At 42.9% G+C, this 123,346-nt stretch overlaps 1 long non-coding RNA gene and 1 other non-coding gene across 2 annotated transcripts; both read right to left on the bottom strand.

Annotated features, from left to right (window-relative positions):
* Positions 1–17,746: 17,746 nt before the first annotated feature.
* Positions 17,747–17,884, bottom strand: LOC119920201. Its single transcript, XR_005447960.1, has one exon. It is a non-coding gene; the product is annotated as a small nucleolar RNA SNORA7 (small nucleolar RNA).
* A 58,500-nt stretch (positions 17,885–76,384) lies between these two features.
* Positions 76,385–121,814, bottom strand: LOC119919963. Its single transcript, XR_005447754.1, has 3 exons — positions 121,687–121,814; positions 110,647–110,759; positions 76,385–76,543 (listed from the first exon to the last, which is right to left on the bottom strand). It is a non-coding gene; the product is annotated as an uncharacterized LOC119919963 (long non-coding RNA).
* Positions 121,815–123,346: the final 1,532 nt, after the last annotated feature.

Here is a 123,346-nt window from a genome sequence, read left to right as displayed (position 1 = left end):
TACTTAAGTAACTTGAATCTACCCCAGTGTGTGGTGCTGGGTATGTAGTAAGTGCTTAACAAATGCCATTGCTATTACATGGAGAATTCCTTGGCCAGGTAGTAGAAATTAATGAGAGACTGGTAGTAGGGCCTTGAAAAATCTCTCATTACTCCATAGTCCTTCTCTTGGCCCTTGCCTTAATCCAGCCCCTCCCCACCTCTTCGTACTGGCACTAGCTTCCTTCAGTCTCCAGATCTACATTTATTTTCTCATCAACCCTTCACAGGAAGTCTTTTGTGGTGATAGCTAGGCACTCCAAAGGTGGGCCTGTACTGCCCCTTTGAAGTTGTTCATTTGTCGGCTTCATTTGGAAGAAACATTGCAATAGCCATAGCAAAGTCTGTTAATCCATCAGTGTATTTATTGAGAGCTTACTGTGTGAAGAGTGCTGTTCTAAGCACTTGGGAGAGTACAGTACAAGAATTGGTAGTCACTATTCCAGGCTGTTGGGTGAATTTACACTAGCACCATCTCTCTAATTTAATCTTTGATTCTCATGTTTTGAAAAGTGGTCCCCTCAGCTTCAGCAAGAGGCATAATTTTAGCTCTTCTATTAAAGCACCAAACCCACGCGGTCAAATAAGGTGAGCTTCAAACCTAAGTTCCTCTGAACTTTACTGCAATGCTAGGTGGCAGTGGACCACGGAGTTCTTCTCTTACAGCCTTGCATGGGCAGAGTGTCAGACAAATTCAAATCTGATTTGCTCTGAAAGTTTCTGAGTGTTTGTATCAGACCAGCTGCTGGCACATCCCGAGTACAATTGTTCCACCTTTCGGGCTCCTTTGCCACTTTTGAATTCCACCCGATCCATCTTGCTTCATTTATTCAGGCATGAGGTAAGGCAGTCCACAGAATGAAGTCGATAACCACGTGAAACAGTATGGCCCAGTGGAAAGAGCACAGGCCCGAGAGTCAGAGGACCAGGTTTCTAATTCCTGCTCTGCCACTTGCCTGCTGTGTGACCTTGGGCAGGTCAGTTATCCTCTCTGTGTCTGTTTCCTCAATTGTAAAATGGGGATTCAATACCTGTCCTCCCTTCTACTAAGGTTGTGAGCCCCATGTGGGACAAAGACTGTGTCTCATCTGATTAACTTGTATCTACCCCAGTGCTTAGAACAGTGCTTGACACATAGTAAGCACTTAAAAAATACCATACTTTTTATGTAGATGATACTTTATTTTTTAAAAGAGCTGCAACTCTCAACTCTTCCCACCATCATCTACTTCCCTATTCTATAAATGTCATGCTTTTTGGCCCTTTCACTGAGGGCAGTCACAGAGCATTTTTCAAGAGAGGGATGGTTTGCTCGTAAACTCCCTTATGTCTCTTTTGACCTAATGTTTCCTCAGCCCCTAGCAGTAATGCTCTGCACACTGTAAGTGCTCAGTAAATATGACTGAATTGAATTAATATCTAAAGACCCTTCATTGGGTGGGTTATTCAAGCACTGAATAATTTTGTTGGAGAGGAAGACAGTCTTCTTTGGCTTTAACCTTGAAGCTGTTTGGGGATGGAGTTTATGAAAATCCATAACCATGTCCCAAAGGGCACAATTAATTGGGGCCCAAAGGACTATTTCACCTGTGCCCACATCACAAATGATTCACCAAGCCACAATAATAGCGTGAGATTCATTTTTCAGATACTTCAGCCTGGAGCTGGGTTTTCATTTTCGGAGGATGAACTTCTTTTGATACTTTCAAAGGATCGAACAGATGGCCTAGTGAAAGGCATCTGATCATCTGTCACAATGAGTCGTAATACAAAAGGCCCTCTATCTTCTCCAGCAGATACCCAATTAATAGTAGATGCAGCATTGGTTGAGAAGCAGCGTGGCTCAGTGGAAAGAACACGGGCTTTGGAGTCAGAGGTCATGGGTTCAAATCCCAGCTCTGCCAATTGTCAGCTATGTGACTTTGGGCAAGTCACTTAACTTCTCTGGGCCTCAGTTACCTCATCTGTAAAATGGGGATTAATACTGTGAGCCCCCCGTGGGACAAACTCCTCATCCTCGGCTTCAAGGCTCCCCATCACCTAGCCCCCTCCTACCTCACCTCCCTTCTCTCATTCTACAGCCCAGCCTGCACCCTCCGCTCCTCTGCTGCTAATCTCCTCACTGTACCTCGTTCTCGCCTGTCCCGCCGTCGACCCCCGGCCCACGTCATCCCCCTGGCCTGGAATGCCCTCCCTCCGCACATCCGCCAAACTAGCTCTCTTCCTCCCTTCAAGGCCCTACTGAGAGCTCACCTCCTCCAGGAGGCCTTCCCAGACTGAGCCCCCTCCTTCCTCACCCCCTCCTCCCCCTCCCCCCGCCTTACCTCCTTCCCCTCCCCACAGCACCTGTATATATGTATATATGTTTGTACATATTTATTACTCTATTTTATTTGTACATATTTATTCTATTTTATTTTGTTAATATGTTTTGTTTTGTTCTCTGTCTCCCCCTTCTAGACTGTGAGCCCACTGTTGGGTAGGGACCGTCTCTATATGTTGCCAACTTGTACTTCCCAAGTGCTTAGTACAGTGCTCTGCACACAGTAAGTGCTCAATAAATACGATTGAATGAATGAACAACCCGATCACCTTGTAACCACCCCAGCGCTTAGAACAGTGCTTTGTACATAGTAAGCACTCAATAATGCCATCATTATTATTATTATTACTGGACATTCTACTAGGCATTTAGGAAGTACAGAATAACAAAGAGACATATTACTCCTTTAAAGTATTCAATCATCTTGGCCCCTCCTACCTCACCTCACTGATTTTGGGTAAGGACCGTCTCTATATGTTGCTGACTTGTACTTCCCAAGTGCTTAGTACAGTGCTCTGCACACAGTAAGTGCTCAATAAATATGATTGAATGAATGAATCTACTACAGCCCAGCCCACACACTTGGTTCCTCTAGTGCCAGCTTCTTAACTGTGCCCAGATCTCATCTATCTCACTGCTGATCCCTTTCAGTTGATCACTCAGTCAAATTTATTGAACACTTGCTTTGTGCACAGCACTGTACTGAGCACCTGGAAGAGTACAATATATTAGAGAGTTGGTAGACACATTCCCTGCCCAGAGTAAGCTTACAGTCTAGAGTGGGGGACACACATTAATATGAATAAATGAATTACAGATATGCACATAAGTGCTGTGGGGCTGAGGGAGGGGTGAGTAAAGGGTGCAAATCCAAGGGCAAGGGTGATGCAGAAGGGAGTGGGAGAAGAGGAAATGAGGGCCTAGTCACAGAAGGCCTCTTGAAGGAAATGTGCCTCCAATAAAGTAATGAAGGTGGAAAGAGTGAGCATCTGTCATATATGAAGAGGGAGGGCAACCCAGGCCAGAGGCAGGACATAAGACTGCCATGAGATAGACGAGATCAAGGTACAATGAGTAGGTTGACATTAGAGGAGCGAACTTTGCAGGCTGGGTTGTAGTAGGAAATCAGGGAGGTAAGGTAGGAGGAGGCAAGGTGATTGAGGGCCACCCACTCCACTCCACTGCACCCACTCTCTTGGATAACTCATTCACTCCCATAGCTTCAACTTACCATCTCTATTCAGATGATTCCCAAATCTACATCTCCAGCCCGGTTCTCTCTCCTTTTCTGCAGTCTCACATTTTCTCCTGCCTTCAGGACGTGTGTAGATGGAGAATAGAAGGGGACCCAGAACTGAGCCTTGAGGCACTCCCATAGGGGGTGCAGAGGAGGCAGAGGAGAAGCCCCTTAAAGAGATTGAGAATGAGCAGCCAGAGAGATAGGAGGAAAACCAGGAGAGGATAGTGTCAGTGAAGCTGAGGTTGGATAATATTCCTAGGAGAAGGGGGTGATCAACAGTGTCAGTGGCAGCTGAGAGGTCGAGAAGGATTAGGATGGAGTAGAGGCTGTTGGATTTGGCAAGGAGATCATTTATAACATTTGAGAGGGCAGTTTCTGTGGAGTGAAGGAGGAGGAAGCCAGATTGGAGGGGATCAAGGAGAGAATCGGAGGAGAGGAAGTGGGGACAGTGGGTGTGGACAACTCTCTCAAGGGGCTCCCTTCCCCTCCATATATGCCAGACCACCACTCTCTCCACCTTCACAGCTTTATTATAGTCACATGTTCTCCAAGAGGGCTTCACCAATTAAGCATTCTTTCCGGGCTCCCTCCTCCTTCCATGTCACCTCTGCACTTTTATCTGTGACCTTTGGGTATTTGATGTTTGCCCCATTCTCAACCCCACAGCACTTACACACATATCTATAAATTATATATAATAAATGATTTATTTATATTAATGTGTCTCCCCCTCTTGACTGTAAACTTGTTGTGGGCAGGGGACATGTTGACCAGCACTGTTATATTGTATCCTTCCAAGCACTTAGTACAGTGCTCTGCACCATAAGTCCTCAATAAATACCAGTGATGATGATGATGATGATGGCTCCCTGCCACAGGAGAAGAGGCCTACTCTCTTTGAAGCACAGCAGCTGGCATTTGAGAGCAGAGTCTCATATCCCCACTCTGCTTAGGAAGTTACATAGCTGGTACCCCCAGGCCTTGGATGAGTGAATCAAACTTAGGGCAGGACATGTGAGACTGGAAGGATGAAACTACAAGGAAGCAGTGCCTGAGGGCTAGCAGTTTTTGGATGATCTCAAATTCAATGGCTTTCACCTTTGGACCAAACCACATTTGCTGCCCTGGCCCCACCCATTCAGACATTAAGGACAATGATTTTAAGCTGAGCTCATGCAAAAAGACCGGGCAGAGAAGGATCCAGATTGCTGAAGTCTATAGTTTTCTTGTTAATAGATTTAGATCTCCTTTTTGCTTTTTTCTCTTGGGCAGGGATTTCCAAAATGTTAGGTTTACAGGCCAAAAGGCAGCCCCTGATGAAACTCTGTGCAGCCTACAGACAAAAATATAATGAAGTGACTTAATATGTTTAGATAGCAGAAAGATCCTTCCCAATACTGCAGATATCAGCTGTAAAGAGGTAAGTCGGGGAGCATATGTATATATACATATGTATGTGTACATATGTATACATAAAGGTATGCTGAATTTATTATATGCTGAATTTATTGCTCACTGCCATGTCATGATAAATGAACTTTATTCAGTGATCCACCAGTATTTAAGAGAAGAAATCCTTGATTCAAGAGAAGAAAGAAGATATGGTCTTCATTGAGTTCTTTACAGTACCACACAACCTCATCATTAGCTTGCCAGGTCCTTATGAAATGCCTATACTTCCCACAGCAGTGTAATGAGTCAGAGCTCACCCTTCTAGTTTTGCCTCACTTCAATTAGCAGTCAAACACCTCAGCTGGTTAATCTGAACTTATAATCATGATGAACTACATGTCTTCCTCAGAGCCGGTATTTTATAGTAATTATCTAGGTGAATTGCAGGGAGGAAAGAAGATAGGAACAAGTTCAGCACCTCCTGCTTTTTTTAAGTGAATTCTATTCACTGATCTCAGAGGTTTTGGTCAAATTTCACATAAGACATGAACAAAATCTTTGAGCTTCTCTTTTCTTTGAAAGAGTAAATTCTCTGTGGGCAGGGATTTTGCCTACTAATTCTGTTGTACTCTCCCTAGCACTTTGTAGAGGACTTTGTGCACAGCAAGTGCTCAATAAATACCATTGATTGGAATAGACTTGGTTTAGCTATGAAGGCTAATTTGGTGATTAGGAATACCAGCTGGAGCCTGTTCTTGACACTGACTCATTCTGTGAACTGGGGTGAGTCACCATCTCTGTGCTTTTTGGTTTTGAGCTCTTTGCAGACAGACACTGTATATATATGAAATTATTGTTTGGTTATTTGCATTGAAAACTCTCATTTTCACGGGGCTAAGAGGCACAGAATCTTCATGCTCTGAATCTTGTTCTTAAATGCAAATTTAGAGCCCTTGTGAATCAATCAATCAATCAATCAATCAATCGTATTTATTGAGCGCTTACTATGTGCAGAGCACTGTACTAAGCGCTTGGAAAGTACAAATTGGCATCACATAGAGACAGTCCCTACCCGATAGTGGGCTCACAGTCTAAAAGGGGGAGACAGAGAACAGAACCAAACATACCAACAAAATAAAATAAGTAGGATAGAAATTTACAAGTAAAATAAATAAATAAATAAATAAACAGAGTAATAAATATGTACAACCATATATACATATATACAGGTGCTGTGGGGAGGGGAAGGCGGTAAGGCGGGGGGGATGGAGAGGGGGACGAGGGGGAGAGGAAAGAAGGGGCTCAATCTGGGAAGGCCTCCTGGAGGAGGTGAGCTCTCAGCAGGGCCTTGAAGGGAGGAAGAGAGCTAGCTTGGCGGATGGGCAGAGGGAGGGCATTCCAGGCCCGGGGGATGACGTGGGCCGGGGGTCGATGGCGGGACAGGCGAGAGCGAGGTACAGTGAGGAGATTAGTGGTGGAGGAGCGGAGGGTGCGGGCTGGGCAGTAGAAGGAGAGAAGGGAGGTGAGGTAGGAGGGGGCGAGGTGATGGAGAGCCTTGAAGCCCAGGGTGAGGAGTTTCTGCCTGATGCGCAGATTGATCGGTAGCCATTGGAGGTTTTTGAGGAGGGGAGTGATATGTCCAGAGCGTTTCTGGACAAAGATAATCCGGGCAGCAGCATGAAGTATGGATTGAAGTGGAGAGAGACACGAGGATGGGAGATCAGAGAGAAGGCTAGTGCAGTAGTCCAGACGGGATAGGATGAGAGCTTGAATTAGCAGGGTAGCGGTTTGGATGGAGAGGAAAGGGCGGATCTTGGCAATGTTGCGGAGCTGAGACCGGCAGGTTTTGGTGACGGCTTGGATGTGAGGGGTGAATGAGAGAGCGGAGTCGAGGATGACACCAAGGTTGCGGGCTTGTGAGACGGGAAGGATGGTAGTGCCGTCAACAGAGATGGGAAAGTCAGGGAGAGGACAAGGTTTGGGAGGGAAGACAAGGAGCTCAGTCTTCGACATGTTGAGCTTTAGGTGGCGGGGCGGACATCCAGATGGAGATGTCCTGAAGGCAGGAGGAGATGCGAGCCTGGAGGGAGGGGGAGAGAGCAGGGGCAGAGATGTAGATCTGGGTGTCATCAGCGTAGAGGTGATAGTTGAAGCTGTGGGAGCGAATGAGGTCACCAAGGGAGTGAGTGTAGATTGAGAACAGAAGGGGACCAAGCACTGAACCTTGGGGAACTCCCACAGTAAGAGGATGGGAGGGGGAGGAGGAGCCTGCAAAAGAGACTGAGAAAGAACGACCGGAGAGATAAGAGGAGAACCAGGAGAGGACGGAGTCTGTGAAGCCAAGGTCAGATAACGTGTTGAGGAGAAGGGGGTGGTCCACAGTGTCAAAGGCAGCTGAGAGGTCGAGGAGGATTAGGACAGAGTATGAGCCGTTGGATTTGGCAAGCAGGAGGTCATTGGTGACCTTTGAGAGCGCAGTTTCCGTGGAATGAAGGGGACGGAAGCCAGACTGGAGGGGGTCGAGGAGAGAGTTGTTGTTGAGGAATTCTAGGCAGCGCGTGTAGACAACTCGTTCAAGGAGTTTGGAAAGGAATGGTAGGAGGGATATGGGACGATAACTAGAAGGTGAGGTGGGGTCAAGAGAGGGTTTTTTTAGGATGGGAGAGACATGGGCATGTTTGAAGGCAGAGGGGAAGGAACCAGTGGAGAGTGAGCGGTTGAAGATGGAAGTTAAGGAGGGGAGAAGGGATGGAGCGAGAGATTTCATAAGATGAGAGGGAATGGGGTCAGAAGCACAGGTGGCCGGAGTAGCACTTGAGAGGAGGGAGGAGAGTTCCTCTGAGGATACCACTGGGAAGGATGGGAGAGTAGCAGAGAATGTTGAGAGCCGGGGGGTTGGAGAAAGGGGGGAAGAGACTTTGGGGAGGTCGGACCTGATGGATTTAATTTTGTTAATGAAGTAGGAGGCCAGATCGTTGGGGGTGAGGGAAGGAGGAGGGGAAACATTATTGCCCCAGCTGATATGACTTTCCGATTTGTTTTACAATGTCTAATGGCCATTAGATGAGGTCTACCTTCAGAGGGAGTGGCAGATATTAATGAATGGAATCAAACTAATGAATTAGCTGACCCAAATGAGGTACTCATGGGGGAAAATCTGAGTAGTATCTACCAACTCAAGAGAACCCAGAAATGAAATACAGGGAGAAAAATACAGTTTTGTGACCCTAGAACTGACTTTTAAACTAGTTACACTGATTCCTAGCCAATAATCTCATTTATTTTCTGGTATTTGTTAAGTGCCTATTATGTGCCAGGCACTGCACTAAACCCTGGGGTAGATACAAGATTACCAGGGTGGACAGAGTCTGTGTCTCATGAGGGACTCACAGTCTTAATCCCCATTTTACGGATGAGGTAACTGAGGCACAGAGAAGTTCAGTGACTTGCCTAAGGTCACAGAGCAGACAAGTGACAGAGCCGGAATCATTCTTGCCTGTCCCGCCGTCGACCTTGGCCCGCGTCCTACCTCTGGCCTGGAATGCCCTCCCTCCTCAAATCCACCAAGCAATCACTCCTCCCCCTTTCAAAGCCCTACTGAAGGCTCATCTCCTCCAAGAGGCCTTCCCAAACTAAGCCCCCCTTTTCCTCAGCTCCTCCTCCCCTCCACCTCACCTCGACTCACTCCCTTTGCTCTACCCCCTCCCTGCCCCACAGCACTTACGTGTATCTGTATATATATCTATAATTATATTTATTTATATTAATGCCTGTTTACTTGTTCTGATGTATATATATCTATAATTCTATTTATTCTATTGGTGCCTGTTTACTTCTTTTGATGTGTGTCTCCCTGCTTCTAGACTGTAAGCCTGGTGTGGGCAGGGATTGTCTTTATTGCTGAACTGTAATAATAATAATAATGATGGCATTTATTAAGCACTTATGTGCAAAGCACTGTTCTAGGCGCTGGGGAGGTTACAAGGTGATCATGTTGTCCCACAGTGGGCTCACAGTCTTAATCCCCATTTTACAGTTGAGGTAACTGAGGCACAGATAAGTTAAGTGACTTGCCCAAAGTCACACAGCTGACACTTGGCAGACCCGGGATTTGAACCCATGACTTCTGACTCCAAAGCCCGGGCTCTTTCCACTGAGCCCCGCCCCAAGCCCTTAGTACAGTGCTCTGCTCACAGTAAGCACTCAATAAATACGATTGAATGAATGAATGAATGAACTCAGGTCCTTCTGACTCCCAGGCCCATGCTCCATCTACAAGGCTTTTGACTCAACCACCAGTGATTCAAAATGTCTTTTTTTCTTCATTTGGCTTATTTAATTTGGTCTTGCCCACTTATCTCAAACTGAAATTCCATAGCTAGCCCTAGATGAATCTAGAAAGGTGGAACTAGTGAAGGGAGGCTGTTCCAGCTTCTGGAAAAACTAAATAATAAAGTGGGTTTTTTGTTTTGCCGGTTGAACATTACAACATCAAAATTAGAGTGCGAGTTAAGAAATTACCTGAATCTTCAGCCAGGGCCTTGGTTTTGTCACACTCGGGTATTTTGGTGTATTTTTTTCTCAGTGATTTTTTTCCCCATCCCTTTTCGGCTTGAGACCTAGCCTATGAGGTTTAGTTGGTCCAAAACGGAATTGCTTTTGCACCATAGTTGCAGTTATGATTTTCTTCCACAAGAGACCACTATTGCTTCACTGTTCGCTATGCTGCTTCTTCCGATGCAGCCTAATGGTATGGAGAAAATAGATTGTGCTTGTAGGGTTCAAACGTTATGTGCAAAAGTGTAATTTCATGGTTCTTTGAAATATTGCGTTTTACCCCTTCTGCTAAGGAAAGTACATATGTTAATTGAAACCCGAGTAATGGTAACAAAGATAATGATACTTTGCATTTCTGAATGGTCTTTCATACCAGATCATAGCACTTCACTTACATTATTCAATTAAGGATCACAACACCCTTATGAGATAGGTATTATTACCCTCATTTTCAAGAAAGAAAAATGGAAGCACAAGGAAATTATTTGTCACCCAGTGCACCTGTGATCGAGTTGGAACCCCAATTCAGATAAGTACAGGGAAGTTAAAACACAGGTTCAACCGTCAAGGTACATTAGACAATTTCCTGTACTAGTGGGCAATTTGATTTTCATCTCCTGAAAATGTTCTTGATATGAAATAAAATTTGTTAAACTGAAGGTCTAATATGAATGTTGGTGTAGCATAAACTGATTTTAATACTGCAGGTTTGAGAGGGTTTTCTTAATGAGGTAATAGCAACGAGAAAATGCTTAAAGAATTGTGCAGGTATTTTTCAAAATGATTTAGGACATCCCTGATAGCTTATTTTTGTTTTGGGAGCTGGGGAAAATAGGGAGTGGAAATATGGCCGGCGGGGGGGGGGGGGCTCTTAGTGAGGATGCCATGCCTTTGTTCTAGGACCTTAGTCACCGTGAAGAGATACCCCAGGGCTCTTTTTCCCAGTTAAGGCTTTAAGAAGCCCTGTTATTTATAGAATGTTCTCAACATGCCAATCTGCCAACCGATCCAACTCGTCTTCATTATAGACTAATAGGCTTAGGTGGCTTGGGATGATGAACCCCAACTCATTTCCAGAAAAACAACCTAAATTCACAGGCTTTTTTATGAGCTTTGCTTTTAAGGAGTTCAGGGAAAGAGTGACTTAGGTTCTAGTCCCAGTTCTGCCACTGTCCTGCTGCGTGTCTTTGGACGAGTTACTTAACATCACCAGACCTCAGTTTCTTCATCTGAAAAATGGAGATTGTGATTTCAGTTTGAGATGAGTACTGTGTCTGACCTGATTATCTTTTATCTACCACAGAATATAGTCCAGTGCTTGGCACATAAAAAGTGCTTTAACAAATGCCATAAAAATAATAATTACCTGACTGACTTGCCCAAGCTTGGGGCTGCTTGAAATGCCCAGTCCTGACGACTTGTACTTCCCTAGTGCTTAGTATAGTGATCTGCACACAGTAAGCACTCAATAAATACGACTGAATGAATGAATGCCAGGAATTCAGAGCAGCCCTTGGAAGCTGGCTTTAGTTTCCAGGCATACTTCAATCAATTAATCAATCAGTTGTATTTATTGAGCGCTTACTGTGTGCAGAGCACTGTACTAAGCACTTGAGTGAGTAAACAGAAACATTCTCTGCCCACAACAAGCTTATTGTCAGCTGTGTGACTTTGGGCAAGTCATTTAACTTCTCTGGGCCTCAGTTACCTCATCTGTAAAATGGGGATTAAGACTGTGAGCCCCTCATGGGACAACCTGACCACCTTGTAACCTCTCCAGCGCTTAGAACAGTGCTTTGCACATAGTAAGTGCTTAATAAATGCTATTATTATTATTATTATTACAGTCTTGCACAGCCAACAGACAGGGCTTACAGGATTCAGGCTGGATTGGGTGATTCCAAGGTTCAGGAAAGTTTCTGGGATAATCATTATTATTATTATTATAATAACATCCTCTAGACTGTAAGCTTGTTGTGGGCATGGAACGTGTTCACCAACTCTTGGATTGTACTCTCCCAAGCATTTAGTACAGTGCTCTGCACACAGTAAGTGCTCAATAGATACCATTGACTGATGAATAATAATTGTGGCATTTGTTAAGCATTTTCTATATGTGAAGCTGTGAATAAGCACTGGGGTAGATACAAAATAATCAGATCAGAGACAATCCCTATCCCAAGGTCTAAGAAGGAGGAAGAACAGGTATTTAATTCTCATTTTATAGATGAGGAAACTGAGGCATAGAGAAGCGAAGTGACTTGCCCAAGGTTACACAGCAGACAAGCGGTAGAGCTGTGATTAGAATCCAGGTCCTCTGACTCCCAGGACTGTGCTCTTTCCACTAGGCTATGATTGGGATGGTTCCTTAACTCACTCTTTCTCCAGGAATGACTCTGATGAACTATCCCAGAGTTAAGTGGGTGGGTCCCTGAACCTGGAAACCAGTCCAGCTTGGGACTGCAGAAGCAGTCTAGTGGCAAGAGCACAGGCTTGGGAATCAGAGGATATGGATTCTAAACCCGGCTCTGCCACCTATCTGCTGTGTGACCTTGGGCAAGTCACTTCACTTCTCGGTGCCTCAGTTATGCCATCTGTAAAATGGGGATTTATACTGTGAGCCCCATGTGGAACAGGGAGTGTGGTCAACCTGATTGGTTTGTATCTACTCCAGTGTTTAGAACAGTGCTTGGCACATAGCAAGTGCTTAACAAATGCCATAATTATTACTATTATTATCAGAGCAGGCCTCTGACTGCTAGCCTGAATAACATGCAAACTACCACAGCTTCTGGAGCAGAGAGATGCATCCAGGCACCCCGCTGCATTGTCATCAGTTCATGGCCATTGCCTTCTTTTTCTGGGCCTCCAAACAGTGTTGAGAACTAGTGGGCATGCTCCTTTAGCTCATTACAGTGCTCTGCCCACAGTAGGCACTCAGTACATAGCATTGATTGAAGGGGAGAATGGAGAAAATAGCGAAGTTATTCTTTTCAAAATAATTATTCTGAATCCAGATTATTATAAACCTTTTTCAAAAACAGCAAAAGCATTCAATAGTATTTATTGAGCACTTACTGTCTGCAAAGCACTGTACTAAGTGCTTGGGAGACTACAGTGTAACAACAGACAGACACATTCCTGTCCACAAGGAGCTCACAGTCTACAGGGGGAAAAGCATGATTGTGTGGAACCTTTTTCACTGTTTCATATGACTGCATTTCCTCTGTTTACAGGAATAGAGTTTTACAGTGGTAGCAGAACGTTTCTCCCCCGTAACCACCCTCCCGCCCCATCCTCCTCCAGGTTCCTTTCCTAACCTAACCATGATAGTGACTACACTGTCTTAAACTGACAGTTTCTTCTCCATTTCATCAGATTTACAGGAGAATAAAACCATTTGGGTCACTGTTACAACACTGCGAATGATTTTTAGTGATCTATCAATTTTGTAGTAAATGATAAGAAAAAAGCCTTAAACCCCCGCAAGAATCGGGTAAAGCAGTTTTTCATTGAATGAGTTTACAATAGGGAAGGGGATCAGGCTTACAGTGCCTTCTCCCATCAACTTAAAAAAGACCTATCATTAGTCACCCAGTCATCTAATGGTACCACTGCCTTTGCTTCAAGCTAAGGAGAACAATAAACACTTCCACAAATTGAGGTGAACTCTCCAACAGAGAGATTACAAACCTGGCAGGATCATGAGGAAAAAGCAATCTGTACTCAACCTTCCTCAGTAAAAAAAACAACTGACCAAATAATCTAAGGAACACAGCATCTGTCTTTGGTGACACATAATCCAGTCTCTGAGCAACAAAGGGGAGTTATTAGACCATTTCAACAACAGGAAGATGAATATGCTGTGATTCTTTAAAATAATGGGAAGATTTGCACATTTATTTTGTTGGTGGTGTTGTTGATCCATCAATCGAATCATTTCTAGTCACATTTTATGGGATTGTGTCCCATGGTCTCTAATTCCTTTTTCAAATATTTTGAAAACCTCAACTCATTCCTGTATTGAAACTGGGTCTATGAGGCAAAGTGAAGAGTTGAGCAGTTATCCACTGAGTCAGGCAAAGTAGACAGACATCCAGGCTAGATGACAAATAAATTGCTGTTTCTTCAATAGCAAAGTTGTTAGTCTAAATTATCCAGGAAATTGTCTCTGTAAGGTTCAACTTAAATTTGGAGTAGTATTTTTCAAGGAAGTGGAAAGTTTTGTAGACTGTGTTTATATGGAATTCACCAGTGTGATATATTTAGTTTTAGCCACCAAATATTGTTTGGGACCTAATCCATATTTTATAGGTATTGGTCTTCTGTTTTTCTCCTCAGGCCAATAACTGTTGACTTGTAAGGCCTGAAAGTCACAAGGGTGTGGCTATTAACACTAATGATAGCTCAGTAGCAGGAATTTATTTCCTCAAAAGCGAATATGGACCATAATTGGAATCTGCTCAAAGGATTTCAGAGGCCAAACTCATAAATGCAACTGTAGAGAACATATGACTTTCCTGTCAAAACTGTCATACAGTGGACTCATCGTAACAACTGACAGTTTACACCAGAACCTGAAAGAGTAAGAGAAGTTTTGGCAGTTTTCTGCCTTGGGCCCATTCCATCATGCCTAGTTCCATTCTAGGATTCATAATGTGCTTTTATATGCTATTAATATCCTTGCTTAAATGGAGAGTCACTGAAAGGGTGGCATCCTTAACTCTAGCTTGTTATAGCACAGCACACAAACACTTACATCAAAATTGCTAAGAAATGATAGTTTATGGGAAAATAAGATGCAGTGAGTCCATTTTGATAAATGTCATAGAAATTCAGTATCAGAAGCCTCATTTAAGTGTACAGTTTTATAGAATTGTTTAAATCGAATCAGAGAGATATCACTCTGACCTGATCTGGAAGTAATTCGTTAAAATTGAATTAGATAATATGGTAAATTTGGTCTTAATAAATGGGTTCATTTAAAATCCTTGAGGATAAGATCATATCTATTCTATATTTCCCAGTTGCCTAACACAGTAAATACATGTTGACTGAGAAAGTTCTCTTTGCTTCATTGTCATTTCTCAACCCTCCCCAATAAGTAACACTCAGTTTATCAAACCTCTCAGTTCATCAGGTCCCAAATCAAAGCCGATATGCCTATCACCTGTGGTTCTGCCATTTTCTAGGTCAAAGTTCCTCAGATTCAAGTGGGTGCTCTTTCTTTTTGCCTCAAAGAGGCAATGAGATTGTTGTGGACTACCATCCACTAACTTCTTCCCCTGGGATTGCAGAACTCAAAACTCAAGTCTAAACCCCCACTAGATGAGGGTTCTTTCAGGAAAGACCCATCAAAGCATAAAGCCTTGCCATTTGACTAAGCTTTCCACTAATTTATTTACCTGAAGCTATAGGTTACCTCAAATGACACACTGACCTGTCCTTGGTACTTGACCCCTTATATGTACAATGTCACTGGAATGGTAGGGAGGGGAGAGAGCATTAAAAGAGCCGGAAGTAGGGGAGTGCCTGCTAGGGCTAGGTCAGCCAATGCTTCTGTCAGAAGCAACCATTCAAACATCAAAATATTCAGAACATACTCAAACTGACCTGATGAAGATGTGGAAGAGTTCACGGAGGTAGGTGCGGGGCTAGTCCATCGTGAACAGTGGATAACAATTATAATTGGAGAATTATAATTGGAGAAGCAGCATGGCTCAGTGGAGAGAGCACGGGCTTTGGGGTCAGAAGTCATGGGTTCAAATCCCGGCTCCACCACTTGTCAGCTGTGTGACTTTGGGCAAGTCACTTAACTTCTCTGTGCCTCAGTTCCCTCATCTGTAAAATGGGGATTAAGACTGTGAGCCCCATGTGGGACAACCTGATCACCTTGTAACCTCCCCAGAGCTTTGAACAGTGCTTTGCACATAGTAAGTGCTTAATAAATGCTATTATTATTATTATTATAATGATTGTGGTATTTGTTAAGCACTTATATGTGCCAGGCGCTGTACTAAGCACTGGTATGGATACAAGCAAATTGTGTTGGACACAGTCCCTGTCCCTTATGGGGCTCACAGTCTTGATCCCCATTTCACAGATGAGGTAACTGAAGTACAGAAAAGTGAAGTGACTTGCCCAAGGTCACACAGCAGACAAGTGGTGGAGTCAGGATTAGAACCCATGTCTTTCTGACTCCCAGGCCCCTGTTCTGTCCACTAGGCCAAGCTGCTTCTCAGTCCAGTGATGAATACTTCAGGGCCAAGAACCAATGTGACAGAATTGATTATTGGGCTAGTGGTTTGTATGACACCAATCGATCAATGGTATTTATTGAGCGCTTACTGTGTGCAGAGGGATTGTCTCTGTTGCCGTATTGTACTTTCCAAGTGCTTAGTACAGTGCTCTGCACACAGTAAGCACTCAAATACGATTGAGTGAATGAATGAATGCAGAGCACTGTGCTAAGTACTCGGGAGAGTACAATATAACAGAGCTGATAGACATGTTCCCTGTCCACAACAAGCTTACAGTCTAGTCTTGCCCTCTCTCGTCCTTGCCAGTTGGGTCCCCACCGGGCTAGTGGGTACCGCAAGTGAGTAAGAGGGGAACAGGGCCGGGACACCTTGTGCAGCGTATGCAATCATTTTACATGCAAAACCCAAGTACGGCCAAAGGGTCCATCGCCTAGTGCCAATCCTCTGCTGCAGTGCCATAGACTAGCAATGGTTGCCAGGGTAGCTGCCTCTGTAGCAGCTGTGGTTTTCACTGTCCATTGTTATTTTTGGGACTTTTGCCGATCCTGTCCACCACGAGAGACATCCTAGGTGATTCTTTCATCAGAAACCTTCATCACTGATGGCATAGTTTCTGCAGGCTGCTTCACCCTGGCCTCCTCCTCCCTCAATGCAGTGGGCTGAGGATTTGGGGGTAGGTGTCAAGGTGAGGGTACTTTTAACCACTTTAATCCACACCTCAGAATGAAGAACCCAGAAGCAGCCTGACCCCTCCAATGTTGTTAATACCAAGTTTTTCTTGATGTCGAATGCAGTACCGTCCTGAGCACAATTCTTTTGATGCATTTGAGGTATTACAGGAAAAGCATTTCACCAGATGTTCAGCAAGTGACAAAGATCTGTGATTCCTGATTCTAATATTTAAACAAAAACTTCCAATTCTCAGATCCATGGCCTCCAACTGGGAAGAGGCCTGGAAATGCTAGTGACACAGATACAATAACACCATCTGGCCAACCACAGAGAGACGAAAAGGCCTGCTGACAGCACATGATTGAGTTCATGTTCCCTATACCTCCATTTTGTGTCCATCACTTGTGATCTTAGCTTAAATAATGTGTGTTTGGTGAGGTCTATAGGGATTGGGCGTTGGCTGACCAAATCATGGCCCTAGGTGAACATTAATGAGTATCTATTTATGGTCCCACTTAGTGCAGTGGTGTAATTTGGTGGTGTAATGTGCCAAGAACCTGTATTTCTCCCCATCACACAGTAAACTCTCGATGCCTCCACAGTAAGTCATGAGGTTATAATGTAGCTAGAAATGATAGAAGCTGTTCCATTCCCACAAAGAAACCATTCAAAAAGGCAGTGGCATTATTTAATAGGCTCTTCAGTAAACAAAAGAATAGCATTCAGGCCAAGAGAGAAATCTGAACTTCACATACATGAAAAGAAAAACAAATACTTCTTGAGCCATTGTTATAGTTTTTAAAATAAGGAACAGTCAATTGTATTTATTGAGTGTTATGTGCAGGGCACTGTACTAAGCTCTTGGGAGAGTAGATTACAACAGAGCTGGTAGACACATTCCCTGCCCATAAGGAGCTTACAGTCTAGAGGGGGAGATGGACATTAAAATGCATTATGGATATGGACATAAGAGCTGTGGGGCTGAGGGTGGAGTGAATAAAGGATATAAATCCAATGCAAGCAACTTTTCATTACCTGGAAATTCAGGCTTGTCTTATGCTATCAAGTCGTTGCCTACCTATAGAGATGCCCTCTCTCCCAGAATGCCCCACCTCCATCTGCAATCGTTCTGGTAGTGTATCTATAGAGTTTTCTCAGTAAAAATACACAAGTGGTTTACCGTTGCCTCCTTCTGTGCAGTAAGCTTGAGTCTCTGCCTTCAACTCTCTCCCATTCTGCTGCTGCCCAGCACAGGTGAGTTTCGATTTGTAGCAGATTGCCTTCCACTTGCTAGCCACTGCCCAAGCTAGGAATGGAATGGGTAGGCCTCTGCTTGACTCTCCCTCTCATAGCCGAGATTGGTAGAGTACTGGAAACTCTCCAGGTGCGACCCTGAGAGGGGAGAACTTCAGTAGGAGAGGAAAATCCCCTCCAAGCTCATATTTAGTTCCCCTCACAGGTCAACTCTTGGAAATCATTGTGCTTGCCTCCTCCACTGGAATGGGTCCAACTGGCTTTTCTGCTGTTCTGCCAGCAGTCACCCACCTTACATTTACTGTCCTATAGGTCAAACGTTTTGCACATCTTGTTGTCCCAGATGTTGATCCCTGTTGGAGCAGTTCCAACATCAAATGTAAACATGTCAATTGGAATTACCCCCACTGGATTGGATAAAAAATGCCAGGAGAACAATAAAATCCATTTTAGAGGGTATGCGTTATCTATAATGAAGTGACATGAGGATTTCAGCAACTATAACTCAATCTTCCCTCTCAAAGTTTTATTACCTTTAATCCCACTTAAAACAGCAGCAATATCTGTGAATGCAGTAAAGCTGACTCATTTTTCACCGTGTTTTCTCATACAAAGTACCACATTAAAAATGAGCATATACTTACATTTCACAAAGCCAGTTAATTTAGTTCCTGGGTTCCAGTTCAGGAGAGCCCTGATTCTTTCAGGGATCCAAAGGAACTTCACTCGCTGAAACTTTGGACCAATCTTTACTGATGCATGGGCAATTTTAGGAGAGTGGTAGATCTCCAAATCAAATGTGCTCTTATGATCAAGGTAAATGGAAAAACAAATGTGTTGTTTTCCTTTCCGAGGGAGGTGGTATGCTGCTGATAGGATGTTGAAATCAGAGAAGGTTCTGTGCAAAGCACTGAGTGACCAACAGTCTCACGTTGGCCCCAGAGAGGGGACAGAATTTGGTTGGTGGCGGCAGCTTTCTGGAGGGTGGATGGGTTAGGGGAGGGGCTTAGAGTGGATGTAGTGATGGAGCAGGGAAGGGAGGCTGGTAAGAGTAGTGATTGTGTGGAGAAAAGTCACTACCTCATGCTCCTTAGCCCTTCTAAACCCAGATGACTAGTATCTTTGTACCACCTTCACTCACTGCTGGGGACCCATGTTCTGTAGATTGTTCATTTCTAGGCATCAATTTGTTGCTGGCCCTTCTGACAATATTGAATCACTAGCTGAGTTTAAATAATAGTCATTATAGAAAACAGTGGTAATAATAACAGACTATAGAGAGGTTTCTTATGGCATCTTCTCTGTGCCTGTTACCTCAACTGTAAAATGGGGATTAAAACTGTGAGCCCCACGTGGGACAACCTGATTACCTTGTATCAACCCCAGCGCTTAGAACAGTGCTTTGCACATAGTAAGTGCTTAACAAATACCGTTATTATTATTATTATTATTATTTGGTAAGCACTTACTGTGTTCCAGGCACTGTACTAAGCACTGGGGTAGGTACAAGCTAATCAGGTTGTCCACAGTCCGTGTCCTACATGGGGCTCACAGTTATAATCCCCATTTTACAGATGAGGCAAGTGAAGCATGGAGAAGTGAAGTGACTTGCCCAAGGTCACATAGCAGACAAGTGTCAGAGCTGGGATTAGAATCCAGGTCCTTCTGACTCCCAGGCCTGTTCTCTATCCATTAGGGCATGTTGCTTCTCACATTGCCTCATGCTGAATTGTCCTTCACATTTGAAGATGACAGAACTGACAGAGATTTTAATGGTGTGCATTGAGATGAGCAGAAAAGACTGATGAGTAATTGAGAATGCCTTCCACCCTGCATGTCTGTAAAGGATTGTTGTGTTCACTACCTCACGGCCTGATATTACTTTTTGTTCTGCTTAGTGGCTATCACAATCTTCCGAAATCTCTTCTCTAAGGGATTCAACCTATAGCTAATTAGTGCTCCCTGGCATCTTTGCCACTGAAGTCTCTCAGCTGTCCACAAATATGCCACATGTCTAAGGCTTTGCTTAATTATCGAGGTTAACCAGGGATCCCGTGCCACTTCTCCTCCTGTTACCCATATGCAGGCAATGCCGGCAGAAAGCAATACCCATTATGTGAATGGAGCAGAGTTTATCCTCTGGCACTGTGCCACTCTCTGCCAAAAGACTCAAAGCCCAAGAGACTCAGGTCAATCAATTAATCATTCAATCAAGCAATGGTATTTATTGAGTGGTTACAGTTTGCAGAGCATTGTACTAAGTGCTTGGGCGAATGCAGTACAAATGAGTTGGTAGACACCTTTCCAGGCTACAATCAGTTTACAGTCTTTGGAGGGAGACAGACATGATAACAGATTAGGGATAAGGGAAATAATAGAGTGTAAGAATATTTACATAAGTGCTGTGGGGCTGGGGTGACTCTCAAGGATTTAAGGGGTACGCAGCCATCTACGTAGCCGATATGGAGAGGAGGGCAGATGGGGGAAATGAGGGCTTAGTCAGGGAAGGCCTCTTGGAAGAGATGTGAGTTTTAGTAGCGTTTTGGAGGTGGGGAGCGTGGTGGATTGTCAGATATGAAGGGGGAGGGAATTCCGGACCCCAAGCGTACATACGGGAGACAGAGAGAAAGAGGCCAGGAGCACTGCCCAGAAAGTGGGTTGAAATTGGTCACTTTCTTCTCCACCCATACCATCAACTGTATAGACTTAATGTGAACTGGCATAATTAGCATACACTTGGAATGACCATTCAAATAAGTTTCTCACTATGCAAAACTGGCCATCTTTGCCATTGCTCATGTCTGGTTGCTAATAAGTGGTCAACTCCACCTATATCCTAGCTGGGTGCCTTAGTGCCAGCAAGTCTGTTTGAGTATTGTCTCTGGTCAGTCTCCACTTTTGACACACAATCCCATCCCTATCTTGGGGAACCAGTTCCCCTAGAAAAGGACCCCAACAATCTCTCTAAAGCGTTTTTCTCCTTTTCGTGGTGTCCTCACTTCACCTCACCTCACTTGACCAAGGTCAGACAAGATGCCTTCATTTTGACCACAGGCAGACTCAAGGTCATAGAGCAGTCTTGGATCTCCCTAAATTTCTCAGTGCCCGCAAAATTCGTTTAGGAGTTGACATAAACTAGGTGGTTTATCAAATGTTTTTATAGCATCTACTAACATCATGTAGCGATCCTGATGTTGTTCCCTGTACATCTTCTGTAATAATAATATCATAATAAAAATTACGGTATTTGTTAAGCACTTACTATGTGCCAGGCACTGTACTAAATGCAGGGGTGGATGCAAGTAAATTGGGATGGACACAGTCCCTGTCCCACGTGGGGCTTACAGTCTTGATCTTCATTTAACAGATGAGGTATCTGAGGCCCGGAGAAGTGAAGTGACTTGCCTAAGGTCACAGAGCAGACAAGTGGCAGAGGTGGGATTAGAACCCAGGTCCTTCTGACTCTCCCAGGGCCGGGCTCTGTCCACTAGACCATGCTGCCTCTCATTGGTTAACACTGGTCTTCAGTAATTGGTCTAGGAGTACTCTGGCTAGCAACTTGCCAGCAATGAAAACACCTTTTCCTCTTGGAGATGGTGGTGATGGTGGCGTCTTTGAAATCTGGTGACATTTCCTCAAGGCGCCATATGTTGAGGAGAAGCTTGTGTGGGCTAATGAGTACGTTTGTATTCACTTCTTGCTTGTAGATCTTGGCAGGGATATCAGCTGAACTAGGAGCTTTGCCATTCTTAATGACTCTAACTACAGTGGTGACTCCATTGAATATTGGTATAAAGGCCATTTATTTCCGCATATTGGCAGATTCACTATTCAATCAATCAATCATATTTCTTGAGAGCTTACTGAGTGCAGAGCAGAAGCAGCATGGCAAGTGGATAGAGCATGGGCCTGGGAGTCAGAAGATCATGGATTCTAATCACAGCTCCACCATATGCCTGCTGTGTGACCTTGGGAAAGTCACTTTACTTCTCTGTGCCTCAGTTACCTCATCTGGAAAATGGGGATTGAGACTGTGAGCCCCACATGGGACAAGAACTATGTCCAACCAGATTTGCTTGAATCCACCCAGTGCTTTGTATAGTGCCTGGCATACAGTAAGCACTTAACAAATATCACAGTTATTATTATAACTAAGCATCCAATCACCTTGCCCCTTCTTAACTTATCTTGTAGACTTCCTATTCCCCTACACATTCACTTCACTCCAGTGCCAATCTGTACCCAGAGAAGCAGCATGGCTCAGTGGAAAGAGCAAGGGCTTTGGAGTCAGAGGTCACAGGTTCAAATCCCAGCTCTGCCAATTGTCAGCCGTATGACTTTGGGCAAGTCATTTAACTTCTCTGTGCCTCAGTTACCTCATATGTAAAATGGGGATTAAGACTGTGAGCCCCATGTGGGACAACCTGATCACCTTGTAACCTCCCCAGCACTTAGAACAGTGCTTTGCACATAGTAAGCACTTAATAAATGCCATTATTATTATTATTATTATCTATTTTGCCGCCAACCCCTCACCACATCCTGCCTCGGGCCTGGAACTTCCCCCTTCATATCCAACAGACCATCACTCTCCCCATCTTCAAAGCCTTATTAAAATCACATCTCCTCCAAGAGGCCTTCCCCGACTCAGCCCTCATTTCCCTACTCCCTTTCCTTTCTGCATCACCCTTGCACTTGGATTTGTACACTTTATTCACCCCACCCTCAGCCCCAGGGCACTTATGTACATATTCATAATTTATTTTAATCTCTGTCTTCCCCTCTAGACAGTGCAACCCTTGTAGGCAGGAAATGTGTCTGCCAACTCTATTATATTATACTCTCCCAAGTGCTCAGTAGAGTGCTCTGCACACAGTAAGAGCTCAATGAATATGATCGATTGATTGATTGCCTGGGAGAGTACATGTAACAGTTACTGGACATGTTCCCTGCCCAAAGAGCTTCCAGCCTAGAGGGGGAGATTTCATGGGACCTCATCATTCGGAGTTGAGGATATGTTACAGAGACTATGTTACAGGAAGCAGCGTGGCCTAATGGATAGGGTATGGGCCTGGGAGTCAGAAGGACCCGGGATCTAATACCAGCTCTGCCACTTGTCTGGTGTATGAGCTTGGGCAAGTCACTTCACTTCTCTGTACCTCAGTTACTTCATCTGTAAAATGGGGATTACCACTGTGAGACCCATGGTACATGCAGTGTGTCCAATCTGATTATCTTGCATCTACCTCAGTGCTTAGTATAATGCCTGACACATAGTAAGTGCTTAACAAATACCATAAAAACAAACAAAAAACTAATTGGAATGTTTTTGCCATCACTTTAGAATTTCCTCCTTGCTCGTGTTAAGTATGGGCCCATATAAATGCCTCGGGGTCTGCAGAACTGGGTATAAATAGGCTCTTCAGTGATGCATAGAAGTCCTTAGTTTGGCTTCAGTCTATGAAGCCTTGGATCTCTTCAAACTTGACATTCCGTCACTTGTCGGGAAGTAGCTGGTTCTATATGCCTAGTGGAGACTTTGATGGGTATACCTTTTGTTAGGGTCATGAGGTGCAGCCAAGTGAAGCATTGCTTGCTTTGCTGCTAGTAGCTCTTTATTCTCAGAATTGTTCGAGTTAAGCCAGTCCTGATTTTGTCAGCTCAGTGTCCACATTCTTGTTCGGACCCTGGTAGACAGTATCCAGTAGAGACATCCGTTTACTGGTCAATTGGTAGAGGCAGATGGGGTTTCTTCCACTTCTCTATCTGCTTTGATGTCATTGAGGGACTTACAGGTTTATTCCTTTTCTAGGGGTTTGTCATGCATTTATCTGCAAGGTTTGGAGGCAGTTTTGTAATACAATCTTAAATTTCACTAGTGTTAAAATCTATGTGTTGAGCAATAATCCATCTGGGATGATGCATCTCAGCAGTAATATGAAAAGGTTTTATTGTCATACAATGATGTCATAAATGGGTGCCATTTTGAGATCTCGGATGGATCCAAGATGTCTTTCTTTTAGTTGGTAAGTGGACGATTGCTTTGCTAGTTAACAGCTAATTCTTGGCACAGTTGCTGGGAAGAAGCAATAGACCATTGCTGTTTAGCTTGTCAATTCCTTGAGCTCCAATTATTTTGTTTCAAGTTTTTCTGCACTGTTGCCTAAATGTGCATGGAAGTCTCCTATAAAAATTAGTTTGTCAGATACTTGGCTTTGCTGTGATCAGTTTGTGTACATCTTTATAGAATCTGTGTCAGACTGTGGCAGACCTGAGTTTTTTTTCTTTTTGGCATCTGTTAAGTGCTTACTATGTGCCAGATACTGTACTAAGCACTGGGGTAGATACAAGCCAATCAGGTTGGACACAGTCTCTCTTTAATATGGGGCTCACAGTCTTAGTCCCCATTTTACAGATGAGGTAACTGAGGCACAGAGAATAAAAGTGACTTGCCCAAGGTCACATAGCAGACAAGTGGGGGAGTCAGGATTAGAACCCATGACCTTCTGACTCCCAGACCCATACTCTATCTACTATCCACTAGGCCACTCTGCTCCTTTTATAGCTACCCCAGTGCTTGGTACATAGTAAGTGCTTAACAAATATCACAATTACTTTCTTCTTTCTCCTCATCAGCATCAATGATGTCAGGGCATAGCATTAATAAGGTAGCATACACTTTTACTTTAGGGGTAGGTGTAAGATATGCTCACTAATGCCTTTCAGCAGATTTAGATGTGATTGAAACAAGAAATCGTCTGATTGCAAAACTGATGCCTGTGAGGGAGGAGGGAAGATTTCTCCCAGAAGACGGAAAAACCAATGCTCTTTAATCAATTGCATATAATGCTGTGATACAGACTCTGAAGTTGGCTAGATCACGTGTAAACCACTTTCTAGACCACTTCTGTTTTCATGGTGTATTACCCTGATGTTCCATAATTCCAAAGGTGGTTGTTTCTTTTGCGACTGATACTTTTCCATTAGTTTTTCAATTGCATGGTTAAGGATAACCAAATAAGCAATGGTATTTGAACATGTATCAAACAAAAACTCCTCACCATTGGCTTTAAAGTACCTCACCCCCTTACCGCCTCCTACCTTACCTTGCTACTCTCCTTCTACAACCCAGCCCGCACACTTCGCTCCTCTATTGCTAATCTTCTCACACTGCCTCGATCTCGCCTATCTCACCACTGACCCCTAGCCCATGTGCTGCCTCTGGCCTGGAATACCCTCGCTCCTCAAATCCGACAGACAATTACTCTCCCCAGTCCTTCGAAGCCTTATTGAAGGCACATCTCCTCCAAGTGGCCTTCCCAGACTAAGTTCCTCCTTTCCTCTTCTACCACTCTCCTCTGCATCAAGTTGACTTGCTCCCTTTCTCTTCCCCCTTCTCAGCCCCACAGCACTTATGTACATATCTGTAATTTATTTATTTGTATTGCTGTCTGTCTCCCCACTTCTAGACTGTAAGCTCATTATGGACAGGGAATATCTGTTTATTGTTGTATTGTTCTCTCCCAAAGCTTAGTTCAGTGCTCTAAACGCAGTAACCACTCAATAAATATGATTGAATGAATCAATCAATCCTGTGTACAGAACACTGTATTAAGCACATGGGAGAGGACATAGAGTAAGCAGACCCAATCCCTGCCCTCAAAGAGCTTACAATCTAGAAGACTAAAGTCTTCTAACAATTTATGGTATTTACTGAGTGCTTACTGTGTGCAGAGCACTGTACTAAGCACTTGGGAGAATGCAATATAATAGAGTTCACTGCCCACAAGGAGCATACAGTCTAGTGGGGGAAATGGACATTAATATGAATAAATTAAGGATATGTACATAAGTGCTGGGGGGCAGAGGGTGGGGTGAATAAAGAGTACAAATCCAAGTGCAAGAGCAACACAATAGGGAGAGAAAGTAGGGTGCAGTCTAGTGAACTTAATTGTTATTGATTTACTTATTTACCTGTGGGTATGTTTCCCCTGTGCCTAATACAGTACTGTTAGTGCTTAATAAATGATGTTGGTGATGATGAATGATTCACTTATTTGATTTTCTTGTGTTTATATCTTTTCTTTCACACTTTCAGGTATTCTCTATCCAACAATTTAGGTGCACTGTCTTCCCCATTAGATCTTGAGCTCCTCAAAGGCAGGGGTGACATCTTTTGCTTCTTTGTATGTTTCCCAAGCAATTAATACAGTGCTCTGCTCACAGCCAGTGCTCACTGAATACTGTTGTTACTGATCATCACAGCCAGTTCTCACTAAATATTGTTGTTACTGATATTGATAACTGCGACAAGGCAGATAGTTTTTAAGGACTACTTTTCTAATCTGTTTCCCCATTTGAAATGAGCAGTGAGTTCCAAAATAGAGCTGTCCAGATATCCTGGGTGTTATCAAATGGTGCTGCTTTCTCTTCGACATCCCAGTAGCCACAATTCACTAGTAACTACTTACATGGGACTTCTATTTAGGTTTTTAGAGCATATGTAAGTTGAGTTGTTTTTCTAATTGTGATCAGATGTGTTAATCTAGTTACACTCTTGTAACTGACCCCTTGTAGCCAATAACTCATGTGACTATGGACTGAATATATATGCATATTCTCCTTAGTACAGTGTTCTGCGCATAGTAAATGCTCAGTAGATGCCATTGATTAGCAGCAGGCACTTCTGGGCTTTCATTGACTGCACACACTGACTTTCCTGATCAATTGCTGGTTAATTTGCTCTCTTCCCAGTACATTTCTTTATATAATTCAATTTCAAGAAATGAAACTTGACTTTCCTGACAGGACAAAATTGTTTAAAAAAAAGGGGACTCTGAACACTATCCTTGCCTTTAGAAAATATGGACTTTGTAGTCATAAAAATAAGCACCCCAAGAATCTCAAGTACCTCTGTGGACTCACAGGATACCTACCCTCTGGATATCAAAGTTGAATAATACTGAAATTAGCAAGTTCTTTGGATTTATGGAGTTCTTTGCCCCTGAAAGCCTGTAAACATTTTCCTTGCATTTTTCTTCCCAACATTCCTTTGGGGGCAGTGACAAAACCATCATGCCCATTTTACTGATGGAGCAACTGAGGCATAGAGTGGTAATGGGGCCCATTGAAGGTGTCACAACAGAAGTGTACCACCTACCTGAAGTGTATTTCAGTGCCTGTCTCACTGTAAAGTTCTGTAAAGTTGTAAAGTTCTCCAGGGAAGGGGTCATACTTGCTAACTCTCTTGTGCTTTCCCAAGGTCTTAGTGCAGTTCTGGGCACAGATTAAGTGCTTCTTAATAAATACCATTGATTGATTGATGTGTAAAAATCATAACTCGAAGACCGTAGCTGTCTATCCACTCCCCAAGAAGTCGGGTCAATTTGAGAAATGCTGACTCATGTAACCTTCTGAATAAGCCTTTAAGCCTATTACTCTCCAGCTAATTAAAGTCCTCCCAACAAGGTGCAGTTCTCGATTTAATAAGCTTTATGTCAAGACTGCCCTCACTTGTGTTTTTGTCTAGATTCTCATAACTTTTGGGTTTGAAGGGGCTTATTCCTGATTTGGTTACACTCATTACTTGTCTGCTTTGCTAATAGCAGGGTCATTGTTTAACTTCTGGGTGTTCCAGGTTGTGTCTCTCACAGGGGTCACATTTGATTAGTGTCAGGCAGATTTCTTTGATGGATGTTTGTTGTGGGCTGAATTTGTAAAGGGCAAACCTACCATTTACATGGTGGACAGGTGGTTTTCCATGCTGTTCCAGGTCTTGGCCCTGCCCTCTTCCTTACTGTCATTCTGGAGAGCTTCAGGGTAGGCACCAGTGTCCAGAAAGAGACTAGTGCAGAGTCATCATCATCTCTGGACAGCCCTAGCAAGTGTGCGGATACCTAGGCCAATCAAAAGGCATGCAGAAAAACATAGTCTTAAGGAAGAAAATCTCAGAGTCATCAACATTTGCTTTTCAGTTTTTCCAAGTTGAACTGTGACAAAACCCCAAATATTCTTCTGGTGTTGAGGCAGATGGCATTTAGACCAATTAAGTAAGATACATTATAATATGTTTTTTCAAATCAATTTTGTTTGCCCGAGGAGGACTTAGCCCTTATTATTTGGGCCTCTATTTCCTTATGGATGTCACTGGGGGATGGAGATTATCATTTGAAAAGGCATTACTAGTATATACCATTAGTCCAGAAAGAAGGCACATCTAGATGACAGTTCTATGACATGGTATCCTGTCTGTATGAGTCCAACCTTCATGTGAAGCAGTGGGGCTTGGTGGATAAAGCACAGGCTGCGAGCTAGAAGTCCTGGATTCTAATCCCAACTTTGCCACCTGCCTGCTGTATGACTTTGCTGTATGTCTCCATGCCTCAGTTTCCTCAACTGCAAAATGGGGATTCTATACCTGTTCTCCCTCCTACTTAGACTGTGAGCCTCATGTAGGACAAGGACTGTATCTGACCTGATTAACTTGTATCTACCCCAGTGCTTGGAAGTGCTTGACATTTGAAGCATCATGGTATAGTGGATAGATCACAGGCCTGAGAGTCAGAAGGTCATGGGTTCTAATCCCAGCTCCACCACTTGTCTGCTGTGTGACTTTGGGCAAGCCACTTTACTTCTCTGTGCCTCAGTTCCCTGATCTGCAAAATGGGGATTGAGACTGTGAGCCCCATGTGGGACAGGGACTGTGTCCAACCCGATTTGCTAGTATCTACCCCAGCACTTAGTACAGTGCCTAGCATTCAAGTACCTAACAAATACCATAATTATTAATTACATTGTAAGCACTTAACAAATACCATAAAAAAGACCTTATGTTTTCATATTCTACCCCTCTAGGCTGTAAACTCCTTGTGGGCAGAGAGCATGCCAACCAATTCTGTTACATTGTAGTTTCCCAAGCATTTAGTACAGTGCTCTGCACACAGTAAGTGCTCAATAAATATGATCGATTGATTTCCATACTAAATTGTCATAAAAAGTACAAGTTTCTGAGTCCTGTTATGTTAGGTTGAAAATAATACTGGTTCTGTTACTGCAGATAAGAAACAGATTAGTTCCAAATTTTAATTTTTATAACCTGTTGTCATGTTTGGTGCAGAAATGTCCATGGTGACAAAGTATCATCATACATAGTCTCTCAATTTTGGAAGAAGCTACGTGTATTTGGTTGTCAAGGATTTTACTAAAAAATACTGTCAGAGAGCTTTGGAATTGTCTGCTGACCGTGATAGACAATATGGTGCCCTGAACCTGACCAGTGGCACTGTTTCCCAATTTCCATAGAAGGATGTTTCCATAGCAGAAATGTGGAAACTGTTTCCACCAACCTCGATAATATTTGTGGAAAACAACACAGATTAACTGGAGTTTATCTTTTACCTCAGAGATGTTACCCATGATTCAATTGCATAATGTGCCTTTTAAATTTCAGCTACATGCTGTGAGGTTAAAGCATCTATTGAGAGTTCATGAGGAAAGTATTCTTCAGAAAGTTTGCTTATAAAAACACTTCAGACTGATCATAAATATTATAGCCATTAGCTTGTTAGGGAATGGACTAGATTGCAGAGTCAAAGCAGTAATTGTGCAAATGGGAAGTAATTGGTTATCTAAGAGCAAAGGACTATATTTTAGATGAACCACTTACAACATCTGCTTCCTTGTTTTCCAGTTATTTTGCTACTGCAGCAATATGTCTGATAAGCTTCTTACACAGTAATTGTTGATATCTTAGAATGATCTGTTACCTGCTGCTCACAGCTGGTAAAGACTCTCCCACCCTACAGCAATCTTTGTTACCCTTTCTGTTATGTGGAAATCAGTACATTGCACAAAATCAGTACATTGCACACATACCTAAAAGACCCCTTTAAAAACTAGGTCAATTGGAGAAGCGTTCTGCTGCAGAGACAGATGAATTATTTGGCTATTTCCACCGCAGGGGCATGATCTATTTTGTTTTTCCCTCTCGCCTTCATCCTAATTTTTAACTGCACATGTGCATCAGACCCTACTGTTACTTTTTCAGTGCACATTTTCACACAAATTCTTACCCTGGTCCACGAGTAATGAGCAAAGGGAAAAGATCTCTCTTCTAGAGATAGCTACTTAAAACCCTTTCGAAAGTACAAATGTTTCTTTGCTCTAATAGTGCAACAGTTCCTTTGACTGAAACTAGGAAATAGATTCATAGAAATGCCTGTTAGTAAAGTAGAGACAGCACTTCGGAATGGCATCAGACCCCACTAGTCTAGGGCCACTTACAAGGCCTGAGAGACTCAGGAGGGACAGAAAGAGTAGAGTTTTTTTGAATAATCAATCAATCAATCAGTCGTATTTATTGTGCTTACTGTAAGCAAAGTACAGCATCACAATACAACAGTGAGCTTATATATTCCCTGCCCACAGTGAGCTTACAGTCTAGAGGGGAAGAGAGACATGAATATAAATAAATTACAGCTATGTATATAAGTGCTGTGGGGGTGTTGGGGAGGGGTGATGAATAAAGGGAGCAAGTCAGAAGGGAATGGGAAAAGAGGGCTTAGTCAGGGAAGACCCCTAAGAAACAAGCTGCTAAAACCCAGTATCAAACTAGGGAACTTTAAATCTTCACTCTGACGCTCTCCCAAATGAGGTGTTTTGGTTTGCTCAAAGCCCCAAATTGGGCCTTTCCAGGGCAACTTCAAAACTGTCAACTCTTAGGAAGTCGCTCACCCCACCAAAGCCTGCCCAGTCACCCCTCATTCCCTGTGATAAGGGTTAGGGCTGGGCTCAACTCTTGCAGACCAGAACGTGGCCATCATTGATTGGGGACCATGGGTATAACCATGGAAGAGGGAGAGAGGGTATGTATAATAATAATAATGATGGCATTTGTTAAGTGCTTACTATGTGCCAAGCACTGTTCTAAGCGCTGGGGCACATATAAGGTAATCAGATTGTCCCACATGAGGTTCACAGTCTTAATTCCCATTTTACAGATGAGGTAACTGAGGCACAGAGAAATCAAGTGACTTGCCCAAAGTCACACAGCGGATTGGTGGTGGTGCCGGGATTAGAACCCACAGCCTCTGATTCCCAGGCCTGTGCTCTTTCCACTAAGCCACGCTGAGCCATCTGCATACAATAATATTGCTGTGCAACATCTGCAAAGCTTAAGTCATTATGTGATGATAGGGAACATTCTGCCATGAATGGGAAACAAAGGGCAGGGATAATTCACTGCTCTGTGAGGTGGAAAAATGCAAATTTTGGAGTCCCCCAGGAATTGGTACTAGGATCAGTTTTGTTTGTCACCTTCCTAAAATGATCTTGAAGAAAGGGGCCAGGTCATGGAAATCACTTTGTTTAGTGCTTACTGCAAGTCCATGTTTAATAATAATAATAATAATAATAATAATAACAACAATTATGGTATTTGTTAAGTGCTTATTATGTGCCAAGCAATGTTCTAAGCGCCTGGGTAGATACAAGGTAATCAGGTTGTCCCACGTGGGGCTCACAGTCTTAATCCCCATTTTACAGATGAGGTAACTGAGGCACAGAGAAGTTAAGTGACTTGCCCAAGGTCACACAGCAGACAAGTGGCAGAGCCAGGATTAAAACCCTTGTCCTCTGACTCCCAAGCCTGTGCTCTTTCTATTAAACCACATTGCTTCTCTACATGCCACTGCTGCTTATTGTAAAACATTGACATAGGTTATAGAGGAAGATGTTAGCATGTCTTCCTCCAAATCTTTAAAAGCAGGAAAGGATCTTATCACCTGGAGCATGAGCCTGCCTGAAGATAGGGAAATGGACTGAACTACTTCTTGAGGTCGAATACAGCCCTGTGATTCTGTGCTGAAGTTTATCTGTACATATCTTCAAATTATATATGATAAATTATTCATTTATATTATTGTCTGTCTCCCCCTCTAGACTGTAAGCTCGTTTTGGGCAGGGAACATGTCTTCCAGTTGTGTTATATTGTACTCTCCCAAACCCTTAGTAAAGTGTTCTCCACATAGTAAGCACTCAATAAAAGTCTTTGATTGATTGATTGATCTATCCCAACAGTGCATACATGACTATTTGAAACACAGAATGATCCTCTGCTTCTACCCAGTCAGTTTACAATGGGAACAGGCACAGAACTCATGGGAGAGAGACAAATCACAGGATAGAGAAATTAGGGTCACAGATCGATGAGATGCAGGGCTCACCTACTCTGTGATGGATGCTGCAGTTTTATGCACAAAGTATGGGGTAATCCCTGTCCTGTAAATAACCAAAAAAACCCCCGGAATTGGACCCCAATCTGTTTCAAAGTTAATGTCCCCAAACAACAGTAATTTTGCAACATGAATTAACTTCTCAGCAACCCTCCTACCTGTATGCTGCAGATTCCTCAGAAGGTGAGACAGTTCGTACTGCACTGAAATCCCATCGTATGAGATCATCCTTTTGAGTAAGGGAAGTGTACCGGAACACAGATTTTTTTTTATTTTTCATTCAATTGTCTGTTTAAAAAAGGACATAAAATAACAAGAGCTGATTTGTGGTGGTGGTGCTGCAATATAGAACTTCAGAATAAAAGGTGTGTGTGTGTGTGTGAATGGGTGAAAAATGAACATTATAACCTTGATATTTTGAAGGATTTTTCTCTATCAATTTATACAGCCAATAGTTCTCATATACAACTAGCTCTGAGCAATTTGAAGTTGTAAAGCTTAGTCAGAGACGAGTTATGCACAAAAAGTCTGTGAGGAAAATAAGGTGGGGGGTGGTGGAGGGGGAGGCTTTATTTTCCAGTCTTCCACACTTGACTCAGAATTTATACATACTGTAATGAATTCACCTTTGGTCTGGCACCAGGCAGAGAAAGTTTCAACCCTAAGGGAGAATTTTTCTGAATGTTTAGTGAAAATAGAGATTTATAAACGAAGAGTCATTGCAACTGTGATAATAGCATTTGCTCTTTTGAACACCATTCATTCAATTGAAACTTTTTTTTAGATCTTTAAGGTTGAAAAATAATTATAGATGCTATAGAAAACACTATTGGAACATCATAAGCAAATCCATACTGGGTTAGATCGATGGTCTATCCAGTCCTGTATTCTGTTTCTGACAGTGGCAGCAGAGGTTGCTTGGAAGAATCATTTGATGATTGAATTTTGTGGCTTCCATTCCCATGGTTAGAGGTATATTCCCTGACAACCCTAACTTTCTCTTCAAATAACTCTCTTGGATTTATCATCCAGGATCCTATTTAAACCCATATTAAGACTTCTAAAATATTCAATTTATCCTTCTAATATCCCTATTTTTTCCTCTAACAACTCATTGTGGACTTCCTTTCCTTGAATTTATTCAAACCTTTATTGAATATATTGATAGTTCTAACGGCATTTATTACATGCCTACTGAGTGCAGTGCACTGTGCTAAGAGCTTGGGAAGTAAAACAGAAACACAAGATTTGTACATCCCTGCTCGCCAGGAGCTTATGCGCAGCATGGCTCAGTGGAAAGAGCACGGGCTTTGGAGTCAGAGGTCAGGGGTTCAAATCCCGGCTCCACCACTTGTCAGCTGTGTGACTTTGGGCAAGTCACTTAACTGCTCTGTGCCTCAGTTACCTCATCTGTAAAATGGGGATTAAGACTGTGAGCCCCTCATGGGACAACCTGATCACCTTGTAACCTCCCCAGCACTTAGAACAGTGCTTTGCACATAGTAAGCATTTAATAAATGCCATCATTATTATTAATGTGGGAGAAAATTTCATTTGTCTAGCAGCTGCTAGGTGTGTTTTGAAAAGATTGTCTTTAAGCTTCAGTGGGTGTCCATTCATTCAGTTGCTATGGGATTCAGTGAACAATGATTTTGTGTTCGCTCTGTCTTCACCTTTCAAATTTTTGTGAACGTCAATTATAACCCTTATTATCCTTTGCCTTTTCAGGCTATAGATTCCTAAGCCCGGTGTGGGCAGGGATTGTCTCTCTTTATTGCTGAATTGTACTTCCCAAGTGCTTAGTACCATGGTCTGCAAACAGTAAGCGCTCAATAAATACGAATGAATGAATAATTCTTTCATTATCTCCTCATACAGAAGCTTCTCCATCTGTCTGATTATCCTGGTCACCCTTCTCTGTATCTTCTCCAGCTCTACTGTGTCCTCCCCAAGGGCAGGGATCAGAACTCCCTTGTTTTGGGCTGAAGGAACAGTCAATAGTGACTAATAGAATTTGTTCCTGATTTGTGACTCAGATGTCAGAATCACGTAGCTGTAGCCAGGATTATTTTTCTTCATCTGCATTGCTTTGTATTTGCTCACGCTGAAAAGATCTTCTTTGAGTATATCCCAATAAGCTCAGAATTTCAACACCTAGAAGAATTTAGTGCCATCTATAATCTTGAAGATTCACTCTGCATACTGCTTGTTTGAGGTCATTTATGAAAATGTTAAGGGAAATCAGTCCTAGCATTGATCCCTGGGCTCCGGAACTCAACTGTTTACATTTCTCCTGTCCCCAAAGTGTCCCTGCCATTTCTCATCTTCTAATTATGAATTTTATCCATGACCAAATATTCCATCCAATCCAATGGTTGCTTAATCTTTTAAAAATGCTTTGGTGTGGACTTTTGCTTCTGAAAACTCCAAATCTATTATTTTCTCTGGTTCCCCTCCATCTGTGTGCTTACTGGCTCTTTCAAAGAACACTAGCAGAAAAATGAGGCATATAAATTGCCATTCCACAAACAGGTTGTGGGTTCTTTTTTTTTTAGTTTATTTTTGATCAAATTGCTAGTTGTTAAAGTGGAAAACATTAGTGGATAATTCCCCTTGTCACCACTGGAAACCTTGTTAGATGCCAGTTATGTTGGCAATCTGTCAGTTCTTGAGTATAGTGACTGTTGGTAAGCATAATCAATTTTTGATATTTATTTATTCAGTTATATTGTACTCTCTGAAACACTTAGTCCAGTGCTCTGCACACAGTTAAGTGTTCAAAAAATACCATTGATCGACTGACTGAGATGCTCCAGAAAAAATTATTTGTCCTACTCAATCAGTGGTATTTATTGAGCACTAACTATGTGCAGAGCACTGGACTAAGCACTTGGAAGAGTACAGTGCAACAGAACTAGCAGACACGTTCCCTGCCCATAGTGAGCTCACAGTCTATAGGGGGAAACCAGAACCTCAGAAACCATACCTCTGTTTCTTGTCCAGGTGCGTTATTCAGTGACTCTGTGTGAGGATAATTGGTGTCTGTCCTAATGTGCAGCTTTTTCAATTTCCTCTAACATTGCTTGCTCACTTTCCCCTTTCTAGCCAGGTGGCTTGTACTTCAGTTCCACCATATTTCATGTTAAATTTAAAATTTCTGCCTATAGAGAATGGAATCATGGCACTCCTTTCCAACATCACATGGGTCTTTCCATCCTGGTCTTTCCTGTAGAGTTTATAGCCTGATAGCACTGGATCCCATTGGTTTTCTTCTGATGTCTTATACATGCCAATCATATCCAGATCCTGACTAGCTGCTAAGTATCCCAATTCACCTGTCTTAGTTGGTAAATTTTTAGCAAGTGCAGCAAACATTTGTACTTGCTTCTTCTTACTTGTCCACATCCTCCAGTATCCCCATTTTCTAGGCAGTCGTCTACCACCTATACTTTGTTGGATTTCCTCTAGACCCCCCCGCTTCCCTGCCCCTCTCCCCAGTGCTCCCATGCCTTCCACCTGCCTCCTTCTCAACTCACCAACATTCCCCCAGTTCAGTTTTAAAAGTTTCTTCCTCCTTTTTGATGTTTTGTTAACTGATTTAAAACCCAACAATTTTCCATGCTTTTTGCAGTTCCAATCTATAAACTGCAAGTGAGCTGCAGAGAAAAATGAATGATTCCATAGTCAACCTTAAAAAACATTCTCATTATAATGCTCAGTCACAAAATATATCCTGGGAGGACCTTGTTAGACATGCACAGGAAAGGAAAGTTTACCAACACGGCACTAGAACAAATTGCAGGGCTTAACATGTTAAAGCAGCAGATTGTTTTTAGAGAGAATCACAGTGTAAAAGATGACCAAATGCTCATTATGTTTTTTTTTCCAAGTAATCCATACCCTTATCTGTTACTCTTTTAGTTTAAGGCCCCTGGATAGGAAATATTGGCAAGGTGGTTGCCATTACTTTTTCATAAGGCTCATTTATTGAAATATTTAATTCTAACACAAATAGTCTTTAAAAAGCCCTAGCCCCTGTAACTAGAATCAATTTTTTAATCATGTTATAACAGCAGTGGCAAACTGACACCACACATTTGAAATAAAGGGCTTCATTGTTCAGTTTGACATCAACCCTAAGATGTATAGTTCCAAGTCCTCTCCAGCACTAACTCATCTGATGACATTGTTCATTTTAGGGGGTTGAGATGAAATATTTTTAAATGAGAGGAAAAATGTTAGAAATGGCCATTGTTAGCTTAAATGATCTTGTTCTGCATCCAATTTCATGAGAAACAAATTATACAATGTGCATCAATCACCATTTTTTCTCCGAATGATTGATTTTCCATTGAATAGTATCATTAGTTAGCAAATGGCAGCATAAATATTTGATCACCTTGTTATTTTCTCCACTATTACATTCCACCCTGGTCATATATTCTCATACCTTTTGCTTCTCTAACTTTCCAAGATTAGAGACTGTGATAAATTAAAGGGGGAAAAGACAATAAAAAGAATTAACCTGTAAATTAGCAGAGGAAAGGAAAGGATCTAGAAGTCAGTAAATATCTGGCAGTAGAAACATTTTTTATTTTCAGAATAATGTACTTTGTATACTCTTATTTATCTTGTACGAGGCTTAGTCACAGAAAGAAACTGAATGCTTTGAAACTGATCTCAAAGACTACCATTCAGAAACCCAGAATTTTAAAGGTTTTTATTAAAAGATACAATTAATGAAAGGTAGATTTGGACATTTCTATAGCTGTTGCTTAAACTCTGAGACTTATGTAAAAGAAAGTTTTAATAAAAAAATTCGGGTGGAATAAAAGCTGAGAGCTATTCAAGTTGTATGCCACCCCAATCTTATTTGAAAAAATGAAAGAAAACTCGGAATGAAAACTCTATCCCCAAAGCTAAATTCTGTTATCTCTATAACCCCATCTGGTTGTCCTTTTGATTTCCTCCAAGAAGCTCCGGTCAAGCTGTGAATATAATTTGCCTCTTGTACAGCAGACTTTAAGCTGGAGAGAGTTTGCCAACACCATGTGGGAGAAAAAGTTTCAGATGTATCTTTAAATTATATATTATAAATTACTTATTTATTCATATTACTGTCCATCTCCCCCTCTAGACTATAAAATCATTATGGGCAGGGAACATGTCTACTAATTTTGTTGTATTATACTCTCCCATGTGCTTAGTACAGTGCTCTGCACACGGTAAGTGCTCAGTAAATACCATTGATTGATGGATTGATGGGAATGCATCCTATGGTTTGCTTTATGTAGAAGTTCCTTGGGGAAACACATTTTTACAGTCATTAAGAAAATTTTCACTGATGCATTCTGGGATGTTCATCTGTTCCACTGTCTCCTGCTCCCTCTTAACTTTAAAAATTGTAGGCCTGCCTTGCCAAGTTCAAGAAGTTTAGTCACTCGATGTTAGCGAGTGGGATGCAGCCTTCTTGGACTACCTCAGCTTGCCGGTGGGTGGGAGGATGAGGACTGGGGGAGAGGAAATATCCCTGAATGCAGCCTATCGGTGGGTTGGCATTCCCCAACCCCTCCTGCACTGTCTGTTGGCTCTGAACCACTAGTACCTCCATCTTCCCAGATAGTTCTGCCCTGACACTTGGCCCTCACCATCTCTGGTTCACCTCCTCCGGCCCCCCAGAACAACATGTCTTCCAAATTTGCCTCACTCACCTCTGGAAACCACTCTGGCCCAGGCAGGCGGCAGTTGTGACTGTGGCTTTGGACAACAGCCCTATCCTTGTCACAGCTAGCAGCCAGCAGCCCAGGGGAGGGGGTCTACCACTACCATGGTCCTGGTGACTGATTTCTATTTCTAGGGTCATTTCCATCGCAAGCTCCAGCAGGCAGCCTGGGGATGTGGTGCAATTGACCTCAGGCATGAAGCTCATTCGTCACAATTGTGGCAGTGGCAGGGAAGGCTGCTCCATGGCTGGGGCTCTCCTAGTTGCTGCCATTGGTGAGCCCTGAGTTGTGGTGGTGGCAGCAGTAATAGCAACTGTGGTAACTGGTGGTTTTTGATGATTGGGAGGAGAGTGAAAGGCAGAAAATGGAGACAGAATAGACAGAGGTAGGGGAAAATAGAGAAAAATTCTGTGTGGGTGCGTGTGTGTGACAGAGAAAGAGAATGTTTGTCAGAAAGTGATCCATTAGGCACATACAGCACTCACAAAGATGACACCTTTTGTTTGAGGCAGCTTACTGGCAGTAGCAGCCTAGAAAAACAGAGAGAGAAAGCGGCAGAACCTCCTCTTCCCTTGCTGTTATGCTCCCTGGTCTCTTCTTACCCTTTTTCTGAACCAGAGATGATAAGACTCAGAGTACTGATGATTAGTTGGGGAAAGCTTGTTGGGGGAGATGGAATTTTAAGAGGGCTTTGAAGGTGGGGAGAGTAAAGATCTGGAAAATTGTCAGGGAAGGGAGTTCCTGACCCCAATATGAGGAACGGGGTTGGAGACTGGGAAGGAGAGAGTCGGATACAACCAGGAGGTGGACTTGGGAGGAGCAAGCATGTGAGCACAGGAGTCATGGATGAGGAGAGCCGAGGAGTAAAGTGGAAAGAGCTGGTGGAGAGCCTTGAAGCCCAAGGAATGGAATTTTTGCTTGATGCAAAAGGAGCTGGTCAACCACTAGAGAGTTCTGAGGAAAAGGGAGATTGTTCTTAGCAATTTTTCAGCATAATCCAGGCAGCAGCCAGGAGAATGGACTGACAGGGGAGAGACAGGAAGCAGAGAGGCTAATACAATAGTTCAGTTGTGATATGCTGAGGTCCCAAATCAGGGTAGTAGCCTGTATCAGTGAAGGAGAACTTGCTCAAACTGTTTCTGAGGAAAAATGGTCAATTTTTAGCAGTAGATTTGCTATGGCCAACAATGAGTAGTTGAGGTTGATATCAAGGTTGTGGGTTTAGGTCAGAGGAAGGATGTGGGTAATGTTGGGAGGAGGGAAGAATTGAGGGGGGAAGATGTACAGGTCAGTTGTGGACATGTTTGAGTTGCTAACAGGTCATCCAAGTGTAGATGTCCTAGAGGCAAGAGGAGCAGCATAGCCTAGTGAAAAAAGCATGGGCCTGGGAGTTAGAGGACCTGGATTCTAATCCTGGTTTTTCCAATTGCTTGTTGTATGACCTTGAGCAAGTCACTTAACTTCTCTGTGCCTCAGCTTCCTCAACTGTAAAATGGAGATTAAATACCTGTTCCCCCTCCTACTTAGACTGTGAGCCCCATGTGGGCAGGGACTGTGTCTGACCTAATTCACTTGTACCTGCCCCAGAGTTTAAAACAGTGTTTGGCACATAATAAGCGCTTAAGAAATACCAGACACACAGAAAGAGGAGATACAGAATTGTATGATGGATTGGAAGGGATTGGGCTGGAGAGGTAGATTTGCATGTTAGCCACCTAGAGATGGTAGCTGAAGCTATGCTAATAGATAATGAATTCATTCATTCAATCGTATTTACAGTGTACTTACTCTGTGCCAAGCACTGAACTAAGTGCTTGGGAGAGTATATTATGGCAATACACAGACACAGTCCCTGCCCACAATGAGCTTACAGTCTTGGGGTACACTTTAGAGAGTGAGTATGAGTAGAGAGAGAAAAAGGCCCCGTCTTGGGGGAGACTGACAGTTAGGGGATGAGAGGTGGAAGAGGACACAGCAAAGGAAACAGAAGGACCATTTGGAGAGGCAGGAGAACTCGACTATGGGAACGGGATTGGACTCCTGGTCAAACCATGAAATCCTAGTAAGTAAATACCACTGGTAGAAAAGCACTGCTCTAAATCATGTTTGTTTAGTCAAAATCACTTTGCGTATGGAGGCAATCATCCCAGCTAATGGTGTTAAATAATCAAATGGATTGGAATTTACTTTAGATACTTTGATGCCAAGCAGGACATTTATTTTGCACAGTAAAGCTGGGTACATCTTGATTCTAGTAAGTGACAGGGGCTGGAGCAATATCTCTAAAGTCCTATAGCAAGTAATTAAGAGAGGCAATAACTATCAATAGTAACTCCTCCTAGGCAAACTGTCATGAAAGTAGCAATATTCGTAACTGTCAATAATAAATTTGCCTTTACTTCCCTGTATCTACCCAATAAGAGTTTATGGGGAAACACACATAACATAGCTGCTGCAAAATAGAATGATACTGAGTTATAACAGTGACTCTGTAGAAGAATATTTATGCATATATATGTGTATGTGTGTCAGTGGTATTCATTGAGTGCTTACTATGTGAAAATCACCATACTAAGAGCTTGGGAGCAGCGTGGCTTAGCTGAAAGAGCCTGAGCTTGGGAGTCAGAGGTCGTGGGTTCTAATCCCGGCTCTGCCACTTGTCAGCTGCGTGACCTTGGGCAAGTCACTTAACTTCTCTGTGCCTCAGTTACCTCATCTGTAAAATGGGGATTAAGATTGTGAGCCCCATTTGGGACAACCTGATAAACTTGTATCTCCCCCAGCACTTAGAACAGTGCTTGGCACCTAGTAAGTGCTTAACAAATACTATCATTATTATTATTATTATTATTATTACAACAGAGTTAGCAGATATGTTTCTTGCCCATAACAAGCTTACAGTTTAGAGGGGGAGGCAGACATTAATATAAATAAATGATTTATAATATATAATTTAAAGATATGTACATAGGTGGTGTGGGGTTGAGGGTGGAGCAAATATCAAATGCCCAAAGGTCACAGATCCAAGTGCATAGATGATGCAGAAGGGACAGGGATCCAGGGAAAAGAGGGTTTAATTGAGGATGGCCTCTTGGAGGAGATATGACCTTAATAATACTTTGAAGGTGGGATGTGTGGTGGTCTGACAGTGCTTTACACATAGTAAGCCCTTAAGAAATGCCATTATTATTATTATTATTGTTATTCATTCATTCAATTGTATTTAATGAGTGCTTATTGTGTGCAGAACACTGTACTAAGCACTTGGAAAGTACAATACAGCAATAAAGAGAGACAATCCCTGCCCACAATGGGCTCACACTCTAGAGGAGGGGAGACACACATCAATACAAGTAAACAGGCATCAATATAAATAAATAAAATTATAGATATACATGTATATAAATAAGTGCTGTGGGGTGTGGGGAAGAGCAAAGGGAGTCAGTGATGTGGAAGGGAGGGGGAGCTGAGGGAAAGTGAGGCTTAGTCTGGGAAGGCCTTTTGGAGGAGGTGTGCCTTCAGTAGGGCTTTGAAGGAGGGAGAGTGATTGTTTGGCAGATTTGAGGAGGGAAGGGGTTCCTGACCAGAGGTAGGACATGGGCTAGTGACTGGTGGTGAAACAGTAGAGATTGAGGTACAGTGAGAAGGTTAGCACCAGAGGAACAGAGTGTACGGTCTGGGATGTAGAAGAAGAGAAGGGAGGTGAGGTAGGAGGGGGAAAGGTGATGGAGAGCTTTAAAGCCAATAGTGAGTTTTTGTTTGATATGGAGATGGCTAGGCAACCCCTGGAGATTTTTGAGGAGCGGGGTGACATGCCCTGAACTTTTCTGTAGAAAAGTTCCGTTCCGAGCAACGGGGTGAAGTATGGACTGGAGTGGGGAGACACAGGAGGTTGGGAGGTCAGAAAGGAGGCTTATGAGTGGTTGTACTAACGTGGTAGCAGTTTGAATGGTGAGGAAAGGGCGGACCTTGACAATGTTGTGAAGGTGAGCCTGAAACGAGGGAGTTTCAGTCTAGGGAGACGATATGGGAAAGGAGTTGGCTGCAAGAAATATGTGATCAGGGCACAGCAAGTAAGCAGGTGCTAGAGGACCAAAGTGTGTGGGATGAGCTGTAGTAGAAGATCAGTGAAGTGAGGTAGGATCAGGCGAGCTGACTGTGTGCTTTAAAGCCTATGGTAAGGAGTTTCTGTTCGTTGCCGAGGTGGATGGGCAGGTATTGGATATTCTTGAGGAGTGGGGAGATATGAACTGAACATTTTTTAAGAAAAATGATCCATGCAGCTGAGTGAAGTATGGACTGGAACAAGGAGCAACAGGAGCCCGGGGGGTCAGCAAGCAGGCAGAGACAGTAATCAAGGCGATATAGGATAAGTGCTTGGATCAGTTTGGGAGCAGTTTGGATGGAGAGGAAAGGGTGGATTTGAGCGATGTTGTGAAGGTAGGACTGACAGGATTTGGTGACAGATTGAATATGTGGGTGCAATGAGAGACATGAGTCGAGGACGACGGCAAGATTATGGGTTTGTGAGATAGGGAGGACAGTGGGGATAGTGAGGATAGCCCTCATAGACTAGGGTTAGGTGGATGTTGGACTTTGAAGGAAAGAACAGAAAATAAGGGATTGGTGACAGTAGAGAACTAGCTTCCTGCTAAAAAGTAATCTATTCAATTATCTTCAATAGGCAGTCTTTGAAAATGAGAAGAATGGGGTTCTTACTATCGAGCAATTGGATTTTAACTGGAAAACAGGCTACAAAAACTGATGCTTATCATGAAAAGATCTCTGAGTATCGTTTAATTATACCTGAGGTATTTCTGACTTGATGTGTGGGTAGGAGGCGTAGCATTTCCAACTAGTGCTGCTATTATCTCACGGTTCTCCAGATTAATTTTTTCATCTCAGGACAGTGAACACAATCTTCCACCCTCCTTCATTCATCCCATTTCACAGGCAGACTCCTGGCAGAGGCTTGAAAATGCCAACAAAAATATATCTAAGTAGTACCCTTAGTTTCCAGCTATTAGTAATACAAATGCTGGCTTCTATCCATTATCAAGCTTAATAATAATCATTTGCTAGAGAAGTGAGGTGTGTGTTTTAGATGTCTCTGATGCTGGCTGTATAGAGCACTGATCCGTTTGCTACTGAAACATTCAGGGAACAGCTAAACCTGCTTCAGTACGGCCTGTTTCACATGAGGCATCCAGGGAGAGTAGGTGCATTTTGGGATGAGTTCTTACATGCACACACATGCACACACACATATGTAGTATTTCTTGGATAGTGGTGGGTAGTGGGGATAGTGAAGATAACCCTCAAAAATCAGGGTTAGGGGGAGGTTGGACTTTGAAGGAGAGAACAGAAAATAATGGATTGGTGACACTTGAGGATTAGCTTGCTGCTACAAAGTTTTCTGTAAGACTCTTCTGAATATTTTAGAACTGTCTTGACCAGTGCATTGGTGTGATCAAAAACCTTATCTGAGGCCCAGGAATAAAGAGGCCTTCAAAGGGAATAAGTCAATAAAGCTATTTTGTGACTTTCAGAAGCAGATTGAAGCTTCACACATAACACTCACCAAATCTCACCTCTCTCCTTCTTGCTCACCCATTGAACCATTCCCAATTGTGAAAGCCCAAAATATAGTCATCATTTCAGTTTTATTAATTCCAAAGACATGCCTGAGAGTGAGAATCTGTCAAAATATTTTTCCGTGGTTGTTTAAAACCAGAACAGGGCTTAAAGAGGGAGAAAGACCCTAAACCTTTTATAATGTCATTTCACAGCAATGCTTCACTGAAGAATTTATGGCCTTAATCATCACTTTTCTGAAATTCTGAAGTTTCATTTTCCTTCCCAACTTAATCATTGTACTTGTGAAAGCAGGTTCAAATTTTAACTCAACATTTCATTATTGTCTGAATTATCAGGTTTCTTACTGACTCCAAACCTAGTTTTGTTCACTATCTATCCCACAGTGAAAACCCTAGAAAGAGAGCATTTTTCCTTATGCTGTTAAGGTAGGGGAAGTTAAAAATTAAGTAACTAAAACTCAATTCAAGTACAGTCAGTTATAAAAAGATTCCAATCATTGACATTTTGAGAAAATTAGAATTCACTATTAAGAACTTCAATCTAATAGCAAAGGTCAACACATCTCCAAATCAAGTACTACTTGCTGCTGTGATCTTCAGCTCTGTCTGTCATTGTTTTAATTGACCATCAGAGTGTCAATGCTTTACCATTAAGTAAGTTGATGTATTGACCCATGACCAATCTAGGCTTAATTTTAGACAATTTTGATGAGGAAGAAAATTGCACATTATAATCACCTGTTTCTCCAGGCAGGAGAGGAAATTTTATTTTGGTGATTCTAAACCCAAAAGAAATTTCCCAAGAAAGTTGCCTGATCAGATTGCAATAACTATGGAAGTTTCATAACTTTGAGTAATAACTCAAATCATCTCACAACCACTATTAGTCATAAAAAGAATATTAAGGTGCTATGGATAGACCAGAGACTACATAGTCTGTAGGAAATCTGGGTTATGAAAACATTTTGAGGACATGTCAAGTAGAAATGTGAAGAAATGATCCAGTTAAGGAATTTATTAGCTATGTCATTTGATTTAATTTTAATTTTAGGTAATTTTGGTGTAAAAAACCTTTATGTACTAGAGACAAAAGGACTTTTTGAGGATGGTGAAATTTGAATTGAAAACTTTAATTCTGATGACTAACTGATTTCTTCTGAAAATGACTGGGAACCAATAGAACAACAGTTCTACAACTGGGAGATGTCAGTACTGGTTATTGTTTTCTATTTTTGGAAAAGTGTAATTGCCATGAAGTTTATTGGTTCAGTATAGATGCAGTTCCTGTTATCAAGGAGCACACAAATTTGTGGGAATAAATCTAGATAAACACAACAACGATCTAAAATCATAAAAGACATTCACAGAATTGAGAGTTTCCTGAATTGGGATGGTGTGGAGTAGGGGGTGGGCCTCCGAAGGACTGGTGAAAAAGATTGATTCTGAGCTGAGTCCTTAAGGAACACATTAGTTGGTGGGGGTTGGATGAGGAGGGTGATATTCTGGACCACCAAAGGGATGCATGCCTTCCTTTTTCGACAAGAGAGACTTTCTGTTGATAATGATGATGGCATTTATTAAACACTTACTATGTGCAGACACTATGGTAGGTACAAGATGATCGGATTGGATACAGTAGCTATACAACAAAGCACTCACTGTCTAAGGGGCAGGGGGGGACAGTCATTTTCTCTACATATTTAAGATGAGGAAACTGAGGCCCAGAAAAGTTGTGACTTGCCCAAGATCACACAGCAAGCAAGTGGTGGAGGCAAAACTAGAATTCAGGTTCTCTGACACCCAAGCCCATGCTCTTTTCACTAGGTCATGCTGTTGACTTGAAGAGAAAGTTTTTTCACTATGGTGATGTTATTCATGGTACCAAGCCTTCAGCTCAACTTTTCTATGAAGTAGCAATAAGTTGGGCCAAAATTTGGCCTGGAACTTCCCACCTCAATGCAGTCCTTCAACTCTTGATTTGTCAGTGGATTGCTTAATATTGGATAAATCTAAAATAAATTAAGAAAATTTGGATGAGATCATTTTTCTGTATAGAATAAAATTTCTGCCCCAGTACTCTATAGGGAAGACCTGAAATAAGTGCCTAACTAAAATTAAGAGTAAGCTCATTATGGGAAGGGAACATATTTGCTAATTCTGTTGTATAGTAATAATAATAATGATGATGGCATTTATTAAGTGCTTACTATGTGCAAAGCACTGTTCTAAGTGCTGAGGAGGTTACAAGGTGATCAGGTTGTCCTATGGGGGGCTCACTGTCTTAATCCCCATTTTACAGATGAGGTAACTGAGGCACAGAGAAGTTAAGTGATTTGCCCAAAGTCACACAGCTGACAAGTGGTGGAGCTGGGATTTGAACCCATGACCTCTGACTCCAAAGCCCAGGCTCTTTCCACTGAGCCATGCTGCTTCTCTATAATAATGGCATTCGGTAAGTGCTTACTATGTGTGAAGCACTGTTCTAAGAGCTGGGGTGGATACAAGGTCATCAGGTTGTCCCACGTGGGGCTCACAGTTTTCATCCCCATTTTACAGATGAGGTAACTAAGGCCCAGAGAATAATAATAATAATAATAATAATAATAATGATGGTATTTGTTAAGCACTTACTATGTGCAAAGCACTGTTCTAAGCACTGGGGAGGTTACAAGGTGATCAGGTTGTCCCACGGGTGGCTCACAGTTTTAACCCCCATTTTACAGATGAGGTAACTGAGGCACAGCGAAGTGAAGTGACTTGCCCAAGGTCACCCAGAAGACATGTGGCAGAGCCGGGATTAGAACCCATGATCTCTGATTCCCAAGCCTGGGCTCTTTCCAATGAACCACACTGCTTCTCAAGCTCTCCCAAGCTCTTAGAACAATGTTTTGCTAATAGTAGGCACTCAATAGTCCTGTCTCTAAGCCCAAGCCTGGGCCCTGAAGTCATCACAATGATCTATTTGACAGGAAACCCCTCAGGCTTTTCCACTGCACTATGGCCCTGTTTGCTTCCTGTCCCCCCACCCCCACCCCCACCCCAAGTCCCCACTCCATTGTAAATTAGATAGACTCAGAGTCAAAAGTACATTAATTGGAGAAGCAGTGTGGCTTAGTGGAAAGAACCCGAGCTTGGGGGTCAGAGGTTGTGGGTTCTAATCCCGCTTCTGCCAGTAATCAGCTTTGTGACTTTGGGTAAGTCACTTCACTTCTCTGGGCCTCAGTTCTGTAAAATGGGGGTGAAGGCTGTGAGCCCTACATGGGACACCCTGATTACCTTGTATCTACCCCAGTGCTTAGAACAGTGCTTTGCACATAGTAAGTGCTTAACAAATGCCATCATTATTATTATACCAGCAGTTTGATGAACGCTGGGGCATTCTCTGCCCATCAAATGTAGCTCCAGACCAATAACCAATAATGAAACTAGTATAAGAAAGCCATCTCCTGGCACGGCTACCACTTTTTCAAGAACTCAACCTACTGTATTTCCAGGTGTGGAGCCATAGCAGTCCAATAGTATTTCAGGAACCGACCAACAGGGAGACATGGAGTGACATGGAGACTCCTGGAGGGTATAAGTGATTAAAAACAAAATTCTGGTCCAAAGTTCTGGTTCAGGTAACAGGAGAAGATCTATCAATTCATCAGTGGTATTTATTGAGCTTTCACTGTGTGCAGTTACAAGGACTGTACTAGGCATTTAGAAGAGTACAGAACAACAGAATTGGTAGATATGTTCCCTGCCCACAGTGAGCTTACAGTCTGGAAGAGTCTCTAGCTGGTAGCTAGTCGGTTCAGCCAGTCAATCAGTAGTAATTATTGAACACTTGTTGGGTTCAGAAAACTGAACTAAATTTTTGGTAGAATACAATAAATGTAGAAGACCTGATCCCTGATCCTAAGGAGCTTAGAATATAGTGGGGGAAACCAACACAAAAATAATTTACAAATAGGAGAAAGAAGAGCTCTAGTAGAAGAGTATGTATTCATTCATCCATTCATTCAATAGTATTTATTGAGTGCTTACTGTGTGCAGAGCACTGTACTAAGCGTTTGGGAAGTACAAGTTGGCGACATATAGAGATGGTTCCTACCCAACAACGGGCTCACAGTCTACAAGGGGGAGACAGACAACAAAACAGAACATGTGGACAGGTGTCAAGTCATCAGAATAAATAGAATTAAAGCTAAATGCACATCATCAACAAAATAGAATAGTAAATATGTACAAGTAAAATGAATAGCGTAATAAATCTGTACAAACATATATACAGGTTCTGTGGGGAGGGGAAGGAGGTAGGGCGGGGGGAATGGGGAGAAGGAGAGGAAAAAAGGGTACTCAGTCTGGGAAGTCCTCTTGGAGGAGGTGAGCTTTCAATAGGATGATATGGACAGATAAAATGATTTGGACAGAAAGGACAAAAGGACAATGAGAGGCAGTAGTGTGGAGATGACAATACATGAATCCTGGAGATCCAGGCTTAAATTTAACAAGAAGTAATTCTCACCAAGCCCCATTTCATTAGCTCATTAGGAAGGCAGGTCACGTTTGTGCTATTAAGAAACAAGCAGGAACTCTGAACTTTTTTCAAGTTTCCATTAGGTTTGCGTGGTGCAGACATGACAACGAAGACTTAGTCCATTAGACAAAACCATTATTTCCAGGCAGGAGAGCAATAAGCTATAATGAAAGAACAGAGTCCTTGGCATTTGCCCAATCTCTCACAGCCCATCTTGTTTTGATCATAAATCTGTGTTTCTCCCATTTGCCTTTTCCCTGTTGCAGTTTAGTAACCTCAGGAAACACCAGAAAAGCCAGAGGGAGGGAATAGAAGAGAAGGAGGGAGAGAAAACAAGGAGAGGCAGGGATGTTTTGTTTCTGAACTCTCTTCAGGCTTTAGTTGCTCCCTTACATGCTCCCTTTTTGTAAACCCGTTTTGTGCAGGAAGCATGTCTGCTAATTTATTCATTCAGTCATATTTATTGAGCACTTACTGTGTGCAGAGCACTGTACTAAGCACTTGTTAATTCTACAGTTAATTCTGTTGAACTCTCCCAAGCACTTAGTACAATGCTCTGCCCATAGTAAGCACTCAATAAATACCATTGCTTGATTATGTGACAATTCATTTACTTATTCCTACAGAGATCAGACAAGCCCACTGAGTCTTCTGTCTTTCCTAATACGGTTTCCTGGGGTGAATAACCTAGGATACCTAGAATAAAGAACTTAGATTGGGATTATAATCTGGGATGATTATTAAACATTTTCTAGAGAGGAAGCCTGGAAAAATTCCATTTCCTTTCAGGCTCCTCTTCCTCTTCACATCCTTTAACTGTGGGGGTCCTACAGAGCTCTGTTCTGGGTCCTTTAATTTTATCAATCTACACTGGTTTTTTGGGGGGAGCTCATCTGTTCACAAGGCTTCAACTTTCAACTTTATGCTGAGGATTGTCACATCTTTCTCACCAGCCTGGACCTCTCGCCTAATAATCTCACATTTCCTCCTGCCTCCAAGACATCTTAGATATCTTCAAATGGATGATGTGCAGGTACCTTAAACTCAATATGACAGCAACTGAAATTCTCATTTTCTCCCCACCACCTGTCTTCTCATTCATTCATTCAATCATATTGAGCACTTACTGTGTACAAAGCACTGCACTAAGCACTTGGAAAGTACAATTCAGCAACAAATAGAAACAATCCCGACCCAACACTGGGCTCACAGTCTAGAAGGGAGGAGACAGATATCAAAACAAGTAAACAGGCATCAATAGCATCAATATAAATAAACAGAATTATAGATATTGAAATGAGAGCCTATTTAGCCTTTCCTAAATGAAAGGAAGGCTTTTTGGAGACAGTGTGATATTTACAACCCAGCCCACACATTTTGCTCCTCTAATAACGACATATTCACTGTATCTTGATCTTCACTATCTTGCCGCCAACCCTTTGGCCACATCCTTGCTCTGGCCTTGAACACACTCCCTCCTCATATCTGACAACTACTCTCCCCACCTTCAAAATATTATTGAAGGCACATATTCTCCAAGAGGCCTTCCCTGACTAGGTCCTCATTTCCTCTTCTCCAACTCCCCTCTTTGTCACCCTTGCACTTGGATTTGCACCCTTTATTCACCCCTCACTGAGCCCCACACCACTTATGTGCATATCTGTAATTCATTGATTTATATTAATGTCTCTCTCCCCCTCTAGAGTGTAAATTGATTGTGGGCAGGGAACCAACCTGTCTACCAACTCTGTTATACTGTAGTCTTCCAAGTGCCTAGTACAGTCCTCTGCACACAGTAAGTGCTCAATACATATGATTGATTGATTTGAAGGTGAGGAGAGAGGTGTTTGTTGGATATGAGTGGGGAGTGAGTTCCAGGCCAACTGCCATAAACCCTATAGCCCTGATTCCCCTAGCTGCTTAAATTAGCAGAGAGCCCAGGCATACTTGGGTCCAGGACGAGAAAGCTGACCTGAGTCCAAGACTCCTTCACCCACTTTGTCTCTTCCACCAGAATACTTACCAACTGTAGTCTTTGAGCACAATTAATATTAGGTGTGTAATATTGGTGAAACTGCAATGCTTTTCTCCGACCTCCGCTAGAACACTCAGATGACCTCTACTAAAACACTTAACATAATGAATTACTAAAGGGAAAATGAGGGATGTCGACAGGTAAAGATAGGGAAAATGGATGTTGCATTCCTAAGCATTAGGATGGATGTCAAGGAGGACAGCCAATATTTGTTCTTCCAAGCATCCCTGGAAGACACACTAAGCTGTTGGGTCCCCTTATGTCACCCTACCTGAAAGTGGCACCCTAAATGGGACCTGCCACCGGCCATTTTTAGGTGGTGGGATGGAAGTCCCAAAAGTGTGACCATCCTTCCTAACTGGTCTACAAGGATCCATACACGGCATGTTTTATGCTCCTCCTACCCTTGGCCTTGAAGCAGCAGTAGCTAAGTAGCAAAGTACACCATTTCTTCCTAGAAATCACCTGACATTAATCAATCATGCTGTTATTCCTGTGCAGGTGCTTCAGTGTGATAAGGATAGATGCACAGTGGACAATAATTAATGGGGAATAAAAATCACTTTCACGATTTAAACATTTAAAGGAGTTAAAAGCTGTAATTAATTTTGTGACAGGATTTTTTTGTTATTTCTTTTCCTGCATTGTTTTTGTTAAAAGGAGCCTAAAATATTGAACATGGTCTGTAACAGCCAAAAATGTCTTTGAAAAACAGCCAGTGCCTTTCTTCTCAATCTTTGGAATAACAGACATGAAAAATATTATGAAAAATAGACACTACATTCTGCAGTATAGGGAAATAGCAGGACAGGGGAAGAATTTGGGGAACTTTGGGAAGGCATGAAGGGGCAAAGCCTCTGGTCTTCTTTGATGTAGTTAGGTTAGGGATGCTGGACCCCCTCCATCTTCCTAGGCTGACAGAAGGCCTTCCAGAACCATTGTAGCTCCACAGGAGCAGGCAGAATAGTGAATGATCTGTGATTCAAGTGATCACAGTACAAAGAGGGAGAGAAAGGAAAATGGCACCAGCACTGTCATTGCAACAGCGAAGGCAACAGTGCAATAAGGAGCAACCGTTTACCACTCATGATGGGGAAGGGTGGTTTGCCAGTCGCTTACTGGGCAAGTCACTTAACTTCTCTGTGCCTCAGTTATAAATAAATAGAAGTACAGATATATACATAAGTGCTGTGGGGCAGGGAGGAGGGGGAAGAACAAAGGGAGTGAGTCAGGGTGACCTGGAAGGGAGTGGTAGATGAGGGAAAGTGGGGCTTAGTCTGGGAAGGCCTCTTGGAGGAGATGTGCCTTCAGCAGGACTTTAAAGGTGGTCAGGGTAATTGCCTGGTGGATTTGAGGAGGGAGGGTGTTCCATGCCAGAGGTAGGATGTGGGCCAGGGATCTGTAGTGAGACAGGCGAGATTGAGGCACGGTAAGAAGGTTGATTAGTATGTGAGATTTGAAAGTAACTCTCCTTGTGCCCGAACAGTGAAAGAAGCCACCATCTAGAACAGATTGAAAAGGTGTAAAATTTTGGTGGGGTCAAAGAAATATGATCTGGGAAGCTTAGACTCATTGAAATGACAGGCTTGACAAGTGTTCTCAGAATTCCCAAGTTAACTTGATTTCTGCTATCTCTTGCACTGTGGAGGACTCAAAAACAAGCAGATTACCAGGAAAAATATGTGGAAAGGGATGATTAGGTTATAGGTTTAAAGTTGAAGAATGAAATTATTTTATTAAAATGTATTATTCATAATATGAAAAATTCAGCCCTCATCTTTTGTTGACATACGATTATTAGATTCTCAAGGATTACTTGAATATGTTTTGTGACTGACACAACATAAATGATACTAGAACTTTTTGAACCAAAGAAGTAATTTAGAAATTCGATACTGTGGTAAAGGAAAACAAATTGTCCTTGTCTGTTAGCATAAAATGGCCCTAAAAATATACAACTGCAATTTCATGGCTGACCTGTGCTGTAATTTGCAGCTGATGGTTCACTAACCACAAATTTTAATTTGAGATACCCTGGTTTTAGCTAGATAAATATATGTGGAAACCATAATGCAACACCTCTCCATATGAGAAAAGAGACAAAGATGATAGCAGAGTAGACTGAAAGGGACTTCTCATATTATTCCCTTATTAATCCAAATCTTATAGGTTTTAAAATGATAAATCCTTTCTCCGAGACGAGGAGGGGATGGAGTGGTGTGTGGGGGAGGGAATTTTTCACTACAGATAGTATTGAGAAAAAGAATGCATCTTAGTTGATATTTGTTTAATGTTTGTTTTGTGACTCTCTGCTCCACATCAGGCCTTTGTACTTGTATCATCATTATAATAATAATAATAATTTTGGTATTTGTTAAGCGCTTACTATGTGCTAAGCACTGTTCTAAGTGCTGGGGGAGATACAAGGTAATCAGGTTGTCCCACATGGGGCTCACAGTCTTAATCCCCATTTTCCAGATGAGGTAACTGAGGCACAGAGAAGTTGTGACTTGCTCAAAGTCACACAGCTGATAAGTGGCGGAACCATGCTCTTTCCACTGAGCCATGCTGCTTCTCTAATCATCACTGGTTATCCCATCCAGGGAGTGATACAGAATGATCCTCCTTTGGGTGAATGAGTTAGTCCGAGCTGGTGAGTGAGAGTAGTGGATATACAAGCAGTCCTTGACTTAGAACATTTCAAGATACAACCAACAGCACTTAAAACATTTCTAAATTTATACCCTATGCTTTTCATTGGGTTTCACTTTAATGGCACCGGTTTCCTTTATGGCATAACTCAGTTTACTACCTTAAGTATAGTACTTAATCAGAAGTACTGATTAAGCTGCAGAAAAATGGAGAAACAATGTTAAAAGTCATTATTTGGGGAAGGAGGGAAAGGGCAGAGGGTTATCTGATTTCCATGCAGTCAACCAGGGAAAATCACCAGGGGAGGTCAACATCACTAGTTTTCTAATGATGAGGTAAAAGTTGATTACCCTATTGTGGAGCCTTTCTGATGCAATATTATCCATCTATAATTGAATGAGTACACATGCAATTACATAAATGAATAACATGAATAAAAATATATAAATAAAATGACATATTGTCATAAGCAGCAACCTTTGTTCTTGTTGAGCACTGTACTAGGTAGGTGCTTAGGACCAGATAATAAACATTAAAGGCATGGTGACTGATGGGGTGACAGGACTAGGAATGGGGGAGTCTTATTCAGAGAATATCTCCCGGTGACTTTTTAGGAAGACTTTGATGGATGGAAGGGAGATATTATGGAGCAGATTTTTACATACAGTAATTATTGTTCCTCTTTTCCTCTAGGTTTTATAGCAGTTGCAATGAGTTTTGGAGGCTAGGAAGAGGGAAACAAATATTTGAACTAGTCCTCTCATGGCTTGGAAGAGCTATTCTTTCCAGAATTGGAGGCTGAGGAAAGAGTAATTATCCCCATGGGAAGAAAAAAAGCAGGGACAAAAAGGAAGTTAGCAAAAAATATTTATCATTAGAAAGCACCCCTCATGTCAACAGGCAACTAGGGTCCATGAATCTTTGCCAAGCTAATTTAGCACAAGAACCAAAACACTTGCATCAAGAAAGTTGGAGGGTGTGGGTCATTGAGAGGATCAAGGCCAGAAGTAATTCAGTAGAGAGAAGTTTATTTCTAAAATATCTTGCCTTGGCTAAGCCAGGGCTAGGAGGGAGTGACTTTAACTGCAGGGCTGACATGCACTCCCTCCTCAAAATACTACTGCCCTTATAGGCAAGTATTGAAGTGAATGGCTATTTGGGAGTCTAGGTGCTGACTTTTCATTACGTGTGTGTGGATGAAAAGGGAGCCGAGATTTTAGAGATTGGGGGGGATGAGGCAGAGACAGGCTTCAAAGAGATAGCAGGCCAGAAAGCCACCATTTGGGCTCCATTCAGCCCTGATTGGAGACTCTTCTATCTTGTTAGAGACCTGGAATGAGGAAGGCTGGGGCACTTCAGGGGCACTTGCCCCCATCATCCCCATAGTTGGCACCTATGTTTGTTTGGTGGGTTTAGTCTTCAAGTTTATCAATCCACTAAAAGAATTGTTATTTTGGGTGCTGTATAAATCACTTGGTGTCTGTAGTCATGGACTCCCAAGAGTCTGTAGGAGTCCCCAACCCCCAGTATGATAAATTTTCAAAACTTTAACGGATGAAAGGTTGGAAACATGGAAGTAAAGACACATCCGCCAAACTAGCTCTCCTCCTCCCTTCAAAGCCCTACTGAGAGCTCACCTCCTCCAGGAGGCCTTCCCAGACTGAGCCCCCCTTTTCCTCTGCTCCTCCTGCCCTCCCCATCACCCCCTCCCTCCCTCTGCCCTACCTCCTTCCCCTCCCCACAGCACTTATGTATATTTGTACATATTTATTACTCTATTTATTTTCTTAATGATGCATATATAGCTATAATTCTATTTATTCTGATGGTATTGACACCTGTCTACTTGTTTTGTTTTGTTGTCTGTCTCCCCCTTCTAGATTCTGAGCCCGTTGTTGGGTAGGAACCGTCTCTATATGTTGCCAATTTGTACTTCCCAAGCGCTTAGTACAGTGCCCTGCACACAGTAAGTGCTCAATAAATACGATTGAATGAATGAATGAATGAATGAATGAATGAAGTAAAGAGACCTGTGAAGAGATCAGTTCATACTTTACCCTGCTGCCTTGTTTACTTTTCTATAAAACCCTTCAGTTCATGTTTCCCCACTCCTCAAGAACCTCCAGTGGTTGCCCATCCACCTCGGCATCGAACAGAAACTCATCACCTTAGACTTTAAATCATTCAATCGCCTTGCCCTCTCCTACCTTACCTCCCTAATTTCCTACTATAACCCAGCCTCACACTTTGCTCCTCTAATGCTGACCTACTCACCGTACCTCCATCTTGTCTCTCACTACCAACCCCTTGCCCACATCCTGCTGCTGGCCTGGAATGCCCTCCCTCTTCATATCCAACAGAAGATTACTCTCCCCACCTTCAAAGCCTCATTAAAAGCACATCTCCTCCAAGAGGCCTTCCCAGACTAAGGCTTCATTTCCTTTTCTCCCAATCCCTCCTGCATCACCCTTGTATTTGGATTTGCACTCTTTTTTCACCCCTCCCTCAGCCCCACAGTACTTATGTTTGTATCTGTAAATTATTCATTTATGTTATCTGTCCCGCTTTCTAGACTTTGAGCTGGTTGTGTGCAGGGAACATAATAATAATAATGATTAAATTGCACTTTCCCATTGCTTAGTGCAGTGCTTTGCACACAATAACTGCTCAATAAATACATTTGATTGATTTATTGTTTAAATCCTCTAGATGAGAAATAAGAATATTGGGTAGATTGAAGAGGTGCCATGGAAGAGGTGCAGTTAATTTCAGATTGGGCTGAGAGGGTGTCAGACAGTGAGGAGCCAAGGCCATAGTTAAATGGAGTTGCCCCCAATGTCAGAAAAATGATAATGTCACATCCTATTCTTTTTCTTTTCCTTAATTTTAATAACTCTTCTGATAAATGCTATAGATTTTACTTGTGCTGAGAAACATATCAATTATGGGGTTAATTAGTGCTGCTGTTTGAAGCCAAGAGCGGTGTCATATTAATCTAATATATCTTATTGGTAGGGGTTTAATTAATTAGCTACCAAAATCACCCTAGAAAAACTCAAAGCTATGTTAATGAAGCCCATGTATCTACTTATTAGGTACTAACTGTTTCTCCTTTTTTTCTGCACTATTAAGTCATACTTAATTTGTTCACATCATTCTAGTAGTCGATAACAAGGCCTTTATTTTTACACTTCATGGCCTGAATCAGGAACACTTAAAATTTCTAATTTGGCACAATTCTTGCATAATGAAATAATTGTCATGGAAAGGAAATGCTTAGGTGAAGATTTCTGAAGTACTGAAATCAAATTTGCATGAATAAAAATGACATAGTTACGTAATCTTCTTATTCCCAAGGAGAAGAGAACTGATTATGTTATAAAGGTGTTTCAATTTTACAGTTCTATGATGTACAGTGTTGGGAGTCTCATCTGGGGAGTTCATTACTGACAAGTAATATTTTTTTGAACTCCAAGTTCCTTATTCCTGAGCTATTCTCTGGGTGTGATAGATACTTTTGGGAGCTCTGTGAACTTCAATTTATCATCTTCAAGAAGAAATATGAAAGTCTTGATTGTGGAAATCATCATGGGCTCTCACTGCTCTCTGTTAGGGGCAAGATTCTAGATCGTCATCCTGGACTTACTGCTGAAGAACATTCCAGAATCATGGTGTGACCTTAGACCACAGCAGAGCTCAGTGGAAAAGGGCCTTGCTGCGTATCAGCTAAAGGAAAAATATAAGGATCCACATCAACAACTGCATTGCAGTAATAAATCAGTGGCACTTATGAGTGCTTACTGTGCTGAGCTCTTCACTAAGTGCTTGGGAAAATACAATTTAATAATAATTATTGTGGTATTTGCTAAGTGCTTACTATGTACCAAACCCTGTACTAAGCACTGGGGTAGATACAAGACTATCAGGTTGGATGCAGTCCCTGTCTGACAAGAGGCTCAGTCTAGGAGAGAGAACAAGTACTGTCTCCATTTTACAGATGAGGAAACTGAGGCACAGTGAAGTTAAGTGACTTGCCCAAGGTCACAAAGCACACAAGTGGAAGAACTGGGATTAGAACCTGGGTCCTCTGACTTCCAGGCCTGTGTCCTTTCCACTAGGCCATGCTGCTTCAGAGAAGCAGCGTGGCTCAGTGGAAAGAGCACGGACTTGGGAGTCAGAGGTCATGGGTTAGAATTCTGGCTCCACTGCTTGTCAGCTGTGTGATTTTGGGCAAGTCACTTAACTTCTCTGTGCCTCAGTTACCTCATCTGTAAAATGTGGATTAAGAGTGTGAGCCCCACGTGGGACAACCTGAACACCTTGTATCCTCCCCAGCGCTTAGAATAGTGCTTTGCACATAGTAAGTGTTTAACAAAATGCCATCACTATTACTATTATTACAATATAATATTGTTGATAGAAGCAATTCCTGTCTAAAAGGAGATGATAGAATTTGTAGAAGTAGTAGTATTAAGCACCTACTGTGTGCAGAGCACTGTAATGTGTGCTGGAAAAAAATTACATGGCCCTTCAGGGGCACACAGTCTAAAAGTAAAGCGGGTAGGGGTTTGGTGACAGATACAATGGGAAAGTTGAAATAATAATAAAATAAATAATAAAAAATCAACATGAAAGATAATGTTCAGAGTCCAACAAGTCCTGTGGACTCTGAACATTATCTTTCATATTGATTTCTGGGTGCAGTCATTCAAAATCCAGTCACAACCAAAACTTCCTAAAAGTTCTAATATTTGAAAAGGCTTTGTGGCTGTTTAAATCTCTCACTGCCCTGTAGGCCCAAGGCATGTTGAGAAGAAGTGCTCAACCTTATAAAAGCATTTGCAAGTCTTAATAGAGCTGGGATCTGGAAACTAAGAAAATATTTGGGTTCCACTGAGAAGTTTATCAAGATCTAACTGTTACTCCCAGTGATATAGCTGGGGACTACTGAAATAGAAGAGTCTCATCTCCCTCCTAGTTAAGACTGTGAATCCCATGTGGGACAGGGACTGTGTCTAACCTGATTAACTTTTAGCTACCCTAGCGCTTAGAACACACAGTAAGTGCTTAACAAATGCCATAAAAAACCATAAGAAAATCCTTTCCCCATCAGCAATGGGGTTTAAAGCAGGGCTGTGTATTATGTCTAGCCTTGTTTGATGTAGTCTATGTAGCCGAGCTCTGAGACATAACAAGGAATCAGGAGGCTGTTGGAATGATTTTGATTCTATGGGAATCTCTTTCATCTCAACAGGCCAAGAGCATCATGAATCAATCCTGATGATGGTGAACTGTAAGCATAATGTAACTGTCTGACGATGTTATATATATAGAATTATACACAAAAAGTTATGCATTCAGAAAAAGGAAATCTCTATGGATGGATAATCACCCTGACAGATAGCCAAGCTTCTCCATGAGCAGCACATGGATGCTGTTGTGAACAATGATGCGAAGATTGACAAAGAGGAAGAGAATGGAATCAAGAAGCCTAAGGAATCAACCAATCCATCAGTGGTATTTTTTGAGTGCTTACAGTGCAGAATACTTTACTAAACGCTTGGGAGAGGACAATACATTAGAATTTGTAGACACATTCCCTGCCCAAGGCTAAGCATGTCCTCTAGGAGACTGACAGTATGACATTATTATCAAGATAGTAATGATAATAACAGTAGTAATAATAACAGTATTTGTTAAGTGTTTACTATGTGTCAAGCACTGTACTAAGTGCTGGGATAGATACATGATAATCAGGTCCCAGATCATGGGGCTCACAGTCTAAGTAGGAGGGAGAACAGCTATTGAATCCCTACTTTGCAGTTGAGGGAACTGAAGCACACAGAAGTTAAGTGACTTGACCAAGGTCACACAGGAGGTAATTGGCAGAACCAGTATTAGGACCCAGGTCCTCTGACTCCCAGGCCCATGCTCTTGCCACTAGTCCATGCTGCTTCTCTAATAATATCACATACTAACAAACTTCTGGCCAAACTGAAGACCTAGAGAATAATTTTAGTCCAACCTTCAATACGACTGAGACTTGGATTTACCACACGTCACATCCAACCTCTGGAGCAGTTTCATTAAGTGCCATCACTGGGCCATTCTTAAAAATGAAAGAGTTAAATAGGAGCCCAGACAATGGCATTCTTGTGCACAAGCAGTTCACCAGTACCTAAGCAATATTTGTTTGCACCACACCTTTGCTTGGTGTGACAGTGAGGAGAAAGAATGACAGCTACGCAAGAGAACTGAAGGGGAGAAAAGGCAGGGTAGAGGAAATGTTTTAGAGCAGAGGTTTTGAGAAAATCATGTTAAAGTAGGAAAAAACAGAAACAGTGCCAGGCACTGTGGATAACAAATGCTACCATGCAATAAGGGGCACTCTGTACATGCCCATCATATGTAGAGGTTGTCACTTCAGTATCAGTCTTATCAGCCACAATGGCACATGCTAATAAAATTTCCCTATTAATAGCCTCGTTCTTGAACTCCAATGGACGATTGCTGTATTTATGCTGCACTTTGTGAGTGCTATTCATTTAACTAGATTCATTCTTATTTGTCGCAGTGAAAAAAAACCTAAATAATTCATATCTTTCTGTAAGAGTTATGTGCATATCAATTTACATACCATATTTGACTATTTTTGCATACATTTATTCCCTTATCCATCTTTCTGTTCTCTTGTTATAACCAATGGTATCTCTTGCTCCTCTTAACAGTAAATAATTTTGTGTCTATATCCCCTATTTGATTATCAATTCCTTAAGGGCAGGGATTGAGTCTTTTACTTATATGGTACTTTCCCAAGTGCTTAGTACAGTGCTCTGAACTCAGTAAGAATCTGTGAAATGAATTTGTTAATTGACTGATTAAAGTTAGAGATAGCACTTACTAATTCAGAACATGTACATGTACATTTAACATTTTTGTTCTGGAATTGATCTTTTTAAATGGAAGACTCTTGGGGATCTATGCTTAAGAAATACTCGAACAGTGCTTGGCACATAGTAAGCGCTTAACAAATACCAAAATTATTATTATTAAATACTCAGTATTCATTCATTCATTCAATCGTATTTAGTGAGCACTTACTGTATGCAGAGCACTGTATCAAGTGCTTGGAAAGTACAATTCAGCAAGAAAGAGAGACAATCCCTGCCCACAATGGGCTTACAGTCTAAAAGGGGGGAGACAGACCTCAAAACAAGTAAACAGGCATCAATAGCATCAATATAAATAATATAATTTTAGATAAATACACATCAAAACAAATAAACCTGCATTAATATAAATAAATAGATTTATAGATACGTACATATATGCAAAAGTGCTGTGCGACAGAGAGGGGGGTAGAGCAAAGGGCGATGGGGAGGGGAGGGGGATCTGAGGAAAAGGGGGGTTTAGTCTGGGAAGGCCTCCTGGAGGAGGTGAGCCTTCAGTAGGGCTTTGAAGGGGGGAAGTGTGATTGGCAGATTTGAGGATGGAGGAGAAGTGTGATTGTTTGGTGGATTTAAGGAGGGAGGGCATTCAAGGCCAGAGGTAGGATGTAGGCCAGGGGTCGACTGTGGGCCAGGTGAGAATAAGGCACAATGATAAGGATAGCACTAGAGGGGTGGGGTATATCTGGATGACAGGTGACATGGGTATATTTGCTTGTATTTTTCTATATTTTAGAGACATTTTATGGAGCTTTGCAATAGAGAAATACCCATTCTGTTCATTTCAGTGAGAAGTTCAGGATTTTACTTTTTACTCAAGAGATAAAAATGAATGATTGTATTTTTTGAAACTTCCTGTTCTTGAGATTCATTGTTGCCTGATCTTCAGGGAATTATGCCAGTAAATGGGTATCACATTTTTTTCCCAGAGAAGGTCAAGGAAGTGAGCCTGGGGATAGTGACATTTTAAAATATGGTGAAGAGATTAGCTCAAAATCAAAATATCTGTCAACTGCACTTCAGTGCAGTTCACCTCCTTTTTTTGCTGCTGACCGCTCTCTCCTCATCCCCTCCTTCAGAGTAATAATAATTGTGGTATTTGTTGAGCACTTACTATGTGCCAAGCACTGTACTAAGTGCTGGGGCAGATACAATCAGGTCCCACATAGGGCTTACAGTCTAATTAAGAGGGAGAACAGGTTATGAATCCCCATTTTACAGATGATGGAGCTGAGGCACAGAGAAGTTAAATGACTTGTCCAAGGTCACAGCAGGTAAGTGGTGGAGTCAGGATTAGAACCCAGGTCTTCTGACTCCCAGGCCCGGGATCTTTCCACTAGACCACACTGCTTCTCTACAATATTCTAGTTTACTTGTACTGCATATTGATGGACAGTATTCCTCCACCGTTTTCCCCCTCATTTTCCCAAAGAGGGCCTGGTTCTGCTTGATGAGGGGGTGGGGGGTGGGGGCATCAGTAGCAAGGAATTCTCACCTGCTCATCACTGCCCTACTGATCCTGATGGGAGCAAAGGGAATATGTCTGCGTATTACCGTATCTCCCAAGCCCTTAGTACAGTGCTCTGCACACAGTAAGCACTCAATAAATACAATTGAATGAATGAATGAATAGCAAACCTCCATGTTGAAGCGATCATGGCATGAACCTTAAGGGTTTGAGTGGAGTCAGCCAAGCCTTCAACTGCCGAGTGTCAGAAGACTCTCGGTCTGTCTTTTCAGCTCTCACCTGGGCTCTGCACAAAATTGTACTCCTATTAATGACTTTTAATGACTTTCTGTTTACGGTAATGAAGAAGAAACTCCTCTGGAACAATGGTGTAAGCTAGACTATGCCTTAGCTAATATATAACACAACAGATTATGGGCCTGGAAATGGATTCAGGACTTGGAATGCTAAAAATATACTGTGCCAGAATCTCACCTACATAAACAGAACCTGGACATAATTGACATAGAGATGATTCTTACGGAAACAAGGTCTTCGAAGGCATCCATCTTAATGTGTGGTTATTCCAAACAACAACCTCTACTCAATTTAGCTAAAGAAATATTTCTTCACATAGCAGATGATAAGCACATAGAATTTGTTCCCACAGGAAGCTATGCAGGCCAAAAATATCAGCAGATTCAGGAGGGATTTGGATGAATTCATGAATGAGTGTTCCACAGTGAGTTACCGCTGACAGAACCCTGGACCATTGGTCTGACCAAAGAGTGGCATTTCCTATGTTCTTGTATATCTTATGTAGAGAAGCAGCATGGCCTAGTGAAAAGAATATGGGCCTGCAAGTCAGAAGGCCATAGGTTGTAATCTCATCTCTGCCATTTTTGTTATTTGATCTTGGGCAAATCACATCACTTCTCTGTGCCTCAGTTCCCTCATCTGTAAAATGGGGATTAAGATTGTGAGCCTGATGTGGGACAGGGACAATGTCCCACCCTATTTGCTTGTCTCCCCCCCCCCCCACCCCAGCACTTAGTACAGTGTCTGGCACATGGTAAGCACTTAACACATACCACAAGTCTCAATCCGCTGCCCAGAACATCGGAGGCAGCAGGCATTTATTATCTGTCCTTGTGGGCCGTTCAGACTTCCAGTTTCTGCTTATCCAATCTCATTGCCCCCCCACCCCACCCCTCCTGCTCCTCCCTACCTTATTTGGTTGGAATGGGGGAGAGGGATACCTTCTTCTGCATTCTGGGCCTGGAGTGTCTGGCAGCTTCAGTCGCAGGGACAGTGTCTTGGCTGCACTTCTGAGTTCCGCTTTGATAGCTCAGGCACTCATGGTATAGCATTTTGACCTTGAGATGACAGGTGCCCCGATTCACCTTGTAACATACCACTGCTTGGCCCTTGCCATCTATGCCCACCTGACCACGTCCCCCCGCATCCCCTCTGGGTCAAGCGGAAACGGAGCTGCACCAGAAGCCATGCATGTGGCAGATGTGTGATCAGCAGCCTCTTCCATATTTTCTGCCAGTTTTCATATTATGTGGTCAGCCTGTCCAAAACCCTCTGCTCCCAAAGTCACTCAATTTCAGATTGCCTTGAACCAGTCTAGTCAATCTGCAGCTGCTATATTCTACAGTTGAGGTGGTGTTGACTTGTGCCTTTAACTCACTTTGATTCTGTCCATACTGCAGATCCAGTAGTGGTAGACAATAAGGGAATACTGGTTTAATGGGAATATTCTCATTTTCCTTTCTAATCAGATCTCCTGAGGAAGTAGTGCTATGGAAGTAGAACTGAGCCCACTGTTCTGTGTTTGGGTGAGTCTTTATGCAGCTGGGGTTTTTTGTTTGTTTTTGTTGTTTTTAATGGTATTTGTTAAGTGCTTACTATGTGCCAGGCACTGTACTAAGCGCTAGGGTGGATACAAGCTAATCACATTGGACACACTCTATGTCTCAGATGAGGCTTACAGTTTTCAACCCCATTTTATAGATTAGGTAACTGAAGCAAAAAGACGTTAAGTGACTTGCCTAAGGTCACACAGCAGACAAGTGGCAGAGCTGGACTGGAAACCCTAAATTGTTCTGACTCCTAGGCCTGTGCTCTATCTACCTGACCACGCTGCTTCACACAACTGTTACATTAGGCCCTTAGTAGGCAGGAAAACATGGAAGGGGTTAGAGGTTATGCCACTGTAGGTGTTTTTCCCCTAACCCATCTTTCTGCTAATCCTGTTAATAAAGTTTGACTCCCTCAGGCCGTATTGAAAAGATTCACTTCATAAAGCAACAAGTAACTGCCTGTTATCCAACTTCTTTCTATCTAACTTGAATCTGCATATAGTAGCTAGGGAGATGATAAAATGATGCCTTGTTTATTCTCTGATTAATGAATTTAATTATTTTCTCTTTCCTTTCTAAGGCTAAGGCTTTTGTTGGGATTCTTTATGATAAAAGTTCAACAGAATCTTTCCTAAAGAACTTTCCCAGACATAACATTTATTTTTTGTTTCCTTTTTGCCATCCTTTAAAATGCTCATAAAAATGACAGAAAGTGTTAAATGTTTTATAGCATTTGCTTACATGTCTCTGTTCATGAATAATGAAAGCAGTGCTCATGGAGATATGCATGGAATTGCTTGGAAAGGTAACAACATATTTCATTAAAACAGGTTTTCTCTTCTCAGAATCTTTTCTCCTCAACCATTGGTCTTTTTTTAAAATTTACGGTACTTGCTAAATGCTTACTTTGTATCAAACACTGTTCTAAGCGCTGGGGTAGGTACAAACTAATTAGGTCAGATACAGTCCCTGTCCTGCACGGGGCTCACAGTGTAAGTAAGAGGGAGAACAGGTATTTACTCCCCATTTTACAATTGAGGGAACTGAGGCACAGAGAAGTTAAGTGACTTGACCAAGGTCACACAGAAGGCAATTAGAACCCAGGTTCTCTGACTCCAAGATCATGCTGACACACATTCTTATTCATCTCTACAGAACACCGAGTGAGCCCCAGTCTGAGCTTCCCCATTGACTTCTTCCCTCTTCATATCTGACAGACAATTACTCTCTTCACCTTCACAGTCTTAATCCCCATTTTACAGATGAGGTAACTGAGGCACAGAGAAGTTAAGTGATTTGCCCAAAGTCACACAGCTGACAATTGGCAGAGCTGGGATTTGAACCCATGACCTCTGACTCCAAAGCCCAAGCTCTTTCCACTGAGCCATGCTGCTTCAGTTACTCTTGAAAGACATCCAACACATTCTAATGTATGTGAGATAACTTAATACTGGTTTTTGAATAGTAATAATGACTTGTGATGAACCTCAAAGTGCACAAAACCCTGATTTTTTTCATGTTTTTACCATCTTCATTCCAAGTGAATGACATCTTGATGTAATGTATTTCTGAGCCCTTGCTCATATGAAGATCCCTTGCTCATATGAAGACAACACCCTCTGTAGAATCCAGGTGGCCCTTTTCCTCACATCATTGGAGTGTGACCCTTTTGGGAAGCTATTCAATCAATCATATTAATTGAGCGCTTAGTGTGTGCATCGCACTGTACTAAGAACTTGCAACAATATGATATAACAATATAACAGAGTTGGTAGACATGTTCTCTGCCACCCAGCAAGCTTACAGTATAGAAAGGGAGACAGATATTAATATAAATAAGTTACAGATACATATGTAAGTGCTGTGGGGCTGAGGGAGGGGTGAATAAAGGAAGCAAATCAGGACAACACAGAAGGCAGTGGGAGAATAGGAAATGAGGGTTTAGTCTGAGAAGGCCTCTTGGAGGAGATGTACCTTCAATAAGGCTTTAAAGGTGAAGAGAGTAATTGTCTGTCAGATATGAAGAGGGAAGAAGTCAATGGGGAAGCTCAGACTGGGGCTCACTCGGTGTTCTGTAGAGATGAATAAGAATGTGTGTCAGCATGATCTTGGAGTCAGAGAACCTGGGTTCTAATTGCCTTCTGTGTGACCTTGGTCAAGTCACTTAACTTCTCTGTGCCTCAGTTCCCTCATCTGTAAAATGGGGATTAAGACTGTGAGCCCCCCGTGGGACAACCTGATCACCTTGTAACCTCCCCAGCACTTAGAACAGTGCTTTGCACATAGTAAGTGCTTAATAAAGGTCATCATTATTATTGTTGTTATTAAATGGACACTGTCTAACTTAAAGTTACCATAGTAGTTGTTATTAAACATTATGCATTAATTAAATGCTTACCATATGGTAAGTGAGCCCACTGTTGGGTAGGGACCGTCTCTACATGTTGCCAACTTGTCCTTCCCAAGCGCTTAGTACAGTGCTCTGCACACAGTAAGCGCTCAATAAATGCGATTGAATGAATGAATGACTGCTAGAGTAGATTCAAGGTTATGAGATTGGGCACAGTCCCTGTCCCATATGGGGCTCACAATCTATCTTATCCCCATTTTGCAGATGAGGAAAGCACTTAATAAATGCTATTATTATTATTACTATTACTATTACAGGTCAAAGTGCATAGGCTATGCAGAAGGGAGAGGGAGTAGGGAAAATGAGGGGTTAGTCAGAAAAGCCTTCTTGGAGGAGTTGTGCTTTTAAAAGACTCTTTAAGTGGGGAGAGCGTTGGCTTGTCAGGCATGAAGAGTGAGGGAGTTCCATGCCAGAGCATGTATATAGGCAAGGAGTAAGTGACGAGGTAAATGAGATCGAGGTACAATGGCCAGGTTGGTGTCAGAGGAGTGAGTGTGCTAGCTGGGCTGTAGTAGGAAATCAGCGAGGTAAGGTAATAATAATAATAATTTTGGTATTTGTTAAGTGCTTACTATGTGCCAAGCACTGTTCTAAGCGCTGGGGAGGATACAAGGTGATCAGGGTGTCCCATGTGGGGCTCACAATCTTAATCCCCATTTTACAGATGAGGTAACTGAGGCACAGAGAAGTTAAGTGACTTGCCCAAAGTCACACAGCTGACATGTGAGGGAGCTGGGATTTGAACCCATGACCTCTGACTCCCAAGCCTGGGCTCTTGCCACTAAGCCACGCTGAAGGTAGGAGGAGACGAAATGATTGAGTGCTTTAAAGCTCAAAGTAAGGAGTTTCTTTTTGATGTGGAGGTGGATGGGTGACCACAGGAGATTAATGAAGAGTGGGGAGATGTGAACTGAATGGTTTTGTAGGAAATGGTCTAGGCGGCAGAGTAAAGTATGGGCTGGAGTGGATAGAGACAGGACGCAGGGAAGTTAGCAAGGAGCTTGATGCAGTAGTCAAGGCAGGATATAATTATTTGGATCACCATAGTGGCAGTTTGGATGGAGAGGAAAGGACAAATATTGGTGATGTTGTGAAGGTAGGACAGACAGGATTTAGTGACAGATTGAATATGTGGGTTGAATGAGAGAACTGAGTTGAGGATAATGACAAAGCTACAAGCTTATGAGACAGGGAGGATGGTGGTGTTGTCTATAGTGACAGCACCTACACCTACCCCCTTGGAAACCTCATTTGCCCCCACAGTTTCAACTATTATCTCTAGGTGGATGATTCCCAAATCTACCTCTCCAGCCTTGACCTCTCTCTTTTCCAGCAGTCTCTCATTTCCTCCTGCCTTCATCTCTACTTGGACGTCCCATTGACACCTCGAACTTGGAATATTCAATACAGAACTCCTTATTTTCCCACCCAAACCCTGTTCTTCCCCTGACTTTTCCAGCACTATAAACAACACTACTACCCTCCCTGTCTCATAAGCCCATAACCTTGGCATTATACTCAACTTCTCTCTCATTCATCCCACCCATTCAATCTGTCACTAAATCCTGTCGGTTCTACCTTCACAACATTTCTAGAACTGCCCTATCCTGTCCATCCAAACCGCTACCACACAGATCCAAGCATTCATCATTTCCCACCTTGACTATGTATCAGCCTCGTTACTGAATTCCCTGCATCTCATCTCTCCCCTCTACAATACATACTTCACTTTTCTGTCTGGATTGTTTTTCTAAAAAATTTTTAGTCCATAAAATAATAATAATTGTATTTGTTAAGAGCTTACTATTGTGCCAAGCAGTGTTCTAAGTGCTGGGGTAGATACAAGGTAATCAGGTTGTCCCACATGAGGCTCACAGTGTTAATTCCTATTTTACAGATGAGGTAACTGAGGCACAGAGAAGTTAAGTGACTTGCCCAAGGTCACTCAGCAGACAAGTGGCAGCAGGATTAGAACCCACATCCTCTGACTCCCAAGTCCATGCTCTTTCCACTGAGCCATGCTGCTTCTCTGGAGCCATAAATCCTTACTCCTCAAAAACTTCCAGTGGTTGCCCGTCTGCCTCCACATCAAACAAAAACTCCTCTATATGGGTTTTAAAGCATTCAATCAGCTCTTACACTCCTACCTAAGCTTGATATTTACCCCAGGCCCACAATCAATAAATACCATTGAACGCAATGCTCACACTCCTCTCTTCAAACACCTACCTACTCTCTATACCTCAATCACATCTATCCCACCACTGAGCCTCTGCCCACATTCTTTTAGACTATGAGCCCACTGTTGGGTAGGGACTGTCTATATGTTGCCAACTTGTACTTCCTAAGCGCTTAGTACAGTGCTCTGCACACAGTAAGTGCTCAATAAATACGATTGATTGATTGATTCTCCCTCAGGCCTGGAACTCCCTGCTCCTTCATTTCCGGCAGTCCACAACTCTCCCCACCTTCAAATCCTTCCTAAAATCACATCTCCAAGAGGCCTTCCCAGATTCAGCCCTCTATTTCCCCAACTACCTTCCCCTCTGCCTCGACTCTGACTTGGCTGAGTACCCCTTAAGCGTTTTGATACTCACCTCAGCCCCCAATATTTATGTAAGTATTCTTATACTTTACTAATCCCCCTATTCCTAATCTATTTCAGTGTCTGTCATCATCATCATCATCATCAATCGTATTTATTGAGTGCTTACTGTGTGCAGAGCACTGTACTAAGCGCTTGGGAAGTACAAATTGGCAACATATAGAGACAGTCCCTACCCAACAGTGGGCTCACAGTCTAAAAGGGGGAGACAAAACCAAACATACTAACAAAATAAAATAAGTAGAATAGATATGTACAAGTAAAATAAATGAATAAATAGAGTAATAAATATGTACAAACATATATACAGGTGCTGTGGGGAAGGGAAGGAGGTAAGATGGGGGGGATGGAGAGGGGGACGAGGGGGAGAGGAAGGAAGGGGCTCAGTCTGGGAAGGCCTCCTGGAGGAGGTGAGCTCTCAGCAGGGCCTTGAAGGGAGGAAGAGAGCTAGCTTGGTGGATGGGCAGAGGGAGGGCATTCCAGGCCCAGGGGATGACGTGGGCCAGGGGTCGATGGCGGGACAGGCGAGAACGAGGCACGGTGAGGAGATTAGCAGCAGAGGAGCGGAGGGTGCGGGGTGGGCTGTAGAAGGAGAGAAGGGAGTTGAGGTAGGAGGGGGCGAGGTGATGGAGAGCCTTGAAGCCCGGGGTGAGGAGTTTCTGCCTGATGCGCAGATTGATTGGTAGCCACTGGAGATTTTTGAGGAGGGGAGTAATATGCCCAGAGCGTTTCTGGACAAAGATAATCTGGGCAGCAGCATGAAGTATGGATTGAAGTGGGGAGAGACACGAGGATGGGAGATCAGAGAGAAGGCTGATGCAGTAGTCCAGACGGGATAGGATGAGAACTTGAATGAGCAAGGTAACGGTATGGATGGAGAGGAAAGGGCGGATCTTGGCAATGTTGCGGAGCTGAGACCGGCAGGTTTTGGTGATGGCTTGGATGTGAGGGGTGAATGAGAGGGCGGAGTCGAGGATGACACCAAGGTTGCGGGCTTGTGAGACGGGAAGGATGGTAGTGCCATCAACCAGAGATGGGAAAGTCAGGGAGAGGGCAAGGTTTGGGAGGGAAGACAAGGGGTTCAGTCTTCGACATGTTGAGCTTTAGGTGGCAGGCAGACATCCAGATGGAGATGTCCTGAAGGCAGGAGGAGATGCGAGCCTGGAGAGAGGGGGAGAGAGCAGGGGCAGAGATGTCGATCTGGGTGTCATCAGCGTAGAGATGACAGTTGAAGCCGTGGGAGCGAATGAGGTCACCAAGGGAGTGTGTGTAGATCGAGAACAGAAGGGGACCAAGAACTGAACCTTGGGGAACCCCCACAGTAAGAGGATGGGAGGGGGAGGAGGAGCCTGCAAAAGAGACTGAGAATGAACGACCGGAGAGATAAGAGGAGAACCAGGAGAGGACAGAGTCTGTGAAGCCAAGGTCAGATAGCGTGTTGAGGAGAAGGGGGTGGTCCACAGTGTCGAAGGCAGCTGAGAGGTCGAGGAGGATTAGGACAGAGTATGAGCCGTTGGATTTGGCAAGCAGGAGGTCATTGGTGACCTTTGAGAGGGCAGTTTCCATGGAATGTAGGGGACGGAAGCCAGACTGGAGGGGGTCGAAGAGAGAGTAGGTGTTGAGGAATTCTAGGCAGCACGTGTAGACAACTCGTTCAAGGAGTTTGGAAAGGAGTTTGAGGAGGGGAGTAGACTGTACAGTCCCTGTAGACTGTAAGTTCCTTGTGGGCAGATATCATGCCTATCAACTTTGTTGTACTGTACTTTCCCAAGCGCTTAGTACAGGGCTGTGCATTCAGTAAGTGCTCAATTTAAACCATTGATCGGCAGATTTATTGTACCAATGACATCTCCTTCCTTTATCATTTCTACTCATCCCCAGTCTCAGGATTGATATGTTTCCAGAAGTAGACAGAGGAACAATACAGAACTTTTTTTTCCCCAAAGAAATAAATGCAATGAAAAGAATAATTTCGGAAACTTTTGAAATGGGTCAGTCATGGGGATTGTGGAATTGCCTTCTCTGGAGGATTTTATAAATAGGGTCAGTTCTCATCTTTGGAGATTGGTGTAAGCATGGTGATACTTCCTAAGATAGTGGGGATAGAGTAGATGACTATCCAAGTTTCCTACCAGGCTTAAGAACCTGTGAAACTGAGTTTTTGAAAAAATTGCATTCCATTTCACACTGAAATAAAAATGAAACATTTGATCCAAGCGAGAATAGAGAATCAGTATAAAACTAATGGCTGCATTTTAAACTAATGGAGTCCAATTAATTGTTATAAAATGGTAATCATTTATTTTTAAAATGGGAAAAATAAAAAATGAAATCTTTGCTTTTCACTAACTTTAAGGTAGAAAACTTTTTTGTAAATTCACAGCACACTGACATTAATGGATACAAGTAAGTCTATAATCTGATTTCCCTGGAAGCAGTCCAGTGAAAATTGATTCTAAAGATTTCTTCCTCAAGCAAACAATGATCCAGTGTTGACTTAGAAAGTTCATATATTCTCAAATCTTCTATACCATACGGGAAAACATTAGTGTTCATAGAGGGTAGCCATTATACATGGACCACATTAAGGAGAATTTTAAGACTTCACTCTCTTTGATATAGTCTATCATATAAAAATCATAAAAGCCTTCACAGTGTCTGGCTGTAGGGGGAATCAATATCAGTTTCATATTTATCATAGTTAAGTGGCTGCCATGTACATTGCCAAGATCCGCCCTTTCCTCTCCATCCACACCACTACCCTTCTCGTTCAAGCTCTCATCCTATCCCGTCTGGACTACTGCATCAGCCTTCTCTCTGATCTCCCATCCTCGTGTCTCTCCCCACTTCAATCCATACTTCATTCTGCTGCCCGGATTGTCTTTGTCCAGAAACGCTCTGGGCATGTTACTCCCCTCCTCAAAAATCTCCAGTGGCTTCCAATCAATCTGCGCATCAGGCAGAAACTCCTCACCCTCGGCTTCAAGGCTCTCCATCACCTCGCCCCCTCCTACCTCACCTCCCTTCTCTCCTTCTACAGCCCACCCCGCACCCTCCGCTCCTCTGCCGCTAATCTCCTCAGCGTACCTCGTTCTCACCTGTCCCGCCATCGACCCCCGACCCATGTCATCCCCCGGGCCTGGAATGCCCTCCCTCTGCCCATCCGCCAAGCTAGCTCTCTTCCTCCCTTCAAGGCCCTACTGAGAGCTCACCTCCTCCAGGAGGCCTTCCCAGACTGAGCCCCTTCCTTCCTCTCCCCCTCGTCCCCCTCTCCATCCCCCCATCTTACCTCCTTCCCTTCCCCACAGCACCTGTATATATGTATATATCGTTGTACATATTTATTACTCTATTTATTTATTTATTTATTTTACTTGTACATATCTATCCTATTTATTTTATTTTGTTAGTATGTTTGGTTTTGTTCTCTGTCTCCCCCTTTTAGACTGTGAGCCCACTGTTGGGTAGGGACTGTCTCTATATGTTGCCAACTTGTACTTCCCAAGCGCTTAGTACAGTGCTCTGCACACAGTAAGCGCTCAATAAATACGATTGATGATGTAAAGCTCAAAATGGGAAGCTAATTCAGTGTTAGTATTGTGCCAATTTGAAAGTGGGGAGAGTGGTGGCCTGGTGAATATGGAGGGGAAGGGAGAGAGGGCCAGGCACTGAACTAAGTGCTGCGGTAATGAGGTAGGACACAGTCCCTGTCCCACGGGAGCCTCACAGTCTTAATCGACATTTTACACATGAGGTAACTGAGGCCCAGAGAAGTAATTTGACTTGCCCAAGGTCACACAGCATACAAGTAGTGGAGCTGGAATTAGAACCTAGGTCTTTTGACTTCCAGGACCATGTTCTTTCCACTAGACCACACTGCTTCCTTTAGACATCAAACAGATTGGGCCTTGGAAACCCAGCTCCGATTTACCATGGGCTGCTGGGAAAGTCATAGTTTTTGTGTTCTGGAATTGGGAAAAGATGGATTTTTAGTGGGAAAATATGTAAAACTCAATGGGGTAGGTTTCAAAAGCAGATACTCCTGCATAATTTAATGCTTCAGATAATTTTCCAAGCAGATACAACAAAGGATTTATTTTGCTTTTAGGATACTGTGGTGTCTGCTACAAAGTTTTTACGAGGAAATCATTGTTAAAATAGAGTGTGACAGTTGAGGGCTGTTTATGGGAAGAGAGAAAAGCAGCCATTTCTCTGAGAAAGTGATAAAGTATATTTTCTTTTTTTTAAGGTACTTGTTATGAGCTTACTATGGGCCAGGCACTGTACTAAATGCTGGGGTAGAGAAAAGCGAATCAGGTTGGACCCTCTCCCTGTCCCACATGGGGCTCACAGTTTCAATCCCCATTTTACAGAAGACGGAACAGAGTCACTGAGAAGTTAAGTGACTTGCTCAAGATCACACAGCAGACAAGTGAGGGAACTGTTATTAGAACCCAAGTCCTTCTGACTCCCAGACCTTTGCTCTATCTACTAGGGAATGCTGCTTCTCTTTTCCTCCCAGAAACCTTTATTTCCACCGCCGTCATTGCCATCCTTGAGTACGCCCATGTCTCATACCTTACCAGCCTATGCCTGGACAGCAGGATGGGAGGGAGGGTGAGTGAAGGGAAGGGAGGAGGATAGGGAAGTTTTTGCCATTGCCACCCAAGCCCCACTGGCAGAGTTGGCAGGGACCGAGAAGCAGCACGAAGAATCGAGTAAGGTGACACAGGTCTGGGATAAAGGTAGGTAGTTCATACTGTATGTGATTCTGCTCTAGACTGTAAACTCGTAGTGGGCAGGGAACATGTCTGCCAACTCTGCTGTATAGGACTCTCAAAAGTGTTTATTACGTCGCTCTGCACATAAGAAGTGCTTAATAAATACCATTAGTTGATATAGTAGTCTCTCCCTTTCTATCTTTGCCTGAATTGCGGGATTTCTTTTTTTCTTGAATTACTCAGGTTACATACAGAGCTGAAGTGGCTCTGAACATGGCCATTCTACCTGAGCAAGCTGATGTGATGAGACCAGCTCCAGAGAGTCGGCTGCTTCCATTAAGCTTCCTTTTCCATCCTCAGATAGAAGCAGGAAATCTTCCTTGGGACAATTGGGAGGAAGGCAGGAAACCAGTATTCTCTCAGCCACGAAGAGAAGAATCAAATTCAATATTTAGAAAGCACTTTGAGTCTTGAGTGGTAATCACTATAAAGTTGCAGGTATTATCATAATATAGTCGAGAGGACCAAACCCTGTGTTGCATGAATATCAGGGATTTAGCAGCTTTCATTTCTTGTCACAGTTTGAACAGAATTCCCTCCTGCCACATAGCAGTCTTTTTGTTAGGTGAAAGGCTTATTTAAGATCTGTGAATGACAGCCAGATTAGTATAGCCAATGCTATGCAAAGTTGAGATCTGCTTAATTTTGAATTATCCTGCTTCCATGCAATCCTCTTCCAATTATCAGTTTTAAAAAATTTGGTATAAATATACATATATATTCTTGGTGCACCTGTATCATATCTAGACTCCAAAGAAGATGATAAGGTCACGCCCAGACACATTCCAAGTGTGGCCATCTTATTTCTGATATCCTCTATTAACAGGTACAGTTTGCAAATACTACTGCCTCTTCACCTTGTAATTATAAATTGATTAAAGATAAGAGTCTGAGTCTGACATGGAGAGTGCATGACAGATAGGGAAAACATAAGCTTTGTCTCCCTCAGAGATATTGAGTAGATTTTATAATAGAGCAGTAACTGGCACAATAAATTTCAGAGCTACCTTGAAATGAACATTTTTATTCAGAAACTACTGTGCTTGCACTGTTGAAAAGCAGATTGTGAAGCAATTACATGGAGATAAAACTTGTGGGCATTTAATCAATATCGGAGGTTGTATTTCGTTTGCCTTTTTAATTTTAAGTTTAAGATTTTTAAAAGCCATTAGGTGACTTTTTGTTAGATGAAAGCCCTGTTCAAGATCTGTGAATGAGAGATGGTGACCAGAATTTATAGCACAATCTCACTATCTATGTAAAGTTGAGATCTGCTTAATTATGAATTATCCTTCCACCATTCTTTTCTCTCCTAATTATCTTTTTTTAAAAATTAAGCACTATGTGCCAAACACTTTTCTAAGCACTGGGGTAGATACACGTTAATCAGGTTGGGCACAGTCCTTGACCCACATGGGTATCATATTCTGTGTAGGAAGGAGAACAGGCATTTAATCCTCATTTTTACAGTGAGGAAATTGAGGCACAGAGAAGTCAAGTGACTTACCCAAGGTCACACGGCAAGCAATTGGCAGAACTGGGATTAGAACCCAGGTCCTCTGATTCCTAGTCCCATGTTCTTTCCAGTAGGCCATGCTGTTTCTTCCAACGTGGTCATAGGAATGGGCAGGGATTGTTTCTCTTTATTGCTGTATTGTACTTTCCAAATGCTTAGTACAGTGCTCTGCACACAGTAAGCACTCAATAAATATGATTGAATGAATGAATATGTACTTCTAATTGTGTTTTCTTAAAGACCAGTGTACCTCTACTGGTGAGAATTGATGGTCTCTTCGTTTGAGTGTGTTTGACACACACACCTATGACAGAGATATGGTTAGAAAACAAAGACCAGGGAGATTTATCCCTATTTTGGCTCTGAGAAAATGATCTATGAGAAGAAATATTCACTAAGACTAATAATGACAATAAAAGTGATATTCGTTAAAGCCCTTACTGTGTGACAAGCACTGTACTGAGAAGCAGCGTGGCTCAGTGGAAAGAGCACGGGCTTTGGAGTCAGAGGTCATGGGTTCAAATCCCGACTCCGCCAATTGTCAGCTGTGTGACTTTGGGCAAGTCACTTAACTTCTCTGTGCCTCAGTTACCTCATCTGTAAAATGGAGATTAAGACTGTGAGCCCCCCGTGGGACAACCTGATTGCCTTGTAACCTCCCCAGTGCTTAGAAAAGTGCTCTGCACATAGTAAGCACTTAATAAATGCCATTATTATTATTATTATTACTAAGCACTGGGGTAGAAACAAGATAATCAGGTTCCACATGGGGCTCACAGTTTAAGTAGGAGGGAGAACAGGCATTGAATCTTCATTGCAGATGAAGGAACTGAAGCACAGGGAAGTTAAGTGGCTTGCCTAAGGCCACACAGCAGGTATGTGGCAGAGCTGGGATTAAAACCCAGGTCCACTGACTCCCAGACCTGTGCTCTTTTCTTTTTTTTTTTTGTATTTGTTAAGCATATACCATGTGCCAGACACTGCACTAAGCACTCGGTTGATACAAGCTAATCAGGTTTGACACAATCCATGTCCCACATGGGCCTCCCAATCTTAATCCCCATTTTACAGATGAGGTAACTGAGGCATCGAGAAGTGAAGTGACTTCCCCAAAGTCACACGCAGCAGGTAAGAGGCAGAGGTCCTTCTGACTCCCAGGCCCATTCTCTGTCTACTAGGCCTGCATGGAATGCATCATGATATGGTCAACTTGAAATTGCCCAGACAGCCACAAACCTCTTTTTTCTCACTGATTTGGACTGACTCATTAGAGTATCCTAAATTTAGTGAGTCACTGCACAAACATCCTCCTTTCCTTTAGCTGTTTTCAAGGATGTTGCAGACCCAATTGCCTACCTGTGCCTCACTGCAGAGTTTGGTGACAAAGCAGTAATGAACTGACTCAGTAAGGCAGCATGTTTTTTGGGTGATTCACAGGATTTAGCAACACTGGGGAATTAAGCTTCATATTAAATGTAAAATCAAAAAAAGCAATAGTGGTGTCCAACCTTTTCTATAACAGAGACCTGATCTTATCACAGAAAGGTTCTTGAGTAGTTTATTAATAATAATAATAATGATGATGATGGTATTTGTTAAGCACTTACTATGTGCCAAGCACTGTTCTAAGCACTGGGGTAGATACAAGTTAATCAGGTTGTCCCAACCTGACAACCTGATTCAGTATTATTCAGCATGATCTCTGAGCTGGACTCAGTAGGACGGGATCACCAATAATGAGGTTGTGGCACTCAGCTCACTGAAGTTAAAGGCAATATTCAAAGGGGTATTTGTTGAGCACTTACTATGTGTAAAGCACTGTTCTAAGTAACAACTTCTCTGGGCAGGACATATGAGCAGAATGGAAGATAGCAGGATACGCTTGGAGCTATTCTGTGGTGAACATAAGGCTCGTGCAAGCAGGGAGGGCAGAACACATCTTTTAAAGATACACTGAAATACAGCTCAAACAATGTGGTAGAGCAGCACATCCGGACAGTAAGCTCACTGTCGGCAAGGAACATCTTTACCACCTCTGTCAACAAATATGACAGATAGCGGGGAATGTGTCTACCAACTCTGTTGTATTTTACTCTCCCAAGCACTTAGTTCAGTGCTCTGCACATAGTAAGTGCTCAACAAATGCCATTGATGTGTGTGTGAGTGTATATCTACCTGTGCAAAATATTAGCTTATATGTGATCAAAAGGTTCTACCATCTCGCTTTCACATTCAAAATGATTCTAAATAGGATTCTGTAAAAATGAAGAAGTTCAAGGTAATTTCTTTTAAAACTCAGTAGTGAAGTGGGAGATAGATTTTTATTTTAATCACATTGGCATAAATAGTTCATAGGGTTCTCTCTCCCCTTGGGGAATGCTGATAAGTGATGAAGAGCTTGTACTTTTTCTTTGTTTCACCTTCAAAGTCCAGCTCTGATGTAGTAGATTGGGACCAACTGCTGGCTCGAACTCTGCAGGCATAAAAGAGAGTTCCGAGTCACCTTCACCATGGAAATGATGCCAGTGCTGCCCCCACACCCAGCCATTACACCTTCTTCCTCTAAGGGCCAAAGGATCCAACACATGGAGCTGCAATTGGACTAGTTCTGGTGGCTCAGCGGTGACCCCCTCCGTGTTGCCACCGGGTGACTGCTCCCATGCCCCACACACACTTCCCACCCCAACCCCTCCAGTCCCAGGGTCCGGCTCTGCTGTCAAATTATCTCAACCCTCATTTCCTCCCTTAAACACCCTGAGACCCAAGTGTCATGTTGTATCCCCCATGTCCCTGCCCCTGAACGCCTGGGGCTGTGGCACACCCCCATGCATCCTTCCCATCCCCTGGTCCTAGGGTACAGTCATGCTGTACCCCACCCCCTGTCCCCGAATGCAACCCTGCAGCATCTCCTGGAGCTGCTATTGCAACAGTACATCTTCAGCCCCCATGCCCATTGCTTCTTGGGATTGACCCAAGTTCCCCATATCCCCAAGCCCCTTGATATTGGGGTGGTGAACCCCGAGATTCAGATCATGTAGCCCCAAGATAGCAAATCTGGCCAAAATAAAGGAGAGGCTTCAAAGCCAACTTCCTCCCCAGTCACCAATGAGAAGCCACAAAATCCCATTGATGGATCAGGAACTACTGATAGTTTTCACTGGGGGAGGGGGGGGGGGGGCGGGGTCAGGTGAGGTGAGGTCAGGTGCCTTGTGCCGAATTTTATCTCCTGGGGGAGGGTGGGAATGAAGGTGCCTGATTGGGAGCGAGCTGTTGGCCCTGTCTTCTCTACAGGTCATGGGTTCTAATCCCAGCTCTGCCACTTGTCAGCTGTGTGACTTTGGGCAAGTCACTTAACTTGTCAGTGCCTCAGTTGCCTCATCTGTAAAATGGGGATTGAGACTGTGAGCCCCACGTGGGACAACCTGATTACACTGTATCTACCCCAGCGCTTAGAACGGTGCTCGGCACATAGTAAGTGCTTAACAAATACCAACATTATTATTATTATTATTACACTACATCCCTCTGAGAGTGGTAGCAGCTAGCTACCACAACTGCCACAAAGAACCATAGAAGGGCTGTTAGCTTGAGCTTGGATTTACAAGGTAACTGTTTCATGTATTGTGGCAGAAACAGCTGATCTATGGGGGCCTCTAAGAAGACTGACATCATAGTTACCAGCTTTATATTAATCTTAAATCCTGGAATTATGAGCTATTTATCACTTTTGCAGCTTCCAAATTTTGCAATAAAATAACTTTCATTTTCTTCAATTGCCCTGGAGCTACGTCGAAGAGCAAGCATTTGCTAAGCCAATGGAATTCATTTTCAGCTAATGGAAATCACGGTATATTGCTGGTTCATGCGTAAGCCCATCACTTTGGAAATTTTGACACTTGCCAGCAAAATGCATTTTAAAATTGCATGATGACTGATATGAACAAATCACATTAAACACATTTTCCAAGTACCCTTTTCAGTTTATGGATGAAATGTTACATTCTAACTAGGAAATACTGGCATAAGAAAGAGTTGCCTTTTTAATATATTGTAGAGATTTGATCTCTGTGAACTATTTAAAAACTTCCACATGAAGCCCATCTATCAAAAAAGGTAGATTTTCTTTCTTTCTTTTTTTTTTTTTTTTGGCCTGCACAGTAATGGGGTAGTTCTCTTTAACAGATTTCATTCAACTATGTAATTTTGGTTTTCTGGCTATATCGGCCCCCAAACAGAATGTTTGTAGTCAGAATGTAAAGTAATTTATGATTGTATTTTCCTTAATTGCTTTTAAAAAAATCTTCACTTAAATTCAGACTACGAGCATTAATCAATCAGTGGTATTTATTGAGAGCTTACTATGTTCAGAGCACTTTATTAAGTGCTTGGGAGAGAACATTGTAACAGATTTGGTAGACATGCTCCTTACCCACAAATTTATAGTGGAAGACAGACATTTAAATAAATTATGGATATGTGCATAAGCACTGTGGGGCTGAAGGTGAGGAGAATAAAAGGTACACATCCAAGGGAAAAGATGATATGGAGGGGAAAGGGAGTATGGGTAATGAGGGCTTTCTTGGGGAGCGCCTCTTGGAGGAGATGTGATTTTTTTTTATGGCATGTGCTAAGTGCTTACTATGTACCAGGTACTGTACTAAGCACTGGGGTCATCATCAAATGCCATCAAGTCGTTTCCAATCCGTAGCAACTCCATGGACATATCTTCTCCAGAATGTCCTACCGTATGCCGTAATCTGTAGTCATTCTGGTATGTATAACCACAGTAAAAACAAAAAAATATGGACGTGGTTTACCATTGCCTTCTTCCATGCAGTAAAAAACTTTTCACTGCCGTTGTCTTTGATCAACATTTTTGATCACTTGATCATCTGCCTTTGACTCTTTTCCATGGTGTTGCTGCCCAGCACAGGTGAATCAACTTTGTTGATGCTTGGACGTAGACCTATCTATCATGGGTAACCTGGGCGAGGTAATATCTCGCATAGAGATAAGTCTCATCGGCTCAGTGGGAAGAGCCCGGGCTTTAGAGTCAGAGGTCATGGGTTCAAATCCCGGCTCTGCCAATTGTCAGCTGTGTGACTTTGGGCAAGTCACTTCACTTCTCTTTGCCTCAGTTACCTCATCTGTAAAATGGGGATTAAGACTGTGAGCCCCCCGTGGGACAACCTGATCACCTTGTAAGATCCCCAGCGCTTAGAACAGTGCTTTGCACATAGTAAGTGCTTAATAAATGCCATTATTCTTCTTCTTATTATTATTGGCATATGCAAACTCTCTTGCCATGACAAGGTGTTGATTCATAGGAGAGAACACTGGGGTAGATACAAGATAATCAGGTTGGACAAAGTCCATGTCCCACATGAGGCTCACAGTCTTAATCCCCATTTTGCAGATGAGATAACTGAGGCACAGAGAAGTTAAATGATTTGTCCATGGTCACACAGCAGGCAAGTGTCAAAGCAGGAATTAGAACCCAAGTCCTGATGCTCAGGCCAGTGCCCTATCCACTAGCCCACATTGCTTCAATAAGACTTGGAAGGTGGGAAGACTTTTAACACTTTTTCTGTATATTTTGTCTCTGCATTAGACCATGTGCTCTTTGAAAGCAGGGGCTTTGATGAGTTAATTATATATACTTTACTACAAGCCTAGTAAAGTTGCTCAATAGATACTGTACTTGGACTCACTGATTTTACTATTCTGTGCTCATATAGCTGAGCTCCACACTGGCAGAAACATTTTTATGGACTCTGGTGTTTCTAAGTATCCAGAATATCACTCAGTAGTATTTACTGAATACTTATTGTGTGCAGAGCCCTCTATGAAGCCCTTGGGAGAGTTCAATAGAAGTAGAAGACACAGTACATGCCTTCAAGGAAGTCACAATATAACAAGGAGGCAGGCACAAAAATAATTTACAGATAAGAAGTGCTCAAAAACAGTAGACCGAAGTCATGTAGATGCAGTATTTTTTTGATTGTTTCCTGGTGTGGGTCTCCTGATTAGCCAGGTGGTCCGCCTGATAACAGAATGAAATGTCAGCACTGTTGCCAGGGAAGCCCTGGAAGCAAGTCTTGTGAAAGCAAGACTTGAAATCTGCCTGCTAACATTAGATTATGTAATGGTAGAGTTTCTCTTTGTAGATTTTGATTAATCTGGAATTTACATAGGAAAATGCCAATCAGGGCATATCCACTATCCAGGAGTTATGAAGGAAATGACAGGGTCCCTGTCTCCATGTTTTTTATAGTCATAGTAATAGTCTTTATTAAGTACTTACTCTGTGCAGAACATTGTACTAATCGTTGAAATCATTCAGATTTAAATTTTGGTCTTTACTAAACCCCTTCCTGGATTTTTTCTCCTACTATTCTCAGGAGTCCAAGAGACGACAAACCTCGGCCTCAGTAATACTCAAGAGTTCTCCTTTAAAAAGAAAAAGAAGGAAAGACGTGGAAAGAGGCAGAGTTTATTACATTTTCTGCCCACTTCTTCATTTTCACTTCTCCTGCTCTGCTTTCTTTCAGCCCTGGGTGTACAGTCCAGTGTTTATTTCATGGCTGTTCTAACAGTAGAGAGCCTAGAATGAGGCATTTTTGCCAAACCCCCACAGGTAAACACATACGTATCAGGAGAAAGAGAAGGTGTAAATCTTTGGCATACTAATTCTGTTTGGCAAACAAGCTAATTGTATGGTAGTTTTTATGAAGTTAGATGGCAGCTGCAGCATCCTAGAATAAGATACTGTAATTTCAAATATATTCTTAATCTTAACAGAAACAAGCAACACATGTCGAATTGTAGAAGTGAATATAATATTAATTTAATGAATGCAGTAACTTGAATATTGTTTGTGTTGTATGCCTATGAAAAATGATTTATAGTTCTCAGTACTTATTATTTTTGGGTTTTTTTGGCGCTATTAGCCTTCAGTATGAAGGTATGTTCCTAGTGTATGTTCAGAGTTAACAGCCTAATTATTCATCTCACGGACATTAGCGATGACTTCCAAGTTGCTCAGGTTATTGCTTTGGAATGTAATTAGGTACATTTGAAAATACATAGTGTATTAATGATCTGAAAGTCCATAACAGATTCTTAGAGAGATACTGCAGCTTCCCAAGTGAATAAATATTTTTCCTATTTACAAATGCCCTTCTGGACCCTACTGGTTCTCAACAAATCATTATAGTCTAACAGAAAAATATAAACTTTTGCAATATTTGAAAAAGAAAATGATTATACTGTATAAAGTACTTGCTTCATAGTTAAATCTGAGCTATATGTATATATATATTTCATATGAATTTATCCTTGGGGTTCAAAAAGGCTTCCATTGACTTGGGAAAATCTATTCTTCATAGGTTAAAGCATCAACATACCATGATTCAACCTAGCTAACCAATCAGTGACACCCATCCCTATCACTCACCTTAAGGTTTACATTAAGCCTTTTCCCCTTTTAGACTGTTCTCCCCCTCTAGGCTGTAAGCTCCTTATGGGCAAGAAATGTGTCTGCTAAATCTATTGTATTATACTCTCCCAAGCAATTAGTATGGTGCTTTACACATACTAAGCACTCAGTAAATATGATTGATTGATTGACTAGTGTAATTTTTGGGCAATTGATTTTTATTTTTTAACATTGTGAATGCAATGTTAACTATTTGATTTTCAACAATTTGTCATCTGGCACTCAAGAGATCATCTGCCCTAGTCCTCTCTCTCTGGACAAGTGAATGCCTAAACCAATAAAGGAGAGATAGACAAACCTTTTTCATTACAAAGTTATCCTACTTTGAAAGCCTCATCCAGAGTTTGACATTCACTGTAAGTTACTTTTCTCAATTTATTTTTTGGGCAGATGGTTTCCTTCTCCCATTTATGAAAATTCCATTAAGATTTCTCTCAGAATTCGTCGATATTTCTAGAATCCCAAATTACACACCCTAAATTTACTCCTCTTCAACACCTTAATCTGGATGACATTTGTACTTCCACCAACCATCTGAATTGAGGAATCTCTCACATTACCATTTATTTTTAGACTTGCTTGTTAATATTTCCCTTTCAACCTCCCTGGAGGCTCTTCCTCAGCAGGTTTCCCCTTTTTATCAGTCCTAATTAGGGACTCTTGACCAGAGTCAATTCTAGTATGAAGAGGCTCCAGCACTCAAGCCCTGCCAGAGTCTCTCCAAGGGAGGCACTTGAAGCTGATACACTGACTGTCCTTGTCAGCCAACTGCCATCTAGAATTTGACCTAAGGGAGGATAACCTTTTTCAGGGGTTTAATGTTTTAGTGACATGGTTTTATTACCAACTTGTCCTATAGTCTGGTTTAGGTAATGTTGTCTCAGACTCAGCATTAATGGCTTGTCAGTCCATTTTAGGGCCAAAAAATATCACTTTCAATCATATTTCAATCGTATTTATTGAGTGCTTACTGTGTGCAGAGCACTGTACTAAGCACTTGGGAAGTACAAGTTGGCAACATATATCACTTGAGTGGATAGGAGATTCTGTGGGGCTGGGTGCAGAGAGATGATGATCACGTAAAAGAAATCCAGGTGCAAAGGCTTGGTAGGCCAGGAATTTAGCACTGCCACTACCCTTATTAGGCTCTTTTGGTGACTACCAGAGAGCTGGGCAGTTTTAAACCAGTTTAAACACCATTTAAGCTTCTCTAAAAGAGTCTCATTATGGGATTAAGGTCAGATCAGGGTCATTGCCAGAGCCTCACTCTGCCAATTCTCCTGCTCTCCCTCTGGGGCCCAGAGTAGGCATTGTCTGCTATTAGTAGAAGGAGGGTGATGGTGAGTAATGGGGTTGTGAGTGATTAAGTGGCACAATAGATTGCCTTCCAGTTGCTAGCCACTGCCCAAGCTAGGAATGGAATGGGTATTCCTCTGCTTGACTCTTCCTCCCATAGCCAAGACCAGTAGAGTACTGGAAACTCTCCAGGCACGATCCTGAGAGGGGAATCCTACTGAAGAACATATGAATTCAGAAGGACTTTGAAGCATGGGGAGAGCGTGATCTGTCAGATGAGAGGGAGAAGGGAGTTCCAGGTAGGAGGAAGGAAGTGATCAGGAGATCAGGAGGTAAGTGGTGAAAGAGACCAGACTGAGGCACAGTGAGTAGGTTAGTTGGTAGTTAGTGAGAGGGAAGAAGAGTGTAAAGTGAGACATAGTGGGAGAAGAAAGTGTATAAGCAGGAGTGCCTTAAAACCAATTATCAGGAATTTCTGTTTGATGTCGAGCCAAGGGGTGAACATTGGAGGTGTTTGAGGAGTGGGAGACTGAAGAATGTCATGAAAATTTGAAAAACTCACTTCTGTCAGTGCCTGTTAAACCTTTCCTTTAGGATTACTTTTTTTTGCAGCTCCTAAAGTAAGGCTAGTCTAAAACTTGAGGGAATTTTTTTCCAGTATACTTTTAAATTAATAAAACAGTGTGCAAGGCATTTCTTAATGTTTAAATAATGAACCATTCTGAAGTCCATATATGTCAGAAAAAATTGGTAACTTGGATAAGGCTAGAGTAACATGATGGTACGAACTATTTAGCAGTTGCCTCAAACAATGTAGCCAGGGTTTGATGTCTTGAAGGATACACTATACTAGGCAGCTTTTAGGAATATGGGGGAAGCAGAAGATGGCACCAAGACTGATTTTATGAGTCTCCAGTATTCAAAAGTGATTAGTACAGTTCTCAAGCACTTAGTACAGTGCTCTGCACACAGTAAGCACTCAATAAATATGATTGAATGAATGAAGAAGCAATGCATCCATCTCACCTTGTAAAACCTCGTGACTCTTTCCCCTGCTCCCCTACCACCCTGCCACCCTGCCAAAGGAATGCTTACTGAAACCTACACTGAAATATAGAACAAACTAAGAAGCCAGTGTGACAAAGGTGAGATGGTAAGCCTGAAGAGATATAAAGCTCTGCAGATCAAAATTAACCAAGCACTTAAATGCATCCCTGAAGAATGTGTATGTATCCTCCACTGCTGTTCCACTGAAGAGAGATGTATCTACCCTCATCACAGGCAAAAAAGGAATCTTAGAGATGGCAACAGCACTCTAATGTTCTAACGCTTCTCAATCAATCAATAGTATTTATTGTACACTTGTGCAGAGCATTGTATTAAGTGCTTGGGAAAGTACAATGCAGCAGAGTTGGTTGATATGTTACCTGCTCACAAGGGGCTTATAGTCTTCTACCACCTTTAGGATGACACTCTACAAAGAATAGTTTGCCTACCACCTTGTGCAGACACAGCCTTTGATCTAATACTGCATGATGTAAGCCCTAGACTGTAAGCTCATTGTGGAAGGGAATGTGTCTACCAACTGTGTCGTATTGTACTCTCCCAAGCTCATAGTACAGCGCTTTGCACAGTAAGCTCTCAATCAGTACCACTGATTGATGACATCTCTACTGGAGTCAGAGCCAATGTGACAACAAGTTTCAGGCCAAACCAAAGTAGTGTAGGGGAACTGTAGTGCTTCCCTTCTTTATGACTGTGAGATCTGGACCCACCCCAGCTGCCAATATTTGACATCTAGAGCAGTTCCACCAACACTCCCTGGGCATACTATCAAATGATAAGGAAGAATCACAGATCATCTTGGCATCACATGGTCACTGAGTAGAGCATGGACAGCAAAAGGGTGCCCAGACAGCTGCTCAAAAGTGAGCTGAAATGGTATAACTACAAACTGGGTGGATGGAAGAAATGTTTAAAAGACACAGTGTAGTAGCACCTAAAATGTCATGGCCTAGCAGTGGACCTCAGGGAGAGCAGCAGATGGCTGCTCACTGTGGTTAGCACATATCAGAGATGGGGTGACTGCCTTGGAGCAGAGCCTTCAGGGCGATTACAACTCCAAGAGGTCACAGTAGCACAGACTGGGGAGCAAATGCAACTGGGAGCAAAGGGAAATCTTTACCAGTCCATGTCACGGAAAGGACCATCAGTTGCCTCTCATCTGCCACACCCACATCTGCTGAGAAAACATGTACCATCAGTAGCATCTTCTTCAGACCTCTAAGCATGGGGGCGGGGAGGTGTGTGTGTGTGTGTGTGTGTGTGGCCAGCCACAGGCCTCATCACCTAATCAGCAGCAATCCACAACTCCACAGACCACTTGATCCATCCAAAGGAAAGCTGAGCAACACTAACTGGTTCTAGAGCATATTTTTTTTTTGCCTATTCATTTTGGGGGCAGTGGGTTTTCTTCTCTCATTTAGGAAACTTCCACACAGCATAAGTGCTCAAATACTATCCATTGATTGACCTGCACTGGAAATTCAGCAACATAGATTCAGGTCTTGAATGTAGGAATTTACATGTAAGTATCTTGTTTTTAATTTCAGAGGACAAGTGAAGGCCTTTAAAGTGAATGCCTTTATCAGGTCCAACCAATGTGCACTAATCTGACTAATGGGTCTGGAAATGGTGATGTTATTTCTTTCTTATTATTAAAAAGCAAATTAGGAAGCCAGAGGTATTGGAGAAACATGGGTAACAACAAACGTATAAAACTAATTAACACCTAAGACTATATTTAGGTTGACAGATCGTCTTGAGGACCTTGTAGTTATTAAGGTTTTTGTTGCTAATTGTTCCTGGAATAAGCAGGTTGCTTTGCAACTGAAGTCAACTGAAAGGAGGAATATTTTTATTATCCCTCTGAATTATGAAAATATAGACAGTAAAAGCTATTGAAACATTTGTCTTTGAAAAAGTTGCAGGATAATCTGAGGAGGAATTCACATCAATTTGCTTTTTTGATAGGATTATTAGTGAAATCTAGTGATGTGTCTTTAACCAGTCAACACCACAAAGCCCAGCATTGGAGGTGAACTTCAACCAAAATTGTCACTGTACCTACCTCACATGGGCAGAAGTGACCTCTAGAGAGCAGTATGGTAACAGACAAAGCATCTCTTTCCCCTATCTGCCGAATTGTGGCATAAAATGAGATTGATCCCTGAGGTCTGTTGTTTCTTTCAGAAAATTACATTTTTCAATAAATGCCTTGAAATGCTTATGTGAAATGGCAAATATGCAAATTAGAGTGCAAAGGCAAGCACTTAGGAAATGTCACTTGATGTAAGATAAAAACAGTAGCGGGTGGTTTAAGAACAATTTCTGGAAAGAAGGTCCTTTCTTCTAGTAAGTGTGATCTACCACTGAGTTTCTGCTGCCAAAATTCTGCAGTGTATGTCAGAATTTAATATGCTGCTGATTTAATAATGCGGCCCTTAGAAGAAATCTTTTCTCATTTCAAGAGGCAGGTAAAACTCAATTAATAATGGATACTGCTCATGTATGTCCATAGAATCTGGGTTCTTTTGGTTTAAACACACCACAGTGATTTTTGCTTAGAGGGGAAATCCAGCAATTAAAGTGGAGCTTCCAAATAAGAAGTTGATCATTTTAAATGCTGACTTTTTCAGAAATTGATTATAAAACAACTCACATGCTAGTTAGTGCTGACTGTAGTGTCAGGTCCATTATCTCGGGCTATGTATCACAATAACTGAGGAAAGGGTGCAATGTGCAGAATCACTGCCAGCATTTGCTTGCTAAGTACTAACCCAGCCCATTCCTACTCAGCTTGGAAGATGAGATGCGACAAGGAAGCAGTCTAGTGATAAAATTGAGAAAATTGAAACCATCAGGTGTAATCTCCCTAAAATCTCCCCAGCTCCTCTCTAGTCCCTCCCTTCTACTGCCCCTCTTTGACTTTCCCATGTTTCCTCAAGAGCCATCTCTTAGAATCTACCCCCATCCACATGCATCTCAGACCCCATCCTTTCGCACCTTATCAAAATGCTTAATCAATCAATCCTATTTATTGAGCTCATACTGTGTGCAGAGCACTGTACTAAGCACTTAGGAGAGTACAATATCACAGAGTTGGTAGGCACCTTCCCTGCTCACAAGAAATTCATAATCTAGAGGGGGAGACAGATATTAAAATACATTATGAATATGGACATAAGTATTGAGGAGCTGAGGGTGGGGTAGAAAAAGGTACAAATCCAAGTGCAAGGGTGATGCAGAAGGGAGAGGGAGTAGGGGAAATGAGGGCTTAGTTGGGGAAGGCCTCATGGGTTTTGATAAGACTTCGGAGGTGGGAAGAATGATGGTCTTTTGGATATGAAGTGGGGAGGGAGTTCTGAGCCAGAGGGAGGACCTGGATGAGGGGGTTGGTACTGAGAAAGACAAGATTGAGATATAGTGAGTAAGTTGGTGTTAGAGGAGCGAAGTAAATGTATAGGGTTGTAGTAAGGAAATCAGCAAGGTAAGATAGGAGGGAGCAAGCTGATTGAGTTCTTAAAGGCCAATGGTAAGGAATTTCTATTTGATGTGGAAGTGGATTTCATTCATTCATTCAATCATATTTATTGAGCACTTACTGTGTGCAGAGCACTGTACTAAGCACTTGGGAACTACAATTCAAGCGCTTAGTACAGTGCTCTGCACATAGTAAGCGCTCAATAAATACGATTGGTGATGAAGTCAGCAACATATAGAGATGGTCCCTACCCAACAACGGGCTCACAGTCTAGAAGGGGGAGAGAGGCAACAAAACAAAACATGTAGACAGGTGTCAAAATCATCAGAACAAATAGAATTAAAGCTATATGTGCATCATTAACAAAATAAATAGAATAATAAATATGTACAAGTAAAATAGAGTAATAAATCTGTACAAATATTTACAAGTGCTGCAGGGAGGGGAAGGAGGTAGGGCAGAGGGGGGATGGGGAGGAGGAGAGGAAAAGGGGGGCTCAGTCTGGGAAGGCCTCCTGGAGGAGGTGAGCTCTCAGTAGGGCTTTGAAGGGAGGAAGAGAGCTAGTTTGGCAGATGTGAGGAGGGAGGGCATTCCAAGCCAGGGGAAGGACGTGGGCCGGAGGTTGATGGTGGGACAGGCAAGAACGAGGCATAGTGAGGAGGTTAGTGGCAGAAGAGCGGAATGTGTGGGCTGGGCTGTAGAAGGACAGAAGGGAGGTGAGGTAGGAGGGGGTGAGGTGATGGAGAGCCTTGAAGCCCAGGGTAAGGAGTTTCTGCCTGTCTGTCTCGCCACCGACCCCTTGCCCACGCCCTTCCTCTGGCCTGAAACTCTCCACTGCCCCACACCCCCATTTATGACAGACTTCCACCACTCACTCCACATTCAAAGCCTTATTAAAGTCTCCTCTCCTCCCAGAGGCCTTCCCCGACTAAGCCCTCATTTCACCTACTCCCTCTCCCTTCTGTGTCACCCTTTCACTTCGATCTGTACCCTTTAAGCACTTGATATTCACCCCACCCTCAGCCCCACAGCGTTTATTTGCATATCTGTAATTAATTTTAGTGTCTCTCTCCCTCTCTAGACTATTAGCTCCTTGTTACTCTGTTGTATTGTACTATCCCAAGCAAGTGCTTAATACAGTGCTCTGCATACAGTAAGCACTAAATAAATACGATTGATTGAATGACAGTGGAGGCTGGCGATGGGCAAAGAGGCCTCATTTCTCTTAATTTTCATTTTCTCCTAAGGACTAAAAACCTGCCCAGAGTGAGAATTATCAGGACTTTCGTTTACTGGTTGGAGCCTGGAAACATAACTAATCAATGGAACTCTTTAGGGCATTTAGACAGCATGAAGGAACAAGAATTATCAACAACAACAAAATCGTTGACATCGAACAAATTGGCACAGGCTGAGCTCACTTGGTGGTGGGGAAGTAAAATAAAATGAAAGAGGACATAGTGACAAATGTGTTGGGAGAGAATTGTAACACAAAATTGACCACGGATTTTTCATTTATGTAATATTCACGTTGGAAAAAAAAAGTTTGACTGGAATGTGAACTCCCAGGGAAATATTTAGCTTGGGGAAAATGTGTTAGTGGATTTCAGTTCCAGTACATCTCATGTGACTCTCGATTCAATAATACTACTACTAATAATAATAATAATTTTTATTATTATGGTACTTTTTAAGTTGTTACTATGTGCCAAATGCTGTTCTAAGTGCTGGCGTTGATACAAGGTAATCCGGTTGGACACAGTCTCTGTCCCACATGGGGGTCACAGTCTTGATCCCCATTTTACAGATGAGGCAACTGAGGCACAGAGAAGTCAAGTGACTTGCCCAAGGTCGCACAGCAGACCGGTGGTGGAGCCAGGATTAGAACCCATGTCCTCTGACTCCCAGGCCTGTGCTCTTTTCACTAAACCATGCTGTTTTCTCTGCATCAGGTCAGACAAAACCCAGGCTGGTAGCATATCCCTGCCAGCTAGGTAGGAAGTAAAGCTGGAGAAACCGAAACCCCGACAGCTTAAAGAACTTCTTCAAAGTGGTTCGGTGAGTCAGATCTTTTGATTTTTATCTCAGTGCTCTCTCTTGGTCCTGCTTTAGCAGGTGCTGTCTGTGGATACCAAATGCAGCAGGGCACTCTTTCCATGCACATATATGGTCATTTCTTCTGGGAATTCTACAGGAAAAGTCTCACACATTTTCAAACACAAAGTCTGGCATTCCTCTTGAGAAAGGTGATCTTCTCTGGACCTGGATTAGAGGGTGGTGGTGACAATGATTAAGTTTGCTCTAAATCCTTCTTTATAATGTGGAGACAATGGTAGCAGCTTAAGGTGGTCCTAAGTGTTATTTTTGTATCACAGTGCATCATAGTTTACTAATAAACACTGTTTCTAAATTGGAGGTCAGGGGAGGAAGGGAATGGAGAGGCCTGAAGAGAAAAGATTAAACCATATACAGAGTTTAACTGAAAATCCAATTCCAATCATTTGCTTTCTCCTGGAGGGTTTTTAAAAAATTTATTCATATTAAGTTATGTCCCCCTCTATACTGAAAGCTTGTTATGGGCAGGGAACATGTCCGCTAATTTTTCTGTATTGTACTCTCCCAAATGCTTAGTACACTACTCTGCTCATAAGTGCTCAGTAAATACCATTGATTGATTGATTGGAATTATGTTGCATTTGAAACCTGTTTCTGTTAGCTTCCTCGTAGTTATCCCTGACTCTCACTCTAAAAGTTTGAAATATTTTTGGATATTTTCATGAATCTTGGAATGAATGAAACCTATGACCTCGGTGATCTCTGTGAATGTTGTTCACTTAATGCTGGGCCAAGAGTTTCAGTCACTGAAGGAGCCTAAACAGTGTAGAGGGTTGGAATTGTATTCCAGAATATGCCAGAAGGTAGAGGAGAAGCACTGAAGAAAAAGAATAATGTCAGTGGTATTTAAGAGCTTACAATGGGCCAAGCACTGTGCCAATACAATACCATTAGTTCAAACATAGTCTGTCCCACGTGAGGGGGCACAGACTAGGAAGGAAAGAGAACAAGCACTTAGTACAGAGCTCTGCACACAGTAAGCACTCAATAAATACAATTGAATGAATGAATCTCATTTTACAAATGAAGAAATTGAGGTTTAGAGAAGTTGCGTGATTTGCTCAAGGTTAAAGAGCAGGCAAATGGTGGAGCTGGGATTAGAACCCAGGTCTCCTGATTCCCAATTCTGTGCTCTTTTCATTTATGATTGATGGATTGATTAGGCCATGCTGAAGAATGTGATTTTTCTGAGAGGTCAGGCATTCCAAGATAATGGGCCATAGACCTCAGCTGCAAAAGAAAGAAATAAGAATGAATAGTGTAATCTGTAGGTAAAAATGATCTCATGATTAATGCCTATAGATATAGGAAAGCTCAAATTGATTTAAAAAAAATGAGTTGCCAGCCAAATTTCTTGGTCGCCAGCTATATGAAATGCAATCGGCTCATTAGATTTGGGAAAGAGCAGTTGAGGTGACTGGATATTATAGGAGGTTGAGAATTTTTCTTTCCCTGGGTAGACATGGCTAGAAATTGTAAACCCAAAAATCCCTCTAAAGGGAAGCCAGGTAGAAAAAAATATATTCTGTCTTTGAGAGAAATCTGCTTTCTCCCCCGCTACACTGTAAGATCTCTCAGGGCAGGAAACACGGTCTACTTAGTTTATTGTACTTTCCCCTCTGCACACAATAAGTGTTCACTAAATACCATTGATCGGAAAACATAGTATTTTATTTAATATCAGTTTTTGTCTTGCCCAGCCCGGGAACACATCTGGGTAAAGGGTGTTTGGTTTCAGGGTGAGGAATGTTGAATGCCATTGGGAGCTGGTAGGATGGAAAGGGTAGGAGACCTGCTTGCTATGGCACACAGAGCAAGAGAGAGAGCACGGCAGAGGATACAGGTCCAAAAGAGAACTCCTGCAGAGAGATAGAGAACACTAGGAGAACACTGCAGTATTGTTATATTGTACTCTCCCAAGCTTTTAGTACAGTGCTCTGCACACAGTATACACTCAATAAATACGATTGACTAACTAGAAGGAAATTGGAGCAAGGAAGAGAACGAAAAAGGAGAAAGAATGAGATGTGTATCTCTGTAAGTAAGCCCAGACAGACCTTCTTTTACACCCTCCCTGATGCCTGGAATCTGCTCCCACTTGACATCCGGCAGACCAGTGTTTTCCCCATCTTCTTCAGGAAGGCTTTCCTGATTAATCTCTTTTCTCACAACCCTGTTTCCCCAGGTAATGTCACTTCAGCCCCACCTAAACAGTTGGGTACTCACTCCCTCTTCCCCTGTAGCACTTCTGTACATACCGTTATACTCTGTTACTGCCTCATACCTGTAATTTATTTTGGTGTCAGTCCCCCCTGCTAGATTTTAAGCTACCTGAGGTCAGGGATCATAGCTGAGGCTCTATGCGGTCATGCTGGGACATGCAGCAAGAGATCTGGATGCAGGAGTTAGAATATGCTTTCACACCTCTGTGGAATTCTTCCAACTCAACAGACTTTGAGCATCAACTAAAGTTCTAGAAACAGTCATTTAAGAATTGGTGTCTGCAGATAACTGCACCCTAGAGGACTACACTTAAGAAGATAGGGAAATAATTGTAAACTGTTTCACCAATCAAACCAGAATTTCAGGTTGACAATCTCTAAAGATACCTGAGGTGATTTTCAGCCTGCACCAGAGAAGTTGTACTCACCACCAAAAATTTACATAAGCAACAAAGACCTAAATGCTGACATAGAATTCTGTTACCGAGGCAGCATACTGACCAACATCACAATGCTGAATAAGGCACTAGAAAACTGAATCAAGAAGGCCAGCACATCCTTTGGGAGGCTGAGTGTGCCAGCAGCTTGTTAACAGGGAAATTGAAAGTAAGGAGGACAGAGTCCTGGGAGTCAATCATTGAGGATAAATTAACATGGGGCACACCTATCAAAGGAGTGGCTCTTTTTGAGCAAAAACTTCATAAGGAATGAGAAACAAGGAAAAAGAGAAAACAGTGTCAGGAGCTGCAAACATCTAACATAACAGCGTATCAGGGGTCAACCTTTCTGTGTATATAGTGTGGCCGAGGCTGTGACCATGTCAGACACACACACACACACACACACACACACACACACACACACACACACGTGAATTTTACTATCAGTGGTGTCTTTGGATATGAACGACTAATACATATATATATATATATATATATATATATATATATCTGAATCACACCCAGCAATGAACTGTGCTATGTGCAGGGATAGATACAAAAAAGTAATGACAGAGTCCCTGACCCAAAAAAGGGCATACTTTTACTTGGTGCTTCATAATGAAGTTGCTGAGAATCTTCATCCGTAGCTACATTCAGCTGTCAGAAGTTCTGTTACCTTGGACATTCGTCACTGGAAGGAATACATGTTCGTCAGAGGTCATTTTTATCTTAAATTAGAAAACTGAGTTTGTCCTCTCAGGGGTATACACAGTTTGGGCTGTTTTCATAGGCAGCCATCTCGTTGTCAAATAAGATTGAACCAAATGAAATGAAGTGCCTTGATATACACTCCTACACCCATTGTTTTTATTTTTTATAGAAAGGCAAGACATTCTTGTAATTATATCTAATTGTAATGATACTGGCACTCCTACGATGGGCTAACAGTGTGGTCAAAGATCCTCCTAGAGACGCTTTTTCATATTTCACACTCTCTTGGTCCACTGCTCTTCCTCCATGCACCTCTGTGGCATGATATCATGCTTCTTGTAAAATGAAGAGGTAAAAGCTGGGGATTCACTTCAGTGAGCAATGATGGGCTGAATCCGCACCAGCAGTCCTAACTTTTTCTTCACAGCCCTAATGAAGCCTGCCTCCTTAGTCGGTCAATGATAGAGAAAGTTGCTGTGAATACTTAGTCACAATTCAGGAGGGAGGACTGAAAAGCATCAGGTAGAGTGGTGTAGCTTTGATTTTTATTTTTCCAGTCAGATTATGCCCTTAGGTGTACTTCCTCTTTGACATGGGCATTGACCCGATAAACAGAAGCTCTAAATGGAGTACTGGGCTCTGTACTGCCCTCTGAACCCTTCAAGCTGCCAGTGGGACTCTGTGACCTGCCAGAGCTACAGCAGGGTGGAGGAGACAGGACTTAGAACAAGAAAGAGAAGCAGCATGGCCTAGTGGATAGAGCATGGGCCTGTGAGTCAAAAGAACCTGGGTTCTGTCTCTGCCTCTACTACTTGTCTGCTGTGTGACCTTGGGCAAGTCGTTTAACTTCTCTATGCCTCAGTTACCTCATCTGGAAAATGGAGATTAAGACTGCGTGCCCCATGTGGGACATGCACTATGTCCAATCTGTTTACTTTTTATTTACCCCAGTGCTTTACAAATACCATTAAAAAAAGTCTGAAATGGTCTGTGCCAACTATGCAGAGAGATTGATCTCCATGGTAGCTGAGAAGAGCTCTCTGCAGCACCAGTGGCTTAAAATATATAATCCCCATCTTTCTCTTATCCTACCACCCATCAGTTAATGTAAGGGAATCTCAAAGGCATCTAGGCCTAACCAGATGACTTATGTGTTTGTGATCTTTTGCTACTGCCTTTTTGTTTAGGCTATTCTAAAGATTTCTCATGACAGTCAAAATGAGCACTTACAAAAAGGTAGGGGAAACCACTTTAAAAGGGGTTCAACTGAACCCTGTTGGGCCTCCAGTTTCTTGGTGGGGCCAATACTTCTCAATATTATGCAGTCAGCAGATGTATTTTAAAATGGCTGGTAAATGATCTTGTGGCCCAGATGGGATTATTCATAAGCAGATAGTTCCTTCTCCTCACCCCTTGTCTACCTGTTTATAGCCCTTCCTCTCTATTTCTTTTTTTCAGGTACAATTCTTGAGTGGTTCCTTGAGCTGTAAAGGGAGACAAATATGTGGTTAAATAGATGTGGGATAGTTAAGGGTGGGGTTTCTAGACTGTAAACTCATTGTGGGCAGAGGACATATCTACCAACTCCACTATATTGTTCTCTCGCAAGAATTTAGTATAGTGCTCTGCTCACAGTAAGCGCTCAATGAGTATCATTGATTTTTTGTTTGCATACAGTTTTTATGTGCACTTCTCAGTGGGGTGCAATCCTTCCCGCAAAATCTTTTATTGCACCCACTGTCCCAACAGGCAAATGACTCACAGCCCACAACCTTGGTGTCATCCTTGACTCTGCTCTCTCATTCACCTCGCATATCCAATCCATCACCAAATCTTGCTGTTCTCATGTTCACAACATGGCCAAAATCAGCCCTTTCCTCTCCATCCAAACCACTACCACCTAAGTACAGTCACTTATCCTTCCCCGACTGGATTACTGCATCTGCCTCCTTCCTGATCTCTCCCCACTTAAGTCCATACTGCTTTGCTGCCCGGATTATCTTTCTACAGAAATGTTCAGGGCATGTCACCCCCCCTTCTCAGAAATCTCCAGTGGTTGTCTAACAACCTCCGAATCGAACATAAACTCCTCACTATTGGCTTTAAAGCTCTGCCTCACCTTGCCCCTTCTTACCTCACCTCCCTTCTCTCCTCTCCTCTGGTGCTAACCTTTTCACTGTGCCTCCATCTCACCTGTCCTGCCTTCTACCCCTGGCCCACATCCTACCTCTGGCCTGGAACGTCCTCCCTCCTCAAATCCTCCAAACAATCACTCTTCCTCCCTTCAAAGCCCTACTAAAGGCTCTCCTCCTCCAAGAGGCCTTCCCAGACTAAGCCCTTATTTTTTATATTGATGCCTGTTTACTTGTTTTGATGTCTGCCTTCCCCCTTCTTGGCTTTAAGCCTGGTGTAGGCAGGAATTGTTTCTCTTTATTGCTGAATTGTACTTTCCAAGTGCTTAGTACAGTGCTCTGCACACAGTAGTCACTAAATAAATATGATCAAATGAATGAATGAATGCTCTGCACACAGTAAGCGCTCAATAAATACGATTGATTGAATGAGTGAATGAATGAATGACAGGTGAGTGGTCCTCCACAAACCATGAGCAGTATATGTCCTTAGAGATGCAGCATGGTTCAGTGGAAAGAGCACAGGCTTGGGAGTCAGAGGTCATGGATTCAAATCCCTGCTCCACCAATTATCAGCTGTGTGACTTTGGGCAAGTCACTTAACTTCTCTGTGCCTCAGTTACCTCATTTGTAAAATGGGGTTAAGACTGTGAGCCCCACGTGGGACAACCTGTTCACCTTGTATCCTCCCCAGCTCTTAGAACAGTGCTTTGCACATAGTAAGTGCTTAACAAATGACAATATTATTATTATTATTATTCCTCTGTGCAGATTCTCATATCCCAAGACTTCATGACTGGACCAGGGCTCATTGTCGTTTATGATGGGAGACTCCACAATTGTAAATAGACTCTCAAATTCTGTCTGATGACCTGCTGACACTTCTTTCTTCTCTTGGCTTTGTGCTCAGAATTCAAAGCAGCTTTACAGAAATCTCCAAAAAGCACTGGAAACCAAATGTGGTGGTAAGAGTAAAGATTTTTGCTGCTATTGCTTTTAAAAGTGTAAATTGCCAATGATTCTTTCACATCTACTCTCTGTGCTTATTTCAAATATGATGCAAAAGTTCATGTGACTTTATAGTGGTAATCAGTAATTACATAGTAATTTCATTAAAACCGTGGAATATACAGTATATTTACTCTGACTAACCACTGATAGCAATGATCTGGTTAACGCTCTAGTTTTATATCTAAGAGATTTATTTTGTTATATTTGAGACAAGGGATTTTGCACTATGTTTTAGAAACAGATCATGAATGGAATCCGGTTGCCTTTTACTCCTTTAACAACCATTACATTTCAGTATTGGCTTGACTACTGTATATAAAATGAGACATTATCATTAAGGTTTAACAGAAAGTTCAATACGTCATGCAAATTGGTCGAACTGAAACATCCCGTAGGAAATGAAGATATAATTAACTTTTCCTATATTGGTTCTATGCCACAAAGTGTGCAATAATTTGAGAAAGCTCATTTTGGATACTGGCTTTAGCCTTGTGTTTCTCCTTCCTCTGCTAACTAAGCCTTTTGAACTCAAATTGAAGACAGGAAGTAGTTTGGAACAGCCATGAAAAGAAGCATTGGTGTGTCTGAGTGGAAAGAACATGGGCCTGGGAGTCAGAGGATCTGGGTTTTAATCCTGGCTCTGCCGTTTGCCTACTGTGTGACCTTGGGCAAGTCACTTAATTTTCTGTGCCTCATTTTCCTCATCTGTAAAATGGGGATTAAATTCTACTCCCTCCAACTTTAGACTGTAAGCCCCAGGTGGGACAGGGACTGTGCCTGACCTGATTATCTTGTATCTACCACAATGCTTGGCAGAGAGTATGCACTTAACAAATGCCATAATTACTATTATCATTGTAGTCCCAAGCTCTTACTGAAATCAGGAATGGATCAGATTGAAGTGAGATGCTTGGCCTAATCAGTGTCAGGTAGTGACCCTAAAACACTTATGCCTGCTGTTTCTCCTTGGCATTCATTTTAGTAGGAATAATATTTTTCAAGCTCTTTTCGTGTGGAAACCTGTATCAGTGGAGAAACTCTTAGTGTCTGTCTGGCAGGAGCAGATTCAGATGGCCACTGGCATGTGTTTGCCATTCTGAAGGGCAGGATGGAGGATGGAGGGCAGAAGTTGCAGCTGCTGAGAATAGTGATTGGAGATTGAGCTCTGCTTCCATCCCTGACTCAATCTCCCATTGGTAATGTCCAGGTTTTCCCTTGGAAGCTGGAGCAGAACCTTCCTCGGGTTGTACTTCTGAGCCACATGCTGCTAGAAAGAACTCATCCTTGTGCCATTAAGGTCTTGTTCTGGCCACCCCAGTGCAGACTGCATTGCAAAAGGTTGGGGCCCAGGCAAGATAGGGCCAAAGCTTCAAGAGTCTGGTTGAATCCCTTGAGACTTAAACCCAAATCACCATTCGTTCATTCATTCAATCATATTTATTGGGCCCTTACTGTGTGCAAAGCACTGTACTAAGCGCTTGGGAGAGTTCAATACAACCACAAACAGACACATTCCCACCAGAGCTCAAGTTGGGCTGAAAGCACCAGAGGCTGGAACTTGGTGAGCTGAAGAACCTGAGCCTGTTCCTGATGGGCCTTTCCTTTCTTCCCCTTTCCCAGAAAGTCCTAGAGTGACTGGAATAATAATAATAATAATAACATTTATTAAGGGCTTATTATGTGCAAAGCACTGTTCTAAGTGCTGAGGAGGTTACAAGGTGATCAGGTTGCCCCACGGGGGACTCACAGTCTTAATCCTCATTTTACAGATGAGGTAACTGAGGCACAGAGAAGTTCAGTGACTTGCCCAAAGTCACACAGCTGACAATTGGCAGAGTCGAGATTTGAACCCATGACCTCTGACTCCAAAGCCTGTGCTCTTTCCACTGAGCTACACTGTTTGCTGTACCATCCTGGGCCCCAGGAGATTCAGCCTGGCTAATCAGGGATTCCCTGATATGTTTCAGCCGTCTTAATCCTGGGACTTGGTGGCTTTGGCCTATCCTGATCTGGAAGGCGAGAGTAGGAGAGAGGGGAACAGAGAACCCCATAGAAGTAGGGAGGAAACGAAAGGCCACTGAGAAAGGGAGCAGGGCAGAGATAGAATTCTAAAAGAATTTAATTTGTGGGGCTCCTTCTCCAGGGCTTTGGACAAGCTAGTTAACTGTAGTTTTATTAAATACGTAACTCTAAAAAATATTAAACTGCTTATTCATTCATTCATTCAATTGTATTTATTGAGCGCTTACTGTGTGCAGAGCACTGTACTAAGTGCTTGGGAAGTACAAGTTGGCAACATATAGAGACGGTCCCTACCCAACAGTGGGCTCACAGTCTAGAAGGGGGAGACAGACAACAAAACAAAACATATTAACAAAATAAAATAAATAGAATAGTAAATATGTACAAGGAAAATAAATAGAGTAATAAATATGTACAAACATATATACAGGTGCTGTGGGGACGGGAAGGAGGTAAGGCGGGGGGGATGGGGAGGGGGAAGAAGGGGAGAGGAAGGAGGGGGCTCAGTCTGGGAAGGCCTCCTGGAGGGAGTGAGCTCTCAGTAGGGTTTTGAAGGTAGGAAGAGAGCTAGCTTGGCGGATGTGCAGAGGGAGGGCATTCCAGGCCAGGGGGAGGACTATGTGTCAGGCACTATACTAAGAACTGGCATGGATACAAGCAAATCATTTTGGATACAGTCCCTGTCCCACATGGGGCTCACAATCTTAATGCCCATTTTACAGATGAGGTGACTGAGGCACAGAGAAGTTAAGTGACTTGCCCAAGGTCACACAGCAGACAAGTGGCAGAGCTGGGATTAGAACCCAGGTCCTTCTGACTCCCAGGCTGTGCTCTATCCATTAGGCAACACTGCTTCTCTAATAATGATTGTGGCATTTGTTTAGTGCTTACTATGTGCCAGGCACTTGTTAAGTACTGGGGAGAATACAAGCAAATCAGGTTGAACCCAGTTACTGTCCCATGTGGGGCTCACAGTCTCGAGCCCCATTTTATAGATGAGGTTACTGAGGCACAAAGAAGTGAAGCGACTTGCCTAAGGTCACACAGCAGACAAGTGGTGACACTGGGATTAGAAACCATGAACCTTCTGACTCCCAGGCCTGTGCTCTATCCATTATGTCATGCTACTTACTTCTCAGCTAAAATAACTATATCAGGAGAAAGTTTCAGTCCTTCGACATCTAGGTTATGGATCCAGCGTGCTTCCGCTATTCCACTCTGCTCACTGTGAGCTCATGTGGGGCGTGATTATCTGTATCTACCCCAGTCCTTAGTACAGTGCTTGGCATGTTAACAAATACCACAATTCTATGTGTGTATGTGAGTACTCAAGTGCTTATATGCCCTAGTCAAATCAGGATATGACAAATGTAGGGAATATAGATAATGGTGAGTGGTTACAAGAGACAACTTTAACTTCCTTAATATCACTGAGTTTTATTTAATGTGAACATAGTACTTTGGGTTACAAAAGTCTCTGATACAGAACAATTAATAGACCAGGGTAACTTTTCACTCATTGACAAGATGCTAATCTACCTGAAGGTGTTAGTAATTGATGGAAGGGATATTGACCCTTCAATGACACTTTGAAAGTACCCAAGACACTTGTCACTTGAGAAAAATCAGATCTTAATGTTCTTTCCGTTTCTTCAAATTTCTAAATTCCCATCTTAGAGGGAAATTGAATGGCTGCAGTAATGCAGAATTAGAGATGAAGAAGGAATGGTTTATGGAGAAGTATAAGAGGGAAGTCACATCCTGGATGTACCTGTTGATGAGCACCCTACGATACTTGTATTTGTAATAGTGCCTTTTATCACTACTTTATCAGGATTTTACAAAATCCTGTCAGTCTCACCTTCACCACATCACTAAAATCTGCCCTTTCCTCTCCATCCAAACTGCTACCACATTAATACATTCACTCATTTTATCCCACCTAGATTTGAGCCTCAGATTCTGACTCCTTTCTGACCTTAGGGGGCCTTCCCAGACTGAGCCCTTTCCTTCCTCTCCCCCTCGTCCCCCTCTCCATCCCCCATCTTACCTCCTTCCCTTCCCCACAGCACCTGTATATATGTATATATGTTTGTACATATTTATTACTCTATTTATTTATTTATTTATTTTACCTGTACATATCTATTCTATTTATTTTATTTTGTTAGTATGTTTGGTTTTGTTCTCTGTCTCCCCCTTTTAGACTGTGAGCCCACTGTTGGGTAGGGACTGTCTCTATATGTTGCCAACTTGTACTTCCCAAGCGCTTAGTACAGTGCTCTGCACACAGTAAGCGCTCAATAAATACGATTGATTGATTGATTGACCTCCCAAACCTCCTGCCTCTCCCCATTTTTGAGGGAGGGGGTGACATGTCCTGAACATTTCAAAGCCTTACTGAAGGCACATATCCTCCAAGAGGCCTTCCCAGATTAAGCTCCACTTTCCTCTTCTTCCACCCCCTTCTGCGTCACACTGACTTGCTCCCTTTGGTCTCCCAGCCCTACAGCACTTAGGTATATATATGTAATTTTATTTATTTATTTTGATGTATATTTATTTGTATTGATGTCTCTCTCCCTCCCTCTAGACTGTGAGGTTGTTGTGGACAGGGATTGTCAGTCTTTGTTGCTGTACTGTACTTTCCCAAGCGCTTAGTATAGTGCTCTGCACACAGTAAGAGCTCAATAAATATGATTGAATGATTTGAAGGAATCACAGAGATCATCCAAATCCTTTACAGATTATAAAGTCACGTCACCTTAATTGGATTGAATGTTGAGTCTCGGGCATTTTTCATTCACCTTTTATATTCACTGGTTGATTCGGTTGGAACATCTTTTGACTATCTTATCCATGTGCACCTCTGCCCAAGGGCCTGGACATGTAGTTGATTGCAGGCTATACTGATGTAGGTGTATTTAGGAATCAGAAGAGATTTTGGGGGTGAAGGTGGGAAGGGTGAGAGTCCCATCTTTATCAGGGCTCTGTCAACAGGCCTCTTCTCTAGCAGTCTATCTCATATTTGCAAATTACTAAAGCCTCTTGGTTTGCCTGCTTTTTGGAATTTGCAACTCCAGCAGCTGAGAAATAATGACAAAGAGATGCCACTGGAGGTAATTAGGGAGTGAAGTTGCTCCTGAGCATTTTCATTGGAGTTCTGTATAAATAGGGAAAGCAGCTGGGATAAGGCAGGCCTTTTTGGCAATGTTTAACTTCAAATGTGCCAAAACACCTGTGAACTTAGAGTGGCCTTCTTTCTGTTGGGCTATTCCAAAGCTTCTCCCTTTCCTAGTGGCAAAAAATATCCTAAACCTCAATATAAGAGTCCCTATAAACATCACCTGTTCAACCAATAATATTTATTGAGCACTTATTGAATGCAGAGCACTATACTAAATGCTTGGGGGAGTAGAATATAACAGAGTTGGTAGACATGTTCCCTGCCAGCAACAAGCTTTGCAGTCTGGAGGACTGATTTTTTTTTTTTTACTCATTCCTAGATTTAAATTGTGAGCCCCCAGAGGACTGGGGCCATGTCTAATTCCCACCCGTGTATGCTCTGCACATAGTAAGTGCTTACTTAATATTATTATTAAAAAATAATATTATCATTCCTAAAATGTTATTTTCAGGAAACTCAAACATCATTTTTAAAACTTCAGGTGTTGAGGGACATGACATTAACTTTAGATACCAGAGGGCCTAGTATCTAATCCTGGCCTCGCCACTTGCCTGTTATGATCCTTATTGTTTGACATCAGCTGATAATTCCCCAAATGTCACTTCAGCACTTCTGTGCCCCTTACATACTTAAGGACTCAAACGTACCATTGCTCCATTGTATATATTTAACATCCCTCATTCCGTATATACTAACTCACATCCACAACCCCTTTACTTCTTCCTCCTATCCCTAAGTTATTTCAGTGTCTTTCTCCCCTGCTAAATTGTAAACTGCTTGAGGGCAGGGATAATGTCTACTCTACGATACTCTCCCAAATGTAGAGAAGTAGAGAAGCAGCGTGGCTCAGTGGAAAGAGCACTTGCTTTGGAGTCAGAGGTCATAGGTTCAAATCCCGACTCCTCCAATTGTCAGCTGTGTGACTTTGGGCAAGTCATTTAACTTCTCTGTGCCTCAGTTACCTCATCTGTAAAATGGGGATTAAGACTGTGAGCCCCCCGTGGGACAATCTGATCACCTTGTAACCTCCCCAGCGCTTAGAACAGTGCTTTGCACATAGTAAGCATGTAATAAATGCCATAAATAAATAATAAATAAGTGCTTAGAACAGTGCTTTACATGCAGTTAGCACTTAATAAATACTATTTATTGAGAAGCAACGTGGCTCAGTGGAAAGAGCACAGGCTTTGGAGTCAGAGGTCATGGCTTTGAATCCCGGCTCTGCCACTTATCAGCTGTGTGACTTTGGGCAAGTCACTTCACTTCTCTGTGCCTCAGTTCCCTCATCTGTACAATGGGGATGAAGACTGTGAGCCCCCCGTGGGACAACCTGGTCACCTTGTAACCTCCCCAGCTGTTAGAACAGTGTTTTGCATATAGTAAGAGCTTAATAAATGCCATTATTATTATTATCATTATTATTATTATTATTACTACTAAAGGATAGTGTCAGTATTTTAAGGGATGGTGTGAGTGGCAGACACTTTTGTTTTTACTGAAGACAGGAAAAAAAAGGAATGACATGTTGCAGCGGGTCATAGAGAAGTTAGACATAATGAAGAACTTAACTGCAAGTGTTGTTAGCTACTGGGATGCATTGACCAGGGAGAGGCTTGTTGGAGTGCATTGTATGGGATGTGACTTCAGCATGAGGCCAAGTCTGTGAAGCTAAGTCAGTTTTGCCCGAAGCCCAGCACAATCAGAATTGGGGAGAATTTGACAGCCTGTGTCTCACTTGCTAATTAAGCACTAAGGGGAAAAGAGAGGAAAGGGATTATTTGGCCATGCAAATATTATTCCTTGACCCCAAGGCTCCCCTTCAGTTGCCATGCCATCTCCCTCCTATCATTCCTCTCCAGAAAAGTTTAAGTGAGTTGTCTATCCTCCTTCCCTCACCCTCAGTGATCTGGCCTCCTACTTCATTAATAAAATTAAATACATCAGGTCTGACCTCCCCAAAGTCACTCCCCCACCTTCTCCAACCCCCTGGCTCTCAACACTCTCTGCTACTCTCCCATCCTTACCAGCAGTCGCCTCAGAGGAGCTCTCCTCCCTCCTCTCAAGTGCTACTCCGGCCACCTGTACTTCTGACCCCATTTCCTCTCATCTCATGAAATCTCCCGCTCCATCCCTTCTCCCCTCCTTAACTTCCATCTTCAACCGCTCACTCTCCACTGGTTCCTTCCCCTCTGCCTTCAAACATGCCCATGTCTCTCCCATCCTAAAAACACCCTCTCTTGACCTCACCTCACCTTCTAGTTATCGCCCCATCTCCTTCCTACCATTCCTTTCCGAACTCCTTGAACGAGTCATCTACACGCGCTGCCTCGAATTCCTCAACACCAACTCTCTCCTCGATCCCCTCCAGTCTGGCTTCCGTCCCCTACATTCCACGGAAACTGCCCTCTCAAAGGTCACCAATGACCTCCGGCTTGCCAAATCCAACAGCTCATACTCTGTTCCTAATCCTCCTCGACCTCTCAGCTGCCTTCGACACTGTGGCCCACCCCCTTCTCCTCAACACGCTATCCAACCTTGGCTTCACAGACTCCATCCTCTCCTGGATCTCCTCTTATCTCTCCGGTCGTTCATTCTCAGTCTCTTTTGCAGGCTCCTCCTCCCCTTCCCATCCCCTTACTGTGGGGGTTCCTCAAGGTTCAATTCTTGGTCCCCTTCTGTTCTCGATCTACACTCACTCCCTTGGTGACCTCATTCGCTCCCACGGCTTCAACTATCATCTCTACGCTGATGACACCCAAATCTACATCTCTGCCCCTGCTCTCTCCCCCTCCCTCCAGGCTTGCATCTCCTCCTGCCTTCAGGACATCTCCATCTGGATGTCTGCCCGCCACCTAAAACTCAACATGTCCAAGACTGAACTCCTTGTCTTCCCTCCCAAACCCTGCCCTCTCCCTGACTTTCCCAACACTGTTGATGGCACTACCATCCTTCCCATCTCACAGGCCCGCATCCTCGACTCCGCTCTCTCATTCACCCCTCACATCCAAGCCGTCACCAAAACCTGCCGGTCTCAGCTCCACAACATTGCCAAGATCCATCCATTCCTCTCCATCCAAACTGCTACCCTGCTCGTTCAAGCTCTCATCCTATCACATCTGGACTACTGTATCAGCCTCCTCTCCGATATCCCATCCTCTTGTCTCTCCCCACTTCAATCCATACTTCACGCCGCTGCTCAGGTTCTCTTTGTCCAGAAATGTTCTGGGCATGTTACTCCCCTCCTCAAAAATCTCCAGTGGCTGCCAATCAACCTACGCATCAGGCAGAAACTCCTCACCCTCGGTTTCAAGGCTCTCCATCACCTCGCCCCCTCCTACCTCACCTCCCTTCTCTCCTTCTACAGCCCAGCCCGCACCCTCCGCTCTTCTGCTGCTAATCTCCTCACCGTGCCTCGTTCTCGCCTGTCCCGCCGTCGACCCCTGGCCCACGTCATCCCCCTGGCCTGGAATGCCCTCCCTCCTCACATCTGCCAAGCTAGCTCTCTTCCTCCCTTCAAGGCCCTACTGAGAGCTCACCTCCTCCAGGAGGCCTTCCCAGACTGAGCCCCGTCCTTCCTCTCCCCCTCCTCCCCCTCTCCATCCCCCCTGCCTTACCTCCTTCCCTTCCCCACAGCACCTGTATATATGTATATATGTTTGTACATATTTATTACTCGTACATATCTATTCTATTTTATTTTGTTAATATGTTTTGTTTTGTTCTCTGTCTCCCCCTTCTAGACTGTGAGCCCACTGTTGGGTAGGAACCGTCTCTATGTGTTGCCAACTTGTGCTTCCCAAGCGCTTAGTACAGTGCTCTGCACACAATAAGTGCTCAATAAATACGATTGATTGATTGATTATACCCACTGCCTCCACTTGTGCTCCTCTAATACTCTCCCCAACTCCATGCAATCTGGCTTCCTCCCCCTTGAGTCCACAGAAATGGCCCTCTCTAAGGTCACCAATGACCTTCTTCTTGCCAAATCCAATGACCTCTACTCCATCATAATCCTCCTCAATGTCTCAGCTGTCGTCACCACTGTGGACCACCCCATTCTCCCGGAAACATTATCAAACATTATCATGGCTTCACTGACACTGTCCTCTTCTCCTGGCTCTCCTCCTACCTCTCTGGTTGCTCCTTCTTGGTCTCTTCTGTGGGCTCCTCCTTTGCTTCCCATACTCTAACTGGGGGAGTCCCTCAAGGCCCAGTACTGTGTCCCCTTCTCTTATCCAACTTACACCCACTCACTTCAACTACCATCTCTGCGCAGATGAAGATGGTAGTTGAAGAGGTAGATTTGGGAACTGTGCAGATGATTCCCAAATCTACCTCTTCAGTCCTGACTTCATTCTTCCTCTGCAGTGTCACATTTCTTCCTGACTTCAGGACATCTCTACTTGGATGTTCCACCGACACTTCAAACTTAACATGTCCAAAATAGAACTCTTCATCCTTCCACACAAACCCTGTTCTCCCTCTGTCTTTCCCATCACTGTAGTCAACACCACTATTCTCCCTGTCTCCCAAGATCATAAAGTTGTCATTACCCTATACTCATCTCTCTCATTCAATCCATATATTCATTCGGACACTAAATCTGGTCAAAACTACTGTAATAACATCACTAAAATTTGCCCTTTCCTCTCCATCCAAACTGCTTCTATACTTTTCCAAGCACTTTTCATATTCCACTTTGACTACTGCATCAGCCTCCTTGCTGACCTCCCTGCTTCTTGTCTCTGCCCACTCCAGTTCATACCGGATGATTGCAGACCGGATGATTTTTCTACAAAACCATTCAGTCCATGTTTCCCCACTCCCCAAGAACCTCCAGTGGTTGTCCATCCACCTTCACATCAAATAGAAATTCCTTGCCACAGGCTTTGAAGCACTCAATCACCTTACCCCCTCTTACCTTACCTCTCTCATTTCCTACTACAACTCAGCTTACTCATTTCACTCTTCTTTATCTTTGTTCTTGTCTTTTATATTTTCGTTTCAACTTCTCTTACATGTCTATTGCCAATTGCCCTCACTTTACCTTTACTCTTATATTGTCAGCCCTTTGTGGTCCAGGGACCACATTTATATTTTGTCTGGGAACCTGTTTCCCAGTGCTTTGTAAGCCCTCCTTTCCTCTTCTTCCACTCCCTCTTGCAACACCCTGACTTTCTCTCTTCATTCATCTCTCTTCAAAGCCCCACATCACTTATGTACATATTTGTAGTCTGTTTACTTCTAATGTCTATCTTCCCCTCTAAACTGTAAACTCGTTGTGTGTAGGGAATGTATATGTTTATTGTTGTAGTCTCCTAAGCACTTAGTTCAGTGTTCTACACACAGTAAGCACTCAATAAATAGGATTGACTGACTCTTCTAATGCCAATAGGCTTACTGTACCTTGATCTCGTCTATCTCGCTCCTGAGTTCTGGTACACATCTGCCTCTGTCCTGGAACTCCTGCCCCCTTCATATGCAACAGATAATAATAATAATAACAATGATAATAGTATTTGTTAAGCACTTACTACGTGCCAGGCACTATCCTAAGCCATGGGGTGGATATAAGCAAATCAAGTTAGATGCAGTCCCTTTCCCATGTGTGGCTCACAGTCTCAATCCCCATTATACAGATGAGGTAACTAAGGCCCAGAGAAGTGAAGTGACTTGCCCAGGGTCACACGGCAGACAAGTGGCAAAGATGGAATTAGAATCCATGACCTTCTGACTCCCAGGCCCGGGCTCTATCCACTAGGCCATGCTGCTTCTCAGATGATCCCTCTCCACATCTCCAAAACCTTATTAAAATCACATCTCCTCCAAGAGGCCTTCCTCACCTAAACTTCATTTCCTTTCCCCACTCTCCCTTCTGTGTCGCTCATGCACTTTAATATGTACCCCTAAAGCACTTGATATTCACCCCACCCTCAGTCCCACAACACTTTTGTATATATCCATAATTTATTTTAATGTCTGTCTCCCCCTCTAGACTTCAAGCTCCTTGGGGGCAGGGAATCAGTCCATTCATTTAATTGAATTTGTTGAGTGCTTACTATGTGCAGAGCACTGTACTAAGCGCTTGTGTGAGTACAACAAACAATAAACAGAACCATTCCCTGCCCACAATGAGCTTTACAGTCTAGGGAGGGGGAGACAGACATAAATATAAATAAATTACAGATATGTACATAAGTGCTGTGGGGTTGGAGGGGGAAAGAACAAAGGGAGCAAGTCAGGGCAAAGCAAAAGGAATCAGGTGAAGAGGAAAAGGGGACTTAGTCAAGGAAGGCCTCTTGGAGGAGATGTGCCTTCAATAAGGCTTTCAAGCGGGAGAGAGTAACTGTCTGTCGGAGTTGAGGAGGGAAGGAGTTCCAGGCCAGAGGCAGGATGTGGATGAGGGGTTGACGGTGAGATAGATGAGATCAAGGCACAATGAGAAGGTTAGCATTAGAGGAGCGAAAGTGTGTGGACTGGGTTGTAGGAGGAGAGTAGTGAGGTGAGATAGGAGGGGGCAAAGTGATTGAGTGCTTTAAAGCCAATGGTGAGGAGTTTTTGTTTGATGCGGAGGTGGATGGACAACCACAGGAATTTTTTGAGGTGGGGGGAGACATGTCCTGAGTGTTTTTGTAGAAAAATGATCCAGACAGCAGAGTGAACTATGGACTGGAGTGGGGAGAGACAGGAGGCTGGAAGGTCAGCAAGGAGGCCGATGCAGTAATCCAGGTGGAATAGGTGAATGATTGTATTAATGTGGTAGCAGTTTGGATAGAGAAGAAAGGGTGGATTTGGGCGATGTTGTGAAGGTGGAACAGATAGGATTTAGTGATGGCTTGAATGTGTGGGTTGAATGAGAGAGAGGAGTCAAGGATAACACCAAGGTTATGGGCTTGTGAGACAGGAAGGATGGTGGGGCCATATGCAGTGATGGGAAAGTCAGGGGCAGGAAAGAGTTTGGGTAGGAAAATAAGTAGTTCTGTTTTGGCCATGTTAAGCTTGAGGTGACAGGAGGGCATCCAAGTAGAGATGTTTTGGAGGCAAGAGGAAATGTGAGACTGCAGACAGGGAGAGAGATCAGGGCTGGAGATGTAGATTTGGGTATCATCCTCATAGAGGAGGTAGTTGAAGCATGGGAGCAAATGAGTTCTCCAAAGGAGTGGGTGTAGATGAAGAATAAAAGGAGACCCAAAACTGAACCTTGAGAGACCCCCACAGTTGACCTCCACAGTTAGGGGGTGGGAATCAGAGGAGGAACACGTGAAGGAAACTGAAAATGAATGGCCAGAGAGGTAAGAAGAGAACTGGGAGAGGACAGTATCAGTAAAGCCAAGGTTGAATATGTTTCCAGGAGAAGGGGGAGGTCGACAGCGTCGAAGGCAGCTGAGAGGTCAAGGATTAGGATGGCATAGAGGCCGATGGATTTGGCAAGAAGGCAAGTTTCTACCAACTCTATCATATTATACTCTCCCAAGTGCTTAGTACAGAGCTCTGCACACAATAATCTCTCAACAAATACCTTTGATTGATCTATGTTTTGGTTTTTATACCCCACAAAACTGATCTTAGAGATAAAATCAAAGCAAAGGAAAAAACTTCTAGGTGTGCATTTAAATCCTGCTGCTGCTGCCACTATTACTATCTGAACTATTGAAAATCAGCATAGCCTAGTGGATAGAGAGAGGCCTGGGAGTCAGAAGGACCTGAGTTCTAATCCTGGCTCCACCACTTGTCTGCTGTGTGACCTTGGACAAGTCACTTAACTACTCTGTGCCTCAGATACCTCATCTGTAAAATGGGGATTAAGACTGTGAGCCCCATGTGGGACATGGACTTTGTCCAACCTGATTAACTTGTATCTTCCCGAGTGCTTAGAACAGTGCCTGGCAGATAGCGTTTAAAAAAATACCATTTTGAGAAAGCATAAAAACTAAGACCAACTCTCGACCAACTTGAACTCTAGCATATGCTGCAAGTGAACCAAAGCACCTTGCTTCCACTGAAAAGGAATGGGCCTCCCTTAAATGTCAAGTTATTTTTCTAAAAAATAGAATTGGAATTCTGGCAGGAAGACCTCCAATTTTCAGTTCTTGGTGTGGTGTGGACATCACGCCTGGAGTAAGAGGAGGGCAGAGGCATGGACAGTGGTTTTATAGAAAAATGTTCTGGGCTGCAGAGAGAAGTATGGACTGGCATGAGGAGAGACAGGAGGCAGGGAGGTCAGGGGAAGGCTGAGGCAGTAGTCAAGGCGGGATATGAAAAGTGCTTGGATCAGCATTGTAGCAGTTTGGTTGGAGAGGAAAGGGCAAATTTTAGCTATGTGATAAAGGTAGATCCGACAGGATTTAATGCCAGAATAAATATATGGGTTAAATGAGAGAGATGAGTACAGGATAATGCCAAGGTTATGGGCTTGGGAGACAGGGAGGATAGTGATGATGGGAGTGATGGGAAAGACAGGTGATGGGAAAGACAGCTTGGTGTAGGCCAAGCTGAGTTAGAACCCCACCCCTAACCAAATCCAGACCATGCAGGGCTTTCGGTTGTGAAATCTCCTTTGGAGGTTATTGAGGAGAATGTAGACAGTTATCACTCTGGGTCTGTTGAGTGCCATCCTACCACAATGAAGAGGGATGGACTGATATGTTCCTCTGAGGTCCCTCCCAACCTCAAGAGTCTGTATACTGTGCATTTTCATTTTAATCTTATGAGATTTGTTTAATTTAAAGATCATTATCACTCAACAGTGAGTACACACTGAATGAAAAAAGAATAATAGTATGAAAAAGAAAAAGAATGAAATGAAATTGAATGAAAAAGAATAATTAAGCACTTCATTCATTCAATCATGTTTACTGAGCGCGTACTGTATGCAGAGCACTATACTAAGTGCTTGGAAAGTACAATTCAGCAACAGAGACATCCCTACCCAACAACAGGCTCACAGTCTGTGTCAAGCTTAAGTGCTTAGTACAGTACTCTGCACACAGTAAGTGCTCAATAAATTTGAGTGAATGAATGAATGATTGAATAAATGTAAGATAATCAGATTGGACACCATCCCTGTCACACAGGTGGTTCACCGTCTAAAAGGGAGGGTGAACAAGTATTTTATCACCCATTTACAAATGAGGAAACTAAGGCACCAAGAAATGACTTGTCCAAGTTCATTCAGGAGGCAGATGATAGAGATGCGACTAGAACCCAGATCTTAACTCCCAGCCCATCCTCTTTCCACTAGACAACAAAGGTAATAACATCACCAAAGTAAGAAACACAGTCTATACCTTTGAGGAGCTTGCAGCCCAATAGGGAAGGTGGACATAAATTGATGAATATGGCAGTGTTAAAGGACAGCAGACTTTTGCAGTAGATCAAAGTGTTGAGAAATGCATTTACCTGTATTTTCAACCTAGGAATTTGATTGTGAAGTTTCATGAGCTTCTGCAAACTCCTGTGACTGGATGAATGAGTAGTTAGTGCTTTGTTCTGCTCCCTGTCCTGAAGGAATCCTGGAAAACAAGAGAAGAGAGTTTCAAAACGATGATGGCATTTGTTAAGTGCTATGTGCCAAGTACTGTTCTAAGCGCTGGGGAAGATACAAGTTAATCCGGTTGTCCCATGCGGGGCTCACAGTCTTAATCTCCATTTTACAGATGAGGTCACTGAGGCACAGAGAAGTGAAGAGACTTGCCCAAAGTCACACAGCTGACAAGTGGCGGAGCTGGGATGAGAACCCACGACCTCTGACTCCCAACCCTGTGCTCTTTCCATTAAGCTATGCTGCTTCCCTAGGCGGGGGAGAGTGGTTGTCTGTGGGGTTAGAGGAAGGAGGGTGTTCCAGGCCAGAAGCAGGACGTGGGCCAGGGGTCGACTGCCACCCTCACTATCCCCACCATCAGTGCCCACCCAGCTATGGTCCTATCACCGTCCTCACCCTTACTGCCATCACTGGCATCTCCGTCACCACCCCCGTCTATGTCATCACAATTATCCCCATCCCCGCCGCCTCTGCCCTCACTGCCATCACTACTAGTACCATGACTGTCGCCGCCACCAGCCCCATCCCCTTGCCAGCCCTGTTCTCGCCTTACATCAGGGCCACCGTGGCCATAAGCTCCAACGTTGTCATCTCTCGTCTCACTCTCCTTGCCATCAGTGTTATTACCCTCCTCCCTGCAATTGCTGTTACCACCATTGTCACTGCTACCAGAGTGTGATTTTTAGCACCACCCGTGGGATGGTCACCACCATCTTGGTCACTACCATCACCCTTTTCCTCTCTGTCACTGTGACCATCTACAGACCTCCCACCGCCACCTCTCTCACAAATGTGTACACACACACACACACACATGTTACCATATTAAGCTACACTGGGGCACCGCCCAGGTCAACTGACATCAGCGTTTGCCCCATTGACCTCAAGTGAGCTGGTCCCTGTGCCCCTTGGCTGCGGACAGCTTGCCCTGTTAGGGAAGGACGCCCGTGGGCCCTGGGACCCTCAAGCCTTCCCAAAGAACATCTCCGGGACCATGGCTGGGGTAATAATAATAGTAATCAGAACAATAGTAATTGTGGTATTTGTTAAGCGCTTACTGTGTGCCAGGCACTGTACTAATCACTGGGTGGATACATGCTTATCAAGTTGGACACAGTCTCTGTCCCACATGGGGCTCACACTCTCAATCCCCATTTTATAGATGAGGTAAGTGAGGTCCAGAGAAGTGAAGAGACTTGCCAAAGGTCACAGCAGACAAGTAGCAGAGCCAGGATTAGAACCCATGCTGCCCCCCAGCCCGACCTTCAGGAGCCCCAGAGGAGAGGCGTCCATTGCCGGAGGAGACTAGGGATAACACCCCTCCCCCATCCACCCACGACCCCATCTCCAGAGATCACGAAGCCTTCCGATGGCTCGGTCCCGAGCCCTGTTTGGGGGAGACAGTGGGGCAGTACAAGGAATCTCCCCATTTCACAGTGGGGCACACTGACACCCAGGGGAAGCTAGCCAACACGTGTCTCCTGTGCCAACAACGAGAGCCTCATTGGCAGATAGGGGAATCAGAAACAAGCGAGCCTTGTGGGCCGGCTCTCCCCCAACCCCCGGCTCTAACCACCGACCCCACACTGCTCCTCTTCCTCCTCCTTTTTTTAAATAAATGGTATTTGTTAAGCGCTTACTATGTGTCAAGCACTGCTCTACGCTCTGGGTAGACACAAGCTAATCAGGCCAGATCTAGTCCATGTCTCACATAGAATTCACAGTCTAAGTAGGAGGGAGAACAGGAAATGAATCTCCTTCTTGCAGTTGACGAAACTGAGGCCGAGAGAAGTGGAGTGACTTGCCCCAGATCACACAGCAGGTAAAAGCAGAACTCTGGCTCCCAGGCCCTGGGTTTTATCCACTAGACGATGCTTCTCCTCCTCTTCTTCCTCCTCCTGCTCCTTTTCCCTAGGGCTCCTGGTCACGGGCTCTGTGGAAGATAGAGCCCCTCCTTGGGGCCCAGGACCCTGTCTACTTCTCATCTATGTATTGTTGCCACTGCTTAGTACATAGAAAATCAGCATGGCCTAGTAAAAAGAGCCCAGGCCTGGGAGTCAGAGGACCTGGGTTCTAATCCCAGTTCTGCCACTTGCCTGCTGTGTGACCCTGGGCAAGTCGCTTAACTTCTCTGTGTCCCAGTTCCCTCCTCTGCAAAATGGGCACTCAAGGCCTGCTCTCCCTTTTACTCGGACCAAAACCCCATGTGGGACCAGATTATCTTTTATCTACCCCAGCGCTTAGTATAGTGCTTGACATACAGTAAGCACTTAACAAATACCACATTTATTATCATTATTACAGTTACTATTATTAAGTGCTGTCGAGTCATTTCTGACTCATAGCAACTCCATGGATATACTTTCTCCAGGACGTCCTGTCCTCTGCCATAATCCGCAACCTTTTTAATGGGTCTTCCTTTATCATTGTTATGGTCTCTCTCCATTTTGCTGACGGTCTGCCTCTTCCATGTTTTCCCTGGACTTTTCCTAGCATTAGTGTCTTCTCCAGAGAATTAGTCCTCCTGATTAGGTGTCCAAAACATGCTAATCTGAGTCACTTGGCCTTCCAAAGACCACTTGGGTTTAATTTGCTTCAAAATCCATTTGTTTGTCTTTCAGGCAGTACGTGATATTCGCAAAAGTCTTCTCCAACTGTTATTATGGTAGGCACTTAATAAATAGCATTACTCCTACGACTACCACTACTGCCTAACTTCGTGCTAGAATTGTAAGCTCCTCGAGGATCAGGGATGGGGTCTACTAATTCTATTAATAATAATGGTATTTGTTAAGTGCTTACTCTGTGCCAAGCACTGTTCTACGCACTGGGGAAGATACAAGATTATTGTTGTCCCACGTGGGGCTCACAATCTTAATCCCCATTTTCCAGGTGAGGTAACTGAGGCTCCGAGAAAGTAAGTGACTTGCCCGAAGTCACAGAGCTGACAAGTGGCGGAGCCCGATTTAGAACCCATGACCTCTGACTCCCAGGCCTGTGCTCTTTCCACCAAGCCACGCTGCTTCTTACATAGTAAGTGTTTGCTAAAGACTACTGAACTCTCCTCGGCGTTTAGTACAGAGGTACTCAGGGGATACTACTGGTTGGTTGGTTGCTACCAGTAGGTGGGAGCAAGATGGCGTTTTCAGCCATCGCAGGCATCTTGTACCGTCTCTCCCCGGGGTCTACCTCGTCTCTGCTCCGCGTCGGCGACCCCCAACCGCCCATCGCCCACCGCCCCCGCGGAGAGAAGGGGGGCGGGGTCCGCAGGACCAGGCCCCGGCCGCCCGCCAGGTGGCGCTGCTCCCTCGTCCGACGCCTCTCCCAGCTAATAACTGGTATTTTAAAAATAATCATGTTGGTATTTGTTAAGCGCTTCCTATGTGCCAAGCACTGTTCTAAGCGCTGGGATGGATACAAGGTCATCAGGTTGTCCCAGGTGGGGCTCAGTCTTCATCCCCATTTTGAGCCCGTTGTTGGGTAGGAATTCATTCATTCATTCAATCGTATTTATTGAGCGCTTACTGTGTGCAGAGCACTGTACTAAGCGCTTGGGAGGTACAAGTTGGCAACATGTAGAGACGGTCCCTACCCAGCAATGGGCTCACAGTCCAGAAGGGGGAGACAAACAACAAAACAAAAGTGCAACTTTGTAGAAGTACAGGATCTAAGGCAAACCTGACACTAAAAGCCCACCTCTTTTCCCAATGACATTTTTCTCCTGCTTAACCTGTTGTGGTTTTTACTTACAAAATTTCTTCATAAAGAGTCAATCAAGATGCCCCCAAACTGATAAAATGGCATTCAGATTATCATTAATATCACTTTGCCAGATTTCAAAGAGATAGCTAATGCAAAGACATCTTGGCAATCTGAAGCTGGCTGACATGGGAGGAGAAAGCATGGTCAGGGAGAGAATAAGTATGTGCACATTCGCGTGCTCGTGCACGCGCGCGCGCACACACACACACACACACACACACTCTTTAAGATTTGAAGCTGAAGTAAGCACCACTATGGCAGGGAACTTGAAATCTTTACATCATGGTATGCTCCCCTAGGGAATGCCTTGAAAGTCAGAAGGGCAGAATAAATGATTTAGGCAGAGGGTCAAACAATTGGGAATAGCTGTGTACAGTTGGGAGACCTCTGCAACAGATAGAACTGCAGCAATCAGCTCTGTTTGAACAAAGGCTCTGCACAGAATGAGATTCGAAAAGGCAGGCTGGAAAACAAAGACAGGCCTTATATGGAACAAAACCATCAGTGCAGCAAGGATCTGTCTTTAAGTGTTAACAATGCAGCAGGGTGAATCAGTTTCAGCCACACTTGTCTATATGGATAGGTTCTCACCATCAGCAGCATCGTTTTCAAAAACAAAAACCAGCTCGTTCTCATTTTCCATTTTTCTCTCCCTCTCCACTTATCGTGGCTTAGTGGATAGAGTACAGGCCAGGGAGTTAGAAGGACCTGGGTTCTAATCCCGGCTCTTCCACGTGTTTGCTGTGTGATCTTGGGCAATTCACTTCACTTCTCTGGTCCTCAGTTCCCTCATCTGTAAAATGGGGATAACATTGTGAACCCCATGTGTGACAAGGACTGTGCCTAAACTTATTAACTTGTATCTACTCCAGCGTTTAGGTGTTAAATATATGCTAATAATAATAATTATAATGATAATAGTGGTATTTGGTAACTTACCAACTTGGTAACACTTACTATGTGTCAAGCACAGTACTAAGCACTGGGGCATTTACAACATAATCAGGTCAGACACACTTCCTGTCCCACATGGGACTCACAGTCTACGAAGGAGGAAGAAAAGGCATTGAATCCTCACTTTATGGATGAAGTAAATGAGGCACAGAGAAGTTGAATGACTTATCCAAGGTTATACAGCAGGCATGTAGCAGAGGCAGGTTTAGAACCCAGGCCTCACTGCTCCTCAACATTCTCAACATGCTGATGATAATAGTAAGATTTTAGCCAAAGCATGTGAGACTAAACATATTAATGTGCAATTGAAGTTCCTTCTGTACTGTGATTATGCAAAGACATAATAATAATAATGGCCTAGCTAAGTGCTTACTATATGCCAGGCACTGTACTAAGCTCTGGGGTGGATACAAGCAAATTGGGTTGGACACAGTCCCTGTCTCATGTGGGGCTCACAGTCTCCATCCCCATTTTACAGATGAGGGAACTGAGGCCCAGAGAAGTGAAGTGACTTGCCCAAGGTCTCACATCAGACAAGTGGTGGAGCTGGGAGTAGAACTCATCACCTTCTTACTCCCAGGCCCATGCTCTGTCCACTACTCCATGCTGTTTCCCTTGTCTTTGGTATCACCCGGAGTGTTTTGCAAACTGGCTTTTTGGAATCACAGTCAATAATTTGGGAGTTGGGTCTTCATCAGTGAACCCTGAACTGCCATCTTCAACCCTACTTCCCAGTTGTAGAAGTAGTAGTGTTCATTAAGCACTTACTGTGTGCAGAGCACTGGGAGAAAATACATAGCTGGGAATTGGACACGGTCCTTGTTAGACTAAGTCCCCGTAGACAGTAAACTCCTTGTGGGCAGGGGTTGCATCTACCAACTCTGTTGCATTGTACTTTCCCTTGTGCTTTGTTCAGTGCTCTGCACACAGTAAGAGTGCAATAACTGCCATTGATTGATTGGGACAAATATTCATGGAACTTTAGTGTTGTGGCAGTCTCTTGAATTAATAGCATAGCTGTTGTACTGACAATGTTGGAATGAACTAAAGCTACTGAAGTGAGCCTGCTTTCACCGCATTAAATATTAGTTGGGGGAAGGGGCGGGGACGCATTTAAACTGTCTAGAGAACCTGAAAGGATTAACTTGGGACCTGCAATTTATTGATCAAGCTACTGTTGAAAATGCTGATTTATGGTATGCTGAGTGGACTTCACCAGAGTGGTCTGTAATTGGGCATAAACATCTATATCCTTCACTCCAGATAGGAGAGTTCAGACAGAAACACCCCTAAAGTATGAAAGGCAGTGTGGAGACCAGTCCCAAAGTTAAGTAGTGGGTACTTAAGACTTTAGAAATATGGCTCCAGAGAGGGTGTTTGACTCAGAATGTCAAATGAAATTCAGAGGAAGATCTGAATATTTCAGGGACCACCTGTTGTACTCTCTTGACCCACAACTTTTAAAAGGCACATTTTCTTAATTGGTATTGGCAATTTGGTCCGGGACACAGACTGCTGGAAGCTTTGCTTTGGTTTGCAGCTCCATCCCAAATCCACTGTGTGATCACAGGTAAGTATCTCAAACTCACAGCGCCTCGATTTCCCCGATGTAAAATGGGCACAGCATGTACCATGATCAGCACTTCCCAGAAATGTTGGGAGAGTTCATAACATGATGCCAGTAAAGCATTTTGAGCTCTGCCAAAGAACAGTGCCATAGAAAAAAAAGAGGAAGCCGTTATTGCTTATACATTTTTCATTTCATCATGAAATATCTGTATGTAGAAACTATATTTCAGACAAGGGGATGATAAAGTTCTTTCCTAATATTCATTCTGTGAGTAGGTCTAGCTTACATCAATAAATTTGATGCCTAACCAACTTGCCATAAAATTCCAAGGTCCTAGCACAGGCCCCTTTTCGCTGACCACAGCATGAGACAGAATCCCTAAAGATCTCATTCACAATCATTGCTAGATGGGGTCCAGTGAGTCACCCTTCACCCATTCCTTTAATAGTGTTCTCACTCCAAGCAGTGAAATAAACAATCCGTGGACCACAGCAGTATTGATTAGCCTCTGATCTACTAGGTCAAGGCTGAGAGAAAACTATTGACAACCGTGCAGAAAGCCAGATTCTAGGCCTAAAGAGCACTGAACCTAATGCTTTTTCCTTGGAGCAGTCAGTTCACTCTTTGTGACATTTTGTAGTCAATGCTCTTTGTGTTCTGAGGAAGGAAAGGCCAAACATTGGATGAATCAGCAGATCCATCAGGACACTGACTGTGTATTATTATCATTAGCAGAAGGAAGAACAAGGATTTGATCATGAGTAGAATGAATATGCCAGGATAAAGAAACAGAATAAATGAATGCAGGATAGACTGTAAACTCCTTGTGGGCAGGAATGTGTCTGTTTATTGTAATGTACTCTCTCAAGTGCTTAGTATGGTGCTCTGCACACAGTAAGTGCTCAGTAATTATGTTTGAGTGAATATGGAGCACTTACTGTGTTCAGAGCATCGTACTAAGCGCTTGGGAGAATACAGCATAACTGAGTTGGTAGATACGTTCCCTGCCCACAACAAGCTGACAGTCAAATGCTGACTGTACTAAGCAAGTTTCAAGATAGTTTGGAGAATACAATACATATTTCAGGACATTCATCTTAAGTATTTATCTGTGTCTCTTCTAAATTCTGGAGTCCAGTGGCTTAATAATGATGATAACGATAATAATAAGTATGGTACTTATTAAGTGCTTATTATGTGCCACTGTTCTAAGCACTGAGGTAGATTCAAGTTAATCAGGTTGGACACAGTCCCTTTCCCACATGGGGCTCACACTCTTAATCCCCATTTTATAGATGAGGGAACTGAGGCCCAGAGAAGTGAAGTGACTTGCCCAGGGTTACACAGCAGACATGTGGTGGAGCTGGAATTAGAACCCAGGATCTTCTGAATTCCAGGCCCACAATGTATCCACTAAACCGTGATGGCCTCATGCTCCATCAATGATGAACTTTTGAAATTCCACATTTTTCCAGAGTAGACCTTTTATTTTGGTTTCTCTTCTGGATCTTCTGATGACTACTCTTTGCCTTAAAATGACTTTTTAGACCTCAGGTCTCACAGAGAAATAGTGAAAATTAGCTTGTGAAGGTACAATTAGTCAGTGGCCATAGTTCTACTTTGGGTGAAGGAACAAGAAGTGGGAATTGCACTCTTCAGTGCATTTTCATTTACTGTGTCTTCCACTTCCTCTCCCCCTTCTGGGTTCTGCTTCTCAGCTCAGTTTCTCAAGTTACATTCCTGCTCTTCTGCCTCTACCCTTAGTCCCACCACTCCCACAGCACATTTATACCTATCTTTATACTCGGTTACATCCCCTTCCTGTAATTTATTCTAAACGTCTGTCTCCTTGACTAGATTGTAAGCTTCTCGGAGGCAGGGATGGTTTCTGTTGTACTCTCCCAAGCACTTAGTTCAATACTCTGCACATGGTAAATGCTCAAGAAATACCACTGATTGATTGTTTGATTTTACATCTCCAAAGCCAACAAGATTACAACTCGTCTGCCCAGAGTGCTGTGTTGGGGATACTGTTCTTTTTTGTGTGTGTGATATTTAAGTGCTTACAATGTGCTAGGCACTGTACTCAGCACTGGGGTATATACAAGCTAATCAGGTTGGACACAGTCCCTGTCCCACATGGTCCTCACAGTCTTAATCCCCATTTTGCAGCTGAGGTAACTGAGGCACAGAGAAGTAAAGTGATTTGCCCAAGGTCACACAGCAGAGAAGTGGTGGAGCCAGAATTAGAACCCACGTCGTTCTGACTCCCAGGCCCCTGCTTTATCCAATAGGGCACATTGCTTCTCACTAGGCAACACTGTCTCTCTTGGGCAGGAGAAGTTGGCTGTAGATGAGGAAGAAAAATAAACTCCCAAATCCAGTCTGTCTTGGGCACTTACTCCTCCTACCTTTCTCAAGTATGAGGTAAAAGGATTGAAAACGCATGCTTTTTAGTACGGTATTTAGTCTTCTATTTTGGGGAAGTTGAATTGCTTTAAATATGGTAGCTAATCAATTTCCACAGCCTAATGGAGAAAATCCATTCATTTCCTGATGAACATACCTGGTTTGAGGATATACCACAAGCTGAGCAAACGGTTGAGGAAACCAATGCATTGTGTTTGGCTTAAGTTCCTAAGTCATGAGCAAAGCCATGCAATATGCTGCTCTATTCCAGTCACTGGCAACCCTGGTCACTTGTGCCAGAGCATGGCATGCAAGGCCATTCTGTCAAGACTGTAGACTCATTGTGGGCAGGGAATGTTCTTACTAATTCTGTTATATTGTACTCTCCCAAGTGCTTAGTACAGTGCTCTGCACACAATAAATGTTCAATAACTTACTTTGATTGGGAAGCAGTATGGTCTAATGGAAAGGGCACAGGCCCTGGGTTCTAATATTGACTCCGCCACTTCCTGCTGTGTGACTTTGGGAAAGTCACTTAACTTCTCTACTCCTCAGTTCCCTCACCTGTAAAATGGGGATTCAGTGCCTGTTCTCCCTCCTACTTAGACTTGAGTCCCATTGGGACCTGATTATTTTGTATGTTTCCCGGAACTTAGAAGAGTGCCCAACATGTAGTAAGTGCTTAACAATTAGCACAACTATTATTTTTAGAAGAAAGAAAGTTTCTAACTGGTAAGAAAAAAGCTGCAACATGGGGGCTGGCACATGACCTGCTCTGTTCCTTCTCTGGCCTCTCCAAAAATGGCAAGCAATAGTAACAAAGAAAAAAAAAATTCTCAAGTGATCAGTCTAGAATAACTCTTGTTCTACTCATCATTTGACCATTTGGTTGGTTTGAAGACAACTTTGCTGAGATACTGTGGGTGACTGTTAAACAATTATGGGTTTTGGTACTGATTAAACCCTTCCTGCAACTTTATGGAGTGAATTGCTTTTGAATGCATCAAGACCAATCCCTGCAATAACACAGTTTCTACTTGTGTTTAAGTGGTGGTGGAAAAGGTAGGACAATTCAAAGTGGTGTTTCATAAAGGAGAAAATTTGAAGAAGGCTAAACAAATACTGTACATAAATCTTCTGGAGTATAAAGGTAAAGCAGAGGAATATTGGAGGCATAATGAATATAGGGCTAACAGGAAAATCCTGTTTGATAAGGAATAGTAAGGCAGCAAGGCCTGGGAGTCAGATGGCCCTCCGTTCTGATCCCGGCTCTGCCACTTGTCTGCCGTATGATTTTGGGCAAGTCACTTCACTTCTCTGTGCCTCAGTTACCTCATCTGTAAAATGGGTATCAAGACTGTGAGCCTCATGTGGGACATGGACCATGTTAAAACTGATTAGCTTGTTCAATACAGTGCCAGGCACATAATAAGCATTTAACAAATGCCATTTTAAAAAAAAATTCAGAGGTCAATCAATTATAATAATGATAATGTGTCAAGTACTGTGCTAAGCAGTGGGGTTGATACAAGATAATCAGAATTGGATGCAATCACGGTTTCACACAGCACAAAGAATGCTGAGGAAACTGAGGCACAAAGTGACCTTACCCAAGGTCATAGCAGGCAAGTAGGGAAAGTGGGACTTGAACCCAGGTTTCCTGATTCTCAGACTCACGCTCTTTCCACTTGGCCATGCTGTCTCACGCTTAGAGAACTTTAAGCACATAAGAGATTTAGAGTTGTTTTCAATTGTGCCCTAAATTTTACTAGCAACTTAAGTCACCAAAAGAACTGTTTTCAAATAATCAAATTGCCAAGTTTACCACCCAAACATTTACAATGTTACTTATAAGAAAGCTGAGCCAACTGAAGGGAGAAATGGTAGGGAAGACTTATAAGAACAAGGTGGGCAGGTAACGTTACTACCCACTGTGTTATATTCTCCCAAGTGCTAAGTATAGTGCTCTGCACACAATAAATGCTCAAGAAATACCATTGATTGATTGATTGTAAAATAGAGGTTTCAGTCAATCAGTGGAAAGAGATCCCAGGGCACCTTCCTGCAGGTAACATTCAGAACTGAATTTTCTAAGAAATCAGCTTTGGCTAGCTGCAGAGAAATCATGAATCATGGAATAATTACATTGTTAGCTGTAAACAGTTTTAATTTATACAGGTGACATTTAAAATGCAAATCAGACCTTAAGATAATTGCTGGAAGTAAGGAAGCTTCTGCTGGTTCAGGGAACACTTCCAGTTTCTGTGGAAATTATTCAAAATGCAACAAGGAGATCAATGAAGGAGCTTCAGTCGTGGCTGACTTACAGTTTGATTTCTCTGAAACCAAATAATTTGAGTTAATATCAATTGTGTGTGACATGTTTGGTAATAGAAATCCATAAAAGGCTATTCGATCCATACACTGCCCATAAGCACAGGTCCTAGAAATATGTCTCAATCATTTTCTTAAATTTTTGTTACCAATTTAAGCATGGAGACAGGAGAAACTAGACTTGGTTCACATGGGAGCCTTACGGCTAACTGCTGAAGAATCACACTAGGTTTACCCTTTAAGTAATAATAATGATGATATTAAATAAGTATTAAGCACTGCACATAGTATTAGGGTAGATAATCAGATCATACATGGTCTCTATCTCACATGGGGCTCACAAGCAGGTATCTTATACTCATTTTACAGATGAGGAAACACACACACAGTGGTTGAGTCATCCAAGATTATATAGCAGGCCAATGACAGAGCTAGGAACAGAACCCATGTCTCTTGACTCATATCTCTAATTTATTTATTTTTATTTATTTATATTGTCTGTTTTCCCCGCTAGACTGTAAGCTCGTTGTGGGCAGGGAATGTGTCTGTGTATTGTTATATTGTACTTTCCCCCTCTCCATCCCCCCCATCTTACCTCCTTCCCTTCCCCACAGCACCTGTATATATGTATATATGTTTGTACATATTTATTACTCTATTTATTTATTTTACTTGTACATATCTATTCTATTTATTTTATTTTGTTAGTATGTTTGGTTTTGTTCTCTGTCTCCCCCTTTTAGACTGTGAGCCCACTGTTGGGTAGGGACTGTCTCTGTATGTTGCCAACTTGTACTTCCCAAGCGCTTAGTACAGTGCTCTGCAAACCGTAAATGTACAATAAATACGATTGATTGATTGATTGATTGATTTCCCAAGCACTTACTACAGTGCTCTGCTCACAATAAGTACTCGATAAATATGGTTGAATGAAAAAATGACTAGGGCAATGCCCTTTCCACTAGGCCACTTTTAAGAAAGTATCCTTTCAGAGTTTATGATTGAAAATGTAGTTTCCTGTGATGCCACTGAGCAAGGGAAGGGACCATCCTGGAAGCCAAAAATGGAGGACTAAATGGAGGTCAGTAATTAGAGAAGTTGTTTAAAATGGAAGTCTGCATACTCCTGGAGATAGCCTATCTGCTGGTCTGTGGATGGGGCAGGGGATGAAGGAAACACAGAGAAATAAAATCAGTTTTCTGTGGGGATTCTCTAAGGAGGGGACCTTGCATCCATTACATGGCCCTGGTATCTTCCACCTATTCCCACTCCAACATGGTTAATAGGTGCATACACTCATTAATTCACTGAGAGCCAGGCACTGTTCTAAGAAGAACAACAGAACAAAAATAATTGGTCCCTGCCCTCAAGGATCTTACAATTCAACTGGGGGAGAATATTTTCAAAGCAGTGCTGATTGTCTGTTGTCTTCTCAAAAACTTTCCTTTGATTTTTCTCTCTCAGGGAGGCACCCCAAGTCTACACACACTTGCTTTCTGCAGGTTGACTGTTCTGCTGTAGGCTGTCCA

Source organism: Tachyglossus aculeatus, chromosome X1 (genome assembly GCF_015852505.1).
Source record: "Tachyglossus aculeatus isolate mTacAcu1 chromosome X1, mTacAcu1.pri, whole genome shotgun sequence".
In the NCBI taxonomy this organism is placed as follows: domain Eukaryota; kingdom Metazoa; phylum Chordata; class Mammalia; order Monotremata; family Tachyglossidae; genus Tachyglossus; species Tachyglossus aculeatus.
This window is presented reverse-complemented; position numbering and strand designations above follow the sequence as displayed.